Source organism: Lissotriton helveticus, chromosome 4_1 (genome assembly GCF_964261635.1).
Source record: "Lissotriton helveticus chromosome 4_1, aLisHel1.1, whole genome shotgun sequence".
In the NCBI taxonomy this organism is placed as follows: domain Eukaryota; kingdom Metazoa; phylum Chordata; class Amphibia; order Caudata; family Salamandridae; genus Lissotriton; species Lissotriton helveticus.
The window spans coordinates 16,234,792-16,378,970 of record NC_136063.1 but is presented as its reverse complement, the minus strand read 5'-3'; the positions used below and the strand labels follow the sequence as shown (position 1 = coordinate 16,378,970).

The following is a 144,179-nucleotide window of genomic DNA, read 5'->3' as shown; positions in this document are numbered from 1 at the left end:
CTCCACACCACTGGAATCAAGCTAGCCGGGCTGATGAGAGGTGTTACCTCGAAACCGGGCCGGTCCTCGGATGCTTGTTTCCGTTCTGGGAAGGACATGGCTTTTGTAGTTCGGACTGGACTGTTCCCATGGGACAACAGGGTCAGCGCTGATTTGCATATCGCCATTGTCTAACCCAGGGTGGTGTGGAGTGGAAAAACAATGGATTTGGGCCCAGATCTTTTGACTGGGGTGAATGTGTGACATTGATCCACATTCTGTTCATCATTGTTGTGTTTGCAGTTACCGCTCTAAGTGTACTGGGGATGCTCAGACGTGAGTCCCAGACACTCCACACCACTGGAATCAAGCTAGCCGGGCTGATGAGAGGTGTTACCTCGAAACCGGGCCGGTCCTCGGATGCTTGTTTCCGTTCTGGGAAGGACATGGCTTTTGTAGTTCGGACTGGACTGTTCCCATGGGGCAACAGGGTCAGCGCTGATTTGCATATTGCCATTGTCTAACCCGGGGTGGTGTGGAGTGGAAAACACGATGGATTTGGGCCCAGATCTTTTGACTGGGGTGAATGTGTGACATTGATCCACATTCTGTCCATCATTGTTGTGTTTGCAGTTACCGCTCTAAGTGTACTGGGGATGCTCAGACGTGAGTCCCAGACACTCCACACCACTGGAATCAAGCTAGCCGGGCTGATGAGAGGTGTTACCTCGAAACCGGGCCGGTCCTCGGATGCTTGTTTCCGTTCTGGGAAGGACATGGCTTTTGTAGTTCGGACTGGACTGTTCCCATGGGGCAACAGGGTCAGCGCTGATTTGCATATCGCCATTGTCTAACCCAGGGTGGTGTGGAGTGGAAAAACGATGGATTTGGGCCCAGATCTTTTGACTGGGGTGAATGTGTGACATTGATCCACATTCTGTCCATCATTGTTGTGTTTGTGGTTGCATTCTTATGGCAAGTTACTTTACCCCCCCTACAGGTCTCAAGTCTATGGTACCATTGGTAGCGAAGGGAGGACATTAACCCCTACCGCGCTACCGCGTTTTCCCGCTGTGCGCGGTAATTTCAAAAATGGCTTGTTTATGACAAAGCCAGCTCGTCATCCGCGTAGCGCAGGTAACGCCCATGACGAGCTGGATTTGTCATTAGCGCCGAAGGGGTTAAATAGGTCACCAGGGCTGCATCACTATTTGTGGAACCTTGAGAGACCCAAGTGAAAGTAAAGTCTGCAGGGCTGCCATCGCAGCAGGCACAAGCGGCTTCCCTGCTCAAAATCGACTCTGCACAGACCATGTGTGACAGGGTCACCTCACTGCCCTTAATATAAGTAGGGCACCCCTAAGGTAAGCATCCTCTAGCCAGGGAGCAAGAGTATGTAATGGTAATGGTGCAGACATATAGGTGCAAGCATATATGACTCTACAGTAAGCTTGCCATTCACAATTACCATAAGTGAACAGTTGTCTATAGGATAACATTGGCTAGCTACTGGGCAACCCAGAGATAGCCAGCTCCATTGTGCTACTATCGAATTCTGTCATGTTTGATATCAAACTCTCTGCTGTTTTACCCTTGACATGATTCTAGTGTCAAGGTTGAGCTGGCATGTACTCAGGTGGCATCCTTAGAGGATACCAGCAGGATGCCTCAGACTTCTTGTGCATTGGCGGGCATTTCAAGCCGTTTGGCGTGAAGACAGAAGTCTGACCTCCTGTTGGAAGTGCTATTCCTCACAGAGGACAAAGACAAAAGGCCTGGGCAGGCAGGAAGGAGGTCACACCTCCCTCCTCCCAGGATGGCTGGCCAAAGGCACATCACTGTGGTGAGCTTCAAAGGCAAAGCCTCTGGCATGCAAGTGACTAGTACTACAGTCGAGGACAAAGGCTTCCCCTGCCCGGTGACTTGTGTTGGTGATCAGGAGGGGAATTAGCCAGTCAGGAGGCGTACACTCCCTAAAAGCTAGCCACACCTCTAGTGTGAACTAGCTGGACTGTATAGCTGAAGGTCGGTTGTGCCATCTTGAAAAGTCCCAAGAATAGTGGGTTCTGGGTAGTAAGATGACATACACTCACCGGATATGGTCACCTCAGGGATAGATTAAACAAAGAACCAGTAGCCGATGGCTGCTGACCCTCACACCCCATAACCACCCACTAAGTCCAGGATTTAAGGGCACCCCTGTCACCAGAACTCCAGATCTGCTCTGACAAAGAAAAGGACAAAGAAGAGACCCGTGTCTGCACACAGCAGTACTCCACAAAGACAAGGCACAAAGTTTGGCTCATGTGACAGTCCCCTGCACCCACTGAATTGCAACTCTTCCCAGACCATAAACTGATTCCAAAAGGAATATTAATCCCTCAGCAACTGAAAGACTTCACCAGAACTCCTTAGGAGTAGAGGCACTAGTTCCCTGCTGTCAGCAGGCACAAACTGCGCTTTAAATGCAAAGAAAGACGGTCTGCTGGGCTCTGTCGAGGACCAACCCATTGTAATTGACCAGGTGCCTTCTGGGAAGTGTAGTCCTGAACCTCAGCGAGTCTCAGACCTCTACAGCATTTCCAGGACTTCTGAAAGAGGATTTGCTACATCGCTGAATTTGCAGTGTCCATGGTTTGTTGGTGGTCTGGCTGACTACTGACTACTTTACTTGACGCTCCAAAAAGAAAGAATCAACCTGCATCATTGATCCTCAGCTTCTGTGGCTCGTCGTTGTTGAGTATGCGCATCCCAAACCCGCATGTGTTGAAACACCAGTGAATCCAGCCTCTGCAGCTCCCGTTCAGCGCCACGGTCAGCCAGGTACACCTCTGCATCTGAGACGCTCGAGCTGGGTAGAGCTGTTCTGCCTGGGGATTCCTGGTCCAGGCCCCATCCAAGCTTTACCTCCAAGGGGCTCCTATCAATTCAACCTGCAAGTGTTGTTTAGTCACAAGTTCTGTTTTTTCAGCAACTGCGGATCCCTCTTTTCATCCCCAAGGACAGCCAAGTCTCCTCTGCACCTGGACTCCCTGGTCACGGTAAAATTGTTCTGACCGTCAAGACTGGGTCTAGGGATCCATGAGACCATAACTCCAAGTGGGTTCCATTGAACTCACCCACAAGTGACTGAGTGTCACATACTGTTCTCTCCATTGACCACAATGGTAAAGTTTGACAGCTTACCAAAGTATTGCACCTTTAACTCTGATTATACAAACTGTATGTACTTCATTTTGATGTCAAATTTATATAAAAATAAGCTCTATTTTTATAAATTGGTGTCGTATTTCTTTTGAGTCGTGTCGGTTAGTTATGGTCCATGTTAGTACTCTGATATGCTTTACACATGTTCCTTTAAGTCAACCTGATTGTTCTTTGTCACTCTTCCAGAACTGAGAAAAGGATTAGTAAGGTGCATCCGAGGTCCACTTTAGGTTACTGAGTTAATAGTACATAGTAAGTTTTCCTAGCTATACTACATTATATGTTCACATTGCTACATTCCCGCACTCTCTACCTCTTTTAAACACCATAGATCCTCTAATGAAGTCTCCTTTTCATTTTACAAAACCCCACAAACCTTCTTTCCATCCTCTGTGCTCTCCTTCTGCCCCCGATACACCCACGTCTGACTGATCATCCCCCCAAAATTACGTCCTGCATCGCATAGGTGCATAGACCCTCTCCTACTGTGCCATCGCTCGAGAACAACCCCGTCCCGACTCTCAAAAACATGTATTGTGGGAGAGGTGTGGCGCCGCGGCCAGGGCGACTGACGCTGGAATATGGGGACCACGGTTCGATCCCCGGCTCCGGCGGCAGGTTAGCCCAGCACCATGTGACTCTGGGCAATAGCTCGCTTAATCTTCCCGACGGCCCCCCAGCGCCTAGAGACCCTTACGGGATATTGTGCGCTTTACAAATGTGGACTTTACTTTACTTTACTTTATTGTGGTTGAGTTGCTAAAAATTCTCTAACCTGCCTAAATTATGAAGGAGTCTCTCAGAGAGTGTTAGAAATGACATTTCTGGTTGGTTAGGGCAAGCGCCAAAGACAGGCAGAAACCACCACTCTAGTCAGAGCAAGGGAGTTATACACTGGGGATAACCCCTGCTCACCCACGTTGTAGCTTGGCACGAGCAGTCAGGCTTATCCCAGAGGCAATGTCTAAAGCATTTGCACAACCCACACACAGCAGTGTCACACTAGGCATACTACAAAAGAAACTCCACACAAGGTTATGTAAAATAGCCTTTCTAAGATCCACAAAAGGCATTAGATCACATCACATATGTACAGTGTGCCACCGGGCACTAGGCAATACTTCACAGGGGATTATATACAGGACAGGGCCAATTGGGCCACTGTCAAAACCACAAGGACAGGTAAGTAATGAAAGAACCAGTGACTACTGGTAAAATACTGTATTTAGCAGAAACATATTATGCATAAACACATTAGAAAAGGGGGTGGTGATGGACAGAGCATCTGAGTTAAACAAAACACTCATACCCAGTCAAAAGATCAGGGCTTGATCCATCACCGTTTTTTAGCTCACTACACCATCCCAGTTCAGAACCTGGCTACATGCAAATTAGTCTGTCCCTGGCCCAGTGCATCATGGGAACAGAGCAGACCAAACTACCAAGCCAATTCTTTACTGGAAAGGAAACAAGCTTCCGGGGACCGGTTTCTAGCATTGCAGCCATCTTCGGCCCGGCTTGTTTGAATCCTGATGGTGCAATGAGCAAGGGACTCATCTCTGAGCATACCCTGCCACTCCTATAGTGGCCAAAACGATTCAGAAAAGGGGGTGGTGATGGACAGAGCATCTGAGTTAAACAGAACACTCATACCCAGTCAAAAGATCAGGGCTTGATCCATCACCGTTTTTTAGCTCACTACATCATCCCAGTTCAGAACCTGGCTACATGCAAATTAGTCTGTCCCTGGCCCAGTGCATCATGGGAACAGGGCAGACCAAACTGCCAAGCCAATTCTTTACTGGAAAGGAAACAAGCTTCCGGGGACCGGTTTCTGGCATTGCAGCCGCCTTCGGCCCGGCTTGCTTGAATCCTGATGGTGCAATGAGCAAGGGACTCATGTCTGAGCATACCCTGCCACTCCTATAGTGGCCAAAACGATTCAGAAAAGGGGGTGGTGATGGACAGAGCATCTGAGTTAAACAGAACACTCATACCCAGTCAAAAGATCAGGGCTTGATCCATCACCGTTTTTTAGCTCACTACACAATCCCAGTTCAGAACCTGGCTACATGCAAATTAGTCTGTCCCTGGCCCAGTGCATCATGGGAACAGGGCAGACCAAACTACCAAGCCAATTCTTTACTGGAAAGGAAACAAGCTTCCGGGGACCGGTTTCTGGCATTGCAGCCGTCTTCGGCCAAAAAACGGTGATGGATCAAGCCCTGATCTTTTGACTGGGTAGGAGTGTTCTGCTTAATTCAGATACTCTGTCCATCACCACCCCCTTTATGAATCAATATTATGAGCGTCAAGAATTAGAAGCGAAAAGCAAAGAGGATAAGAAAACTAAAGGTTATGATGGTTCAAGCTTATGGTCCACCTACTAGAGGTAATAATACTAATAGTAGAGGTAGGCGTGGATCTTATGGTTCGTCTTTTCCTCCCCCTCCTCGTGAAGATTTGTATGTTGATCAGTGTGCATACTTAAACAACTCAGACATTGGATTTCTAATTGTCTAGTGCTGCGTGCCCAGCAGGGTTCACGTGGTCGAGGTCCAATGAGGAATCGATTTGGATATTCAGGGCCTAGAGGGAATGCGAATGATCGTGCTAGTTTCGATACTAATACGTGTGGACAAGAGGGGGCTAATACTTTTGATAGACGGAATCAATACCAAATGTCTGACTATGAGCCAGCTGATTTACAAGATCATGCTCATGCATAGGATTGCCTAGTATGGGGTAAGGGATCAGTTGAAGTTCCAGTAGATCAGAGGGGTCCCTATATTGCAGCACATGTTTTTGGTTCTACTGATCAGTTTCTGGTTGATACAGGAGCTACTTGTAGCGCCGTGTCTAAACACTTGATTCCTAGGGCTCCCCTTTCTGGCTTAACTACTACATCGATAGGTCTCAATGGAACATCCTCCCTTAGCCCATTTTCACAGCCACTTGCACTCCATGTAGATAAGTTTACTGCTCCATGCCCATTTCTGCTTTCCCTGAATACACCAGACAACATTGTCGTTCTTGACATGCTCAAATATTTTAGAGCCACAATACGATGTTCTCCGGAAGGAGTACGGGTTATTTTCGCATACACACTCTTGCACTGTTCTTTTTCAACCAAGGCCTGTTCATGCTTCATTCGCTCACGCACATCTTTCTCCCACTTTCGTAAACAATCAAATCTAAAATATCTTGCCTAGCCTTTCGCTTAAACATTCGTTGCTCCACATACTGAATTTTACGCAAGTTAAACGACCCATGCATTGGCCATCGTAACTCAGCATCCTTACGAGTGTATTTATTCCATAATGTGCTGTACATTAGAGATGAAATACCATATTTAATATATATGTCCCTATTAGGCGTCCCCTCCGGGGGAGCCGGTTGCGCTTCATCGAGTTTCAATCTGGTACCACTACAAAATCAACACAACTTACGAAGTGTGCTAAAAATAATGCAAAATATGCAGTATTATATTTAAAAATAGCACTTAAAGTACTTCTATGTACGTTGCGCCGTTCAAATTACTTAGGACTTAGAGGAAAATCTCCTCATTACCTGCCTATATGTGTTGCAACACATATATTGTTTTCATGCACATAATTCACTAGAATTCACTATTTGGGCAATTTCATATTCTTATTCATATTCATATCATATGCCCCTAGTAAGCGTTTCTAAACTACCGTACCGATCCAGGGCTTCAAACCTACAACAAGTGCCGCAAAACAGCTCTTAACAATCAAACAGTCCAGGTTCCTACTGCCAAGTTCTCAATTCGACCAAACGGTCACTACACAGTGAATCAACAGAAGAGATCTCAGTCGAGGACCAGCGCCACCTGGATGGTCAGATCAGAAAGAAAGGGAAAACACCGTAGATGCCAAGACTCGGGTCGCCTCCAGCAGCGATCGCGTCCAAAGCGAGTTTCCAATCCTTCATCTCGACCAATCCTTCGGGAATCCGAGTCGCCGATGAGCCCCACGTTGGATGCGCCAATTTGTAGTAGCAAACCTCAGCCAGGCCTACTAGTGCAAGGGATTCGCCCTTCTCTGCATAAAGTCCTTTAGACCAATAGTAAGAAGTTGGCACAGAAACTGGAATAGAAAAGACAGAGTTTATTAAACCTCAAGAGGTGGAACTACATTCACCCAGCACCCTTCGGTAAAGTGTGAGGTAGCACACTGACTAGAAGGAACTTGGTCCTTTTATACCCACACAGGGGCTCAAATGAAGGTGGTACAAGGCACAGAGTGTTGGTTACAATACATATAAGGGCATTCAAAGAGTGTGCTAGCAACAAGTGGGAAGGGCTATCCATTAGCCTATTCTGGTGGACACATCTTGACAGTTACAAATCAGCAACAGATTCAGACTGAATAGAGCATGCGCAAAGTAGAGAAGGATAAAGATATCTTGTCTCTAGGTAGATTTCAAGAGCAGTTGATAGGAAGGTAGGACCAAAGAAATGGCACCCAAAATGGTCGACAGAAATATAAAATGGATTCCGTAAACGGACAAGATAATCTTTAAACACAAGAAGTCTTCTGCTGATGCTTAATCTAATTATTGCTAAATTACCACAACATTATGCACAATCTCTGTGCCTTGCACCCTACTAGCACCACCAAAATGACCCCAGGCTAACCAGCTTTCCTTGGGGCCATCTGGGCTGTCCCAAATGCCCTTTGTCCAAAAGGCAGGGCGCTAAATGGGGTGAGGGTGCAACACACTCTGTTTTTTCTGTTTCCATCAATGAAATGCCCCAGTTGTTGCAGCTGCCCGCGCTCTCGTGGTGCAGCAGAGAAAATCAGTCTTTGTACCACATCGTCTCTCAAGCTCCACTCCTGGACTCTAATCACACAGCCCCCTTGTTGCAGCTGCCCGTGCTCTTGCCGTGCAGCTGTTAAAGCAAAAGCACTGGCACTAACTGTTCCTTGAGAGCCCTCCCTTGCCAGGGCTCTTTTGATGGCACCTATGACACCAACTGTGCTCCAAAGCTTCAGCCCCATTTACCGGGGCTTCTGGTGTGCACGTTGCAGGTGCCAACAGTGAGCCTGGAAGGCCCCCGCTCATGGGACCTAACCTTTCATCGCCTGGTCTTTCTCACTGGAGCTGTCAATCCCCAGGGACCAGCCTCTCTCTCCACGAGATGGGGAAGGCAAATATGGAGTCCGCACGGCTCCAACTCCTCTGTCAACACAAGGGGCTCCCACCAGCACACAGGGCCAACGCCTTCCTCCAGGCTCACTCGGACCTGACTTCCAGCAGCAAAATCTTCGTGGATTGGTCCTCGGCTCACAAACGCGGCCCTGCCCACAACCAGTCTGCTTGCCCGACTTCTGCTTGTGGTGCGGCGTTTCTCCGGACAACAAAAATGCAGGATGGGCTCCCGCTCCACCTTCCTGCAGCACAGGGTAATCCTCACGCCAGGGTCCCCTCAGGATAGTGAGCGGCCCAGTGCTTTGGGGCCCAAAGACTCCAGAGGTGCTCCTCACACCACCGGTGGCCCCAGCAGCATCCAGACAGTCCACAACAGCAGCGTTCTTATGAAAGGCAAAGGGGGTGAATCTAGGAAGGATCCCACGATGGGTCCAAGTGCACACTGTGCCCAGGCAGGCCCCCGCACAGGGCCCTCCAGCAGAGGGGCAGTTCCTTATGACAGTTCCTTCTGGGGCCCATCAGGTACAACCAAGCACCCACATCAGGACCCGCGCATGGCGTCAGAGACACAATGTTTATACTGGGTTTTTCTTTGTTCTGCCCTGGCACAGGGCTTGGCGAACCAGTTCCAACAGGTCTTGGGGGTACTGACGCAATTTGTTTACTGGGATTCCACCCTCCTGTGTAAGTTTGGGCTCTGTCCTCAGACTTACCACAGGATGGTGAAGCCAGCATTGAACCAGGCAGGCACAGACCCATTTAGGGTCAGGAGCTACTCCTCCCACTACTCCAAATGTAGATCTGCCTATTCAGCTTAGAACTAACTCACCCTGCCCCTCCGGATCCACTCACCATCACGGCCCCAGTCACTCCAGAGCCAGACATGCAATACACATCAGGCAGGCACAAAGACACACTGCACACAGAAATGTTAGCTTCTAAAAGTGGCATTTCTAAAATAGTGATCACATCTGCGCACACTATTACACAGCATTTATTATCTTTATTCCAAACATACCAAACTTGACCATGCTGCTCCTCTTATATCAAGAACTGCCACTAAAAATACATATCAGGGAACCCCCAATGCATTCCTATGAGAGGGCAGCCTCACAGTAGTGTGAAACCAACATGGCTGTTGTCACTACCAGGACATGTTACACACTTAGTTATCTAGGGCCTACCTTAGCGGTGACTGACATGCAGTACAAGGGGGGGTCACAGACATGGCAACCACTTTCCGTGCCACATCATAGCGGCAGTAAACTGCGTATACAGGCCCTGCAATAGCAGATGCCTGGGACAGGTTTGAAAGGCTACTTTGGTGGGTGGCGCAAGCAGCACTGCATGCCCACAAGTAGCATTTAATTTACTGGCCCGGGTATATGAGATACCATTTAACTGGGGACAGATAGCTAAATTTAATACAGGTGTAGACCAATCTTACCATGTTTACCACAGAGAGCACTTTACATTGGACAGCAGTGCTAAAGTGCCCAGAGTCCTAAAACCAGCAACTCCGGGTCAGAAAAAAGAAGAGGAGGAAGGCAAAAAGTTCAGGGATGACCCTGCAAAAAGGTCCAATTCAAACAGAGAGGGTGACCTCTAACTTCCTCACCTTTTATATCTTTCCCTACATCCCGCTCCTTCTCCTGTCCATCCTATCACTATAAATGCCTGTCAGAGTAGCCTGTACCATTCTGCAAAAATCCAGGGGTGGCCTGCATAGCTTGTGGGTAGGGGGGGCGAGTGCATGAGGGGTGGGCGCAGGCCCCCCAAAAATATTAATAGTACACTTACCTTGACTGCACCGGCCCCCCAGGTCGGAACATGAAGCAGGGAGCCAGGCTCCCAACCCTAGGCCAATTGCAATTCTGCAATACAGCATTGTGATTGGTCTGAACACTGTGACACTGCACTCAGCTAGGGGCTAGTGGGGTGGGCATGTTCTCCATGCAAGCTGCAATGCAGCCTGCATAGAGAACTGGAAAGTGTGCATGACTGTTTTGGGCGGCTCAAGAGGGCCAACTAAACAGTCATTGTGTACAGGATTGTTCTATCACTGCTCCCCTGCTTTGCAGCCTGGGTCACCCCCTCATGCAAGCTGCCGCAGCAGAACAAAATAAAATGATAATAACATTCTGTTTTTATCATTTTATGTTTTCCTTTCTTTTACTGCATCCTGGCAGTGGGGTGACTCTCCTCTGCCTGGTCTCCTCATTGTAATCCGGGTCCCCAGTCCTCAGTGACCGGAGTTACAGGTATTGCTTTGAGTTAGCAGATACCAATATCTAAGGGCAATTTGGTTGCATCGCTGTGAAATCTCCAGCTGTGTCGGCCTATTTTTTACCAACTTCTATTTTGTTCTTAGTAGCCCTGCTTTCTTTCTCTCTACATTCCTACCTTCTTTCATGTCTGTTCGACTTGATTCTACCCTTATGCAATCATCTTCTCTCCCTCCATCTACAGAAAGGAGCTTTTGGACAGCCCCTTTTATCCACTGCCTACTAACCCTCAGCCTCCTTCTGGCATTGGCTGACAGGGCTGTCTATCAGCGCTGCTATCAACCATGGTATTTCACAGATGGGAACACTTTTGCAAGCAGTCCATGAATACATTGGATTTTATTCCTTTATTCATTATTTTTCTTTTTTAGAAGTACCCACACCCTTCAGCCCTGTCTTCCCAGTTCTGAATGTGGTCATCTGGCTCATATTTTGACTTTGTTAATGTTCTTGGAATTACATCATTGACAGAGGCACTTTGCATGGGTCACTGTGTCTTTCCAGAAGCTGCAGTCTTGGGAATTTCTCGCCTAGAGGGACAGGTGAAAGGTATGCAGTGTAGAGATGGAAGTTCATCAATAGATGGAAGGTACATCCTGTGCCAGGGGACCCCTGCCACGAAGGGAGGAACCAGGAGTCCTGCCTAATGATATAAGGAATAAAGTACCCCCTGCTGTACACTATAAGGACATTACTTGCCCAGAGGGACAGGTGAAAGGTATGCAGTGTAGAGATGGAAGCCCATCAATAGATGGAAGACGGGTGCATCCTGTGCCAGGGGTGCCCCTGCCATGAAGGAAGGAACCAGGAGTCCTGCGTTATTATAATGGAGTTATTTATGAGTGCCATTTTACTTGAAATTAACAATTTGATTAATGCATACAGAGTAAGCGGAAAGGGGTAAGCTCTTTTTCTAAAACAAGAAACCCAACCTTTTTCACTTTTCTCTACTACTAACATGGTTTGGTATCATTACTGGACAGCCCAACTTGCAGTCAGTTTTCACATTACATGAGGTTTCTTACAATATTCACATTAACAATTAGCGATACAGGGAGACCAACAGGGCTCCCAGTCACCCCGGTCTGCAGGTTGCAGGGTCAGGTCAAGAATATTTGAATATGGTAATAAATAAATCTGTGTTTAGTTTGGATTTAGAGAGAAGGATATATTGGGCAATGACAGCGCAACCTGTTCTCTGCTCAACTCTTCAAAAATAGAAAAGGGCCCCTTCCAACCCTTGGCCCAACAGAGTCCCGATAGGAAAATACAGAACCATTGTTGGATAACAGTGAATTACAGGGATGTTATTCACAGAGTGATTCTGAGTGATACCCTAGGAATGTGAAGCTCGAGTTCTCTATGATGTCACTCTGAACCCCAAGATGAAAAACATCCCATTAATTCACTATTACTGCTCCCTTCACTACCCATATGCAGGGATAGTAGCATGTTGTGCGGCACGTTGCCACTGGCTTGGGTCTAGGATGCCCCTTTTGCTATCTGACCCTCACAGTCTCACACTGCTCTTTCCCCCAGACCCCACACTGCAGCATCCTAGTCCCAGCCGCTCCTGCCTATGTTCTTACTGTATAAAAGAGCAGTGGCGGACGAGACTATACTTCTCTGATTTGTGCAGCCACGCATCACCTACATCCCCAGGATCAACGCTGAAGCATCGCCTCCTTTACTCCTCCTTTGACGTCAACACAACCCGAAATACGGTAATGTTTCAGCGGGCCAAGGTTTGTCCCTATATCGGACTTCTGCTCCATCGCAGTCAGACTGAACTTTTGGCTTTTATCCAGTCTAGTGCAACGAGATAACCCCAGTTGACTCTTTATGCTTTTAATCACTCTATTTCAAGATATTCTTAAACAATTCACAACTCCAGTTCTACTTATTGTATTTGTTTGTTGTTTTAGTCTTGTTTTGTTCAGTAAATTAAGCTGTATAATTCTATCCAGGTGTAGTATCTTTTTGTGTGGTCTTTTCACTCTTTTACTGTTTTTAGTGTGGCACAACTAATTTACATATTGCCTTGTAAGTTAAGATTTCCTGCTGTGTGCCAGGCTACCAGAGGTTGAACACAGGTGAATCTGGTGTGTGTATCTGACTTATTTTCAGAAAAATTGTGGTTCCTGCTTGGACTGGGTACATTCCTCTGCTAACCTAAAACCCAATTTCTAAGATTGATGATCAGTGGTGAGGAAAGGCCTTGTGTTTGTGCAGTACCATACAGGACTTTGGTGTACTCTACCAATCCATTTATTTGATGTTTTTTTTCTCCTTTTTTTCTCAATTGGTCATTTTTCAATCCCTGCTTCACGTTCATCAACTTGAGACTCTTTTGGTGTTGGTGCCCGTGAGACATTCTCAAAATGGAAATGGATCTCATCGGTGTCATCTTACACTATGAGGGAGTTCAGGAGTTTCTGCAAGGAGAGGAGGCTGCTAGGGAAGAAATGGCCGACTAGTCTGGACTCATGGCTTACCCTACATGGATTTCAGTTCAAACGCTGGCATGGAGAACCAACCAAAGACTCTGGGGAGAAGTCTGAGAAGGAGGACCCCTTTCCAGTTTTGGGAATGCAGAGCCCTGGTACTACCTGGATAATCCCAAACTAAAAAACCAAGAGGGCACTGGCCATGAGAAAGATGAAGAAGAGAAGAGAAGAAAAACTACTTAGCAGAGGCTCCAGAGACGAGGTGGGAGTCCACAGAGATGTCCCTTGATAGATCCACTGCAATAAACTTGATATGACCGCTGTAACTAAAAACCATAAACTCTTTTGGGAAACGTTAAATGGCCCATTCTTAAAGAATGAAAATACTCCTGAGGTCAGTTCTCATGTCAGCTGTCTTGCATGGATTGCACATTTTTCTGAGATTTTTACTTCGGATCTTAAATCTGATGGGTCTATCTTATGTTTTAATTGGAAGAAAATGCAGTTGTTTTTAACTTTAAATGAAGTGACAGATGCAATTAAAAATAGTAACGGTGGTAAAGCACCCGGGCCCGATGGGGTACCCGTGGATTTTTATAAACACGAATTAACACTATGGGCCCCAATCCTAACTCGTTACTTTAATGCTGCGGTGGAAGATAATTTACCACTGACATGGGGCCAATCAATTATTATACCCCTTTATAAAAAAGGATCCAGGTCAGAGGCAAAGAATTACCGTCCAATCTCTCTTTTGGACTCGACAGTTAAAATCCTCAGTCGAGTCCTATTAGTGAGATTGGAAACCTGGGCCGAGGAGAATAACATTCTGTCCCCAGTGCAGTATGGGTTTCGTAGGGGACTAGGAACAATGGAGCAGTGCGTGAACCTGGAACTCATAGTTGGCAAGTATACCAAAGCCAAATCTGGTAATCTTTATCTATGCTTTGCCGACTTGAGTTCCGCGTTCGATCTGGTGGAACACGCACTGCTCTGGCCCATACTACTAACAATGGGCGCCCCTATTGAAATTATCCATCTGCTAGCTCGCTTGTATAGTAATTTATCAAGCAAAGTAAGGTTTGGAATAGATGGAGAGTGTACCCCTTTCTTTGAAGTTAAGAGAGGCATCCGTCAAGGATGCGTACTTGCCCCTTTACTATTTTCACTTTTTATTAATCATGTGGATACATTTTTGAAATTGATTAATGCAGATGCTCCAACTATAAATGGTAACCCCGTCCCTGTCCTCTTATACGCGGACGACGCGGTCCTCCTTTCTAGGACAAAAAATGGACTACAACAATTAATTGACCAATTCCATATTTTTATTAAGAACAGGAACTTGAAAATCAACAAAGGGAAGACGGTTACCATGGTTTGGGGTAAGAATATCAGAAAACAAAACCTTTTTTTTTAGAAGGAGAGAAACTAGAATCTGTTAATAGTTTTTGCTATTTAGGCATCACCTTTTCGGGAAATGGGAAATGGATTAATGAACAAAATAGTGTCCTTTTTAAAATGGCCCGGAATACAAACTGTATTTTTAGATTTGCTGCTAAACTAGGGGATCGCAGAATTCGTGAAATGCTAACCCTTTTTAATGCTAGATGCATCTCCTCAGCTATATATGGAGCTGGAATATGGGGGTACGATGTACTGTGTACCAAATCTATCCAGGTGAGGGAGAATGTGTTTTTAAAAAGATTAATTAGTGCTCCAGTTATGGCTTCAACGGAGCTAATACATAAGGAATTAGATATGTACTATATCAATGATCTAATTGCTCTTCGTCCTCTATCCTTGGGGCGCTCAATATGGGCAAAGGAGGAAACTAAGTTTACGCAGGACGTAATAACAGATTGTATCAAACTTGATCGCAGATCGAACATTCCTTGGCTGAAGCATATACATCATTGGTATAAAACTTTATATGGACTGGACATTTATAATGAATTAATGATGGATCCCATTTTATCAAAGCGGGAGCTAAAGGTCTCGTTTATGAAATTTACAGAAGAGACCAGGATGGAAAAATATACTAAACAGAGTACATTCAATTTTTACCAACAATATAGTATTAATGTAGGCTTCCAATCTTATTTTGTAACAGTTAGTATTCCCTCCCATCGATTTGTTTTAACCCGCCTTCGCCTAGGAATTGTGCATCATCTTGTGGCTTTTCCAGTGTCTAAAAAACCTGGAACTTGTGTATGCCCATGTGATGGCAAATCAAAACAGAGCACATGTCACTTTATGTTGTCTTGTACTTTTTATACCTTTTTAAGGAAATATTATTTGAAACCCATCTTTTTAAAATATAATACGCATCATCTACAAACAGCAATGACACTAGTGTTTAACCTATGTATGCTTTTATGTGGCTACTTATATTTTAAAATGTATCTCTGCAAGAAAATCAATTATTATATGAATTCCCTCAGCTGTTAAATGTATTATGCACTTTAAATTTGATGCTGCTGAATTACGTACTTGTATTTTGCACACATATATTTGTTGGACTAATTGCTGCTACTATATTACATTTTTTTGTAGGATTGGCTTATCATTTGCATTTTATCATCGTTTTTAGTTAATAGTTAGTCTAGGTGCTGCTAATTGCATATGCACTTTAGAACTGCTAATTTGCACATATACTAATTTAGATACAATACTTAGCACTTTAAAATTGCATATTTGTACATAATTAAAGGTCGTAGGATTGTTAAAATCTTAGTTAAAATTTGAATGACCAAATTGCACTATTAGTTCTGCTAAAATGTTTTATTATGAGCGCTATTATGTAAGATTGTTTTTGTGATAGCCTAATTTAGTATTGTGTTAAATTTCTTTTATGTGTATGTTGCTATATGGTTGTATTTTTTTTTACAAACCGAATAAAGCATCTTTGAAATTGAAATTGATCCATTGCAGGAAGCAGCGTCTCCTCACACAACCTGCCTCCTGAGGAATTAAAAGACAGACAGGCTGAGAAGGACCTGAGGCTTCAGCTGGCTTAACTGGCTGCAAAAGAGAGAAGAGCAAGGCTGACAAAGCCATGGTGGAAGAGAAGAGGGCTGAGGCTGAGAGAGCCCTAGCCAAGGAGAAATTTGTCATGGATGCAGCAGAGGCTGGGTGCGCCTTGGCTAGTGAGTACCAGAGGGTCTGGAAAGGCTTTGCGGAATCATACCAAGGTGGGTGGCTCAAGTTTTTCCAATCAGGGTGAGAGGTAGGTGCCAAGTGACCCAAACAGGTCCCAGTATAGTATGGATGGGAAAGAATTCCCTGTCTTGTCTAAGAATAGGAGAGAAGGTTATGATAGGCAGAGGCCAAGGGTCCCCCTATTCTTGGCCCCAGAGATTTGAATTTGCCCTAGAGGGGGCACAAGTAGGGGGACTTAATCTGCTCAGAGAGACCATCCACTAGTAGGAGCTCCACAGTGTCAGTAGAGCGAGTTAGGGTATACTTCCGGGGATACCACTCCAAAGCATAGGGCACATAGGCCCGGATGGAGGGCAAGAGGCAGAAACAGACCACAGTGGGAAGACCACTGGGTCACTGATTTCGAACTCTGAGGACAGAACACCTAAAGTCTGACTCTGTTCAGGCCACATCTGTCCTCGAGGGTGGGAGGCTCCATGCACTGTCACAGGGACAGGGGGCTGAGGACCTGCACCAGGTAGACTCTTAAATGATACACACAGAGTATGTCAGGATGTCCTGACTTGGCATTCGCATGTTCAGTCTAAGGGTACAGACCCTTAGTTGAAGGATCAGTACCATCCTTGAAATCGTTGGAGTTGAAGTGGAAATAAATCGAAGGCACTGGGGGCTACTGCCCACCACTTTGAGAAACCACAGAGACCCTTGCATGGCCTAGGTCCTGGTTCTAGACATTGACAGCTGTCAGTGCCCTCTATAGGTTACTGTCATTGTGGACAGAGTATTCCTTGGGTTGGACACAGAATTCAAACCCAAGAGGATTTGGAATGGGCCACATCACTTTGTAGGCCATTGTAGTAATGGCTGTCTACTGGGATGCATCTGTGAGCAAGTTAGGTTAGTTGCTGCACAAAAGGGTTCCACATTGGTCAGTAGTTCAGTGGCTCAGGAAGGATAAACAGAGGGATCCCACTGAATTCAGTGAGGCATTGAACAGACGAGTGACCCTACAGTAGTGGCCCATTGTTCATGTTTGATCAACTAAGCAGGGAAGTCCATAAATGCATTGATTAGTCTGCCCTAGTCTCAGGCTGGAGAGAGGTTGCATTGAAAATGACCCTTTCTGCAGGTTTGCCCTAAGCATTTTGCCTTCAACCTTCCCTTTTAGCTGAATTTGCTTTTTGTTGACTTTAGGAGACTGGGCACCTTACCACTGCTAATCAGTGCTACGTTGCGTGTGCCCTATCCCGAAATTATGGTAACATTGACTAAACTACAATTAGCCAATTTAATTTACTCTTGAACGTTCCTATTAAAGTGCCCTACATGTGCCCAGTGCCTGCAAATTAAATGCTACTAGCCTGCAGCACTGATTAAGCCGCCCACTTACGTAGATATTTAAACATGTTTTAGGACTGCCATTGCAGTACCTGGGAGTGCAGTTTTAAACTGAAATGTCGATCTAGCAGGTTAACCCTCTTGCCAGTCTTCTTTTTTATTCATAAACGTCACCACTAACATAGGTCCAAGTGCAGTATATTTAAAAGGAAGAACATGTACTTTAAAGATTTCCATCTCCTGGTAGTGAAAAACTATTGAATTCATTTTTAACTACTGCAAGGCCTATCTGTCCCATAGGTTAACATTGGGATTATCTTATTACATCTTATAGGTGTAACTTCCAATTGGGTTGAGATGGGACCACCAAATTATTATCATCCTGAAGATCCATCCTGGGTGGGATAGGACGGAGGAACAGAGACTTATATCGGAATGGGCTGGGGTCTGTCCCCACAGAAAGGGCCGCATAGCCACCTGTGGTGAGTCTAGAGTAAGGAAAGGAAAGGCAGGGACTCAGTGCACTTCAAAAGTCTCTCTCTGAAATCTCTCCCACTTCAAATGCATAACTAGGTATAAGTACTGGACCTCTGTCACCAGAAACTCAGTGCACGTCTGGAACTGCGGATACTCTGCCAGGAGGAAGGACTGCTGTGCTGCTGAAAGAAATACCACTCTGCTGGAATTCTGCTCCTGTGCTGACCTGATGCCCTCTTGCCTGGGAATGAGAGGGAGTAGACATGCAACTTTCCAACCCAGAACCAGATACACTCAAAGGGTTCTGTATGCTTCCCTTATGTTGGAAGTCTCAGGGACTTCAAAGACTTAATTTCCACTTATTACCAGCACCTCGACTCTGCCAGCTGAGAGTCTTGCCCCGCCACGTGTTATCAATCCAGTCCTGGGTCCATGGAAGTGGTTTTGAAGTGAGACTACTGCAAAAAGCTACGCATCACCATTGCTGCGTAGCTCGGAACCAGAACATCTTCCTCAAGCACAACACATTGAGACTTTTGCCAGGATGGAAGACTTTGCATCGCCAGATGCACAGTTTGACGATGACACATCGCTTCCACCATAGGGGTCTGACATAGACCTATTTCCGATTTGCATGGATGAGAACCAATGCATCGCCTATTCCCTCAGGATCGATGCTGATGCTTCGCCTCCTTTGCTTATTGCATCTCCTCCTTGATGTAACCTCAAACGAAGGTACTCTTTCAGACGGGTAATGCAGGTCCCTGTATCCAACAAACAGTTTATTAGGGTCGGAACTAACTTTTGGATTTGACCCAGTGTAATGCGACCAGATAATCCCGGTTGGTGCTTTATGCTTTAAGCACTATATTTTAAGATAGTCTTGAAAATCCATAACTCCGTTTCAACTTATTGGATTTTTGTTGTTTTTGTCTTATTTCATTCAATAATATTAATCTCTATTAAAAGTGAGGGGTTTTACTCAATTTAAACCTGCCTTTTGTTACTCACAGTTATTACCAGATCAGGTGGTGATTTTGGCAGTTATTGCTTACCTAAAAGGTGCCTTATATTGGAATAAAATTCTGTGTGCCTATAAAATAATGATGTATATGTTAGGTTGGGCCGTTGATTTGATAATGTTCTTATGAGTTCATGACTTGTCCAATTTCAATGAAATTTATTGATTTGTGTTTAATAATAGTTTTTTAAAGTTGTTATCTTTTATGATTATAAAGTATAATTGAATAAAGATTAATATCATCATTAAGATACATTTGTCAATCAAGGTTTGGTATCTTTTTGTGTGGTGTTTTTACTGGTTTACATTTTTCAGAGTTGCACAAATGATTCACACATCGCTTCTTAAGTTAAGCTTGTCTGCTCTGTGTCAACCTACCAGTGGGTGAGCACAGGTTAGTTTAGGGTGTGTACCTGAATTACCCTGATTAGGTTTGTGGTTACTGCTTGGACAGGGTACATACTCTGCCAACCAGAACCTCAGTCTCTAATAACCAGGATGAGGGAAAGGAGCACCTGGAAGATCTGAAGGAACAGGAGAGACTCCGGCAGGACCAAGATGACTAGGATGAGAGAGAGGAGTATGAGGAGGAAGAGGAAGACCGAAGACCTCCAGAAGGACCGGGATACCTAGGATGAGGTAGAGGAGCAGGAAGAGGAAGAGGAGGACCAGGAGGAATCAATCAATCAATCAATCAGGGAATTATAAGCACACGTCTCACCCGTAAGGGTCTCAAGGTGCTGGGGGAGGGGGGTATGCAACTCCTTTCAGCCGAAGAGCCAGGTCTTGAGAGTTTTCCTGATGGTGTTCAGGGAGAGTGCGAGTCTTATGTTTGCAGGCAGTTCGTTCCAGGTCTTTGCTGCGATGTGAAAGAATCATCTTCTGCCTGCTCTGGCTCTGTGGATGTGCTGGCTTTCTGCCAGTGCGAGGTTGGTCGATCACAGCTTTCTTCTGGGTACGTGGAAGTGTATTCTGTCATTGGGGTATTTGGGTCCGTTGTTGAGTAGCCATTTATAGGCATGAGTGAGGATCTTGAAAGTGACTCTCTTCTCCATGGGGAGCAAGTGGAGTCGCCGAAGGTGATGGCTGATATGTTAGCTTCGGGGAATACCGAGGACGAGTCTGGCCACAGTGTTCCATATGGTTTGGAGTTTGCAGAGTAGGGACTTGTTGATGCCGGCGTAGAGTGCGTTGCCATAGTCCGGTCTGCTGGTGATGAGTGCATGGGTGACAGTTTTCATTGACTCTGGCGATCCATTTGAAGGTCTTGCGGAGGATGCGGAGGGTGTTGAAGCAGCTGGAGGTGACAGCGTTGACTTGACGGTTCATTGTGAGGGATGAATCGAGTCCGATGCCAAGGTTTTTGGCATGGCCTGTGGGGGTTGGTGGGCTTCCGTGTGTAGAAAATAGTAACCTTCTAAGGGGTCTCACTGATACACCTGGTTCTTTTAATCCAACAGAAAAGAGATTGGCACAAAAGCTATTATATAAAAAACATATTTATTAGCCTCAGATGAGGGAGACTACGTCACACAGTAACCTTGGGAACTGTACATGGCATTCTAAGGAGTACAGAAAACAGGGACCTTATATATGCTTAGGTTACATCAGTTAGCATAAAACCAAGGGTAGGTCCTGGCATGTAACAGCATGCAAAATGACTAATGTGGGTATACAAGATTTGCTTGCTCAACAAAGTGGGAGGAGAGTCCAAACTGAGCAAATTAGTAAGAATAGCCTGACAGTTCTATACTAGGGGTGAAAATTGCAAAAAACACAGTTGATGGACAGAATGTAGAACAATGTCATACATTCACCCCAGTACAAGGATCTGGGCCTAAATCCATTGTTTTTTTGCACTCCACACCACCCTGGGTTAGACACTGGCTATATGCAAATCAGCTCTGACCCTGTGCCTCATGGGAACAGTCCAGTCCGAACTACCAAGCCATGTCTTTCCCAGACCGGAATCAAGCATCCAAGGACCGGTTTCTGGCTATCAGCCTTCATTCAGCCTGGATAGCTTGACTCCAGTGGTGTGGAGAGCCTGGGACTCACGTCTGAGCATACCCAGCCCACTCGGGGGGAAAATTGCAAAAAACACAGTTGATGGACAGAATGTAAAACAATGTCATACATTCACCCCAGTACAAGGATCTGGGCCTAAATCCATCGTTTTTTGCACTCCACACCACCCTGGGTTAGACACTGGCTATATGCAAATCAGCTCTGACCCTGTGCCTCATGGGAACAGTCCAGTCCGAACTACCAAGCCATGTCTTTCCCAGACCGGAATCAAGCATCCAAGGACCGGTTTCTGGCTATCAGCCTTCATTCAGCCTGGATAGCTTGACTCCAGTGGTGTGGAGAGCCTGGGACTCACGTCTGAGCATACCCAGCCCACTCTGGGTGAAAATTGCAAAAAACACAGTTGATGGACAGAATGTAGAACAATGTCATACATTCACCCCAGTACAAGGATCTGGGCCTAAATCCATCGTTTTTTGCACTCCACACCACCCTGGGTTAGACACTGGCTATATGCAAATCAGCTCTGACCCTGTGCCTCATGGGAACAGTCCAGTCCGAACTACCAAGCCATGTCTTTCCCAGACCGGAATCAAGCATCCAAGGACCTGTTTTTGGCTATCAGCCTTCATTCAGCCTGGATAGCTTGACTCCAGTGGTGTGGAGAGCCTGGGACTCACGTCTGAGCATACCCAGCCCACTCGGGGTGAAAATTGCAAAAAACACAGTTGATGGACAGAATGTAGAACAATGTCATACATTCACCCCAGTACAAGGATCTGGGCCTAAATCCATCGTTTTTTGCACTCCACACCACCCTGGGTTAGACACTGGCTATATGCAAATGCGCTCTGACCCTGTGCCTCTTCTATACTAGGAGCAGGTGCATTCTACTAGCTTGGCCCCTCTGACTATGTGCAAGGCTCTGGAAGATGGAAACAGCACATGGCGAGCACATGTCTAACTAAAATGTCTGCCAAGTCCAAAATGGCTTTGAGCTCAGGCTAACAGATCCCTGCAATCTTTAACTCGAGAGTGGTGGGCCACAAGGTGTTGTCCCACGCTGAAAGGGTGGTTCCAAGGACGAGGACTTCTGTCTTCTCTGCATTGAGTTTGAGGCAGCTGCTGGTCATCCAGACTGCGACTACTTCCATTCCCCTCTGGAAGTTGAGTTTCGCGGTGGTGGAGTCTTTGGTGAGGGAGAGGATGAGCTAGGTGTCGTCGGCATAGGGCACGATGTTAAGGCCATGTTGTCGGACGATGTGGACACTGCGGTGAAAAGTGAGGAGCCTCCTCTGATGAAGTCTTAAAGGACCAGCCAAGAATCCATTTTGCCACCCAACTGCTTTGCCGGACTGTAGGATATAATAAACCAATCCCATAAGTCGTTAGGGTCTTATGCTTGGGACTGTCCGTTAGAGGAAATGAGGCTGCAGGGATGGCTCTGTATGGGTGTTAGGAATAGAGTTTGTTGTGTCCCCCCGCCCTCAGATAGGTGAAGATCTATGTATCCTGGACTGAGGGTCAGTTTAGAGTCCTGGGTACACCATCTGCTTCATGGTGGCGAGCAGTGGTGAAAGTCACGTTACTTCCTGTGCACAGTGCATTGGGTTTGTTGGAGTCTAAACCTGCCTTCTGATTCTCATTTGTTGGCAGGATACAGGCCTCTGCCTGTATCTCCATCCAGACCCTGGGATGGACAGCAGGTTTCTGTCACTTAGCTTCCTAGATGATGTTACCCACGGGGAATAAAGGCGGAAGGAACTGGCCAACACATGTTCCTTAGTGCCAATTGCCATCTAACTAGTGTGTAATGTACAAATTCCAGAAAATCAATCATCTTTTTGATGAAACTGGTGTGTAGAAAGCAAGCTGTAGAATAACCCTGTAGTTGCTACGCTGTCAGTGTGATGCCCCTTCATGGTTCTGCAGGAGCTCCAGTGTCACAGAGCGCACCCGCTGCTTCTCAGCAGACAAGCCTGAAGCCCACCGCATGGAACCAGCCTTGGCCGACTGTGGACTCCACTATGATTTCCATACACAAGCGTGGATGAAAAATGTTTCTCCTCACTCACAAAGACAAGATTCTTTAAGCGCACAACAAATGGTGCTGTGGGAGTTAATTTGGTACACTCAACAGTACTCAGGTCGCCTTCTACGGATCTGAGTGACTTAAGCGCTGCTGCATTCATGCAGTTATAGGAAACATGAAACATGCACGCGTTTGCAAAATGTATTTTTAACCGGCAGACAAAATGCATTTCGCATTTTTTTGTCAACATTATTCACTTACACTTCCGGCAGGACGGGGACCGGTGAATGTCCCCTAATTAAATTAACGAGACACAGCATATGATTGGCGGCGCCTCAAAGCCACATTGGGACCGAGGGCAACTGCCAAAAGCCTTAAACAAAACAAGCAGCAGCAAAAGTGAACGCGACCATCTGTTTCCAATTAACGTGAGCACGCGACTGGTGCGCACTAATTAAAAAAAGATGGTTGAGACGATGGCTCCTGCTCGCTCCCAAAAGGAAATCGCCAAACGGGCCACGTTGCCTTTGAAAGCAATGCAACATGTGCACGTTTTTACCTGCCGAAGTGAAGCCATGGCTAAAGGTCTTTTTCTTATGCAGCGCATCAGCACTGTGTTTGCAAGCCCTAAAAAGGGCTTCCCGTTGAACCCAGCAAATTACAGCCCCATCAGCTCAATTGATGTAAGCCTGAAAATCTATGCACGTGCCCTTCTAGGGTGGCAGCCTCTATCTAATTTTTGTGGACCATAAATTCGCTTTTGATTTAACTCCGAGGGATACATTATGGGAGATAATAATGGATCTAGGGGCTCCAAATTACCTATGCCACAAGATGAAACGTCTGCATCAAGGACGACCCTTGACCTTTCTGGTAGGTCGCTCCCCCTCCGCTGCAGCGCCACCTGTACTTGTGCCTTCTTGCTGCCTCCTGACTCGCTCCTGGTGCCCGCACCCGACCTCCTTCTTTGCCGCTGCTGCAGCTCTTCTCCCGCTGATGTGTGCCTGTACCCTGCCCTTTTTCTGATTCTGTTTCCTGTGTGCCTGTGCCCCTGCACATTTTCACTTCTGTACCCAGTGTGTGCCTGTGCCCCTGCTCGCTTTTCCAGTTTTTATTGCCTTTCCTTTTCTTCAGCTTCTTTGCCGAGTTTGTCTTCCCGCCGCTGCCCCCGGCGGCCCCAACCCCGTGCCCTTTTGCTGCCCAGTCAACCCGCCTCCCGCCTCCCAGCTGATCCTCCCTCCTCACCTCTCTTTATATGGCGGGCGCTGCGTGGACACGCCTCTGGCATGCTGAAGGCATGCCTAAGGCAAGCCGGTCTGCGCCCATCCGTGCCTGGACCACGCCCCGCACCAGTACCCTTGTCTTCCACACCATCCATGATGCCTGCCTCCGCTACGACGCCAGCACCCTCCTCGCTTTCAACCACGGACGGACCTTCGACTGCTACAAGGCCACACCCAAGAGCACCCACGGCCTCTTCACCTGCCAGCACTGCAACTTCTCCTGCAACAGTGACGTCGAGGCACCCACTACCTCAGCAACAGAACCCAACCGGCTGCGTTGCATCCTGCTCAACACTCGCTCTGCATGCAAGCATGCCGTCGAGCTCTGGGACATGCTCACCACCACTTCACCAGACGTCGCCTTCCATACCGAGACCTGGATGAACAAAGCCTCTGCCCCAGACATCGCAGTGGCCATCCCCGACAGATACAAGATCTCGCGCAGAGACCGCACAAATGGAGTCGGAGGAGGCATCGCCATAATCCGCAAGAACACCACCAAGGTCTCCACAAACACCGACGACACCCTCACCACCACCGAGCACATGCACTTCAAAATCCACACTGACCCCAAGACCACCCTCAGAGGCACCCTCATCTACAGACCACCCGGCCCACATCCCCAATTCTGCCAGTCCATCGCCGACTTCATCAGCACGCACGCCCTGACTTCCACCAACTACACCCTGCTCGGGACCTGAACTACCATCTAGAGAACAACAACGACAGCAACTCCTCCACCCTGGTCGACAACCTCGCCACCCTCGGAATGAAACAGATCGTCACTACCCCGACCCACATCGCCGGCGAAATGGTCGATGCCATATTCACCGCCTGCCCCCACGTCACCTTCAGCCATGCCATCGGGCTCACCTGGACTGACTATCACTTTGTCTACTTCACCTTCCAGAAACCCGTTACCCACCACCGCACTCTACAGATCCCCCGCCAACACTGGGGCAAAGTCACCAAGGAACGACTAAAAACACACCTCGCACTTAACCCTCCGACCAGCCCCACCGACCCCGAGGAAGGGGCCCGCTCCCTCAGACGCTGAATGGAGGACTGCGCCAACACCGGAGCACCCATTAAACAACCCACCAACAGAGACACCAACCAGAGAGCCAGCTAGTTCACCCCAGAGCTCCTAGCCTCCAAGCGCACCTGCCGAAAACGCGAGAACATCTGGCTCAACGATAGAACACCCGCCAACCACACAGCCCACAAAGACGCCATCCGCAACCATCACCACCTCATCAGGACAACCAGAGAAGCCTCATTCAAAGACCGCCTCGACAACAACGCACACAACAGCACAGAGCTATTCAACATCGTGAAAGAACACTCCACTCCCAGTTTCTGTACCAACGACATCCCGCCTTCACAAGCCCTGTGCGACACCCTCGCTGCCTTCTTCCACCGCAAGATCACATCCACAACAGCTTCAACCCCCGTACGCACCCCACGGACCCTGCCATGATGAACACCCCGAGCTCCACCAACCACTATCCCCTGACTTCTTGGACCAACGTGAGCACCGAAGACATAACTAAGACCATGAGCACCGTCCACTCAGGCTCCCCATCTGACCCGCTCCCCCACCATATCGCCAACAAAGCCGACAGCCTCATCGCACCCCACCTGCGCAACATCATCAACCTCTCCTTCGAGACCGCTACCTTCCTGAAGAGCTGGAAACACGCCGAGATCAAGGCCCTCCTGAAGAAACCCAAGGCCGACCTGAGCTACCTAGAAGACAACAGCATCCTGGACCCCTATCATTCAGGCTTCCGCAGCAACCACAGCATCGAGACCTCCCTCATCGCCACCACCGATGACATCAGAATCCTACTCGACAACGGCGAGACAGCGGCCCTCATCCTCCTGGACCTCTCTGCCGCCTTCGACACCGTCTGCCACAACACACTACGCACACGCCTCTACGACGCAGGAATCCGAGACAAGGCCCTGGACTGGACCAACTCCTTCCTCACCGACAGAACCCAGAGAGTCCTCCTCCCCCCATTCCAATCTGGAACCACCAAAACCATCTGTGGCATCCCCCACGGTTCCTCCCTCAGCCCAACTCTGTTCAACTTCTACATGCCCCCCCTTGCTCGCATCGCCAGAATACACGACCTCAACATAATCTCCTACGCCGACGACACCCAGCTAATCCTCTCCCTCACCAAGGACCCCCTCACCGCCCAATCCAACCTACACCTGGGCATGAAGGCCGTCGCCGACTGGATGGAGGCAAACCGACTCAAGCTGAACACGGACAAGACGGAGATCCTAATCCTCGGGCCCAACCCCTCAGCGTGGGATGACTCCTGGTGGCCCGCATCACTGGGAACCCCCCGGCACCAACCAACCACGCACGCACCCTAGGGGTCATCCTCAACTCCAAGTTCAGCATGATCAACCAAGTCAACGCGGTCTCCTCCTCCTGCTTCCACACCCTCCGTATGCTCGGCAAGATCTACAGATGGATCCCGACGGACCCACGGAAAACCGTCACACACACCCTCATCAGCAGTCAACTCGACTACGGAAACGCCCTCTATGCCGGACCCCTGTCCAAACTCATAAACAAACTCCAAAGAATCCAGAACGCCTCCGCACACCTGATCCTCAACGTCCCATGCCGAGACCACATCACCCCGCACCTAAGAGACCTGCACTGGCTCCCCGTACTCAAAAGAATCACATTCAAACTCATGATCCAAAGCACACAAGGCACTCCACAATACCGGCCCTGCCTACCTCAATGACAGACTCTCCTTCTACGTACCCAACAGGAAACTCCGCTCCGCTGACCTGTCCCTGGCCACCGTCTTGCGCATTCACAGAACCAATTCCGGGGGCAGATCCTTCTCCCATCGTGCCGCCAAGTCCTGGAACGCCCTCCCCCTCCTTCTACGTCAGACCACAGACTTCCCAGCCTTCAGAAGACTGCTCAAGATCTGGCTCTTCGACCACTAGCTGCAGCCTCACCCCTCCTCCCCCGAGCACCTTGAGACCCTAGCGGGTAAGTAGTGCGCTCTACAAATTCTTGATTGATTGATTGATTGAAGGAAACTATGCTCAAATAAGGTATGGCAAAAACAGAGAGCTTTTAGCCCCCTTCCCGGTTGAAAAAGGCGTATATCAAGGCTGCATCCTGGCCCAACTCTTTTTCCCTTATTATTAACGGCTTAGTAGAATTCTTGTTGGCAGGAAAAGACATTGACGCATCCCAGCTAGCGAACCTCAAGATACCCACTCTGACGTTCACAGACGACACCCTTTTACTCTCAAAATCCCCCATGGGTATGCACAGGGTCCTTGAAGCATTTTGCGCCTTCAGTAAAAAGAGGGGTTCGGAGATCAATTAACAGAAAAACAAATATGTGGTTTTCAAAGCAAAAAAATCACTCTCGCCCAAACCCCTCTCTAGATGGAATGGCGCTAGAAACGGTGACGATTTTTAAATATCACGGGATTACTTTAACTGAGAAAATGACTGGGGGGCACAAATAAAAAAAGCTAACCTAAAATTGGCCACGGCATCGGGGGCAATCTAAAGGCATCCAACAAATGCTCTCACAAGGTAATAGGTCCCGCAGCTGAAGTTTATAAGGTCCAGGCAAGAGGAGCAACTTTGTATGGGGCAGAATTAAGGGGACACTGCCCCAGCACTCCCCTATCGGCAACAGAGAACTCCTTTACTAGACAGCTTCTACGACTTGCTGTTAGCTCCCCTCTTATCCCCCTTAGGCTGGATCTTGCAATTAGCTCAATAGCAGATGAAATGGCTCTAAGACCACTTCTCCACTGGCGATGTCTGTGGAGCACCCCAGAGCTTGCCCTTTATAGGGATGAACTAAGGGAAGTTATGAGTTTGCTCAGTGGAGGAAAATTGCCTTGGCTAGCGCACATAAGGAATACCATGCCTTGGGAGGGAAAATTTGTGAAGCTCAGCTGAAGATTTTGGTATTGTGACTCCAAGAAAGGCATTAATTGAAAACTACAGAGAGTTAAAAATGACGCAGCTATGGAGCACTTCCCCAGGGAGCCTATGACAAAGGTTTATGGACATAGAACTTGTATATCGCTAGAACCAGTACTGGACGACATCCAACCACTCCTCACAAAGAAATGTTACATCCAGTTCAGACACAGGACACTTCCACTCTGATTGTTCACCACCAAGTTGTCGGGCGGCCACAGTCAGGATTGTTCCGTGTGTCTGAATGTGGAGGAGACCGAAGTGCACGTACCTTTCTTTTGCCCCACCTACAAAAGACTGGACTGGCTGGTCCAGCTGTATAAGAATATGGGCTTCAGACACTGTTTTGAGATGCTCATACTGCTGAAGTATGACACCTAAATGCCCATAGCCTTTTCTGTCTCACACTTTTTGTATTATTTGTAGCATATTCGTAGTGCTACCTTGAAAATGGAGTCAACGAGGCTATAGGCCAACAAATGCCCATTACCAGTCATTAATGATTTTATTTACAGGACAGACTCATTTCCGTATTAAGGTTGCCATGATTCCTTTTTCTCGTCTTCCTTATTTTGTAAACAATTAGGTTTTAAAGGATAAATAATCACCACACGTTATACCTGACACTGCTGTTAACTCTCTGTATCTGGTCTCTCGCTTGTTAACTAGTGTAACATGCAATTTTCCTCACAGAATTGCATTTGGCCACTTTTTTCTGTTAACTGGAAATTCAGAAAGAATTGGAAAACAATATTGTTCCCGGACATCCTTCTTTTTTAATCATGTCTATTATGTAGGTGTCTCTTTTTTTAAGTTACTCTAAGATATCTCCTCCATTTTCATTGAAGCACAATCATGGTTAACACTGCTATTTTAACCCAACTTATCCTCTTCATCAGGACATAAACAAAGGAAAAGAAATAGCAGATTTTGGAACACATATACATCATAGGACTGACTATGTCAGCTGATCCCTTGAAGAGAGTATTATTGTACTTACTGACTTCATGCTTGATCAGCAACTCAATCTGTGGTTTTTATCTTTTAGATATTTTAAAGCATGTTGACAGAAATTGTGTATAATGTTTTATTCTTTTTATGTGCTTTTATGGTCCTAGTGGCCGAAATAGAGATCTTTGAATGATTGAATTGTTGGCTACACCCTCCCCACCCACATCCAGGTCCTGTGCTCACTGCACCTCTTGGCATCAGGTAGCTTCGAGGGGGTGATAGCCTCAGTAGGAGGGGTGTCACAGAGTGCATTGTCATGTTTTTTCCATGCGTTCCTCGATGCCATGGTACAGAGGCTGCCCCACCACATCCACTTTCCCTGCACCCCACAGGCACTAGACCAGACCAAGCAAGAGTTCTAGCAAATAGCACAATTCCCCCATGTCATGGGTTGCATAGATGGGACACATGTCGCCATATCCCCCCTCCCACAATGAATATGTTTTCAGGAATTGCAAGGCATACCATTAGCTGAATACATAAGTGGTGTGTGATGCCAAGCACATTATCACTGACATTGTAGCTAAATACCCAGGCAGCACCCACGACTTGTTCATCTTTCGCCACAGTGGGATCCACCGTGGACTCACTAATGGGGAGTTTGGAGAGGGCTACCTTCTAGGTAATTGCATAGGAAACAGTGGCACAACAGCAAAGCACAGCAGTGGCAGGACAGAGTGTAACCTATTTCCCCTTGCCTCACAGGTGACAGTGCGTATGCGGTCCGGGACTTCATATTGACCCCATACCTGAATCCTGCAAATACAAGGGAGTGGAGGTACAAGAGTGCCCACATTGCCACCCGCAGTACCATTGAGCGGACCTTTGGTATCCTCAAGAGCCATTTCAGATGCCTGCATAAGAGTGGAGGAGCACTGCAATACAGCCCTGAGACCTACTGCAAGATGGTGGTTGCGTGTACCATGCTGCATAACATTGCCACCCGTGAAAGGCACCCCAGTGTGGCTCAGCGATTCTGACACATCAGATGAGGAGGGGCCAGCTCCAGGACGCAGGCCAGCCGGTGTGATTGGAGCAGCAGCCAGGCGACAGAGTCGAGATGACATAATACAGAACTATTTCTAGGTGAGAAGTGATGACACAATTCTATGTATTTGGGATAAAATGTGTTTAATATCCTTTAAATCAGGATTCATGATATCACACAGCCTGTGTGACACACAATTTGCATAGTATTATCACGCACATGCTTGAATCACAGTGCATTAAAAATAAATTGTCACTGGGTTGATCCACCCATTGCCATTTGTAAGTCCTGGTACCTCAACGGCGGCGCTGACGTCCCATTGCCCTGGGCCCCGAGTGCACATTCCCCTCATCAGTGGCATCTGCAGCCCTGCCATGATGCTCACTACGGCGCCTGTCCTGTTGTGGAGGTGGAGTGAGGCTGCTACGGCTTTACTGTGCATCCTCCTCTAGGGAACTGAGAACTCCTGTCTCACCTGTGGCAACTGTCCGCAGCTGTGCCACAGCACATGTGACCTGTAGTAATCCCCTGGCCATGTCCCACCTGCTGTGTGCAACCTCCCGCTGCATGCTAATGCTGTGCCGGGACTGGATAGAGGTGGCTGAGGCCAGTCGGTTAACAACCCTTGTGAAGAGTTTAAGGTGTGTGTGGAGGCCTAGCAGTACGGTCCGCCTGTATCTCTGCACAGAGTGCCTCCAGGCCATCCATAAAGCCCCTGAAGCCCACCCTAAGCTGTGTTTGGATTTTACGTATAACCTATCCCCTGCAAGAGCTGTGCCTGAAGCATGTTTCCCTCGAGGCTGCAGAACACTGACTCCTCTCCTGCCGCAGATATATCTGGAGATGGACGGGCCCTGCGCCTGGATGGAATGGCAGGTGTGGGACTTTGAACAGCTTGTTGTCTGGATTGTGGCACAGACTGTCCCTGGACCTCAGTGGCCTCTTCATCGGTGTCACTGAGTTTGTCCTCAAGCGGTGGCAATGGAGCCATTGCAATGCGCCAGGGGCGTTTGAGTGAGATGACTGGGCTGCCCTCCTCCTCCACTTGTCCTCGCCCTGCAACGCTGTGGGACTCTTCCTCCCCTCCAACCCTCTGGCTCTGTGTTTCTTGTGGTGCTGTGGACGTAAATGCACACATTAATTTGCTTTGCAGCATTGCATTGGTAATGCAATAAATTAAACTATTTGTTTTATTAAATGGGTCGTGACTGTCTGTACAATGCCTTCACTCATACACACATACTGCTTGAGACTAGCTGGGTTTCACTGTTCCACTGTTTGCTTAATGTGACTACATCTCCCATAATGCATTGCTGTGATTGTGTGTGTGCCTGCACTCGATTGGCATTTGGGATGTGTGCCTGGGTCTCTCATGGGGGTGGGGTAGGTTGGAATCAGGGGTGTGATGGCATACTTCTTACCTTGTCTTGATCCTGGTAGGTCGGAGCTGTCTAGCTCAGCCACGCCGCTCACACTCTCCGGTTGTAAGGTACCCTCCACCAATTCTTCTATTGGCATGGAAGCGGGGGCAGTGGATGCCCTTCCACCAGTCAGTTTTGCCCCCTGCAGCCTGACAGCAACCCTTTCCTTCGAACGCTGGTGCATATCATACCAGCGTTTTCACAATTACTCGACGCTGCGGTTGGTGACGCCTATGGAATTTACTTTTTCTTCGATCTCCGCCCATATGCTCCTTTTCCGGGTCTCTGGCACTCTGAGGGATTTTTTACCAAATAACAGCTCATGGCTGTGCACCATCTCGTGAATGAGCAGCTCCTGCTCCCTTTCAGAAAACTTCTGTTTCCTCTTTCTCTGGCTTTCACCCTGATGCTGCTCCTGTGTAGCCATTTCTCCACTCTCTGTTGCACTGCACTGTTGCCTCAGCCCTCCTTCCAGCCTCGCACTCTAATTCTGGAACTCAGGTGTAGCATGGGTAGTCACACTTCCTGGTTGTGATGTCATCAAGCTGCACCTGAATTTCAGATTCCCTGTTTTGCGATTCATTAATTGCGAGTTCGCTAATTCTGCGAAATCGCAGTTAAGTAATTGCAAACCTTGCGATTCTCACAATGCGATTCACTATAAATCGCAATTTGGAATCGCAAAATCGGGTTTTCATACATATGGACCTTGGGTTCCTATTTTCTATGTTTCTTTGAAAGGGGTGGGGGGTTATTTTCCTCTCTAGGGGCATTGAAGATTTGTGTACCTGTGCCTTAAATATATAAATGAAAAATTGCTAAAAAGGATAGCTGGAATGCTTGAATTAATCGCAAGCAGTGGTGATATTCTTGCAACCGCATCCTAGTCCATCATTGTTTTGCCCACCAAGCCACCTGAGATTAGGCCCAGCCATGTCCCGATGCAAATAAGTCTTGGTCCTGCTCCAATAGAAAAAGTCCATCCAGAATGGTCAGGTGAGGTCCACTCTGATCTGGAATACAAGCAATTCAAGCTATACTCCACTCATGAGGACGATGTATGTCAAAACCGGCCTGTGGTTGCTATTGTTCCCATCCGGAGGAGACATGGCAGTTCAGGCTGAACTGTTTCTACTGAAGCAGAACCCGCAGTGGTCTCGAAAGTGGCTGCAGACAAATGCCAGTGGCTGAGATGATCTCAAGCATTACTTCCATCAACTGGTTGTTTTTACAGTAGACACCCTAAGTGCAGCGGGCATGCCCAGGCATGGATTCCATGCTGACTGTGCCACAGAACTCAAGCTACACCTCACTGAGAGACATAGGAAGGTCAAAAGGTGTCTGGGAAGTTTGTATTCCCACCTGAAAGGGACCTGGCCCGGGAGTTTGGGCTGGATGCTTCCAAATTGAGCCGGATCAAGGCTGCTTTACATAAGACGCGTGTCTGTCTAGAATGGCACAGGGTGCAAAAATCAATGCTCTTGAATGTGGCCAAAGTGACTACCCATGGCCATGATTAACTCAACTATTCCTTCCATAGCCTTGCTGTTTTTGTGGTAATTGCCCTAGTGCAGCAGCTATATGCCCAGATGTGGAGCCTGTGCTCACTGTGCTATAGGTGACAAGCCATAGGACTCAAGCCGTACCTCACTGAGAGACCTAAGTAGATTGAAATCAGTCTGCGGTTGCTTCTGTTACCATATGGCGGGGACCTAGCCCTTTTGTCCGGGCTGGACTATTCCCATTGGACCAGGGCCAAGGTTAATTTGCTTAAGTCGGTCCTCTCTAGAATCACACAAAGGGCATAATACAATGGCCTTGAACGTGGCCTGAGCAAGTGCCAGTGGCTGAGATTAATTTACGCACTCCTTCCATCACCTTTTTGTTTTAGTTTATAATCATAAATAACATCACATACTATACCTGGGGTTGAAATGACAGAATGCTGCTCATTTTCTTTGTTAGCACCGGGCACACCTTTTAGTAGCTGCAGAAGATCAGAAGAGGACCGGACCTTCTGTCAGTGACCTGAGAGGAGTCATGAAGGACTGGCCCTGTCCCCTCTTGTAACCCTGACATAGGAGTAGCCTTCAAGAGCTGCTTGGTTGACCTTCTTTGTGGCTACAGGGAGAAAAAATACTGCAAGTGGCCTTTTCTTGAGCATACTCAGCTGATTGAACTAGGATTGGACCCAGCTGTTGGCCTCTGCCTAACAACCAATGTCTATGGACCACGCTATTGCAAAGCATTGGCTATGTTTCTTCAAATCTTTAAAAATTAATATCTTATTGAAGTGTTTTCATTTCGATATCATTGTGTTTATCACACTTACTCAATTTTACTTATTCTGTTTTGGATTTGATTGTTTGATGTTTTGACTTCATTACTCTTTCAGCTGGCCATGACGAAGTTCCACGCCTCCGTGTAGCACCTGGGATCCCGGCTCCCGGCTCTTCCCCTCACAAGGCTGAAGGCGGCGGCAGGTGGCTGGCGTTTCTGCTGCCTCCCGCTCTCGCGCTGAAACCGGTGAATTTTACAGCGTACCTTTTGGGATATCAACGGCGTTTCTGTATCTTTTGGGCTCCTTCCAAGCGGCGTTCATTTTCCTTTCGTGGTACGATGTGACACGCACTCACAAAACGGAATGGGGAGGAGAGAAGAGAATGCTGACCGCGGTGTAAGGAGAGGCAAACCCGTGCAGCGCTCACTACGGGGGAGACCCAGCTGAAGTTTGTGCCTGGTCTCTGCTGGCTCTTCATTCCTGTACTTTATCGACGAGCTTCACAGCTTCTCAACTAACTGGCTTCCAAAACTGATAACAACTATTTGGACTTTCCCCCCTGGATCTTTTTCATAATTGCGCTAATAGTGGTGAGTTAATCAGCGAGTAAATGGGGCATAGAATGTGGACTGCTGAGGCACTTTGAAATTCGTTAAGAAGCTACCAAAGGAGTAAATAGAAGAAGAGTGATAGTGCTGCCTGCAAGAAAGTGGGGGAATTAAAAAAAAAACTTCAAGTGAGACAGTGCAGTAAGCTCGCTCCCAAATGGGCACCTTCTTCTGCGGTGAATTAGTAAAATATTTTTACTGGCTACTGGCCCCCCAGCTTGGAAGGTTCGGAAACTATAAGATCGGGAAACGTCTTAATACACGGAATGCTAAAGCTCTCCTCATGCAAGCGAAGGAAGCAGAGAATACCGCCAAAAGGCCAGACAAAAGTGATAAATATGAAGGCAAGGATGAGGACTCCTTTGAGAGCTCAGATGAGGGGTCTCTTACGGAACAACTTAACCATACAGGTCCGGAAGAAGGGGCAGGGCAGGCGAAGGTAGATTTGGAGGTCTCCCAGACTATTTTAACTGCCCAGTCCTCTCAAGAAGGCTTAAATATAGAGAAGACCGCAGAGCAGCAGGCTACGTCCCCAGCCAAGTTCTCTGCCCAGCTGAAAGGTCCAAAACCTTTTCCTCTGTTTGTTTAAAAATTAACCATGTTTCCCATTGGTAACGTTATTCCAACACCGGTCTTTTCCACAACAAGCATTGCCTCAGAGTCGCATGCTGTGACCGTGTTCATAGGGACTCAGGCCCGGCGCTTATATCTCAAGAGATAAAAGTTTCTGCTCCTTTAGCATCTTCAGCTCAACAAGCTGATGATGTGGCAATTGCAGTCACAAGTTCATAATCAACTCGTATGCCTGGGCACAAGTATATGCTGCCAGCCAGCAAGAAGTTTTTCCAAAAACCAGTTTATCACTTTTTCATTCAAGAGTTTTCCTTTATTTGTAATCCATGGTTTATTTCAACATCCAAAATGTTACTTCACATTCAATGTCTCAGTCAACAAGATTGACCATTTAATGTATTTTTCATTTAGTTGGCAAATATCTGGCCACCCATGGCCTCCCAATGCATTTCGGCGCGAGCCAGCGCCTTTGTCAAGGGATCTGCAAATTTAAATACCAGTAATTAATGCTACGTCGTGTGCGACCAACAAAACTACATGCAAACTATAATTGCTAGCTTGTGATTCAAGGGAACAACTTAAACAGGCTATTTTGCTATGATATTAGGAGATAAAGATAACTTTAACTACCTTTGCGCGCGTTAGATACGTATGAAAACGACTAAAATTCCTGTCGCTTATATTAACAGAGGTGCTGAGAATTTTAACTGGGGGAATGAAGGTTTAGCGGTAGTGAGCGGTTAAAAAACTGACTGCTATTGCAGGATTGGTAATAAGTGTAGGGGTACCGACTATAAGTATGTAGACGGTACAGAGGATTGAGCTACGTGTTGTTCTATCTGCTCAAAACTGCATGTGCAAGTTAAGCTAGCGAGCTCGGGAACGCTGTTTGATAACCGAAACTCAATTCAATCGCGCTTACCAGAAAAAGCGGAAAGCCGCTCTCAGGGGTCTACTGCACTCCGGTACAAACCTCACGGAATGGCGGGAGAAGAGTAAAGAGAGTAGGTGGGCGGGGTTAGTATCTATGCTACTGCGCTAAGGATTGTGGTACTTGTATTCTTATCAGTACGCTATGTAAAAACAATGAATCAAAGAACATCATGCAGAAACAGTGTAAAGCAGATCAATACTTTTACAAGTAACAAAGAAATTCCACCCTTTCATTAAGACCAAACGGTTTCAAAGTCTTAAGACGATATATCCAATAGTTCTCTCTCTTTAAGAGTTGTGTTTTGTTATTCATGCCTTCGTGTTTATCCACTATTTCCAAGATACATGCTTTCAATGCAGCGATGTCATGTTCAGCTTCCATGAAGTGTGTGGCAACCGTGGATTTGAGTGTTTTTGTGCGAATGTTACTTTTATGCTCGTTGAGCCGGATTTTTAATTTACGTTCAGTATGACCAACGTAATGCAATTTACAAGGACAGCTCAATATGTAGATCACGTTCATCGAGTCACATGTACCATTTACTTGCAACTTAATGGTGTCCTTAAACTCTGGTGGTGATAGCTTGTTGCTCCATGATGTTCCCACAGTTGTTACAGTTCATGCAAGGTAATGTTCCTTTCCATATTGAGAATGGGTTAATCTTGGATCTCGTTTTCAAAAGTTGACCCATGTTTTTCGAACGTGTATGTGCGAACAATGGTTCATGCTCAAATGCTCCCTTGAAATCTGGTTCTATCCGTAGTATAGACCAGTGTTTTCTTATGATGTTTTTGAAAGTTCAACTGGCTGTAGAGAATTTGCTCACACATGTTATACGTTGCTCATTGGAAGCTGGTTTATTGATAAACAAAGTCTCTCTCGGCATGTTTTTGATTTTTTCAGTGGCTTCATTCAAAACCGATGAAGGGTAACCTCTCTTTTGGAATCGTGTAGACATTTCAATCATTTGAATTTCTGCTTTTTGTGGTTCCGAGACGACTCTTTTCACCCTCATTAGTTGTGAAAATGGCAAATGTCTTTTTAGGGCTGGAGGATGAAAACTGTCAAAGCTCAACAAGTTATTCCGGTCTGTATTCTTTCTGTATAGTGTGGTGTCAAAGTTAGATTCTCCTCGAATGACATTGACGTCTAGAAAGTTGATGTTCTTTTCTTGAATATCCCAGGTGAACTTAATGCGTTCATCAATCAAGTTCAATTTTGAAATTTCTGATGTTAAGGTTTCTTTGGCGCCTTCCCAAACAATAAAAATGTCATCAATGAAACGAACGTAAAGTTTGATATGTTCCTTCCATATATTTTGACTCAAGATGTTTGTTTCTTCGTAGTTCCTCATAAAGATGTTCGCGTAGGTCGGAGCAGCCGAATTTCCCATGGCTGTACCACTCTTTTGGATGTACCACAGTTCGCCATGTTTGAAGTAGCTGTAAGTTGTATCTTTACATGGCGACCATAGACGTCCAAGCACTATATACGTCTATACCTCACCTATCAGGCATAGAGGCAGTGGAAAAAGTGTTGCTACACAGTGATTATGAGGACACCATGAAAGTCTTTTTGATGGAACTTATAGAGTTCACATTAATGCACAGCTACTTCAAACATGGCGAACTGTGGTACATCCAAAAGAGTGGTACAGCCATGGGAAATTCGGCTGCTCCGACCTACGCGAACATCTTTATGAGGAACTACGAAGAAACAAACATCTTGAGTCAAAATATATGGAAGGAACATATCAAACTTTACGTTCGTTTCATTGATGACATTTTTATTGTTTGGGAAGGCGCCAAAGAAACCTTAACATCAGAAATTTCAAAATTGAACTTGATTGATGAACGCATTAAGTTCACCTGGGATATTCAAGAAAAGAACATCAACTTTCTAGACGTCAATGTCATTCGAGGAGAATCTAACTTTGACACCACACTATACAGAAAGAATACAGACCGGAATAACTTGTTGAGCTTTGACAGTTTTCATCCTCCAGCCCTAAAAAGACACTTGCCATTTTCACAACTAATGAGGGTGAAAAGAGTCGTCTCGGAACCACAAAAAGCAGAAATTCAAATGATTGAAATGTCTACACGATTCCAAAAGAGAGGTTACCCTTCATCGGTTTTGAATGAAGCCACTGAAAAAATCAAAAACATGCCGAGAGAGACTTTGTTTATCAATAAACCAGCTTCCAATGAGCAACGTATAACATGTGTGAGCAAATTTTCTACAGCCAGTCGAACTTTCAAAAACATCATAAGAAAACACTGGTCTATACTACGGATAGAACCAGATTTCAAGGGAGCATTTGAGCATGAACCATTGTTCGCACATACACGTTTGAAAAACATGGGTCAACTTTTGAAAACGAGATCCAAGATTAACCCATTCTCAATATGGAAAGGAACATTACCTTGCATGAACTGTAACAACTGTGGGAACATCATGAAAGGCAACAAGCTATCACCACCAGAGTTTAAGGACACCATTAAGTTGCAAGTAAATGGTACATGTGACTCGATGAACGTGATCTACATATTGAGCTGTCCTTGTAAATTGCATTACGTTGGTCATACTGAACGTAAATTAATAATCCGGCTCAACGAGCATAAAAGTAACATTCGCACAAAAACACTCAAATCCACGGTTGCCACACACTTCATGGAAGCTGAACATGACATCGCTGCATTGAAAGCATGTATCTTGGAAATAGTGGATACACACGAAGGCATGAATAACAAAACACAACTCTTTAAGAGAGAGAACTATTGGATATATCGTCTTAAGACTTTGAAACCGTTTGGTCTTAATGAAAGGGTGGAATTTCTTTGTTACTTGTAAAAGTATTGATCTTCTGCTTTACACTGTTTCTGCATGATGTTCTTTGATTCATTGTTTTTACATAGCGTACTGATAAGAATACAAGTACCACAATCCTTAGCGAAGTAGCATAGATACTAACCCCGCCCACCTACTCTCTTTACTCTTCTCCCGCCATTCCGTGAGGTTTGTACCGGAGTGCAGTAGACCCCTGAGAGCGGCTTTCCGCTTTTTCTGGTAAGCGCGATTGAATTGAGTTTCGGTTATCAAACAGCGTTCCCGAGCTCGCTAGCTTAACTTGCACATGCAGTTTTGAGCAGATAGAACAACACGTAGCTCAATCCTCTGTACCGTCTACATACTTATAGTCGGTACCCCTACACTTATTACCAATCCTGCGATAGCAGTCAGTTTTTTAACCGCTCACTACCGCTAAACCTTCATTCCCCCAGTTAAAATTCTCAGCACCTCTGTTAATATAAGCGACAGGAATTTTAGTCGTTTTCATACGTATCTAACGCGCGCAAAGGTAGTTAAAGTTATCTTTATCTCCTAATATCATAGCAAAATAGCCTGTTTAAGTTGTTCCCTTGAATCACAAGCTAGCAATTATAGTTTGCATGTAGTTTTGTTGGTCGCACACGACGTAGCATTAATTACTGGTATTTAAATTTGCAGATCCCTTGACAAAGGCGCTGGCTCGCGCCGAAATGCATTGGGAGGCCATGGGTGGCCAGATATTTGCCAACTAAATGAAAAATACATTAAATGGTCAATCTTGTTGACTGAGACATTGAATGTGAAGTAACATTTTGGATGTTGAAATAAACCATGGATTACAAATAAAGGAAAACTCTTGAACGAAAAAGTGATAAACTGTTTTTTGGAAAAACTTCTTGCTGGCTGGCAGCATATACTTGTGCCCAGGCATACGAGTTGATTATGAACTTGTTTCTATTTGGTTATAATACTTCTCACCCCGGAGTAGAGGGTGTTCCTGGAGCACAGTTACCGTTTTAACCCTTCACAGTATCTTGCAGTGCTCGAATCATCCAATTTTTTGATTTGCAATTGCAGTCACGCCACAAACCGAAGTTCGACCCCCGCTTCCTCCTGATCCATTTAGCCCCATCTTAGACTTAAATACTGAGATTACGGGGGAAAACCAAATGTCTGTGAAAGACATGCTGAATCTTATTCTCGATGTGCTACGTGAGATGAAGAGGTTTTAAAAATCTGAACTGGCCTCAATCCACCAACTACTGGAAAAGATTGAAGATTTAATTTCTACCTTTCCAGTTCGCCTCCAAGAAGCGGACACAAGAATCTCGAATCTAGAGGATCATATGACTGAAACTAAAAACGACATTGAACTGATCTCTAAGACTACACGGACATTAGCAACAAAACTGGATAATTTAGAAAATTATAATCGCAGATCTAACCTTCGTATAGTGGGGGTTCCAGAAGTGTTAGAGGGGTCCAACACAGTGCAGTGGGTCACCTCTTTTTTTAATTAAAAAGTGATTCCTAAGTATGAGGGCGATTTAACAATTACTAGAGCTCATCGAGTACCGGCCCAGCCTTTTGCAAATTCTACCCTCCCTCGCACAAAATTTTGCCGATGTACGGATCAAAGAGTCTATTCTTTCTGCAGCTATCCAGCAAAGACAATTTTCTGTTAACGAGACTGCCAAATGCCAAATTTTCTCTGACATGTCCGCGGCTGCTGCACGCAGAAGGAAGGAGTTTGTCAAAATCTTACACTTATTTAAAGCTAAAGGGGCCCAAGCTACGATTGCTCAGCAGTCTAATCAGAAAGTGCTGGTTTAGGGTAGATTCTATATGCTGTCGGATATAGATAAAGCACAGGATTTGCTTAAGGAGATCACGCATGGTCAAAAGAGCTAGAAATTGCTGGGTCTGATTTCTCTTTTGATTTGATTATTGTTAGCACTGCTATTATGCTCTTTTGTCTTTGAAAATTGAGGGAAGGGAAGGGGATGGGGCGGGATAAGGGGAACTTAGGGGTAAGGGTTAAGGGGTGTAATAACAGGACACCCTAATGTTAGGGGGCAGGCTACTGTGGCCAGCGTGGGGGAGGGGAGGTAGGCCACTGGTCGTAGGGGTGGGTGGGGTTCAGGGTTTGTGTGTGAGGGGCAAAAAAATGAATAGAAAAATGAAGTTCCTGGTGTCAGTTTGCTCAGTTTGTTTATGCATAAAATTCTGGCTTTCTACAATATGCGAAAAGAGAGGGTTGTATGGACGGATATTGTCTTGGAGCCGTCCATGAGCACCAGCCGCCATCTTGGGGCTGGGTCGGGACGCGGTCTAGCTCTTCTCCACTTCCTGGGAGAGAGCTATTTAGTCCTCGCTTGTCTAGGATGCGCAGCGGACGAGCGCAGCGGGCTCGCGCCAAAGACGCACCTAAGACAAGCCCGTCTGCGCCCGTCCGAGCCAGATCCGGGCCCAGGGCCACCACCCCTGCTCCGGCGGCCATCCATTATACTACACCTACCCTACGTTACACCTCCGCACAGCTGAGAGAGCTGAACCCAGGTTTGGGTAGGTCATGCCACGTATTACCGCCTTTTAAACACTTGACATCTACGCCCATTTCATGTGTAGGCTGCGCTTTTACCCTTCCACCTCCTTTGTCCGCGACCATTACCACATTGTATGCACCGGAAACTACCACCGCCCTGCTTGCAGTTGATCAGTATTATAGGGCAGCACTGATTAACGCATGTTCTCTCCCCCAACATAGCTTGGATATTAGAGAGTGTATTCTCAATCAGAAACTGGATATTCTCTTTGTCACGGAATCCTGGGGAGATGAGGCATCGGGCCCTGACTTTGTTCTGGCCACCCCTGAAGGCTACTGTGTGGCCAGACAGGACAGAATTTCTGGCCGAGGCGGAGGTTTAGCCATTATCCATAAGGACACATATCGTGCAAAATTTGAGCCTATTCAAAGCACTACCTGCGAAGCTTTTGCGTTTGTTATTAATCTTACGCAGAGGCAAGCTTTCAAAGGGACACTTGTGTACAGGCCACCGGGTTCCCGTACCAAATTCTTAGCTGAACTTACAGAAATAACTGAATTAGTAATAGGATCCTCGGACTATAAGATTCTAGGGGATTTTAATTTCCCGCTTGAAAACCTTGACAATAAAGACACAGCCCAACTTATCACCGATATGCAGGCAATGGGGCTACAACAGTTGGTGAGGGGCCCTACGCATGAGGCCGGGCACACACTGGATGGCCTGTTTACCAATAACCCGGGCATTGATCTATCAGCGGTGCTACCTTTGGTATGGTCTGACCACCAAGTTATTATTTTCAGGATTAGATCGTCACCCTCCAAACCCTCTCAGATCAAAATCCGGTCGTCAGTGGGGACGCGGAGGTGGAAAAATGCAGACATTCCACACCTCACTAATCTCCTAATGACATCAGCCCCGGAAAGTTCATGTGATCCTGAAATCATGTCCACTAATTTTCAGGATTGGATACTGAAGGCAGCTAATTAAGTTGCACCTGAAAAATTGTATCGCCCAAATAGAGCCACTCCATCTGCCCAGTGGTATACAGAGGAGCTGCGACTCCAACGTCAGTATTGCAGAAACCTAGAAAGGCGTTGGAGAAAGCATTACAGCCCCTCCGCTAAGCTAGTCTATAAAAATGCACTGGCAATATACAAGAAAGCTGTCTTTGCGCAAAAGAATATATTTTTCACTGGCCAAATTGAGCAAGCACAGAACTCAGCCAGGATGCTTTTTCAAGTGGTGAGCTCTCTTTCTAATCCTCCAACTGGACCTGTAACTGAGAATTCGCAGGAACTTTGTAGTTCATTGGCCACATTCTTCACCTCTAAGGTGATGGATATCTATTCCACATTTTCCAAAGAACCGGTGGAAGGATCCATGGACTTATCCATCCATCCAGCGCCCACTCACCCTTTCCTCGCTCAGTTTCAGTCAGTTACTGAAGACCAGGTCAGCACGCTTGTTGCTAGGATTAAATCCGGCTCTCCGCTTGATCCATGTCCTCCTCCCATAATGAACCAATTACATAACATCATCACCCAGCCGCTCACCGATATTTGTAATTCCATCTTCAAAACCGGTGTCTATCCTGAGATTTGGAAGAAGGCTATTGTCAAACCTTTGCTCAAGAAGCCTTCCCTAGACCCCACCATTACGGCCAACTATAGGCCTATTGCTTGCCTTCCCTTCCCGGCTAAAATCGTAGAGGCCATCATGAACCAACAGCTGTCAGAGTTTATTGAGCAAAATGGACTCTTGGATGATACTCAGTTCGGGTTCCGGAGGGGACACGGAACCGAGACAGCACTGATAAAGGCCTCCGATGAAATCAGAGATATTATGGACTCGGGAGGAGCGGCAGTGCTTATTTTGTTGGACCTATCGGCCGCCTTTGACACGGTCGACCACGTCATCTTGGTCGACCGTGTCGCAGCCCTTGGGATTAACCATCTGGCTAAAAGCTTATAGCTTCTTTCTTAGTTGACCGTAAGCAGGCAGTCAAATTGGGTAACCATTACTCACTGACTTCTGAACTGCCTTGCGGGGTTCCTCAAGGATCCTCGTTAAGTCCGACGCTTTTCAACATTTATGTCGCGGACTTGGCGAGGGTCATTAAATCTCATGGGATGCGTTTAACCACCTACGCAGATGACACCCAGCTTGTGCTGGCGGTGCATAAGAATGGCCCAGTGGTAGCAGCTAAGCTTCAGGAGGGGTTACTGGACATACAATCATGGATGCACAGTAACTGCTTGAAGCTTAATGCGGAGAAAACGGAGGTGATGACCTTCGGTAATATCTCTCCAGAGTGGTCCCCGACATGGTGGCCCAGTCAGATCGCCCCCCCCCGGTCCCAGCCACCAAGGTCAGGAATCTAGGAGTGATTTTTGATAGCAAGCTATCTTTCGGATACCATGTTAACAAGGTGGTCTCTGCGGCGTTCTTCATGCTGAAAAAGATAAAAAAACTTCTGCCGTATTTACCAGCATCAGCAGGAAAAACACTGATTACTACCTTAGTGTTTTCCAAGCTTGATTATGGAAATGCTCTCTTTTTCAACACGTATAAATGCATCCTGAATAAGCTTCAATCGGTCCAAAATATGGCAGCACGGATCCTGCTCAACATACCCAGACGTCACTCCACTTCGGCAGCCATACGCCAGCTCCACTGGCTAAGAGTGGAGAGCAGGATCAAATTTAAAGCTTTGTGCATTGCCTATAAGGCCATCCATCACATTGGACCGAAGTTCCTAAAGGAGGCATTTCAGGTGTACATTCCTAAAAAGAACCTAAGATCAGCAGTAAGCTATCGACTGTCTGAACCCCGTACAAGAACGGCAACATGGGGCGACAGACGATTTTTGGTAGCAACTCCAATATTGTGGAACTCACTCCCCTTAGACATTAAAACTGCGCCAACCCTCATTAGCTTCCGCAAGGCTTTGAAGACCTGGCTCTTCAATCAATAAGATCGTGTCCTGACCACTGTATCTTGGAGTATCTCACTGCGCCTAGACACCTCAGGGTAGTAGCTGCGCATTAAAAATTCCATAAATAAATAAATAAATAAATAAAATAATTGTGGTTTAATTTGGAATGTCTATTAGGGCGGGTTTGAAAGTAATCTCTTTTAATGCAAACAATTTAAATAATAAAAAAAAAAACTGGCAGTGGAAATCAGGATTAAGGCTGAAAACCCCTCTGTAATACTTTTACAGGAAACACATATCTCCTCTTCTAAGATCGAAGAATTCCTAAAGTTTAAATCCTGGGCTTCTTATCGAGGTTTTTTCTCATTTTCCGAATCACAGCGTGGGGCGGCAATCTTTTTAAACAGGAACATACACGCTGAAATTATTCAATCAGAAGAAGGTGGCTCAGGACGTTGGTGCTGGGTAACATGTAAAATACAAAACAGACAGCTCTCCCTAGTGAGAGACACTAGGGCTGCGAGTGATTTTATTTTTGGCAGATGTATTGACGATTTTGGGTGTGAAAAACGGGGAAAAACGGCGAAATAGCGTTTTTATAACATTTTAAATTGGGGGGATCTAAATAGTGATTTTAGCTGGGGAATTGATGTAGGTACACTGACACCTTCTTCCACGCTTGACTTCCTTTGCCCTGCCTCGCCCAGCCGTCTTTTGGGAATTGCTGTTTGCCGAGGTGGGCGCCATCTTAGGTAGGGCTGGGGCTGGGGCTGCGCTCTAGTCGCGCTGCCCTCCCGCCCTCCCAGGCTATTTAGAGCCGGTATTTTCAAGCCCTCGCTGCCTTTCAGAGCTCTCCCTAGTGAGAGACACTAGGGCTGCGAGTGATTTTATTTTTGGCAGATGTATTGACGATTTTGGGTGTGAAAAACGGGGAAAAACGGCGAAATAGCGTTTTTATAACATTTTAAATTGGGGGGATCTAAATAGTGATTTTAGCTGGGGAATTGATGTAGGTACACTGACACCTTCTTCCACGCTTGACTTCCTTTGCCCTGCCTCGCCCAGCCGTCTTTTGGGAATTGCTGTTTGCCGAGGTGGGCGCCATCTTAGGTAGGGCTGGGGCTGGGGCTGCGCTCTAGTCGCGCTGCCCTCCCACCCTCCTCACACACTATAAAATGTGTATTCCGGCCAGACGGCGCAGCGGGCTGGCGCAGCGGGCGCGCCGGATGCGCGCCGAAGCCGCGCCTAAGCCAAGCCCGTCTGCGCCCGTCCGCGGCCGACCGGGGCCAGGGGCCACGACCCCTGCCCAAACTATCAGCGAGGCCCCAGAATCAAGGGGAACTTTTACTTATACAAGCCGCGAACTGCTATATTTGTCTGGTAAGACGATCACAAATACACACGACTGTGCTCACATGGGTCCTATGGATACCTATGGCCCTTTTAGCTGTTACAACTGTAGATGGGAATGTACCCCTACACTGAACCTTGTGACATTACATCTATCCACATCTCCTTTAAAATGCATCTATATGAATGTAAGATCACTACCTAAACATTCCACGTATATCTGGGACCTTCTTAATGAACAACAACCAGATTTAGTGTGTTTATCTGAGACATGGCTAGATGACCACAATATCCCAGACATAGTCATAGCCCTTCCCCCGGACTATAAGATACTGAATGTTAACAGAGCTAAGAAAAGGGGTGGCGGTGTAGCTCTACTGTTTAGAGACTATCTCTCATGCAGACAAGAAAGTATTGCACCGGTTGGAAATTATGACGCTCTGGCATTTACGGTGTCTATAAACACCAGTGTGCTATTTGGAGGCATTTTAATTTATAATCCTCCGGGCTGTACATTAAATTTTAGTTCACAGTTACTCACACAGATCATGCCTGTCTGTTTGAAGAACAAGAACATCCTCCTTCTTGGAGATTTTAATATACATCTGGATAACAACAGTAGCTCCTTGACGAACCTATTAGTGGAAGATATGTCCATCCTGCAGTTATCTCAGAGAGTCCATCAACCAACACACAATGCAGGGCATACATTAGATTTGATATTTTCTAATATCGAATCTATTGACATCGACCCTTTAATCCCATTGGTATGGACCGATCACTATATGATCACCTTCCGCATTAATCTCCCCACCCCCCAGACTACAAAACATAGTGCATTTACAGCAAACACAAGAAACTGGAAGTCCTTCACACTTGATAAATTCAGTAATCATTTTTTACATCCCTCCTGTACAAGTACCAATATCCAGGAGGAAATAGACCTTCTTCACAATAATATTAAAAATGCTCTTGAACACTGTTCGACCATCCAATCTCGTCATAAACCAGGCAACAAAAAATCAGAGAGATGGTACGGACCTGAGCTTAAACTTTTAAAAAGAAACTGCACCTCCCTCGAGCACAAATGGAGAGTATTTAAGACAGATGAGACCAAAGATAGTTTTAGGAAAGCTCAAGCACTCTATCACAGAGCGATTAGAAAGGCAAAAAAGGACTATTTCACACGCAGAGTGTCCGAGAATAAAAATTCATCAAAAGAACTTTTTAAAATTGTAAGAGAATTATGCAGCCCAACTAATCTCTCCGCACACCTCACTCCCTCACAAGAGAATTGTAATAAGCTCAATGATTTTTTTTGTGAAAAAATTGATACCATCTATGCCTCTTTTCCAAAACCAAAGATGGAAAAAATTGACCAATATATACCAACTGCTGCACATACTGTCTGTCACACTTTTGGTCCTTTTTCAGAAGAGGAAGTAGAAAAGGCCATGCTAGAGGTCAAGTCTGGTTCTTCACTTGACCCATGTCCACATCACATTTTCTCCCAGCTTACCCCTGTAATATGTCCAGTAGTTACCAGAGTATTTAATCTCTCCCTCAGTTCTGCCGAATTCCCAACATCATGGAAACAGGCCCTAGTCACCCCTTTAGTAAAGAAGGCCGGGGCAGATGTGAACAATCCGGCCAATTACAGACCAATATCCCAGTTACCTTACTTATCAAAGGTCCTGGAAAAATTGGTCAACAGACGACTCTCCACATTTCTGGAAGTTAATGGTCTGCTGGACGCATCACAGACAGGGTTTCGGACAAATAACAGCACCGAAACCACTCTCTTGGCGGTGACAGACAGTATTAGAACCAAGGTAGATCAAGGTAGTACAGTCGTTCTGATACTCCTTGATTTATCAGCGGCTTTCGATACCGTACCCCACCATCAACTATTGAATACTTTGGCAGAGAAAGGAATTCAAGATAAAGCACTTGGATGGCTACAATCGTTCCTAGCGGATCGCACCCAATCAGTTCGCCTGGGTGATTATACATCCCCCCCACGACCTATAAAATACGGAGTTCCTCAGGGGGCATCGTTGAGCCCAACTTTGTTCAACGTGTTCGTCTCCTCGTTGGCAACCATCGGCAAAAAGTGGGGTGTCGAAATGTGCTCCTATGCGGATGACACCCAGTTGATGGTTACCATTGATGAAAATGATGACTCCAAAACTAGATTGACGAACTGCCTAACTGAACTGGCAACTTGGATGCAGGACCATTGTCTTAGACTTAATGCTGACAAATCTGAAATTCTACTGTTCGGCAGAAGCACACATGTCTGGGACAACAGTTGGTGGCCTAGTGATTTGGGCTTGCCTCCTAACCCAACTATAAAAGCTAAAAATTTAGGAATAACACTGGATAAAGATTTATCCATGAAATCTCATGTTTCCATAGTTTGCGGCAGAGGTTTCGGCCTCTTGAAGATGCTTAGACGACTATTTCCTTGGGTTCCGACAGATTGCAGGAAAACATTAGTCCAAGCTCTACTGATGAGCAGGTTGGACTACGGTAATTCACTGTTTGTGGGAATGGCAGACTACCTATTTTCCAAATTGCAGTTGGTTCAGAATGCCGCTGCCAAAGCCATCTGTAATAAAAGGAAATACGACTCAGCAAAAAAATGCATGCGTGAGCTCCACTGGCTCCCAATGAGACAGCGAGCCACTTTTAAACTGTTGTGTATTTCTCACAAAGTCCTTCACGATACAGGCCCCATCATCCTACATGACAGGATTAGATTCCACAAACCCTCTAGAAACCTACGATCTATGACCTCAGGAAGAGCATCTATCACCCGAGCTCGGACTGTCAGGATGGGAGAGAGGGCCTTCTCTCACATTGCCGCAACAAAGTGGAACGAGTTACCTCCTAAACTCAGAACTACTGACTGCTTCCTTTCATTTAGGAAACAATTAAAAACATTCCTTTTTCCCAGGCCAGATCAATAATTTCCAATTACTGCTGTCATCAAGTCACTTGCAATTCTTTCTCAGCGCCGTGATGTCCTTTCAGGATGAATGTTAGCGCTTTACAAGTAAAATAAATACAAATAAAAAATAAATACAAATACAGAGACCAATCACCTTCGTTAGTTTTTATGCACCATTAGTTGATAATTTCAGGGCATATGAAGAGCTGTTTCAATCTTTACTGATGGTGGCAGGAGATATCGTTATAGGAGGGGACTTTAATGTTATTATAGATTCTAAGCTGGACTCAACTACACATTCGAGAAAGCAGCTTAAACCAAAAACATTGGAAACTATTGCTAACTATAAAGTCACCCTTAATCTTTGCGACCCATGGCGCACACAAAATCCATTCACAAAAGAATATACTTGTTGGTCAGGGAGATTCAAATCTTCCTCACGGATTGACTTCTTTCTCACCTCCAGAAATCTGAATCTGTAATATCAAAGGATTGTGCATAATGGGTTTTCTGATCATGCCTTGCTCGTAATTGAATTTGTTTTAGGGTAAAATCTAAGAACTCCAAAACGCTGGGTGTTTAATAAAACATATTTGAATGACGAGATATGGGTCGAATAACTAAAATCAGAGATTAGAGAATTTCTCTCTCGCAATTCTGACACAGCCCCACTTAACATCGTGTGGGATTTTTTAAAGGTTTTTATCTGTGGGATAGTTATAGGGAAGGATGCAGCTGCTTTGACTGCTGCTAGATCCATTAAAAACTCATTAGAACAACGTATACAGGCATTAAGCATTTTAAGACAACAGAATCCCTCCCGCAGTATCCAAGATCAGTTAAACAAAGCCAAACGGGAATTCAGCACACATCTATATGCCCAGAGTGAGAATGTCTTTTACAGACAATCTCAAAAAATGTATGAAGAGAGTAACTTCACGGGGAAGTTTTTAGCTTGGCAGGTTAGTGAACAAGCTGCTTCAAATTTAATCCGCGGTCTAAACTGTCCAGCAACGCATTCGTTTAAAGCAGATTCGGAAGGGATAGGGAAAATAATGCTTACTCACTATAACAAGGTTTACAGTCAACATCATAAAATAGATCAACAAAAGTTAAATGATTTTTTAGGGAAGCAGGTATTACCCTCTCTTTCCTTATTTGGGAATGCCCCAGAGTATATCAAACAACGTTTGATGAGGTATGTTCCCGGAAGATCCCTGCGCTCAGGAACAACCTCTAATCTGATTCAACCTAGGTTCAAACTAAAGACTAAAGGAGGCAGGGCCTTGTCTGTGCTTCTTCCACAACTGTGGAATGAGCTTCCGTCCACCTTGAAGGAAGAATCACAGCTATTGCCCTTTAGAAAGAAACAAAAAACTCATCTTTTTAGGAAGGCTTTCATGACGGTTTAGGCGGTAATACAGCTGTAGGTTTTCCTTGGGCTTCAGTGTGTTATGTTTTTCTTGTTAAGCGCTTAGAGACCGGCGGTGATAGGCGCTATAAAAATATTCCATAACATAACATAACATAACATAACATAACATAACATAACTGAACAACTAGTAATGGCGAGCTCCTTTTTTGCGGAAGAATTGGGGTTGGTTGTGAAAGGTCTCCCGAACGGTAAGGCCTGTGGCCCAGATGGACTTCCTGCCGAGTTTTTATAAGTTTTTTTAGTGCTTTCTCTGATTTTTTCTGCGTTTACTCAATTCGATGCTGGGAGGAGGTCCAATTCCAGGATCTTTCCGAGAGGGCAAGGTGGTTAGTTTTTTGAAGAAGGGGAAAGACGCTAAAGATCCTAATTCATATCGGCCAATCACTTTATTAAATTCCGATTATAAAATAGCTACAAAATTACTGTCAATTTGCTTTAATCACATTTTATCCAATCTGATGCATCCTGACCAAAATGGATTCATTGCAGGTACACAATTGATAACAAATACGCATTATTTGGTTGAAGCCTTAGTTTATTTTGAGACACGGGGGATTTCAGCATTAATTCTGTTATTAGATGCGGAAAAAGCTTTTGATTTGGTGGTTTGGGAGACACTATTTATTATTTTGCAATATTTTGGAATTCCGGACAAAATTATTAATTTAATCCGTAATCTCTACACCGGTGCCAAAGCCAATGTCATCATAAATACGGTATTGGCATGATCAGTTTTAGTTAAGCGGGGCACGTGGCAAGGCTGCCCATTATCACCGGTTCTTTTTGCATTTTTTATTGAGCCCCTCGCAGTTGCAATTCGGAATACTACCGATATTCCTCCTCCTGTTCCATCAATGGCTAAGATCAAGCTTTACGCTGATGATATTATGCTGTTAATTAAACCTAATCTAAATTCACAAGCTCGTGTTTTTCAGCTCTTTGAAGAATTTGAGGCCTTGGGAGGATACCGGATTAATAAAAAGAAAACAGAAATTCTGGTATGTGGAGGTAGGGATCCAGAATTGCATCCCAACATAAGTCGCTGCATTAATAACAAACCGAAAAGATACCTAGGGGTTTTCTTTTCAGCTCATGTTAAAGATTTGTTTAATCTTAACTTCGATCCCCTTCTTCAAGAAATTTGCATAATGTTTTCTAGCTGGAATGCATTGCCACTGTCGATCCTTGGTAGAGTCGCTCTGATAAAAATCTCTATCCTCCCTCTATTTAATTTTCTGTTTTCCACTATCCCCTGTTCTCTACCAAGCATATTTTTTGCAAAAGTTGAATCCATGTTCTCCAGTTTTATTTGGGCAGAAAAAACACCATGAATCGCAAAAAGCACTTACAGCCTGATTCATGTACATGCCGTTTTGCGTGTCCCTAATAGCGAATCATAGCGATTCGCTATTGAGGACACGCAAAATGGCATTCATGTAGGAATTGCTACTTAAATAGCGATTCCTACATGTTCTTTATTTGCGAGTAGCAATTTGCTACTCGCAAATACTCCCCATTCATTCCTATGGGCCAAGAGGCCCATAGGAATGAATGGGGAGTATCCCTCATTTGCGAGTAGCAATTTGCTACTCGCAAATGAGATAGCGATTTTAAGGGTGCCAGGGGTGTCCAAAGGACGCCCTGTAGCACCCCTAAAATGCACATTTGAACAGGTGTTGCGCGCACACATGTCCAAAGGACATGTGTGTGTGCAACATGCAACTTAGAAAAATGCTTTTAAAAGCATTTTTCTGAGTTTTTGCTATTTACCGACAGGTCTGACCTCTCGGTAAATAGCGGCCCCAAAAGTCCAAAATCGCTATTTTGTTTTGTGTCATGAATAGCATTTGAGGAATCTCTATTAGAGATTCCTTAAATGCCATTCCACGCAAATATGCGAATTCTTACATAGCGATTTTTGCATTTGGTATCATGAATACCAAATGCAAAAATTGCACTCGCAAAGGGCCAGATTCTGAGAAGTTTCGAGTGCAATTTACCTACATGAATCAGGCTGTTTGTTTCAGGAATTGGAATAAGGAGGACTCTCCTTACCGAATCTTAGGGATTATTATTATGCCTACTTTTCTCAGTATCTATCAAGATTTAAGAATCAAGCCCTAAAACAAAATTTATTTATTAACTTCTTTTTTGATTTAATCTGTCTTGAAATTCAGATTCCCTCCCCGTTGCAGATTTTCAAATCTCCAAAACTAGTCCGCTATAAGACACTTCTATGGTTCCTAAAGAAACGTACCATCATGCTTAAAAGCTATTCTCTCTCCCCCTTTAATTCAACAAATTTGTTGGATAACTTAGTTCCATTTTTGGGTATTAAGATAGGATCAGAGATGGTTCAAAATTGGGTCGGGGGAGGTTTCAGTAAAGCGACTGATTTTTTAAAAGATGGAGAGTGGATATCTCCAACAGAGATGGCCCATTTAGTTCATGGGAGTTTTTTATTGGTAGGGTCTTACAAAATATTATATAAAACCTTTGAGCATTTGTATCCCACACAGTTTACCCATCCATCTGCGCTGGTTAATGATCTTTTTGTCAATGCTGTGTTAAGGAAACCAGGGGATTGGAAAGGTTGTATAGCTCAGAGTAAGGGGGGTGGAGTTAGGCCCTAAACAGTTAAAAAATGTCGGGAACAAGAAAATCATGCACTTTCTCTCAGTACTTGGACAATTATTAATAAACTGAATTTCAGCACGTTAAGGGGGCTAACTGGCGAAGAATGTTATTTTTTAGTAAATGGCTTCTGTACCGTACGCCTGCTGTAATTTCCAAAATGTATAGCAATCATTCATCTGAATGTTTCAGATGCTTAAATTGTGTCTCTGCCAATTGGTCCCATATAATGGTCTATTGTACAAAGATTACGTCTTTTTGGGATGAAATTTCAGCTTTTTTAAGAATGTATTACCAGTTTATGATCCCCTTAAATGTAAAATTGATGCTTTACGGTTTTGATCCAGATCTCAGGCTCTCTGTCCCGCAGGTTAAATTAATATACATTGCAATGGCAGTTGCTAGATCTCTGTTACTTCAAAACTGGCGGTCACAACAGATTCCATCAATGCAGGAATGGAGACAGAAAATGCGGAGAGTTAGGAAATGCGAGCAAGGGTATGCTTTGAGGGTGGGAGGGGTCAGCAAATTTGATTTAATTTGGGGTTCATATTTTGATTAATTTGGATATGCATATTGTGGATGAAAGTTTGATGTCAACTGATATCAGTTTTTCCTTTCTTACATATATGGTAATCTGATATGCTGAAATTTGTTTTCTTCTTCTTGTAATGACACTAAAGATCTTCAATAAAAAAAAAAGATTAAAAAAAACTCTTTCAGGTCTGCATATTTACTTTACCCATTCCCTAAGCTACACCTGCCGGCTTTGTACTATAGATTCCAGCAGGCGGTGCTCAGGTTACGTTAGTGCCTTTAAGAACACACCCTGACAAGAGTTGTCATTATTCCTTGAGTGAGCAGTTGCCCATCTCAAATACTAATCCAGTTTCTTACAGATGGTATTTGTAGAACATTATTAATGCTTTTCATCATAAATGCTGCCTCCTCCTTTCCACCTGTGTCAAACTTAGATGTTTTCCTTTTCTTTTCTGTAGAGCACTCTGTACTGTTCCTGCACAGCACTCTGTACTCTTACTGTTCCTGCACTCTGTACTCTTCCTGTTCAGCACTCAGTACTATTCCTGCTCAGCACTCTGTATTCTTCCTGTTCCGCACTATGTATTGTTCCTCCACTCTGTACTCTTTGTGCGAAACACTTTGTATTGCTTATGCACATCACTCTATACTGTTCCTGCACAACACTCTGTACTGTTCGAAGCACTCTGTACTGCTCCTGCACAACCCTCTGTGCTGTTCCTGATCAGCACTCTATAGTGTTCCTGCACCCTGTACTGTTCCGGCACTCTGTACTGTTCCTGCACTCTGTACTGTTTCTGCACAACACTCTGTACTGCTCATAGACAGCCCCCAGTACTGTTCCTGTGTAGCACTCTGTACTGTTCCTGCAGAGCACTACGCACTGTTTATGCACAGCACTCTGTATTGTTTCTGTGTTGCACTCTATACTGTTCCTGCACAACACGCTGTACTGTTCCTGTACAGGACTCTGCACTGTTCCTGCACTCTGTACTGTTTCTGCACAGGACTCTGCACTGTTCCTGCACTCTGTACTGTTTCTGCGCAACACTCTGTACTGCTCATAGACAGCCCTCAGTACTGTTCTAGAGCAGCACTCTGTACTGTTCCTGCACTCGGTACCTTTTATGTGCAGCACTCTGTACTGTTCCTGCAGAGCACTCTATACTTTTCTTGCACAACACTCTGTACTGTTCCTGCACAGGACTCTGCACTGTTCCTACACAATGCTTTGTACTTTTCCTGCATTGCACTCTTGCTATGATCCTCCGTGGAGAGACGTGCACACAGGAACTGGATGAACCAAAATGCCACGGGGCAACCATCTGGTTTTCTCAGGAAGGTTAAGGCTGCCTTTTGCCCCTCCATCTCGATGATGAACTGGTGCTTGTCAACCTTGGATTGGGGTGGGAGCCGCCACCTCGATGTTGCCAGTACTCTGCTGACTTTTCCATAGACAGGACAGGAAAACCGAAGCACTCTTGGTAAGCCTGCTTGAGCCACTCATGCCTAATTTTGTACGGGTCTGCTCCAAGGATAGGAGTGCCAGTCTTATCTTGATTTTTGCACCATAGTAGACTTACGTGTGACCCTTCCTGGCACGCGTCTGTGTTAGGCAATGAAGCCCTCTTGGATTGTGTCACCCTTCCGTGAATTAAGTCAGTCTTTTCACTCCCCGGCTGATGAATATCTTCTCTATTTGTTCATCAAATGTTTCCCTGCATTATTAATATCCTACCAGTAGTGTGAGAGACTAATCACGCTTGGCTTGCTGGTGAGGATTCAGTATTATTATGTGAGGCATGTGCACACTCTCAAGAAGAGAGTCACTTTCACACATTTATTTCTTTTGGGGTCTTTTGACTCTTAACCGTCTGTACCTTGGATTCCAGTTTGGCTTATTCCACGCCAGGTTGACTACCATACACCACTTCATTGAGGTACAGCTTGTAATTAGTTTTGTTGGAGTGGTAGGGAGTTGGTACCGCTTCTCTAGCTCTACTTAGGCACATCTGCTAGTCTGATGGGAGTAACTGCTGTCCTTTCTTCCATGTGAAGGGTTCCTCCAGTGGCTTTGGGATTTTCCAAGTAAGGAGGTTCGCTTCTTTACAGATGAGGATCGAAAAGGCTCTTATAGTAGTGGACCGCTACCTTTTATTATTTTATCCTATTTCCCCTTTCCCTTTGCCTGCTGCCCCGCAAAGGAAGGGCGTTACAAACTTCCTGGGGGTAGAGAGAAGGGGAATTGGGAACTGTACCTCACCCCTGCTGGATTTGTTCCTGAAGGTTAGTGGATGTGTAGTGGAACTAATCTGAGATCTGACAACTCTTTCCTGTTCATGCACAACACTCTACTGTTCCAGAACTATGTACTGTTACTGTGCAGCACTCTAAGCTGATCCTGTACTACACTGGTTCTGAACAGCACTCTGTACTGTTCCAGCACTCTGTACTGTTCCTGCACTGTACTCTACTCTTCCAGAACTCTGTATTGTTCCTGTGCAGCACTCTAAGCTGTTCCTGCACTGCACTGTTCCTGTACAGCACTCAACAGTGTTTCAGCACACTGTACTGTTCCAGCACAGCACTCTATACTGTTCAAGCACTCCGTACTGTTCCTGCACAACACTATCTACTGTTTCTGCACAGCACTCTGTATGCTGTTCATATTCTGTACTCAGTACTGTTCCTGCACTCTGTATTGTTTCTGCACAGCACTATGTTCTGCTCCTGAGCAGCACTCTGTACTATTCCCACACAACACTCTGTACTGTTCCTGCAATCTGTACTGTTCCTCTGTAGCACTCTGTATACTGTTTCTTTACAGCACTCTGTACTGTCCCTGCACAGCATTCTATATTCTTACTGCACTACACTCTGTACTGTTCCTACACAACACTCTGTTCAGTTCCTACACAGCACTCAATACTGTTCTAGCACTCTGTAATGTTCCTGCACAGCACTTTGTTCTGTTCCTGAGCAGCAGTGTATACTGTTCCTGCACAACACTCTATACTGCTCCAAGCGCTCAGAACTGTTCATGCACAGTACTCTGTGCCATTCCTGCAGAGAACTCTCTACTGTTCCAGCACTCTGTGCTGTTCCTACACAGCACTCTGTACTGTTCCTGCACAGCACTCTGTACGGTTCCTGCACAGCACTCAACGATTCCAGCACTCTGTACTTTTCTTGTGCAGCACTCTATACTGTTCTAGCATTATGTACTGTTCCTGCACATGACTCTGCACTTGTCCTGTATTGCACTCTGTGCTGTTCATGAACAGCACTCTGAACTGTTCCTGTGCAGCACTCTGTACTGTTCCTGTGCAGCATTCTGTGCTGCACCTGCAGTCTGTACTGTCCCTGTGCAGCACTTTGTACTTTTCTTACATAGAACTCTGTACGGTTTTGGTGCCCTGTACTGTTCCTGTACAGCACTATACTGTTCCAGCACTCTGTAGTGTTCCTGCACAGCACTCTGTAAGGTTCCTGCACTGCACTCTACTGTTCCAGCACTATGTACAGTTCCTGTGCAGCACTCTGTGCTGTTCCTGCACTGCATTGTATCTGTACAACACTCAATACTGTTTCAGCACACTGTACTGTTCCTGCACAGGAATCTGTCTTTTTGCTACGCAATACTTTGTACTGTTCCAGCACAGTACTCTGAACTGTTCATGCACAGCACTCTGTACAGTTCCTGCACAGCACTCAGTAGTTTTCCAACACTCTGTACCATTCCTGCACATCACTATCTACTGTTCCAGCTCTCTGTACTGCTCCTACACAACACTCGGTGGTGTTCCTGCACAGCACTCTGTAAGGTTCCTGCACAGCACTCTAGTATTACATCACTCTATACTGTTCTTGTGCAGAACTCTGTGCTGTTCTTGCACAGTACTCATTCTGTTTAGAACTCAATACTGTTTCAGCATTCTGTACTATTCCTGCACGGCACTTTATACTGTTCCAGCATTATGTACTGTTCCTGTGCAGCACTGTGTGCTGTTCCTGCACTGTTTCAGTAGAGCACTCAATACTGTTCCGGCACTCTGTACTGTTCCTGCACAACACTCTGTACTGTTTCTGCACTCTGTACTGTTCCTGCACAGCACTCGGAATACTGTTAATTCAAAGCACTCTGTACTGTTCCTGCACAGCATTCTATATTGTTACTATATGCACTCTGTACTGTTGAAAGCTCTCTGTACTTTTCCTGCGCAGGAATCTGTACTGTTCCTACACAACACTTTGTACTGTTCCAGCACAGCACTCACAACCGTTCATGCACAGCATTGTGTAACAGTTCCTACACAGTACACAATACTGAAAAATACAACCTTAGATAGTGGAACCCTACACAGAACTAGCACCTGACTTTCTATCCCTATTTCTTACGCATATATTGGGAAGTACCCAAGGTAGTGTGTGCACGCAGTTAGCGCACCCACTGTCAAGGTGCAATCCAATACTGGAATCAACAACTTCTAATAAGGAAAAAAGGTGCACCACTAAAAGGTAAGTAAACACACATCAAATTATCAGTTCTCTGTTCAGAGTTGTTTCTTCAAATTCTTCATTTATTCAAAAAGTTTAAAAATGGTCAAGTTGACATCAACAGCCGACGCGTTTCGTCCAAATAAAAGGACTTCTTCAGGGCATCGAAGAAGCCCTCCTAACATATAATGTCAGAGTGTCCATGATGGATGAGATCAACAGTGGTGGTGAAGAAGTCATTTTGTTTGAACAAAACGCGTCAACTGTTCATGTTATCATTTTAGTTTTCTTTTAACTACTGCTGGCAGAGCAGCGGGGCGATGCTCCTCCGCCATAGCGGAGGAGCTGCCACTGATCACGTCCCTGGGACTCATGTACGTCACAGAGAGTGGTTCATTCACAAACTTGCAGCCTTCATGTTGCACTCAATAGCAGGGCGGCCACTCTTCAGATGTTATATCTTAGACATCAGCATCTACAGGCAATAAGCAACCACTGGTCAAAGCTATTTATTTTTTCTGGATTACCCGTTTAAAATGTTGGTATTAAATGACTACAAATATCGAGTCGAATTTCCATTAGTTCAAATTAATATTTATTAATTTTGATTAATTTACAGTGTCATGCAAATCTACACATTGTCATTTAAAGTATTTGTGACAGAGAATGCCAGCTCACTACTGGCTTTGTCAACACTAGTGTGGTGGATGACTGTTGATGGAGTCGGTAGGAACCAGTAGAGTCTGGTAGGGACTAACTCACAGAAGCAGCTTGGAGGTCGCCTAAGAAACAACAGTTCATGGGCAGACCACTGGGAGCAGTCACTGAATGGCCATCCCTGAGGGATGGGAGGAGGCAGCAGATGACGTCATCCCCTGTGGTATGGGAGGGGGAACCAGATCATGTCATTTTAGTATTATATCAAAGACAGCTTGCTTCTAAGGCCCTGACACAACTCAGATGGTTCTGGAACCGACCTGGATCAGTAAGAGCTGCTCTGAGAAGACACAGAGGATACAAAGGCAGTGACATTGCTTAAGGGGGTCTGTAGCACTAGAATCAGCTAGTGTTTAAGAATGCAGTGGCATGGTAATTAGCCATGCACATACATATACATGTGTACCGGATGTAATAGGACACACTCGGCTGGCACATGGGCATGTTGATGGTGCAAAAGGTAGTCTCAAACTTTGATGGCAGGTGAACACTTAAAATCATAATTCAGCAGCTGTAGACCTTGAAGGTTGAAAGCGCCTTTTCTGCAGAAATTTCTGGTCATGCATCCTGATGCGCTGTACTCTTTCACAGCTTCACCTGCAGAAGAAAAGATAAGACACAGTAACAAATGAACAGCACTGTTAGATACAGGTGTTTCATAATTGAGGTATCTGTTGCCATCCCTCATGCCCTTTTTTGGGGTCCAGATAATTATTATGCAGGATAATCCATAATGCCAGTAGGCGGACCCTGGGCAGACCCTGGTCCAGCCCTCGGTCCGCTCATCCTGGACATCTGGTTTTCCATGGTTAATAACTACCTCTAAAAGAGGCTCCTGATTCCAACCAGTGAGGTGGTTTTGAGGGTAGAAGTACACCCTTGGGGTAAAGACCTATAGCAGCACCTTCTCCTTTACACAATCCTGTCTGGTGCCAAGGACAAAAGGAGGGGCGCCTGGAAGCGGGTGATGGAGTCACCATTGGCACTGAATAGGAGGGAATCTGACAACATATTCGGGCAAGCAAATGGGGGAGCGGTAAATGAGCAGGCCATGAAAGTAACATCATCAAATGGGTTTGCATTTTAAGTCTGCTGGGTAGGTGCAAAGAAGAGGAAGGTAGAATGGAAAGGTGCAGGGAATCAATGGAGTAGACATGGCAGATGGGGCTTGACTGGCCCACTGCAGTGCCTCAGAGAATGGAGAAGAACTTGAGGGAGATTGGGATAGCTTGAGACAAAATGGAATGAAGAAAGAGATAAGTGAAAACAGGATGAAGGAATAATGGAAAGAGGCCGGGCTTCAATGGATTGGAGAGGGCAGATGTGGTTTGAATGGGGCCATCGCTGTGCCTCTGAGAATGAAGAAGAACTTGAGGGACATTGTGATAGCTTTAGACAAGAAAGAGATAAGTGAACACCATATGTAGGAAGAAGAGGGTAAGGTTGGACAGAAAAAGAGATGAGCAATGATGGGAAGAGGGATTGGCCACAGGCAGAAAACTGCCAGAGGGTTGGAGGGGATGATGGATGTAACATTTAAGGGGTCACTCTAATATGCCTGTGTGGTGGTTGCCTCACCTCCACCAGACATGCAATGAACAGGCTGACAAATCTGCAATATGTTGCTAGTCTGGTCCATGGCAGGCGCACTTTAGGGGAAAAGTCAGCAGCACAGGTCTATAATGCCTTAGCAGCATGGATGAAATGCCTTCACAAATGCTGGTCCTGGACAGGCTCCCCTAAACTCTGGTTAAGTTTCCAGAACCCACATTCAACCGACCTCATGGACGGAGTTTCCTGTTTCCTTTGTTTAGTTCTACATGGCGACTGTGGCAGCCTTTCACAGTAGGAACACTGGTGACGGTGATGCTCAATCTACCACAAAGGAGTAACCAATGGCAGAGCTGGTATTACCATCTTCAACCCTCAGATAAGGAAATATATTTCAGGGGAGGGCATGCAGAACATCTGCCTCTTTGACAAATGTTGCAATATAAGGGATAACTTACCCCCGGCCATACATTATAAGGAAACTACAAATCACCAAGGAGTTCCATCACCATATAGAGAAAAGAAGCTGTAGGTGGAGTTCCTTTATAAGGTTCTGGACCTCCGAGTGTCTCTCGCAAAATTCTTCACATACACAAGGGGCTACTTTATTCCATATAATACATGGGCTCACCATCATCTTTTCCACAAACCATTTACCTTGATGGATGGCTATTTCTTATGAAAGAGAGTAAAATGGTTGCAAATATGAAGAATACAAATAGTGCCTCTAGTGCATAATTAAACACATCAAAAAATTCTTAGATATTTGTTGCAAATATATATTAGTGCAATACGAGTCAGTTAAAAAAAAGCTGCAATAGCTTGGAATGTGTAAAAACATGCAGCAAGATTCTAACTTTACTAAATTATCCCAGTAGTGCAACAAATAAATAAGTTCTTTCTGCTTGTCAGTGTAATCCTCCTAGAACTCTCCGCCGCCTTCGACATCGTCTGCCACCGCATTCTACGCACATGCCTCCACGATGCAGGGATCCGAGGCAATGCTCCGGAATTGACCACCCCCTTCCACTCCGGCAGAACCCAGAGCATCCACCTTCCCCCATTCCGTTCCAAAGCCTCCGAGATCAACTGCGGCGTACCCCAGGGATCCTCACTCAGCCCAACACTGTTCAGCATTTACATGGCCCGCTCGCACACTTCCCCCTACAGCAAGACCTCAATATAATCTCCTACTCCGACGACACTCAAATGGTCCTCTCCCTCATCAAAGACCCCATCACTGCCAAAGCCAACGTCCATGAAGGAATGAAGGCCATCGCCGACTGGATGAAGAACAGCCCTCTGAAGCTGAACTCGGACAAGACGTAGGGCCTCATCCTCGGCTCCAACCCTTCAGACTAGGATGACTCCTGGTGGCCGACGGCACTGAGGGCATCCCCGACACCCACCGACAATGCACACAACCTGAGAATAATCCTTGACTCAACGCTCTCAATGACCAAGCAAGTCCACGCCGTCTCCTCCTCCTGCTTCAACACCCTCTGCATGCTCCGCATGATCTACAGATGTATCCCGACAGATACAAGAAAGACAGTGACCCAGGCCCTCGTCAGCAGCAAACTCGACTACTGAAATGACCTCTACGCGGGAGCCCCGACCAAGCTCATCAAACGACTACAATGCATCCAAAATGCCTCATCACGACTGATCCTCGCAGTACCACGACATGGTCACATCACCCCCCACTTGAGAAACCTGCACAGGCTCCCCTTCAGCAAGAGTATATCCTTCAAGCTCCTCATCCATGAACACAAAACGCTCCACAAGACCGGCCGAGCCTACCTCAACAGACGGCTCTCCTTCTATATCCCCAACCGCCAACTACGCTTCACTGACCTCTCACTCGCCACCGTCCAGCGCATCCGAAGAACAACCTCCGGCGGAAGATCCTTCTCCCACCTTGCCACCCAAACATGGAACACCCTCCCACTGAGCCTATGATAGACCCAAGCCCTGCTGACCTTCAGGAGGATACTCTAGACCTGGCTGTTCGATCAGTACCGCCCCCCCTCCCCAGCGCCCTGAGACCCTCGCGGGTATTGTGGAAAAGTAAATTTTGCCATGTTCTGTGTCCCTACGTGTTCCCCATCTTATGTTATGTGTGCATGATTAATATGCATATGTATTCCCCATGTTTGATTAAAGACGCAACTACAGTTGTGTCCATCCCTAGTATGCCAGTTCCCAGTTCTCGTGAATACTACGAATATCAGGCCTATGTAAAGTTACGTTGCCACGTTTCTCAGTGTGCATGTTATTTCATTGTAAAGTCCCCGTTTCTAGGCCTCAAAAGGGCCCGGACACCAGATTCAGCTCCTGTCTCCTGAGCCCTCGCTGAGGAGCGATACAGCCCCCACCTGTATTCCTGACCCTTCACTTACTTCCTGCCTCGCAGTGCCCGGTTCAGCCTGGCTCTGCCTACGAGTCTGCCAAGAGTATGTTATGATTCTAGTTATCAGTTCAGCCCTCCTTCTCTGCATTCCTAAACTACTGAATTGCATCAATAGTTTCCGTCATCGTCTAGCCTTTACGTCTCCGTGTAAGAGAAATACTGTATTTATGGTCATTTAATATTCTTCATCACGCCCTACATGTAGAATAATGCATGCACCAGTCTTAGAGTCTGTTAGCCTTTACCCCGATAACTTTTGGATTCTATCAACATGTTCTCTAAACATCAGATACTAGATATTGTTTAGGCACATGTCGCCCTGACTCTCCAGACTCCAGTCTCTGCTCCTAGTACAGAGTTCATAGCCCCCAGCTTCTCCTAGTAACACGTCATTGTCAGTTTGCGCGCACTATTAGGTTAGAGGTCCCGGCTCCTTAGGTAGCCCCCTCCATGTTTCCACCCCATTTATGACATATTCTGTTACGTTCACATCACATGTCTATGTATACGCCTCCTGTTACACCCACTTTCACCCTTATCTTTCGCGACTGCTATTGACCACACCCACTGCTCCGCCTATTGTATGTATTGTAATGCAACTGTTTTAGTATATATGCTTGTGTACTGTTATTAAAGTTAGCGCGCTCATCCCAGATCCAGCCCCGGCAGCTGCCGGGCTCTGCCATCCTATTCCTGTGCAGGTTGTCCTGTTCCTGTCCTTTATGCTGTATTAAACCTGCAAACTCCTACTACCTCGAATCTTGACTCTTATTTATTGAGCTATCTGTTATTACTATGTCCAGTCAAACCTAGATCCGGTATTATTTATTTATATACCACATAATGGCGCCCGAACAGGGACTTGCCCTTTCCCCACGCGCCGGTGAAGCCACGTATGCCCCCTGACCCTCTGCAGCCGTGACGGAACCATACCGGCCACGTGCAGATATTTCTGCTTCAAGTATCCCTCAGGCCCACGGAGGAGACGGAGGTTGCGGTCCAGCATCCAGACGAGGCGGTGGAGGAACGCGGCGAGTCCCGACCAGAGCCCAAGCCGAGAGTTCAAGGTCCGAGGTATCCGGAGGCCCACCCGTAACAGAAGTCCGAAGTTCGTCCGTCCGGCGTCGAAGCAGTCCAGTCCAGTCCGAGGCCTTCCGTTCTTGCTGCCCGGTGAGTACCGTTGCTGGGGTAGTATCTAGACAGGGTCAATCTAATTGTCTCTGGTCCGTGGGGTTTGGTGGTACACAGATCCCAAAACGAAGTGTCCACTTCGGTGGATGCGGGTCCTGACGTGTCTCTTTATGAGACCGGTAAGTTTCGTACTGTTTCAGCAGTGCATCTAGTTTCTGTTCTAGTCAGTTCTGTTCTCGAGCAAATTCATGTATTCTGTTTTCCGTATTCCAGGTAGTATTCTGTTCGAACTGTTATTTTAAGTGTTCTTCATGTATTTTAATGTCGTGGTATGAAAGTGGTGTACTTATCGTGTTCATTGTGTATTATATTGTGTCTAGATTACAGTTCCGTCATGCCGTTGTTCTCGAAACTACGTCAGTTAAAAACCAGAAAAGGTCTGTTAGAAGAAGCAGTTCCTGTCCCGCCTAGGGACAGTCCAGGTCATTTTATGTATCAGAAGCATGGCATAAGTGCCATATTATATCTAGATTTATGGGTAGAGTATACCAAACAGGTAGAAGAAAAGTATAGATGGCCCGTATCAGGTACGTGGGATGCCGAGTGCATCATGCGAGTAGAAGAAGCATTATGGAAAAAGAAAGCCAGACAGTCACAGAAAGATGCCATCGAGTTATGGCGCAAAGAATCTCATAAAAGAACTGAAAAAGAAATCAGAAAGTCAGAATTAAGTAGAGAATCCTTAGAACGAGCCCAAGAAAGGGAATTAATCGAGATAGGTGAACGAGTTAAAACCGAACAGTCAGACAGACAGAGGAATGCCCTCATTAAGGGTATGTATCCTCTTCTTGCCGAGGGCTTGCCAAAAGCGACCCCGGAGGCATCCAGTAATTTTCCGCCACCCTTAGTTCCGACCAAGCTACGTCACAAACCGACCGCAGCCGATATTTTCATCTCGTCCTACTTGGACGACACAGTCCCAGAATATGCAAATCCTGTTCCGCCAGTCCCTGTAAATCATGTAATTCCTGCTCCTCCAGACACCGGAGTACCTGCTACGGTACCCCCGGTCCAGTCCTCATTACAATTTCCCGCCGCGCCAGCACGAAGAGTATCAGTCGACGATTCCAGTTTAGGGGCCGCAGGAGGAGGTCCTCCTGGTACCCCGCCACCACACCAACGTGTAACATTAGTCGAGTTACATGAAAGTGCGTTACAGCGTACGCCCAAATATAAGTCCGTTGCAGATATCCGACGAGCTCTTACTGAATGCCGCTATGATCCAGTCGCAGGTGATGATAGCACAGTTATATATTCCATCCGTGTAAGACGAGTGACCGGGTATTTGGACACCCTACCGAATATGAAAGAAGATCTAGACAGAATATATCGTTTCATCCGTACAGGGGATGATCCAGAAAGTATTGGCGAAGCCATGTCCCAAAGGAAAGCTGAGATCCAGCTCATGATATTAAAGTTTCTGATTAATTGTTTAATAAGGGAACAAGATTATCCGACCAAAGATCCGGCCGAAATGAGAATCCTGACAAGGTGGAGTGATAATATAGCCGAGGGTAAACACAGAACTATCAGTAGTATAGAGAGTATGTACAAGAGAATTCGTAAGGAAATAATAAAGTTACACGAACAACGTAAAGCAGCACAAGTAAGCGAGAAAGAGAATGACTCTTCTACTGAAGAGGTAGACGACGAGAATCCCGCCAGAATAGCGTATGTAGGAAAATCTAGATTTCCAGACCGCCATTTACGCCTAGAACACAAGTCAGTTTTTCATCACCCAGCACCAGAACAAGGTTCTCTAGAACAAATATTTCAAGCTACCGATCACATTCTGAAATCACGAATCGGTTATAGTAAGTTAAATACTATGCATGAACAAGAACTAGCCCGATCAGCAGTCCGATGGATTACTGATTCTACCACTTTTCCAGATGAAATAGTGGCACAAATGTTTCTGAAACTGCCCCCAGCCGAGCAACGACTGGTGGGTATGTATATGATCCAGCACCTCATTACATTATATGAGGGTCAACATTCTGATCCAGGTCCGTTACACGATGTCCTGAACGAGTTACTCCAGTATAGATGGAAAGGTCTAGGTACCGATTTAATTAGTGTCATTCTAGAACAGCGCCACAAATATAGAACGTTCCTGAACCCGCATTTTGTTCATGTCTCACCTCCAGAAAGTAAACCGTTTTACATAGATAGACAGAATCCGTTACGAGAAGTACACCCAGTCAGGACAGCAGATGGTGAAATGCAAAGAGTGTTTGTTTACACCCCAATTACAAAGATGGACTCTTAGAAATGAAGAAATTAATTCCCTGTCATGACAAAGATCCAGCAGGGTTCCACCAAGAATTGAAGGACATGCTCCGTATGGGAGAATACACGTATCCAGATATTATTAAAATGCTAAAGGTCCTGTTGCCCGCAGGGGTATACGAGAAACTCAAGGAAAAAGAATGGGAGGTGGGAGAGAAAAAGATCGATTGGGCAGTTCTAGAAGCTGAAGATAAGATACGAGTACCAGGTACCGGTCTTGGAGAGAAATGTAAAGAATTACCAGAACTGTTAATACAAGTTTTGCCCAGATTATTAGCCACTAAAAAGGAAGACTGGGATGCAATCTCAGCCTGTAAACAGAAACAAGATGAAGATACTAGTGATTTTTATTCTAGGTTTGAAAAATGTTTTATTATAAACAGTGGCTTGAAGACGAGTAGCGAGTCATACCCTCATCTTTTTGTTACTAAATTAGTCGAGAATTCAAGTCCACAAGTTAAGAATCGAGTTTTGAAAGTCGAAAGTACATGGCAAGCTAGTACCCCGTCCCAGATGTTACAGATGCTCCAATATCACCAGAATAGAATCAGAGAAGAGCAAGATCATGAAAGGAAACGTATGAAAGACACGAAAATGAAAGTACTAGTTGCACAATCTGTTCAACAAGACAGTCAGAAGAGGGGTCCGAATCAAGCCAGTCATCCTGCAGCTCCCGTTAAAGGGACATGCAATTATTGTAAACAGCCAGGTCATTTCGTAAACGAGTGTGCAGTTCTGAAACACAATATAGCTACTGGTAAGACTAAAGAAAGACCACGTCAGCCTAGACAAGAACAAGTTTCACAGACTTCTCAGCCACAGAATGCACAACAGACAGTTCCAGCACCGCAGCCTATTGCTGCAACACAGCATGTTACACAGCAGATGTACCAGTATGCTCAGACAGAGTATCCAGAGTATCAACAGTATTCATGAAACAGCCTAGAGAGGGAGGTAGGCTTGCCTCTCATCGAGATACCTGTAGATCAAGAGGGTCCCTATGTTCATAGTCAAGTACTAGGGAAAGACAGAAAGTTTCTGATTGATACAGGGGCAAGTAGGACGACCATCAGTCACGCCGAAGTTCCAGGGGCTCCGCTCTCAGGCTCTAGAAATGTTTCCCTTGGATTTTCAGGAAAGCCTATTGTAAACGAGATATCTAAGCCAGTTACTCTAGAAGTAGGTCCATTGTCCCGCACTACTGATCTGTTACTTACGAAGTCATGTCCAGAAAATTTGTTAGGTATTAAGACACTGAAAGAATTAGGTGCAGTTATTTGCTGTTCCCCAGAGGGAATACGACTGTTTCTACGTGACTTCAAGGGTCACTATGTATTACGAGATTTTGATCCAAGATTGTCTAATGTTCCGCAGCATCTATGGGCGCAAGGTCCAACTGATGTAGGTTTTATGCAAATCACACCCCATCGTGTGACTCTCAAACCAGGTATAGTCCTGCCACGAATCAGACAGTACAGATTGCCACCTGAGGCTGTAGCAGCCTTATCCAAAATTATTGACGAGCTCATGGCTCAAGGAGTAGTTGTAGAAACTAACTCCAATGTATGTAATTCTCCGATCATTCCAGTCATGAAACGTACTGATCCAAATGCACCCCCAGTATATCGATTAGTGATTGACCTTCGAGAACTCAATAAATGTATTATTCCCCAGTACCCAGTTGTCCCAGATATCTCTTCCCTATTGACAGCCATTGATTCCGAAGCCTCATTTTTTACAGTCATAGACCTCAAGAACGCGTTTTTCAGTGTCCCCATTCATCCAGACAGCCAGTTTCTTTTCGGATTTTGTTTAAATGGAAGGAGCTATATGTTCACACGAGCTCCTCAAGGTTTCACGGAAAGTCCTAGCATTTACAGTCAAGCACTTAAGAGACAACTAGACAACATTCACATGCCAACAGACACTGCCCTGCTCCAGTATGTCGATGATCTACTGATCACAGCCCGTTCTGAACGTGCTTGCGAGCGAGCATCACTTACAGTCTTGTATTTCCTTGCCGAGATGGGGCACAAGGTGTCCCCTTCGAAGCTTCAATTCCACAGCACTAGCTATCAGACAAAGTGATTCCATAGTATTAGGACATTCCTTGACAGTACAAGTTCCACACTCCGTGGAAGTTCTTTTAAACCGAACACAGACTCAGCACTTGACAATTGCACGTTTAACAGGTTATGAATTGACACTGTTCCAGCCACACATAGAAATCAGACGCTGCAACGTTCTAAATCCTGCTACACTATTACCGTCAGTTAATTCGAATCCTGCCACACACGACTGTGTGGAAGTAGTTAATATTATGACTAAGCCAAGACAAGATCTGACAGATATTCCATTACCAGATCCCGACCTGACACTTTATGTGGATGGTTCATGTATGAGAACAAGTACAGGAGAAATAGTAGCCGCGTATGCAGTGACTACTGACACTGAAGTTATAGAAACACACCGTATTGACACCCTGTCTGCTCAAGCAGCAGAGCTAGTTGCTCTGACACAAGCCTGCATACACGCCAAGAACCTGAAAGTTAATGTTTATACAGATTCACGCTACGCATTTGGAGTCGTACACGACTTTGGAGTGCTCTGGCAGGAGAGAGGTTTCATGACTTCTCATGGAACCAAGATTCAGCATGGTCTCCTTATTCAAGCTCTGTTAGATGCCATACATTTACCGACATCTATTGCTATCATGAAATGCAAAGCACATACGAAAGTTACTGACATTATTTCTCAAGGTAATGATCTAGCAGATCGCACAGCCAAGCTTACAGCACAGACTCCAGACATTCCAGTTAATCCAACACAGACACATACTCCAGCTCCGACTACCTGTATGACAGTTAAGGACCCTACTCAAGATGTCATAGATATCCAGTTACATGCTACTCCCGATGAAATCAAGAAATGGTCCGAACAAGGAGGGGTCCAGACAGATCAGGGATGGGTAACGAAGGGTAGAGCCACATGGTTTCTCCCCGACTCTATGGTTCAAGTCATTATCAATACCGCACATAGTCCAGCACATTTAGGAGAAAAAGCTATGTTAGACAGTATCCAGAACATTTGGTTCAACAAGCATTTACGAGCTGCAGCCAAGCAGAAAGTCCGTACCTGTATGATATGTTGCCAGTTCAATCCAGGTAAAAGTGTCCCGGTGGAACAAGGTGGATTTCAGCCCCCTGACCACCCTTTTGAAGTCCTCCAGATGGATTATATTCAGATGGAGCGATGTTGAGGTTTCAAGTATGTCCTTGTAGTTGTATGCGCTTTGTCCAGGTGGACAGAGGCATATCCAGTTCCAGATTACACAGCCGCGACCACTGCCAAGCAGTTGGTTCGTGAGTTCTTCCCCCGCTACGGACTCCCTAGGGTCGTATATTCTGATAACGGCCAGCCATTCTCATCTGAGCTTATGAAACACATCTCCCTTTTGTTAGGGTACCAGTGGAAGTTCCATTGTGTACGCCATCCTGAAGCAGCCGGTCTCGTAGAGAGACATAACCAGACCCTGAAAATCCGCATTGCCAAAATATGTAAAGAGAAAGGTGTGGACTGGTTAGTTGCTCTGCCAGTCGCTCTGTTTTATATGCGCATGGTCGCACATTCCAGATCAGGTCTGTCCCCGTACGAGGTCGTATTCGGCCGCCCCCCTAATATGTGGGGTACACCTAGACCCCGAAGTGTTACCGATGTTTCAAGTAATATGCTGACAGATTACCTAGCTTCCTTGATGTCTGCCCTACACTCTTGTCGTTCACAGGTTTCTGCCGCATTTCCAGACAATACTGAGGTGGCACCGCATGACATCGTTCCCGGAAGTTTAGTCCTTGTGAGGAACTTTGATCGTTCAAGTCCGCTGGAGCCTCGCTGGAAGGAACCCAAGCAGGTCCTCCTGGCCACCCGTACTGCCGTCAAGCTGGAAGGCAGGAAGGGCTGGGTCCACCTGTCTCACGTGAAAAAGTTTTATGGATTAAAGACTGTTTCCAAGAACATTTCCGAGGATTTTAAGGATTGCCAAAGTACTATTCTTAAGGACTGTCCCGCAAAAGACAATGATACAAATCCCTCCCTGTTAGAGAAAACTCCGCAACAGGAGTATAAGCTAAAATTAAGGTCTAGTAAAATAAGTCAGCCAGTTTGATTGTCTAAGTCCTCCCCTAGGTGAAACGGTTAGACCGGTTTCTGACATGTATAAAATAGACCCCCATAGTGAGAGATTTAGTCAAAACTCAATCCGATGTATCGTTTTTCTAAGTTTCATATTGTTTTTCAGCCTCATGATTACCTGCACGAGTTATGCATTTTATTTGGCTTAGAGAGGTTAAGAAGGCACTTATCTTGCTTGGTCTAGGATCTGCGTGGGAAAACAAAACCGCACCTCCCAAACAGGAATTGAAGAGGGCCTATTGGTCTTGGGTCGATAGTGAGAGACTGGGCAAATCTAACCATCCAAAAACTGTTGCCAACTTCCTGATGGTAAAATGTAAACCCTCCAGAGAAGCTTATATGGACCTGATCCACAGTCCTTATGATAGGGCTTTATATTTTAAATTTAGGGTTGGGGTTTTACCTTTATGCCAGTTCACTTCTACCTGGAAACCACCCTTGCAAACTGTTCCCGACTGTCCATTTTGTGAGCTGAAAACAGAATCTGTTGCACACTTTTTATTTGAGTGTCGAGCCTATTTGGCTCCCAGACGGAGGTGGTTGAAGCCTCTTTTCAGGAGCCTAGGAACCCGTTCACACCTGGAAGCTTTGAGAATACTGCTCTCAGACACAAGTCCCTTCTTTGCCATCTGTTTCGCAAAATTCCTAGGATGGGCTTGGCGTATAAGAACCACTAAAAAACTGATGATCCAATAATGTCTCCCCCTTTTTAACATGTTTTTCTTGTCCAAATGGACAGATCTTTTTTAAAGGTACAATGAATTGTAAGTTGTTTGTTCGATTATTGTTTTATACTGTGATGTTTCGCTTTTATGATATGTTTTTTTTATATCGAAATAAAGCTTACTACTACTGCATTTTATTTGTGTTTTCCAGTTTCTCATGTAAATAAGTCTTCTATTGCTACAGTAGAGCATACGTTTAGTGATCTGCCTCCTCATGAACTATCTTATCGTCTTGCTATGCGAAATAATTCCTTTATCCGCATGTTACATTATTCACACCAGACCAGCAATGCCACTAATTGTTGGGTGTGTGGTCGACTCCCCCCTTTCCAGACACCGAAGGGAGTTCTGCCACTCTTTCCTTATCCATTCTCACATAACGGTTCATGTGGAGCATGGTCCACGTTAACGTCATCCTCAACAGATATGTCTTTTCTTAACAGTACATGTTTTCCAGACAAGCAAGGTCTTCCCCACAGAACAGGGTTAGATCTAGAAAATGAAGTTTATAATTTAGGTAATTATTCTTCGAATTTCATGGTCCTGAATGTTCAGTCTGATACTACTCCAGACTTCCCTGCTATGTCAGTATTACAAGTCAAAGGCGAATTATGTGTCCGAAAGAATGGTTCCGTACATGTAGGACATAGTGATTGTACTACTATTGTCAAGTATAGTGACAGTGGGTAATCTATTTTCAAAGCTTCACGTCATTCTTATTTTGTTTGTGGTCAGACCGCATATGTTCGTCTGCCCCTCGATTGGGAGGGAACCTGTTACATTGCCTTCCTACTACCACCAGTTTTTCTAGCCCCACCTGACTACCATAGGAATTCCCACCTAGTACATATCAGACACAAGAGAGACCTCCCGATTGTCGATTATACTGAAACTGCTCTAGAACAATATATAGATATCAATAAAGGTGTCTTCCCTTATTTAGGTACTGTTGTGAATAGTAAACTGATACGTAGATTAACCAGAACACTCGAAGCAGTAGTGATTGAGACTACTTCTGCTCTAGGTAATTTAACCGAGGAGCAATCCTTTATGAGAATTGTCGTGCTCCAGAATCGTCTCGTCCTTGACGTCATACTGGCCGATAGGGGCGGGGCATGTAGAGTCATCGGATCTAGTTGCTGCATTTTCATTCCTAATAACGCGCCGTCTGTTTATTCAGCTATAACCAGACTCCATAAAATTGCCCATATGTTACACCAAAATCCAGGCACCTGGACATGGTCCGGTTGGTTCTGGAATATAATTTCCGCCTGGGGATGGAAAGTATTGTCATTTCTAGGTATTGCAGTAGCGATCATATTCAGTTGCTGCCTCTGTATACAATGTGGCCCTGCGATTTGTGGCATTTGTGCTACCTCTTGTATTCCTAGTCCTAAGTCCCGTTCTAAATCCCGTTCCAAGAAAATTCGAGACGAGCAAATGATACTGTATGAAATGATAGATGGTATCATGAATATTGATGTTTCCTGATGGAAACGTAGTGACAAGGAGGGAATGTGGAAAAGTAAATTTTGCCATGTTCTGTGTCCCTACGTGTTCCCCATCTTATGTTATGTGTGCATGATTAATATGCATATGTATTCCCCATGTTTGATTAAAGACGCAATTACAGTTGTGTCCATCCCTAGTATGCCAGTTCCCAGTTCTCGTGAATACTACGAATATCAGGCCTATGTAAAGTTACGTTGCCACGTTTCTCAGTGTGCATGTTATTTCATTGTAAAGTCCCCGTTTCTAGGCCTCAAAAGGGCCCGGACACCAGATTCAGCTCCTGTCTCCTGAGCCCTCGCTGAGGAGCGATACAGCCCCCACCTGTATTCCTGACCCTTCACTTACTTCCTGCCTCGCAGTGCCCGGTTCAGCCTGGCTCTGCCTACGAGTCTGCCAAGAGTATGTTATGATTCTAGTTATCAGTTCAGCCCTCCTTCTCTGCATTCCTAAACTACTGAATCGCATCAATAGTTTCCGTCATCGTCTAGCCTTTACGTCTCCGTGTAAGAGAAATACTGTATTTATGGTCATTTAATATTCTTCATCACGCCCTACATGTAGAATAATGCATGCACCAGTCTTAGAGTCTGTTAGCCTTTACCCCGATAACTTTTGGATTCTATCAACATGTTCTCTAAACATCAGATACTAGATATTGTTTAGGCACATGTCGCCCTGACTCTCCAGACTCCAGTCTCTGCTCCTAGTACAGAGTTCAAAGCCCCCAGCTTCTCCTAGTAACACGTCATTGTCAGTTTGCGCGCACTATTAGGTTAGAGGTCCTGGCTCCTTAGGTAGCCCCCTCCATGTTTCCACCCCATTTATGACATATTCTGTTACGTTCACATCACATGTCTATGTATACGACTCCTGTTACACCCACTTTCACCCTTATCTTTCGCGACTGCTATTGACCACACCCACTGCTCCGCCTATTGTATGTATTGTAATGCAACTGTTTTAGTATATATGCTTGTGTACTGTTATTAAAGTTAGCGCGCTCATCCCAGATCCAGCCCCGGCAGCTGCCGGGCTCTGCCATCCTATTCCTGTGCAGGTTATCCTGTTCCTGTCCTTTATGCTGTATTAAACCTGCAAACTCCTACTACCTCGAATCTTGACTCTTATTTATTGAGCTATCTGTTATTACTATGTCCAGTCAAACCTAGATCCGGTATTATTTATTTATATACCACAGTATGTAGTGTGCTTTACAAATGATTGATTGATTGATTGATTGAAAAATAGAGTAGAAGAAAGAAAAACAACATTTAATTTTCATTGCTTTAAACAGCTGCTCTGTCACCTGACCTGCCTTTCACCTTGGCTGCTCGCTCTGGCAGCAGGAATTGTGACTTATGAACTCAACTGTAATACAGATGAGTTCTGACATCTTTCCTTTATAATCGGCAACTGGGTGCGTCACAAGTTGATGATTATAAATAACTAGAGACTGGCATTTATAAAGGGATCCCATGTATTATAATATCTCTTATACAACGGGTTCATAATCTTGAATGAAGGAATGGAAATTCTCAGAACCAGTAGAAATGGGGAAGATTGTGTGTAAACCATTGGCAGAAGTAGGCACACATGCATGCTCAGGGCTAGTATACCCTTCGCGATTGAGAATGTGCTTTAAAAATACACATAACATAACCACAGAAGAGGTAATCACTGCAAGAGCCAATAGACAAAAGCAACAAGTGACGGAGAGCAGAATTATTGGTTTTAAGCCCAGATTTTGACTCCCACAGCCCCTCTTTGCTCATGAGTTTAACAAAACAAAGAAACATCCTGAAAAGCATATTCAATTCATAATTATGTTTATGTATCTAGTGATTGGCTAATGCTGCGATAAAGATTAACACATAAAGAATGGAAAAGGATGTAGCTCTTTACATGACATGTACACTCAATGTATTAAACTGTTTAATGCAAGCTGTAATACATCACCAAGATTATACTTTCTTCCAAGCAAAGGATTATACTTTACATATTAGAGATTCCTACAGCAACCAAACTTGTGGAACCACAGTATTAAATTGAAAAACACTGCACCCAGACATGCAAACCCTCTCCTAGGACAACTGGAGGCCCAAGTGTCTTTCTGAGATGACTTAGGAGCTGAGGGGTTCTTTTGGGGTGAACCAACATGATCTTCATTTTAATGGGGAGTTCTTGGCTTCTATATGGAGGCTGGGAAGCTGAGGGAATCCTCTTCGGGCAATGACAGAACAGAGACATTGTTGCTGAAATGCAGGAGGAGCTTAGGGTTTATTCAAGGTAGCCCAGAGAGTATCTGAGAAGTTTAGCATTTTCAGCCTGAGTGCAGGAGGACCAGAGAACGTGTATATGGTTAGTCTAGGGAGAACAGGTCTTGTTTCTGGGATGCAAGAGGTGCTTAAGGCTTCTCTCTGGTTGCTCAGTGAGTGTCTGAGGCGCTTAGGGTTTCCAGCTGGAGTGCATGAGGATATGAGAGTTTGTATCAGGTGAATCTAGGAACAAGATCTAAAATCACTAAACTCACCATATGCAAGCTCTGATGTCCTCAGGCACTCTGGCTGGAAGCCCTAAGCTCCTCATACAATATCTGAGCTACCTGGTGTGGTAAATAAATAAATAATACCCTATTTTTGAATGTATAAATGAATAACAGATAGCTCAATAAATAAGAGTCAAGATTCGAGGTAGTAGGAGTTTCGCAGGTTTATTACAGCATAAAGGACAGGAATAGGACAACCTGCATAGGAATAGGATGGCAGGGCCCAGCAGCGCTGCTGGTGTCAGGATTGGGACAAGGAAAAGGAAAAGGAAAAGGATGACCTTTTAATAACAATACATGAGCATATATACATAGCGCAAACACATAGCATTACATTGCAATAGGCGTAGCAGTGGGTGGAGCAGAAGGTGTGACGCGTAGCAGTCGCGAAAGATAAGGGTAAAAAGAGGTGTAACAGGGCGTATACATAGACATGTGATGCAAACGTAACAGAATATGTCATGAATGGGGCGGAAACCATGGAGGGGGCTACCTGAGGAGCCGGGACCTCTAACCTGATGGTGCGCGCAAACTGGCAATGACGTATTACTAGGAGAAGCTGGGGGCTATGAACTCTGTGCTAGGAGCAGAGACTGAAGTCTGGAGAGTCAGGGCGACATGTACCTAAGCAATATCTAGTATCTGATGTTTAGAGAACATGTTGATATAAACTAGAAGTCAGGAGGGGAAAAGGTTAACAGACACTAAGACTGGACCATGCATTATTCTACATGTAGTGCGTGATGAAGAATATGGAATGACCATTAAATGCAGTATTTCTCTAATGTGGAGCCGGAAAGGCTAGACAATGACGGAAACTATTGATGCAGTTCAGTAGCTTAGGAATGCAGAGAAGGAGGACTGAACTGATAACTGGAACTATAACATACTTTTGGCAGACTCAGAGGCAGAGCCAGGCTGGACCGGGCACTGCAAGGCAGGAAGTAAGTGAAGGGTCGAGGATACAGGTGGGGGCTGTATCGCTCCTCAGCGAGGCTTCAGGAGACAGGAGCTGGATCTGGTGTCCAGGCCCTTTTGAGGCCTAGAAACGGGGACTTTACAATGGAATAACGTGCACACTGAGAAACGTGGCAACGTAGCTTTTACATAGGCCTGATATTCGTAGTATTCACGAGAACTGGAAACTGGCATACTAGAGGTGGACACAACTGTAATTGCGTCATTAATCGGACATGGGGAATGCATATGCATATTTAATCATGCACACATAACATATGATGGATGACACGTAGGGACACAGAACATGGCAAAATTTACTTTTCCACATTCCCTCCTTGTCACTACGTTTCCATCAGGAAACATCAATTTTCATGATACCGTCTATCATTTCATACAGTATCATTTGCTCGTCTCGAATTATCCTGGAACGGGATTTAGAACGGGGCTTGGGACTAGGAATACAAGAGGTAGCACAAAAGCCGCAAATCGCAGGGCCACATTGTATACAGAGACAGCAGCTGAATATGATCGCTACTGCAATACCTAGAAAGGACAAGACTTTCCATCCCCAAGCGGAAATTATATTCCAGAACCAACCGGACCATGTCCAGGTGCCTGGATCTTGGTGTATCAGATGGGCAATTTTATGGAGTCTGGTTATAGCTGAATAAACAGACGGCGCGTTATTTGGAATGAAAATGCAGCAACTAGATCCGATGACTCTACAGGCCCCGCCCCTATCGGCCAGTATGACGTCAAGGACGAGACGATTCTGTAAAACGACAAATCTCATAGCAGATTGCTCTTCAGTTAAATTACCTAGAGCAGAAGCAGTCTCATTTACTACAGCTTCAAGGGTTCTGGTTAACCTACGGATTAGCTTACTATTCTGGATAGGTCCTATAAAGAAAAAGAAACCTCTATTGAAATCTGTATACTGTTCTAGAGCAGTTTCAGTATAATCGACAATTGGGGACTCCCTTCTATGTCTAACGTGTACTAGATGTGTATTTCTATGATAATCAGGTGGGGCTAGAAAAACAGGTGGCAGTAGGAAGGCAATGTAACAGGTTCCCTCCCAATCGAGGGGCAGACGAACATATGCAGTTTGACCACAAATAAAATAAGAATGACGTGAAGCTTTGAAGATAGATTTCCCACTGTCACTATACTTGACAATAGTAGTACAATCACTATGTCCTACATGTACAGAACCATAATTTCGGACACATAATTCGCCTTTGACTGGTAGTACTGAAATAGCAGGTAAGTCTGGAGTAGTATCAGACTGAACATTCAAGACCATGAAATTCGAAGAATAATTACCTAAATTATACACTTCATTTTCTAGATCTAACCCTGTTCTGTGGGGAAGACCTTGCTTGTCTGGAAAACATGTATTGTTAAGAAAAGACATATCTGTTGAGGATGACGTTAACGTGGACCATGCTCCACACGAACCATTATGTGAGAATGGATAAGGAAAAAGTGGCAGAACTCCCTTCGGTGTCTGAAAAGGGGGGAGTCGACCACACACCCAACAATTAGTGGTATTGCTGGACTGGTGTGAGTAATGTAACATGCGGACAAAGGAATTATTTCGCATAGCGAGGCGGTAAGAGAGTTCATGAGGAGGTAGGTCACTAAACGTGTGCTCTACTGTAGCATTAGCAGACTTATTTACATGAAGAACTGGGAAATACAAGAAAAATGCATAACTGGTGCAGGAAATCATAATGCTGAGAAACAATATGAAACATAGGAAAACGATACATCGGATTGAGTTTCGACTAACTCTCTCACTATGGGGGTCTATTTTATACATGTCAGAAACAGTCTAACCGTTTCACCTAGGGGAGGACTTAGACAATCAAACTGACTGACTTATTTTACTAGACCGGAGTTTTAGTTTATACTCCTGTTGCGGAGTTTTCTCTAACAGGGGAGGGTTTGTAGCAATGTCTTTTGCGGGACAGTCCTTGAGAACAATGCTTTGGCAATCCTTCAAATCCTGGGAAATGTTCTTTAAGACGGGTTTCAGTCCATTAAATTGTTTTACATGAGAAAGGTGCACCCAGCCTTTGCGACCTTCCAACTTCACGGCTGTACGGGTGGTGAGGAGGACCTGTCGGGGCTCTTTCCAGCGAGGCTCCAGCCGACTTGATCTGTCAAAGTTGCGGACCATCACCATGGATCCTGGAACGATTTCATGCGGTGCCACCTCGGTATTGTCTGGAAATGCGGTGGCAACCTGTGAACGACATGAGTTGAGGGCAGACATCAAGGAAGCTAGGTAATCTGTCAGCATATTACTTGAAACATCGGTAATACTTCGGGGTCTAGGTGTACCCCACATGTTAGGGGGGCGGCCGAAAACGACCTCATACGGGGACAGACCTGATCTGGAATGTGCGACCATGCACATATAAAATAAAGCGACTGGCAGAGCTATTAGCCAGTCCGCACCTTTTTCTTTGCATACTTTGGCGATACGGATTTTCAGAGTCTGAATATGTCTCTCTACAAGACCGGCTGCTTCAGGATGGCGTACACAATGAAACTTCCACTGGTACCCTAACAACAGGGAAACATGCTTCATGAGTTCAGATGAGAATGGCTGGCCGTTGTCAGAATATACGACTCTAGGGAGTCCATAACGAGGGAAAAACTAACGAACCAACTGCTTGGCAGTGGTCGCGGCTGTGTAATCTGGGACTGGATATGCTTCTGTCCACCTGGACAAAGCGCATACAACTACAAGGACATACTTGAAACCTCGACATCGCTCCATCTGAATATAATCCATCTGGAGGACTTCAAAAGGGTGGTCAGGGGGCTGGAATCCACCTTGTTCCACCGGGACACTTTTACCTGGATTAAACTGACAACATATCATACAGGTACGGACTTTCTGCTTGGCTGCAGCTCGTAAATGCTTGTTGAACCAAATGTTCTGGATACTGTCTAACATAGCTTTTTCTCCTAAATGTGCTGGACTATGTGCGGTATTAATAATGACTTGAACCATAGAGTCGGGGAGAAACCATGTGGCTCTACCCTTTGTTAACTATCCTTGATCTGTCTGGACCCCTCCTTGTTCAGACCATTTCTTGATTTCTTCGGGAGTAGCATGTAGCTGGATATCTATGACATCTTGTGTAGGGTCCTTAACTGTCATACATGTGGTCGGATCTGGAGTATGTGTCTGATTAACTGGAATGTCTGGAGTCTGTGCTGTAAACTTGGCTGTGCGATCTGCTAGATCATTACCTTGGGAAATAATGTCAGTAACTTTCGTATGTGCTTTACATTTCATGATAGCAATAGATGTCGGTAAATGTATGGCATCTAACAGAGCTTGAATAAGGAGACCATGCTGAATCTTGGTTCCATGAGAAGTCATGAAACCTCTCTCCTGCCAGAGCACTCCGAAGTCGTGTACAACTCCAAATGCGTAACGTGAATCTGTGTAAACATTAACTTTCAAGTTCTTGGCGTGTATGCAGGCTTTTGTCAGAGCAACTAGTTCTGCTGCTTGAGCGGACAGGGTATCAATACGGTGTGTTTCAATAACTTCAGTGTCAGTAGTCACTGCATACGCGGCGACTAGTTCTCCTGTACTTGTTCTCATACATGAACCATCCACATAAAGTGTCAGGTCGGGGTCTGGTAACGGAGTATCTGTCAGATCTTGTCTTGGCTTTGTCGTAATGTTAACTACTTCCACGCAATCATGTGTGGCTGGATTTGAATTAACTGATGGTAACAGTGTAGCAGGATTTAAAACGTTGCAGCGTCTGATTTCTATGTGTGGCTGGAACAGTGTCAATTCATAACCTGTTAAACGTGCAATTGTCAAGTGCTGAGTTTGTGTTCGGTTTAAAAGAACTTCCACGGAATGTGGAACTTGTACTGTCAAGGTATGTCCTAAGACTATGGAATCACTTTGTCTGATAGCTAGGGCTGTGGCTGCAACTGACTTGAGGCACGCAGGCAGAGCCTGGGCTACAGGATCTAATGTGCTTGAAAAATAAGCACAGGGCTTGTATTGTCCTGCTTGATCTTGTGTGAGAACAGATAATGCTGTACCTTCGCGTTCAGTAACGAAAAGTGTAAAAGGCTTACTGTAGTTCGGTGTTGCTAGAACTGGAGCTTGGCATAGGGCTTTCTTTAACTCATTGAAACTAAGTGTATGTTCAGATGTCCAAGGGAGGACAGTCGATACGGCTGCCTCCTGTGTCGTTAACTGTATCAGTGGCTTGGCTAGAAATGCATACTGGGGAATCCATTGTCTGCAGTAAGAAGTGAGGCCAATAAAAGCACGTACCTCCTTCTGGGTCTTGGGCTGAGGAAGACTCGCTATTAACTGGATACGGTCTGGTGTCAACTGCCTACCCCTCTTGGACAGTAAGTGTCCTAAGTAGACCACTTGCTGGACACAGAATTGAAGCTTAGAAGGGGACACCTTGTGCCCCATCTCGGCTAGGAAATACAGAACTGTAAGGGATGCTCGCTCGCAAGCACGTTCAGAACGGGCTGTGATCAGGAGATCATCGACATACTGGAGCAGGGCAGTGTCAGTTGGCATGTGAATGTTGTCTAGTTGTCTCTTGAGTGCTTGACTGTAAATACTAGGACTTTCTGTGAAACCTTGAGGAGCTCGTGTAAACATATAGCTCCTTCCATTTAAACAAAATCCGAAAAGGAACTGGCTGTCTGGATGAATAGGGACACTGAAAAATGCGTTCTTGAGGTCTATGACAGTGAAGAACGTGGCTTCGGAATCAATGGCTGTTAATAGGGAAGAGATGTCTGGGACAACTGGGTACTGCGGAATAATACACTTATTAAGCTCTCGTAGGTCAATCACTAATCGATATACTGGGGGTGCATTTGGATCAGTACGTTTCATGACTGGAATGATCGGAGAATTACATACGTTGGAGTCAGTTTCTACAACCACTCCTTGAGCCATGAGCTCGTCAATAATTTTGGATAAGGCTGCTACAGCCTCAGGTGGCAATCTGTACTGTCTGATTCGTGGTAACACTACACCTGGCTTGAGAGTCACACGATGGGGTGTGATTTGCATGTAACCTACATCAGTTGGACCTTGCGCCCATAAGTGCTGCGGGACATTAGACAGTCTTGAATCAAAATCTCGTAATACATAGTGACCCTTAAAGTCACGTAGGAACAATCGTATTCCCTCTGGGGAACAGCATATAACTGCACCTAACTCTTTCAGTGTCTTAATGCCTAGTAGATTTTCTGGACATGACTTAGTAAGTAACAGATCAGTAGTGCGGGACAATGGACCTACTTCTAGAGAAACTGGTTTTGAAATCTCATTTACGATAGGTTTTCCTGAAAATCCAAGGGAAACATTTCTTGAGCCTGAGAGCGGAGCCCCTGGAACTTCGGCGTGACTAATTGTGGTCCTACTTGCCCCTGTATCGATCAAAAACTTTCTGTCTTTCCCTAATACTTGACTGTGAACATAGGGACCTTCTTGATCTACAGGTATCTCGATGAGAGGCAAGCCTAACTCCCTCTCTAGGCTGTTTCATGAATACTGCTGGTACTCAGGATACTCAGACTGTGCATACTGGTACATCTGCTGTGTGACGTGCTGTGTTGCAGCGATAGGCTGCGGTGCTGTAACTGTCTGTTGTGCATTCTGTGGCTGAGGAATCTGTGAAACTTGTTCTTGTCTAGGCGGACATGGTCTTTCTTTAGTCTTACCAGTAGCTATGTTGTGTTTCAGAACTGCACACTCATTTATAAAATGACCTGGCTGTTTACAATAATTGCAGTTCCCTTTAACGGGAGCTGCAGGATGACTGGCTTGATTTGGACCCCTCTTCTGACTGTCTTGAGGAACAGATTGTGCAACTAGTACTTTCATTTTCGTGTCTTTCATACGTTTTCTTTCATGTTCTTGCTCTTCCCTGATTCTATTCTGGTGGTATTGGAGCATCTGCAACATCTGGGACGGGGTATTAGCTTGCCAGGTACTTTCGACTTTCAGAACTCAATTTTTAATTTGTGGACTTGAATTCTCGACTAATTTAGTAACAAAAAGGTGAGGGTATGACTCACTACTTGTCTTGAGGCCACTGTTGATGCTAAAACATTTTTCAAATCTAGAATAAAAATCACTAATATCCTCATCTTGTTTCTGTTTACAGGCTGAGATTGCATCCCAGTCTTCTTTTCTAGTTGTCAATAATCTGGGTAAAACTTGTATTAATAATTCCGGTAATTCTTTACATTTATCTCCAAGACCGGTACCTGGTACTCGTGCCTTATCTTCAGCTTCTAGAACTGCCCAATCGATCTTTTTCTCTCCCACCTCCCATTCTTTTTCCTTGAGCTTTTCATACACCCCTGCGGGCAGCAGAACCTTTAACATTTTAATTATATCTGGATACGTGTATTCTCCCATACGGAGCATGTCTTTTAATTCTCTATGAAACCCTGCTGGATCTTTGTCATGACAGGGAATTAATTTCTTCATCTCGAGGAGTTCCATCTTTGTAATCGGAGTGTAAACAAACACTCGTTCTAGTTCGCCACCCGTTCCTCTGACTGGGTGGACTTCTCGTAACGGATTCTGTCTCTCTATGTAAAATGGTTTACTTTCTGGGGGTGAGACATGAACAAAATGCGGATTCAAAAACGTTCTATATTTGTGACGCTGTTCTAGAATGACACTAATTAAATCGGTACCTAAACCTTTCCATCTATACTGGAGTAACTCGTTCAGGACATCATGTAACGGGCCTGGATCAGAGTGCTGACCCTCATACAATGTAATGAGGTGCTGAATCATATACATACCCACCAGTCGTTGTTCGGCTGGGGGCATTTTCAGAAACATTTGTGCCACTATTTCGTCTGGAAAAGTGATAGAATCAGTAATCCATCGGACTGCTGATCGGGCTAGTTCTTGTTCATGCATGGTACTTAACTCACTGTAACCGATTCGTGATTTCAGAATGTGATCGGTAGCTTGAAACACTTGTTCTAGTGAACCTTGTTCTGGTGCTGGAGAATGAAAAATAGACTTGTGTTCTAGGCGTAAATGGCGATCTGGAAATCTAGATTTTCCTACATACGCTATTCTGGCGGGATTCTCGTCCTCTACCTCTTCAGTATCAGAGTTACTTTCTTTCTCACTTACTTGTGCTGCTTTACGCTGTTCGTGTAATTTTAATATTTCTCTACGGATTTTCTTGTACATACTCTCCATAGCACCGACGGTCTTGTGCTTACCCTCGGCTATATTATCACTCCACCTTGTCAGGATTTTCATTTCGGCCGGATCTTTAGACGGGTAATCTTGTTCTCTTATTAGACAATTGATCAGAAACTTTAATATCATGAGCTGGATCTCGGCTTTCCTTTGAGACATGGCCTCGCTAATGCTTTCTGGATCATCCCCTGTACGGATGAAACGATATATTCTGTCTAGATCTTCTTTCATATTCGGTAAGGTGACTAGATACTCGGTCACCTTTCTTACGCGGAATGAATATAAAACCATATTATCCTCGCCTGGGACTGGATCATAGCCGCATTCGGCAAGGGATTTTCTTATTTCTGCTACAGTCTGATGTCTGGGCGTACGCTGTGACGCTTGTGCATGTAATTCGGCTGTCGTTAAACGCTTGTGTGGCGGCGGGGTTTGAGGAGTACCTCCCCCTGCGGCCCCTAAACTAGAGTCGTCTACTGAGGCTCTTCGTCCTGGCAGAGTGGGAAATGGAAATGTAGGCTGGACTTGTATGACGGGCTGGACCGGGGGTACCGTAACAGGTACTCCGGTGTCTGGAGGAGCGGGAAGTGCCTGATTTACAGGGACTGGCGGAGCGCGAACAGGATTTGCATATTCTGGGACTGTGTCGTCCAAATAGGACGAAAGAAAAATATCAGCTGCGGTCTGTTTGTGACGTAGCTTGGTCGGAACTAATGGTGGCGGGAAATTACTGGATGCCTCTGGGGTCGCTTTTGGCAAGCCCTCGGCAAGAAGAGGATACATACCCCTAATTAGGGCATGCTTCTGTCTGTCTGACTGTTCGGCTTTGACTTGTTCACCTATCTCGATTAGTTCTTTTTCTTGTGCTCGTTCTAAGGATTCTCTACTTAATTCTGACTTTCTGATTTCCTTTTCAGTTCTTTTATGAGCTTCTTTGCGCCATAACTCGATGGCATCTTTCTGTGACTGTCTGGCTTTCTTTTTCCATAATGCCTCTTCTACTCGCATGATGCACTCGGCATCCCATGTACCCGATACGGGCCATCTATACTTTTCTTCTAACTGTTTGGTATACTCTACCCATAAATCTAGATACAATATGGCGCTTATGCCATGCTTCTGATACATAAAATGACCTGGACTGTCCCTAGGCGGAACTGGAACTGCTGCTTCCAGCAGACCCTTTCTGGTTTTTAACTGACGTAATTTCGAAAAGAGCGGCATGACTGAACTATAATCTAGACACAATACAATACACAATAAACACGATACTTATTCCCCATTCATACCACGACATTAAAATACATGAAGAACATTTAAAAATAACAGTTCGAACAGAATACTACCTGGAATACGGAACACAGAATACATGAATTTTCTCGAGAACAGAACTGACTAGAGCAGGAACTAGATGCACTGCTGAAACAGTACGAAACTTACCGGTCTCATAAAGAGACACGTCAGGACCCGCATCCACCGAAGTGGACACTTCGTTTGTGGGTCTGTGTACCACCAACCCACAGACCAGAGTCAATTAGATTGACCCTGTCTAGATACCACCCCAGTAATGGTACTCACCGGGCAGCAAGAACGGAAGGCCTCGGACTGGACTGGACTGCTACGACGACGGACGACGAACTTCGGACTTCAGTTACGGGTGGACCTCTGGATACCTCGGACCTTGAACTCTCGGCTTGGGCTCTGGTCGGGACTCGCCGCGTTCCTCCACCGTCTCGTTTGGATGCTGGACCGCCTCCTCCGTCTCCTCCGTGGGCCTGAGGGATACTTGAAGCAGAGATATCTGCCGGTGCGCAGAAGAGTTCCGTCACGACTGCAGAGGGTCAGGGGGTCGGCGTGGCTTCACCGACGCGTGGGGAAAGGGCAAGTCCCTATTCGGGCGCCATTATGTGGTAAATAAATAAATAATACCCTATTTTTGAATGTATAAATGAATAACAGATAGCTCAATAAATAAGAGTCAAGATTCGAGGTAGTAGGAGTTTCGCAGGTTTATTACAGCATAAAGGACAGGAATAGGACAACCTGCATAGGAATAGGATGGCAGGGCCCAGCAGCGCTGCTGGTGTCAGGATTGGGACAAGGAAAAGGAAAAGGAAAAGGATGACCTTTTAATAACAATACATGAGCATATATACATAGCGCAAACACATAGCATTACATTGCAATAGGCGTAGCAGTGGGTGGAGCAGAAGGTGTGACGCGTAGCAGTCGCGAAAGATAAGGGTAAAAAGAGGTGTAACAGGGCGTATACATAGACATGTGATGCAAACGTAACAGAATATGTCATGAATGGGGCGGAAACCATGGAGGGGGCTACCTGAGGAGCCGGGACCTCTAACCTGATGGTGCGCGCAAACTGGCAATGACGTATTACTAGGAGAAGCTGGGGGCTATGAACTCTGTGCTAGGAGCAGAGACTGAAGTCTGGAGAGTCAGGGCGACATGTACCTAAGCAATATCTAGTATCTGATGTTTAGAGAACATGTTGATATAAACTAGAAGTCAGGAGGGGAAAAGGTTAACAGACACTAAGACTGGACCATGCATTATTCTACATGTAGTGCGTGATGAAGAATATGGAATGACCATTAAATGCAGTATTTCTCTAATGTGGAGCCGGAAAGGCTAGACAATGACGGAAACTATTGATGCAGTTCAGTAGCTTAGGAATGCAGAGAAGGAGGACTGAACTGATAACTGGAACTATAACATACTTTTGGCAGACTCAGAGGCAGAGCCAGGCTGGACCGGGCACTGCAAGGCAGGAAGTAAGTGAAGGGTCGAGGATACAGGTGGGGGCTGTATCGCTCCTCAGCGAGGCTTCAGGAGACAGGAGCTGGATCTGGTGTCCAGGCCCTTTTGAGGCCTAGAAACGGGGACTTTACAATGGAATAACGTGCACACTGAGAAACGTGGCAACGTAGCTTTTACATAGGCCTGATATTCGTAGTATTCACGAGAACTGGAAACTGGCATACTAGAGGTGGACACAACTGTAATTGCGTCATTAATCGGACATGGGGAATGCATATGCATATTTAATCATGCACACATAACATATGATGGATGACACGTAGGGACACAGAACATGGCAAAATTTACTTTTCCACATGTATACGCCTCCTGTTACACCCACTTTCACCCTTATCTTTCGCGACTGCTATTGACCACACCCACTGCTCCGCCTATTGTATGTATTGTAATGCAACTGTTTTAGTATATATGCTTGTGTACTGTTATTAAAGTTAGCGCGCTCATCCCAGATCCAGCCCCGGCAGCTGCCGGGCTCTGCCATCCTATTCCTGTGCAGGTTATCCTGTTCCTGTCCTTTATGCTGTATTAAACCTGCAAACTCCTACTACCTCGAATCTTGACTCTTATTTATTGAGCTATCTGTTATTACTATGTCCAGTCAAACCTAGATCCGGTATTATTTATTTATATACCACAGTATGTAGTGTGCTTTACAAATGATTGATTGATTGATTGATTGAAAAATAGAGTAGAAGAAAGAAAAACAACATTTCATTTTCATTGCTTTAAACAGCTGCTCTGTCACCTGACCTGCCTTTCACCTTGGCTGCTCGCTCTGGCAGCAGGAATTGTGACTTATGAACTCAACTGTAATACAGATGAGTTCTGACATCTTTCCTTTATAATCGGCAACTGGGTGCGTCACAAGTTGATGATTATAAATAACTAGAGACTGGCATTTATAAAGGGATCCCATGTATTATAATATCTCTTATACAACGGGTTCATAATCTTGAATGAAGGAATGGAAATTCTCAGAACCAGTAGAAATGGGGAAGATTGTGTGTAAACCATTGGCAGAAGTAGGCACGCATGCATGCTCAGGGCTAGTATACCCTTCGCGATTGAGAATGTGCTTTAAAAATACACATAACATAACCATAGAAGAGGTAATCACTGCAAGAGCCAATAGACAAAAGCAACAAGTGACGGAGAGCAGAATTATTGGTTTTAAGCCCAGATTTTGACTCCCACAGCCCCTCTTTGCTCATGAGTTTAACAAAACAAAGAAACATCCTGAAAAGCATATTCAATTCATAATTATGTTTATGTATCTAGTGATTGGCTAATGCTGCGATAAAGATTAACACATAAAGAATGGAAAAGGATGTAGCTCTTTACATGACATGTACACTCAATGTATTAAACTGTTTAATGCAAGCTGTAATACATCACCAAGATTATACTTTCTTCCAAGCAAAGGATTATACTTTACATATTAGAGATTCCTACAGCAACCAAACTTGTGGAACCACAGTATTAAATTGAAAAACACTGCACCCAGACATGCAAACCCTCTCCTAGGACAACTGGAGGCCCAAGTGTCTTTCTGAGATGACTTAGGAGCTGAGGGGTTCTTTTGGGGTGAACCAACATGATCTTCATTTTAATGGGGAGTTCTTGGCTTCTATATGGAGGCTGGGAAGCTGAGGGAATCCTCTTCGGGCAATGACAGAACAGAGACATTGTTGCTGAAATGCAGGAGGAGCTTAGGGTTTATTCAAGGTAGCCCAGAGAGTATCTGAGAAGTTTAGGATTTTCAGCCTGAGTGCAGGAGGACCAGAGAACGTGTATATGGTTAGTCTAGGGAGAACAGGTCTTGTTTCTGGGATGCAAGAGGTGCTTAAGGCTTCTCTCCGGTTGCTCAGTGAGTGTCTGAGGCGCTTAGGGTTTCCAGCTGGAGTGCATGAGGATATGAGAGTTTGTATCAGGTGAATCTAGGAACAAGATCTAAAATCACTAAACTCACCATATGCAAGCTCTGATGTCCTCAGGCACTCTGGCTGGAAGCCCTAAGCTCCTCATACAATATCTGAGCTACCTGGAACAAACCCTAAGCACCTCCTTCATCCCAGAGTCAAGACCTGAGATCATTAGACTCACCGGATACAAGCATCTGTTTTTAGCTTCTTTGTAGGGGTGGGTGAACCTTGCAGAGTTTCTCTCTGCGGTGTACTGTGGAATTACCCAAAAACTCTGTGATTTGTTGTGGAGTTCCGCGAGCAGCAGAGTTTTTGTAGAACATGCTGCTTGTACTGATTTTTAGTGCCGGAAGCTTCTATCCCACTGTAAAATGAGTACAATTGATACCACACAGTGCGCCAGACGGTGCTGCTTCCTTCTGTCACTTGAGTACTTAATCTACTTAAGTGGCATTCTCAATGCGAGTGGTAGCAACCTGCTACAACCGTCTAATTGGAGAAATATCGGCAGGAGGTGGTCTAGCATTTGATTTTCTCTTTCGTACTCACCAACTTACTGCAGTGGTTGTAGGAGTTTTTCCAGAACTCTGCACTGCAAGTGGAGCGGTGAGCAGTCAAAACTCCACACACTCCGCCAGAGGAGTGGAGATTACCGCCTACAGATTTTTCTTTGTCATTCTTTGAATGACTAGGGATGGACGATTATTTTATAGAAGTGGATTTTGCAGTAGCTGTGCAAGCCCCTTCAAAGCATGGATACCATTGTCAACTTGCATGCTATCCCTCCCTTACATTGGTCCTGAACTTATCATTCATCCCATCCTCGTCACAAAAATGTAGTGGGCTGGAACCACAAGTTCATGAGACATAGTAGGCGTAGCCAAGATGTATTTCATGTATTTTATTAATTCCTTAAGAAGTATTTACAGCAAGCCCCACCAGGAGCACCCTGCTAGCTGCTCAGCCCATCTTCTACCTGAAAACACTCACACCAGGCACCCAAGCATTCTACATATGTCAATCACACCAACATTCTACACGGAACACTCACACTGGCTGAGCAGCTAGGAACAAGGTGAAAGGGAACATTACAGCTTAACATGGGACTACTACACTCTTCATTTGCATCTTCCAAATTCAGAGTGATGTGAATTGAAGGATTAATCACGCCAGTAGTGGGGAGTCAGCTTTATCTATAATGAACCTCCTACTTCTAAGCTTCCCATCTACTACGCTCTCTGATGGGAAGCCACTTCAGGGTGGAACAAGACACACAAGTTATTTCAAAGTTGATTTCTCAATGGCAGGTATTTTTGACATTCAGGAGTGTTAACAAATGCACAACAAAGGCAGCGTAGGGTATTTGAGAACCACAGAACTTCTTAAGATGTAATGTAGGGCCAAACGGAGTGACCCAGCCCAGCCTCCTTCAGGCAGTAATCACGCATGCCTTCGGTATAAGCAAGTGCTTTTTAATGGATTGTGGTGTTGCCCCTTCTCCTGGCCAGAGCAAGAAATATGAACTATGGGACAGAGTGTCCCCCACAAAATGGAAAATGCTGATGTTACCCCTCTTGTTGCTCTGGAGCAACTCCCACAATAGTAAGAGAATACACACATGGCCCCGGTGGGATTGTGGCCTACCTCTGATGCGGGCAACTCAGGGGGCCCTCTCCAGTCAGTGTCGCCCTTGGGCAGTCCCCCAGCCAGATGACATCTCTTGTGAAAGAAGGTCATCTCATCAGGCCCCCCAGTACCCAACAAGCTGTAGCAGCTGGACTCCCTGCACTTGTCGGTAGAGCGGCCCAGGCAGCTCCTCTCAGTGCAGGCTCCTGATGCTCTCCGGCTCTACACTGACATAATCCCCTCGGCCTGCCCCTTGCCACTAAGGACTCCGATGTCATTTGGCAAAGGTCTCCGGGGTGCGTGGTGTAGATGGAGCTGGTTCCTCAGCTGACGAGCCTCGCTTGTTGTACTATATCCAATCCAAATCGAAATCCTGGTGAACAGCCTGTGTGTTCCTTCGCCTTAATGTAACTTTTGCACAAATGGCAACTTGAGAAGGTTATTGCCTAAAGTTTTCCAGTGGCCTTTTAAGGTTGCACACAAGCTGGCCTCCAGATAGCCTTCTGCTCTACTGGGGAAGGTGTGAACGATTCTCAGGAAAGAACACAAAGGATCTCTCAAGGCAGGAGGTGTGACCTTCCCCTATAAGGAAGGTCAAACATGGTGAGGTTCTTGGTCTTCTGAGGGATCTTCACGCTTGTCTATTAACATCTGTAAGGTATGTACCCTCTGCAGAATGCACGTAGCAGTTTGAAATTAAAGAGAGGTGTGCACCAAGGCTGTATCCTGACTCCTTTTCTTTTTTCTATGTCCTATGTCCTGGAGGTGGGTGGCACCTCTCTGCTTTTGTAGACGCAGATGACACGGTTTTATTTGCATTTATGCCATAGAGTCTCTAGCACCTTTTAGATCATTTTATTGGCTCCTAGACCACTAGATCCTATGGGGTTTCAGCCAGCAGGCACAGCTTGAGTAAAGCAGATAATTTTTCCTACCTTGAAATTCTATTAGATTCAGGCCTTAGTTGGCATTCCTTGAGAAAGAGGAACAGAATGGATTTAAAGAGAGCTATTTTTAGCCTTCAGGATTTGTCACGGCAGATGGGGCAAACGTCGATAAAGATTCTTCTCGATATATACAAAGCCAAGTGTATCTCGGATTTCAGTTTTGGTTGAGAAATCTGGGGATATGCCACAATTGCCCCACTCCAGGTGGTGGAAAATACCTTTATAAGAGGTCACGGTACTTCCTCATTGATTTCTAAGGAGGAGCTGGGCATGGGATATCTTTTATTAAGTTATGCTCACTCTTACTCTGGCTCTCAATAAGGATAAAGGAAGAGTTATTGTTAAGCAAGCACATTATCAGGGAATGTATGGATCTGGAAATGGTGTGTTTGCTCTACGTAAAGACTAATAATAAGGGCCTTGACAGACCTGAGCTCTTTCTGGATCCTGACCACATTTTCCAACAAAGTCTTGTGTGGCTGAAGGAGGCCTTCTTGGTCATGTCATGGTCAAGTCAGCACCCAGTATTGAATCATATTTGCAGGCGGTTACCATCAACGCTTACTGACCCATTTGTCATTCGCTTATGTCAACAAAAGGAGCCTAGTACAAAAGCTCTGATCTCCCAGCATGTGTGCGACAAGGTCTCTGTATGCCATACTTTTCACATTGCACTTATTTGCCCGACATTCAATTCTCTTTGACATAGATTTATTAGGCCTCTTTTACTTCCTATGCACGTCAGATAAGCTGGACCTGCATTTTTATGTTTGCAGCATTTATCAAAAAGCAATGTTTGCTTTCATGTAACACAGTTATTAGTGGGAGTTCTGCATTCTAATCATTAGGATGTTGACAGGTAGAAGGTGTGTCTCTTGTGAATGCTCTGGTCTTATTTAAGAAAGTCATTATGATGCATTTTATGTTTCATCGTAATGTTTTAATCTCTCTCTCCTAATTATTTGTATACACAAAGGTGATTGTATGTTTTGTTTCTTTTTTTAGTTATTTGTGGCATCTTCTTTTTCAACTATGCTGGCTGGTATACTTTTATGATTTTTAATTAAAAATTGAATAAAGTTTGTTAATTGGTTAATTGATTGATTGATTGATTGATTGTCCGGCTGTTATCTGGACTCAGCAAAGAGAGGTTGTACCAAAGACTGGACTGTACTTGCTGCACTTTGGACTAGCAGAGAGAGGACTGTATCTGTGGTGTCCCACTCGAGGAACAGTCGCCACTGACAAAGAAGGTGACTCCAAGAGTAAGAAGATGGGCTCCCTGTTATAGCCAAAGGGCATACAAGCTGAAGAGGCCTGTCTTGGTGAGTGTATGGCTAAGAACACCTGATCACCACTCACCTCCAAAGTGTAGCCTGGGAGACCGAGTCCTGACCCTCAAACATTGCACCTGAGTCTACTGACCTGAGAAAGTCATTGGAGTGAAAACATTGCTACCCTTTAAGCAAGAAGGGTAGTTTCGCTGTAACTGGAGACCAGTAGTCCAGTGGCAACTGTTTTTTGACTGGACTTCACACAGAATTGCCCCACAGTGTAAATGGACAGATGGGTGGTCCTTAGGAAGACCCCCAATGCCGGTTCAGCATCCTCAACATCCTTGAGCATCTTCAGCATCCTGCGTCCCTGACATCAGGACCACTTCATTGATGTCTATGGCAGTTCAACCATAGAGTAGGAGTGAGCAGTAAACTCTGCCCCTCCTTGTAGTCCATGAAAGTTTTGCCCACTCCACGCTCTGCTTGGAGCATGGAATTAAAAAAAAAACTCCAACAGGTGTGAGGTAGATTTTTTTCTTGCTTGCAGCAATAAGTTGGCAATCAAGAAAATTAAGCACTAGGCTACCTTACTGCCGCTTGTGTTAGACAGCTGGCACTCGTGCTGTGAAAGCTGTCACTTGCGTAGAAAATCCACTCAAGGGTTAGAAAGAAGCAGCACTCTCTGGCACACCATGTGGCATTGTTTGCTGTGATTTTAAAACGTGGGGCAATCTCCCAGAGCTAAAAATCATTCCATGCATCACAACGTATTGCAGCTCTGCTGCTCGCGGAACTCAAGGGACATTTGCTGAGTTTTTGGATAACTACGTGGAACTCCACTAAGGGAAACTCTGTGAGTTATGTCCAGGCCTAACATAGAGCATGGAATTGGACTAGAAAGTGCTTTGACGGAAATTTATCTGATTAGCAGCGGCCACCATAAACATAGGATGGTGGGGCGGATAGGGTTCCATGGGAGGCGTTGCAGGGAGCTTGGGGGATTGAATATTAAAAAAATAATACTTACCTTTGCCGCCGGCCGCTCCAGCGTTGAATCTCCGTGTACTGCCTCTCCTCTTTCTCTCTGCTGGTCCCAGCAGGCCATGGGACAGACTCCCTGTCCAATCCCCGAGCAGTGTAGGGATTGGTCTAAGCAGGCAGAAAAAAACACCCTGCTCAGCCCAGGGAATCTGTGGGATTTCTCCAGCCGGCTGCTCAATGCAAATGGCTGAAGAAAACCTAAGTGCGCATGTGTGTTTTGGTCAGCCTGAGACGGCTGGCCTAAATACATATGTACACTTAGAGAGTGGCGTGCACTGGCACTCCTCCTCCCCCTTCAATACCTCGGCCCGCCCCTCCGAACAGTGCTGGCTAAGTACCGACTATTGAATATTAAAACGATGCAAGAACATTGTTTTAATTTATATTTGCTGGTTCTGAGCCTGGCAATGGCGCGATGTTCCTCCGCCACTGCAGAGGAGTCGCCACTGTATCTGATCTTATTGGTCATCTCCATGCCAGAGCTGGTTGCCACAAATGTGTCTATATAGCTGTATTCAGGTTACTTTTCATGGCTAACCCTAAATCGTAGGTTGCAGTAGTTTCAAATGATTTGCTGCGTTAAGGGAACATCTTTGATTTAATGTTTGTTTGGAAAGTCAAGTGTCTATTTAAGGATGACAATACTACCTTTTTTTTATACATTGGAGGTAGATTTTTATTGTGTTGCGTTTTCTTCAAATTCAAGAGTTTGTGTACTTCTTAATGCTTCATGCTTATTCCTGTAATAAAGCCTGATGGCTCTAAGCCACACCTACCCAGGACTGAGATAAGCTTCTACAAACAAACCTGACTGGACCAGATATGGGTTTGTGACTTTACTACACTATAACATCACAGAGCCACAACATGTAATAAACCACTTTCCTCACGTAGTCAATCAATCAATCAATCAATCAGGTACTTGTAGAGCATGCTACTTACCCGTGAGGGTTTCAAGGCGCTGAGGGGAGGGGGTGCTGCTACTGCTCGAAGAGCCAGGCCTCGAGGAGTCTTCTGAAGGCGAGTAGGTATTGGGTCTGCTGTATGTGGGTAGGGAGGGTGTTCGAGGTCTTGGCGACGAGGTAGGAGAAGGATCTGCTGCCGGAGGTCGTTCGTTGGAAGTGGGGGACAGCGGCGAGGGTGAGGCTGGTGGATGGAGGTGTAGAAGCTGAGTCTGCTGTTAAGGTAGGCTGGTCCGGCATTGTGGAGTGCTTTGTGTGCGTGGTAAGGAGCTTGAAGGTGATCCTCTTGTCCACGGGGAGCCAGTGCAGGTCTCTCAGGTAGGGGTCTATGAAGGAGGATCTCTTGGCTAATCTGATGAGGTGGTGATGTCTGCGGGTGGCGTCCTTGTGGGCTGCGTGGTTGTCCGGTGTGCGTTCGTGGATCCATGTTTTCTCCAGTTTCCGGGAATGTGCATTTGGAGGTCTGGAGCTCGTCGGTGAACCAGGTAGCTCTCTTGCTGGCATGGCTGTTGGAGGGTTTCTTGGGCGGGGCGAGGGTGTTGGCGCAGTCGTCGATCCACTGTCTGAGGTTGCGGGCTGCGGTGTCTGTGCTGGTGGAGTAGGTGAGTGGGTTCTGGTCGAGGGTGGTGATCAGCTGGTCTTTGGTGACTTTGCCCTAGCAGCGGCGAGGCAGCTGTTGGGTGCGGTGGTGCGTAGTTGGTTTCTTGAAGGTGAAATGAATGCCGCAGTGGTTGGTCCAGTGGAGTTCGGTGGTGTGGTCGAAGGTGATGTGGCTGTCTGTAGAGAAGACGGGGTCCTGCGTGTGGCCGGCGGAATGGGTGGGTGCGGTGATGAGTTGTTTGAGGCCAAGGTTGGCGAGGTTGTCGATCAGGGTGGCGGAGTTGGCGTCGTTGTTGTTCTCGAGGTGGAATTTCAGGTCCCGGAGGAGGATGTAGTCCATGGAGGCGAGTGCGTGGGTGCTGGTGAGGTCAGCTATGGCATCGCTGAACTGAGCCTGGAGTCCGGGGGTCTGTAGATGAGAGTTCCTCTGAGGGTGGTGTTGGGGTCAGTGTGGATCCAGAAGTGCAGGTGTTCGGCGGTGTGGGGGGTGTCGTCTGCGTGGGCGTCGACCTTGAGGGTGGACTTGTGGGTGATGGCTATTCCTCATCCGGTTCCATTGGTATGATCCCTGGGGGCGATCTTGTAGCCGTCCGGGATGGCTATGGCGATGTCGGGCACTGAGGAGTCATTTCACCAGGTCTCAGTCAGGAAGGCCATGTCTGGGGCGGAGGTGTCGAGCAGATCCCAGAGCTCGATGGCGTGTTTGCGAGCGGAGCGGGTGCTGAGGAGTATGCAGCGTAGGTGGTTGGGTCCATTCCTTGGACGTTTGGTGGTTCTGTCACAGGTGAAGCTGCAGGTGCGGCAGGAGAAGGGTCCGTCGGTCCGATTCGGAATGGCCTGGAAGCAGGTGTGGTTTTGGCCGGCTTGGAGGTTGCTGGCGGCATAGGGAAGTCTGGTGTTGTGGCGTTCGCGGGGTCCAGGGGTTCTGGCACTGGGCGCGGTCCAGGCCTGGATGGGCGCAGACGGGCTTGCCTTAGGCGCGCATTCAGAGCGTCAGTGGTGCGGCCGCGCAAATGCCGCCATTTGAAGGGGAGCTGGGAGGGAGGAGCAGCTGGGAGGCGGGAGGTGGGAGGCAGGGGATTGCGACTGGGCATGGGCGGCGGGGCCGCAGGGGCAGCAGTGGCGGGAAATGAGCAGTGGGCACTGGGGGCAGAGGAAAGTGCAGCGCCCAGGAATGGGCAGAAACAGACCGAGATGCGGGCACAAGCGCAGGTGAAGCTGCAGCGGGGGGGGGAGCAACCTACCTGGAAGGTCAAGGATTGCTCTCCTCACCGCGCAGCTGCCGCATTTTGAAGGGGAGCTGGGAGGGAGGAGCAGCTGGGAGGAGGGAGGCAGGGGACTGCGAATGGGCGCGGGGGTGGGGCCGCAGGGGTAGCAGGGGCGGGAAGTGAGCAGTGGGCACGGGGGGTTGAGGGAAAGAGCAGCACCCAGGAATGGGCAGAAACATACCAAGATGCGGGCACAAGCGCAGGTGGAGCTGCAGCGGGGGGAGCGACCTACCTGGAAGGTCAAGGGTCGCATTATTGTTTTCAAAATATAAGATAAAATCAGCAGTCAGATAGTATAAAAACTCAGAGAAACCATATGTGAGAGAGGGATTTTGCACCAGGGCTATTAGGCCAGACGTCACTCCTGATTGCAGAACCATCCCCAGTCTGAGGAAACAGCAGGGCAAGGTGGCCTTCAGCTGATGGCTGTTCATGTGCCAGCCTCTCCCAAGTTGCAGTAGGGAATGACTAACTTGTTATTTCATAACAAAAACACAAGTATGTTGTGTGGACCATCTCTCACCTTACGTATATAGCTTAGAAATAGAGGGAGGGTGATACGATTCTAGAGCTCGAAAACAGTGGTAGAGATTTTCTTGTTGTTCTTGCTGGAGAGAACATGCTTTCCTTCATTAGTATTCATATTCTGTATGGTTCCCATTCATATTCCAAGCACTAGGATAGTATTTTTAAATACAAGTTTTAAAATAGGGATTATGTTTCCTATGGATAATTTGAGTGCGTAATTCGTTAACGGAATTGGTTTGGAGCTCCACTGTGTCCCTGAATTCATCTTGTGGGACTGATCATTACCAGTGATCAATTACTTTTTTATTTTTTATTTTTTGTTCTTCCTCATACATCATTATGGAATTCTTGAAGGGAAACTGGGTAGCTCAGAATGATTGGTCAACCTTATCCGGCCTTGATGGTAGAGACCATAATCTGTAAGGAGCATTGCCTGATCCCTCAAGTTGCCGCTGCTTTCCCAATCCACTCCTGTTCACACCATACCTGAAACCCTGAGTTACTGGGGAGATAAAGGAACTGGCAGGGCCCAGGATAAATCATAGGAAGACCATATTGCCTTTCACCTGTCCAGCCATGCCACTAAGAGCGCCCAGATTTTATCAAACCTTGTAGGATCACATGCCATGTTGGATTTACTTGTAAGAATAACATGTTTAAGGCAGTTCGAAAAGGTAGGGGGTGTGGGGTCTTTCCATGCTCTACACATTTCGCGCCTTGCCAAAAGCATAACATAAAAAATAAGCCTTGTATGGGGATCATTGACATTGTAGGCAGAGCCTAACCCAAAAAGAATGGTACTGGTGGTAATTTCCAATGGTAGTTGGAGAACATCTTCCAGAAAACCCTGGACCGTGTCTGTTACGGCTGCGGGAAGAATAGGCAATACACTGATCTTCGTTTTAGTGGGGTTTATTTTCGAATATAAGGAGTCTGAGCTTTTCTTCTTGACTAGAGTCTTTTTCCTAGGCGAGCGACTCCTTGCAGTCTTTCTCCTCCCCGATTCGGATGACGATGTCTTCGGGTCTCTGTCTACTCTTCTCCTCGTAACCACCTCGTCCGTCTCCGTCTTGCCGCTCAGGTGGGGTATGTGGGAGAAAAGATAGCACGTATCAGTTTCTTGTCCGGTGCTTTTAGCGTGTTCAAAAGGGAAAGGGAGTGAGGACCAAAACACACGTGGCAATCAAATCCTAAAGCCGATGTGAAGGGGAGAATGTGCTCAGGGAAAGGGTACACCTGGAAGAGGGGGGGGTCACTCGTTGTAGCTCGGTCCTAGTACGCTAACGTTTTACCCAGCCCCTGAGTTTGTCCCGTACCTGGCTGAGCCATACACCTCCCGCGGGTGTATGGCTGGGCGGCTCGTGGTGTCGGTGGCCTCCTGGCGTCTCGTCTTCTTCCTCCGGTTCTCCGCCTCCGGCTCTCGTCGCGTCCCAAGTCTCAAAACTCCGCTCTCCTCCGTCTCGCACTCCGTCTTCGCTCTCCGCTCTCGCCTCCTTCCTCCTGGTGAACAAGCACACCTCTGATTCGTCTTCTCCGGCATAAAACGATTCCGTCTCCTGCCGTGGCTCCTCCCACTGGCTGTTCCATCCGTCCTTAAAGGGCCAGTGTTCCTCATATAAGTCAATGTCCGTGTCGGGTTTCTGCAGAGGGTATAATGGATGAGAGGTGGAAATGGCATTATGTCCCTTCTTGAGTGGAGAACCGTGGGGTATCCCTAGGCCGTTACATACCTCCCCCTCCGGACACTCACGATCGGTGAGTGGGTGACGTGACAGAAAGTCGGCTCCCACATTTTCACAACCCCTCCGGTGGTGGACAGAAAAAGTATAAGGCTGGAGTGACAAAAACCACCGCAGAACCCTGTCGTTTTTAGATTTATTCCGGGCCATCCATAGCAGAGGAGCATGATCGGTGTAGAGATTAAACCGTCGACCCTCGAGGTAGTACGCCAGTTTTTCAACGGCCCACTTGATCGCGAGGCACTCCTTTTCAATTGTCGCATACTTCAACTCCCTGGGGAAAAGCTTCCTGCTCACGTATAGAATCGGGTGGTCTAGTCCATCGGACCCTATCTGGGAAAGAACTGCTCCAATCCCGTAGTCTGATGCATCCGTGTGCAACGAAAAAGGGCGAGAAAAATCAGGGGACGACAACACTGGTGTCGAAGTAATGATGGTTTTTAGAGTGTGAAAGGCCTCCTGCATCAAGTCATTAGGAAGAACCGGCGAAGATGATTTGCCCTTGTCCTTCAGTGCATCAGTAAGAGGGGCTGCAATATCAGCAAATTGCGGAATAAATCTTCTATAGTAGCCCACTAGCCCTAAAAAAGATCTCATCTCTCTCCTAGTTGCTGGGAACGGGGTGTCAGCAATGGCCCTCACTTTTTCAATCTGTGGCTCAATCAGACCATGCCCCAACACATAGCCAAGGTATTTGACTTTTTGAAATGCCAATTTACATTTTTTTGCATTCACGGTGAGGCCGGCCTTTCTCAGAGTGTTCAGTACTGTGGACAGATGTCGCAGGTGAGACTGCCAATCTGGGCTATATATAACAATATCGTCCAGATAGGCCGATGTAAAATCCGTCAGGCCTGCCAATACTTTGTTCATTAAGCGCTGAAACGTAGCCGGTGCCCCATGTAGGCCAAAAGGCAAGACTGTAAATTCAAAATGGCCCTCCTCAGTTGAGAATGCAGTCTTTTTGATATCCTCCTGACGTAAGGGGACCTGCCAATACCCTTTAGTTAAATCAAGAGTTGAAATATATTTGGCATTGCCCAACTTTTCAATTAATTCATCGACCCTCGGAATGGGGTATGCATCGAAGAGCGAGATTTCATTTAGTGCCCGAAAGTCCATGCAAAACCTTCTACTGCCATCAGGTTTCGGTACCATCACAATGGGGCTGGACCAGTCGCTCTTCGATGGCCGAATCACTCCTAAGCGAAGCATTTCCTCCACTTCCTGTTTAATGGCTGCCCTTCTGGCTTCGGGGACCCTGTAGGGCTTAATCCTAACCTTTTTGCCAGGAGGAGTGTCAATGCAATGTTCCGCCATAGAGGTCCTCCCCGGCCGGCTGGAGAACACATCTTGAAAGGGGCCCAGAGTCATCCTCAGTTCTGACTGTTGACGGTCTTGCAATTCCTCATTATGCACAAGGAGGTCAATGGTAGAGCTATCTGACCCAGCTCCCACAGCCATGTGAATCTCGGCAGGAGGCGGCCCTAGCCACTTTTTTAAAAGATTAATGTGGTAAGACTGCAGTTTGCTCGGAGCCACTTGTAGTCTATAACTAGTGCGCCCAATGACCTCCACCACTTTATATGGGCCCATCCACTCGGCCTTAAATTTGTGTGTGGAAGAGGGCAAAAGAACCAACGCCCAATCCCCCACTTGAAGTTGCCTCCACTTCTTGCCCCTGTCATAAGCACGTTTCTGGTTGGTTTGGCTAACCAAAAGGTGGTCCCTCGCCAGCTCCCTCACCTTACCCAGATTGGATTTCAGCGCCGTTGCGTAATCCAGTGTCGCTGTAACTTCTTCATATTGTTCATTGACCCAAGCATCCCTGGTCATTTCTAGCAAGGAGCGAGGTTGGCGGCCGTACAGTAACTCAAAAGCCGACACGCCCAAGCTACTCTGTTTTTGAACCCTAATTGCATATAACGCAAGCGGAAGCATCTTGTCCCAATCGGAGCCACTAACTTCCATCATTTTGCGGAGAGTAGATTTAATAGTACGATTGTAACGTTCCACCAGTCCGTCCGTCTGAGGGTGGTAGACTGAGGTCCGAATCTGGTGGATGTGCAACGTACTACAAATTTCCCTCATCAATTTGGAAACGAATGGCGTGCCCTGGTCGGTCAGAATTTCCTTAGGGAAACCGACTCTGCTAAACAATTCGATCATTTTGTCCCCAACCTGTTTAGAATTGGCAACCGACAAGGGAAAAGCTTCTGGGAACCGCGTGGCATAGTCAACCACGACCAAGATGTGCTGAAACCCCTTCTTCGTTTTCGGCAAAGGACCAATCAGGTCCATGCCGACCCTCTCGAACGGCTTTCCTATAACCGGCAAGGGTTGCAATGGCACAGCGGGGGGTCTAACCATATTCATCCGCTGGCAAATATCACATTGTCGGCAGAATGACTCGGCGTCTTTATAAATGCCGGGCCAGAAAAACTGTCGTAGGATGTTCTGGGTTGTCTTTTCAGCGCCGGAGTGGCCGGCAACAAGGTGACTGTGCGCAAAAAAAAGAACCTGGTCTCGGAACGCGACCGGTACTAAAAGTTGGGCAGGGTCACCTTCACACCCTATCCTATATACCAGATCATCCTTAATGAAGAAGCCAGGAAATTTTTGTGACCCCACCTCCCTTTGGTGTGCCTGTTCCCATGCATTCATGAGCGTTGGGTCACTAATCTGTGCGAATTTGAAGCTCTTATCCATTACCCATGGGTCATGAGGAAGAACCGCATGTACCGTTCCTGTGTGTACTCCAGTGGATCCAAACCCTCTAGACCCCCTGTCGGTGTCGTCTAATTTTTCCACTTCCTTCAATTCCGTGCAGGCTATCCTCTCACAAATCAGTTGTGCAATTCTATCCCCTCGTGTTACCTTAAAGGGGTCAGTCCCAAAGTTAAAGAGGAGTACGGCTACGTTACCCCTGAAATCTTCATCTATAACCCCCGCCCCTACGTCAATAAAATATTTCGCTGCTAAGCCTGACCGGGGGGCTATCCTGCCGTAGGATCCTGGGGGGACGGCAATTTGTAAGTCTGTTTGTATCACTGCTTTCTCTTTACTTGGTATCACGTAATCGTAGGCGCTACAAAGATCATACCCTGCTGCCTTAGCTGAACCCTTTTTGGGAGAACTCGCATACTGAGTTAGTTTCACAAAACTAAGGGAGTGTATTTTAGGCTGGACCATATGGTCTACTTCAACTTCTCTGTTCTGACCGTGTTTTTCTAATTTGTCTTTGAACATGTTTAAGAAGCCAGGGTTGTCCGTCCCTATTATTAGGTCTTCCGGTAAACTGTCCATCACGCCTACTCTTACTTCGGGTGAGGTTCCTGCTGATGAGACAATGACAATGTTAGCGATTGGGTATGGTCTGATATCACCATGAACGCATTTAATGTTAACCACCCCTTTCGTAATGTATTGATTTGGATTTACATATGATGACTTGATCACGGATTGTCGACATCCCGAGTCTAGTAATGCCAACAAAGGGAACCCATTGGCAGTAACACTTACTCTAAAGGAGCCGCCGAGTTCAGCTGAAAACAGTACTGCCTTGGGGAGGTAGCCGACCTCCATCGGTTCGTCTTCGTGTCGTTTTTTTGGGCACATCCTCGCAATGTGACCCCATTGGCCACATTCAAAACATTGTGGTCCGGAAGTGATATTGTTGTCAGTTCTCCATGTTCGAGGGCGTGGTGCCTCTCTTACTCGTGGAACAATTTTTTCCGTTCTTCCTATTATCATATTTTTTTTCTCTCGTTCCTGTTCGAATGGAAAACCTTTTGGTTGAGCCCTTGAAAAAGATGAAGCCATTTCTACTGCTTGGGCAGTTGTCAAACTATGATGTTGTCGTAGCCATTTTTGGGTGGCATATGGGAGGGCTTCTAAGAATTGTTCTAAATAAATACGGTCGAGTATTTCTTCCTTGCTGCTAGTAGCGGGGGTTAGCCATTTGTCCGCGGCCATTTTAAGACGGACAAACAATGTCTTAGGGTTTTCTCCTACCGATCCCCTTTCTTTTCTAAACTTTATCCTGTATGCTTCTGGGTCCAATCCCAAATGATCAAGAATTATTCTTTTTATCTCCGCATATGTAGTGTTACCTGTAGGATTAGCCACTTGATAAGCGGCTTGTGCTTCTCCTCCTAATAAGGGTGCCAAAAAAAACGGCCATTTGGTCACTGGCCAACCACAGGCTCGGGCGGCCCGTTCAAAATTTAACAAAAATGCATCCGGGTCTTCTCCGGTTCGGTATTTTTGCAAAGACACAGCGGGCGTTCCATGTGTTACTGTTCTCTCCGTGGTTCCATCTCTTGCTACGGGATCAGTCCATGGTTGTCCCGGTCTCTCTTCCAGGGTTTTTTTGATGGCTTCTCTATCGGCTTGTGCCGAGTTCAAGTGTTGTTCTAACACCCACTCAAGTCGTTCTTGACCTTTTACTAGTTGGTCTACAATCGTTTCCATCTTTGTTCCACAGATGGTGCCTATGCCCGCATTCTCCACCACTGTTACGGCTGCGGGAAGAATAGGCAATACACTGATCTTCGTTTTAGTGGGGTTTATTTTCGAATATAAGGAGTCTGAGCTTTTCTTCTTGACTAGAGTCTTTTTCCTAGGCGAGCGACTCCTTGCAGTCTTTCTCCTCCCCGATTCGGATGACGATGTCTTCGGGTCTCTGTCTACTCTTCTCCTCGTAACCACCTCGTCCGTCTCCGTCTTGCCGCTCAGGTGGGGTATGTGGGAGAAAAGATAGCACGTATCAGTTTCTTGTCCGGTGCTTTTAGCGTGTTCAAAAGGGAAAGGGAGTGAGGACCAAAACACACGTGGCAATCAAATCCTAAAGCCGATGTGAAGGGGAGAATGTGCTCAGGGAAAGGGTACACCTGGAAGAGGGGGGGGTCACTCGTTGTAGCTCGGTCCTAGTACGCTAACGTTTTACCCAGCCCCTGAGTTTGTCCCGTACCTGGCTGAGCCATACACCTCCCGCGGGTGTATGGCTGGGCGGCTCGTGGTGTCGGTGGCCTCCTGGCGTCTCGTCTTCTTCCTCCGGTTCTCCGCCTCCGGCTCTCGTCGCGTCCCAAGTCTCAAAACTCCGCTCTCCTCCGTCTCGCACTCCGTCTTCGCTCTCCGCTCTCGCCTCCTTCCTCCTGGTGAACAAGCACACCTCTGATTCGTCTTCTCCGGCATAAAACGATTCCGTCTCCTGCCGTGGCTCCTCCCACTGGCTGTTCCATCCGTCCTTAAAGGGCCAGTGTTCCTCATATAAGTCAATGTCCGTGTCGGGTTTCTGCAGAGGGTATAATGGATGAGAGGTGGAAATGGCATTATGTCCCTTCTTGAGTGGAGAACCGTGGGGTATCCCTAGGCCGTTACAGTGTCCCAATAGTTTCTTATCTCAGGACAGGCAACGAACATGTGTACATCATGTGCAGCCAGGTGTCTACATCTTGGGTATTGGAATTCTAAATTGCAAAATTTCATTAGTTTTTTGGGAGTTATGTATGCTCTGTACATAGTGTAGAGCTGATTCCGTTTCAATGTGTCAGGCTTAACCACAGCTTGCAGGATGACAAAAGAAACAGTCCACAGGCCCACAGAGATTTCGCTGTCCGAATTTGATACGTTATCCCAAAGTTTTTGTAGCTCAGGTTCTGCGACATTTTCAGCATCTAGCATGGCTGCATACCAGTACGATATTTGATGTTCCCACCTGCCAGCACTGAATACAAGATCAAATTTAGGGTTTGGTTTATTGAGATTCCAAGGTCTTGATAGCCACCATCTGGATAGCTGGTGATATTTGAATCTGGTAAGGGTTCCCCCAGTCAGACTAGATAGAACCTCCCAGTTTAGGAGCTGTGAGTCTTCCTGTAGATCTCCCCAATTTTCGATTCCAGCTATCCTAAGTGGCCAGGATAGTTGGTCTTCGAAACAAGCCGGCGTACCGGGAGATTCCAAGATCGGGGCCTGTTCTGCATAGTAGGGAATGTCAAGCCTCTGCCTAACGAACACCCAGTTTCTTAGAGCTGTCCCCAGAATCTTAAGTCTTACTTTTTTTAAAAACTTCAGGTCTCCATATTTAAAAAGAAAGTGTGCTTGACCCTGTGGCACATCCTGCAGCAATGCTTGAAATAATAAGCCTAAAGACGATGCGTCAATTTCACCCGCAAGTAATCTGAAGTTTTTAAAATGGAAAGCGTGACAATAGACCAGTAGATCTGGGAAAGCCAGTCCCCCTGTCTTTAGTGCTCTCCTAAGCTTTTTCCAAGATATTCTTGGCGATTTTGATTTCCAAATAAAGGAGCCGAGCTTCCCTTGCAGCTTTTTAATAGATGGTGTATGAAAAGATAAAGGGATAGAGTTAAATACAAAAGTGAGTTTAGGGAGGATGATCATCTTGATTAGATGTACTCTCCCAAAGATGTTTCAAGGGAGAGATGACCATCTTTGCAAAAGGGCACAGACATCCTTTGAAACCCAATCTAGGTTGGTTTTTGTTATATCTTCAATTTTATGTCCAAGAGGACCCCCAGGTATCTCATTTTGGACTTAGCTCCCACAGTCCCAGCTTCTTGGTTCCACTCCATAATTTCCGTTTTATCTTTATTAATGGAGTAGCCAGAGACCTTTCCAAACTCTTCAGCTAAATCTATTAATCTGGGCAGGGCGTCCACCGGGTTTGAGGTAAACATGAGCAAGTCATCTGTGAATAACGCAAATTTTAACTCTAAATCACAAATGTTAAAAGGTTTAAACACCAAATTAGACCTAAGCAGACATACAAAAGGCTCTATATACATATTAAACAACAAAGGTGACAAAGGACAGCCTTGCCTAGTCCCGCGGGCGATAGATACCCAAATAGTTAGGGAGCCATTGATTAAGATCTTTGCATGCGGGTGACAGTATAGAGATCTCATAGTCGTTATAAAGTTGTTTGGAAACCCAAAACCAGCCAGAGCCTTCCATAGATACAGCCAGTCTACTTGATCAAACGCCTTGGCGGCGTCAACCGCCGCCAAGGTCAGGGGGAGCTTCTTATTGACTGCAACATCTATCACTGCGATGGCTTGAAATGACAATTCGTTAAGTTGTCTGTCCGGAATGAAGCCCCTCTGATCATAATGGATAATTGTTTTAACTATTCTGGCCAATCTAGCTGCTAGCACTCCAGCAAAGACCTTGTAATCAGCATTCAACAGAGAAATAGGTCTATTGGATTCGATTTTGGTAGGGTCCTTGTTTGGCTGCAGGATCAGGGTTACAGTGGCTTCTTCCCAAGAGTCAGGAGCCCTATCCCCCCCTTTCAAGATTTTATTAAACAGGGTTGTGAGGACTGGTAATATTTGGTCCAAAACTATCCTATAGACTTCCACAGGAAGTCCGTCGGGCCCAGCTGCCTTCCCTTTAACCATTTTCATTAACTGAGATCTTATCTCACCTTCTCTTATGTCTGCGGAGAGGTAAATATTATCGTCTTCGGAAAGACAGGGAAGCTGTATTTTACTTAGCCAGCTTTCCACCATTTGAGGGGAATGGTTTGTTTTAGCGGTGTATAACATTTAAAAGAAAGATTCAGCCTCCTCCCTAATTTGCTCATCCTCATGGGAGATTATACCTGTATTTCGCAGGAGTAGGCTATTAATCTGGTTTCTGTTTCTATCCATCCGAGATTTCCATGCCAGGAGACGACCACACTTCTCCCCGTATGAAAAATCTCGGAGCTTGATGGCATCCCATCTACTTTTGAGAACTTTATCCAGACCTGCTTGATAGTCTGCACGCAGGCTATCTACCTCTTTTTGCAACTGTGGTGTTGAGTTTAACTGGTTAACTGAGGCTGCCTGAAGCTCCTGTTCTTTTATTTTAAGTTTGAGGAGCTCTTCCTCCTTCTTCTTTTTATTCAGTTATTTCTTCTGATCGACCAGGTAGTCAGCAAGCCTCTCAGGAAAGCTTTAAATGTTTCCTAGATCACCTGCTGGGTAGTTGGGCCGTTATTGTTTCTAAAGAAATCCTCAGTCAAGGTTATCAGTTCCAGCCTCAGCCCTTCTTCTAGTAATAAAGTTCCTTCTAGAGTCCACCTCCTCTGCAGTTCTGTTTGTTTAAAGCTGATTACTAACTCAACAGTCAAGTGGTCTGACAATATAGCGGGGATATAGGAGATAGTATCTACAGAGGTGGATAATGACTGATATAAGAGGAAGAAATCGATTCTGGAGTGGTGACCGTGCCTACGACTGTAAAATGAAAAGTCTCTTTTTGTGCTGTTTTTTGTTCTCCAAACATCTATGAGATTGTAATCTTTAATTAGGTTCTTAAGCTCCATCCGGGATCTCGTTGAGGGTGTAAATTTAACTCTAGATGTGCGATCCAACTTTTCGTCGAAGATCAGGTTGAAATCGCCCCCTAGTATAACAGGCCCAGGGTGATCCAAAAGGCTGGCCTTAAGCTTCAAAAGTGCCCCTGGGGTGTCTTGATTGGGGCCATAATATACAGCGCAAACAAATTGAGTGCTCTGACAACGTAGGGACGCCACCATCCATCTCCCTGAATAATCTGTTTCAAATGTATCCACCCTAATGCCTGCATTAGCTCTGATCAGTATTGCCACCCCTCTTGTGCTACCACTCTGATCAGAACATAGGATATCCTGGACCCATCCTAGCTTTCCGAACCCGGACTCACACTCCCGTCTCTCTAAATGGGTCTCCTCGAGCAGACACACATGTGCCCCTGACGTGTATAGATATTCGTTAACCCTGGAAAGTTTCCTCCTGTCTCTCAAGCCGTTGACATTCCAACTGATAAACTTAATATTGATAATCATAGTGACCATTCAGATAGATTCCACCAAATACCTAATCCGGTCAGATGTAGGGAAGGCCACAGCGCAAAGACAGTGGGAGTTGGGGAACAGAATGCCCGACCTGAGATGCTTGGGTGCTCAGGTCCAAATGAAATTCCCGGCATTTCTAAAAGTAGTCTGGGGGAATAAAACCCATAATTTCCTATCACCCCACGAAGTTGACTCCTTCATTACTTTAATGAAGGAGAATCCTCAGTAGATTTCCTCAGCTGAATCAGAATGAAAGAGAAAGAGGAAAGGGTGAAGGGAGGGCTGGGGCCTTAAGAGAGCATGTTTAGAGCATGTTTAGATTACCGGGGAGGGAGGGAAGGGAAGAAAGGGAAGGAAAAAGAAGAGAAATAAAGACGAAAAAAAAAATTACACATTGAATTAAAAACAAAACTTTATCACAGGATAAGACACGGGAGATAGCTTTGGAGAAAAAAAAAAGAAGGGAAGTTATTAACTTTACACATAGGTGCCTGAATTCCTTCAAAACAGCGGAGAGATCCTGACCGGATCAGGGGGGCCCCCAATAGGCGACAAGATCGCCAATGTAGGTATGGGAGGGGTTCCTCATGGGAGGGGGGTAGCTAGTTGGGTGGCAGGGGGGAAAAAATGAAAAAAAAATGATTCCTCATATACATATTTCTGGTCATGGAAGGGAGCAGGGCAACTTACCTTAAAATTAGTTGATATGGTCATTATGATTACCTGTGATCAATTACTATGCAGTTTAGCTCAATGGGTTGTGTGTAGGTTGCAGTCCAAAATAGATTCTAATTCAGATTGACACATTTACCAAGTCCTTCTAACTAGGTGTTTGGAAGGCTGACCCCAGTGACCTTGGGAGGGCACGCCCAATCAATGCGTCAATGATGCAATGTATGTTACCTCACCCCATATAGTAACTCCCCTTATAGTATGTCAGGCGCATCCCTACCATCTTCATAGCATGTCAATTGTGTGCTTTGACTCCCTTTCAGATTGTAAAGTCCATGATTCATCCAACCTGGAATGGAAATCCTAGAAGAGTCTTTTTTTCCCACAAGTCTTTGCATTGTCTTATTCCAGATGACTTCCCTTCCCACTCTGATCCCTGCAATTCCCTTTGTCTTATCATTCGGGCCCAAATATTGCAGACAACTGGAACCTTGTGCCAACTAACACCAGCGTCCTGAGTGCTATTAAATGCCTTTTATCACACATTAACTCATATACTTTTTTTAAATGTTTGATATTTTTTTATTTTATTTTATGGAGATTCATATAGCGCAGACTTGACCCAAATCAGGTATCAGAGCACTTTAGATAGCACCAGTTGCGTTAAATGAGGACACATTAATTGTTTTTTTAGTTAGGCCCAGGGAGATTAAGTGATTTGCCCAGAATCACAGGATGTTCTGAGTTATTGCCATGACTCGAACCCAGTTACCCAGATTCAAGGACTACCGCCCTAGCCGTTAGGCCAACTCCTCTCCCCAGGAGATAGTTTCTTTATTGCTTGATTAATTAAAATCTTAGCAGTCCACACATCAGTATAACGTTTTTAAAAAGAATACATATATTTCATATTGTCTTAAAAACATGGTGGATTTGCTTTAAAATCGAACGATTTCTGGTTGAAAATACATAAATGTGTTTGCGGTAAAGGTATAAAATTTAAGTGAGGGCTATGGGTGAGTCCCGGTCTGGGGGTGACACCAATGTCCGTAAATCTAATAGTCTATTATGTGGTCGTGGACGACTGACTCAGAGTCGGAGCGTAGTGGGAGTCAAAGAGAGTTACCGGATAAAAGGGTTTGGGTGTGCGTAACTATGCTCAGGCTGCGGCGAGAAGTTTTATTTGGGCAGTTTTCATGAAGTGAACTAAACTGCGGGTTATTTTAACTTTGGCCCCTCTGAAGCACGCCTTCACTACCTGTCTACACGACCGGATATGCATTTCATTTATATGCAGTTTTAACAGATCTCTCCTCTCCCGGTCTAGGAACTAACATATGCATAGGAGATGCAGCATATCTTCTTTAGTTTCGCCGCATAGTCTGCATTGTATAGATGCGAATGTACGTTTCCAGGGGTGCATATGGGGTTTGACAGATAGGATCCCCATCCTCGGTGCCAAGAAGCCTTCCTTTAATGGCCCGGAAAAACTGGTACCGTAGTACGGTTGTGGTGAGCATTTTGGATAGCTTTGTATCAGGAACCAGTTATGGGCCCTCCTATTTAGGCATTCTTTATTGTTTTCGGTGGAGACAAGCTTTGTCGACTTACTCACCAGGTCTTTGACATTCTTGAATGGGAGTCCTGACTCTCAAATGTTCTCCAGGGCTAACAAGCTGATCCCTGATTGGAGGTAGGCTTTGGCCGGAGAGGCATTTTTCCTTGATTTTTCCTTCCATAGGAATGAGCTCTCCCCAGGAGTGCCAACTTGACCAAAGGGCATTAGCGAGCTCCAGATGAAATGTCTTGGAACGCACTGCAGCATAAAAAGTTTGGTCAATGAGTTGCTCTAGAGGGAGCAAGCAGGAAAGCAGGATGTTTCCTAAGATATCACACTGTCCTGCTCTCTCAGGAGCATTGATACACAAACCTTTCCCTAGCACCGTGAACAAACCTTTACAGCATGGTGCAAAAGTATCTAGTTAATGTCTAGAATTGGTTTTGTGCAGGACAGGTACCCTTTCAGTATAAAATATAATGCTTCCACTGCTGTACTGTAGAACACACATGCAAAGTAGGAAACGTTAGAGGAAATGAAAGCATTTCTTCTTTTTAATGGCAGCTTCATAGAAGCGTACTTTTGAGCACAAAGCCTTGTCAACTATTGTTAGGACCTAGGTCTTTCTGTCAGAAACCATGGGTCGTTGCTTGGGAACTCTCTGTGCCGGGTTAAACATAGTGGAGGCTGCTAGGAGGTCAACATTTTGCCCCCCCCCCCCTCACAAATGATCTCCTAATACCCAGTGCACCAGATTTGTTTACAAACTGACAGCTGCAAGAAGATGAGTATTCAACAGACACCTGTTATGTGAATCTGCTGCCTCTGGTGTATGTACTTTAAATTGTTAATAGGTACATTAGATCAATACAGTATTTTCTCTACAGAGACTGTAAATGTAAAGTTTGTGTTTCTTTGACTTGATTAATTTGTTTCTACCTTTTGGAAACAATATTTAAGACAGCTTGATTGTAATTGTTTCTCAGGATAAAGTCAATATTATTTTGATCCATTGTCGTGGGCCCCTAAAAGGAATGGGGCACATATGCTGGTGCCTGTTTGAACTATTTGGAAATCTGTAATTGCGAACTCTAATGTACCACTCGTGGATTGCCCTTGATGCAAAGTGATGCAAGATATTGCAAAGTGCTGCTTTGTGTTACTTTCCGGTACCTTTCCAGCACAAAACAAACTTTGCTTAATAAAGAACATTAAAAATTAACATTTTGAACTGTTTTTGTCACTTTCCTGACACAAACCTGGTGTAAAAAGTTAGTAACTCCATCACTGGAGGATTAAGGGCTTTATTTAGATCTTGGCAGATGGGCTACTCCATCACAAGAGTGACGGATATTCCATCCGCCAAAATATAAATCCCATTATATTAGCTGTTTGTGTTTGTGAGTCCCTCCTGAGGCGGAAGCCGGGAGGTTGTGCTTGTGGTGCATTCTTTTACTTTTTCTGCTTGAATTTCGAAGCACTTTGATTTCCTGCTGCTAATTTTTTAATATTCATTTTAAAAATTCGGAAATCGTTTTTTACTTGAAACGAGTCAACCAGTGACTTTTGCTCACTTACCCCCGCACTGCCCTGCTTCCTAATTCCATTGCAGACGATTTTGGGGCTGGGGAGATCCTCTCCCGGGGAGGCAGAAGTACGGCGGCCATCATGGGAGGGGAAAGCATCTCCCCTTATTCGAGTGGCCAGTACATAAGGGGATGGACTCTCCTCCGCGCAGCGGACGCACCGGACCTGCGCCGGAGTCGCGCCAGAGTCCTGCCCGTCCTCGACCTGAACGCGACCGCGGCTGCACATTTTGATGGAATTTATTCTCCTGAGGTCATCATTCTTAGTAAGGAGACTTTACTTTTATTGAAGCCTACCTTCTGTGCCCTCTCCCTCCCTATGCAAGCAGATCTCTCCGCCTTTCTCAACCTTTGCAGTCCGTGTTGTCAGGATCATGATATTGTTAATCATCGGACTCCCTGCCCCTTCCTACACTCCCGTCCTCGGCCTCGACAAAGTTTAAGAAATCCTAATAATTTAACTCTCAAAGCGGGTCTAATTAATTGCCGCTCTTTGGTGAAACATTCTTTAGATATTTTTCAATCACTGGTGGACAATAAATGGGACCTCCTTTTTTTGACGGAAACGTTGCTGGGAGATGAATCTAATCCTGCTATATCTTTAGCCATTCCTCCGAATTATAAAATTTTATGTGTTAATAGACAGAGCCTTCATCCCGATGGTGGCATTGCGATTGTTTTTAGGTCGCACTGGACCATTTCCTCTTACCCTTACCCACAAATTGAACTTATTGAAGGACTCCCCTTTTGCATCCAGCTTTCGGCGAATACATCGTTTTCAGGATTCCTAGTCTATCGCCCCCCTAAGTCGAAAGTCTCTTATTTATCTACTTTCCTGGACTTTATTCTTCAGGCTAGCCTACCCTATGCAAATTTTACTTTATTGGGCGATCTTAACCTCCATGCGGAGGACACATTAGACACCACCTGCCTTAATTTCCTTGCTATGCTCAAGGACGGAGGGTTAAGTCAGCTGATTTCTCATCCCACCCATAGAGCTGGCCACACTTTGGACCTCATTTGCTCAAACCTCAATGAAATTATTATAGGGGATCCTTATCCTGTAGTTTGGTCGGACCATTTTTTAATTCCTTTTACTTTTTCCTTTGACCGCCAGGACAAACCCCCCGTTCCGGCCAAGACTATGGGCCGTAACTGGAGTAAGGTCACCGTTGACAGTATGTCTGCATGCCTTTCGGCTGCTGCCCCATGGGATGCCCCGGATTTAGATTCCCGATTAACTTCTTTTAACAATTGGGTATCCTCCGCTATTGACTCCCTCGCCCCTATCAGGCCCATAAAAACATACCGAGCTGCCCCCTCCTCACCCTGGTATTCGGATGAGCTATGCAAATGTAAATCTGCCGGCAAAATTTTAGAGCAGCGCTGGAGATTGTCCTACTCTCCTGACTGTAAGCTGAAATATAAAACAGCCCTTAAGGACTACCGTAAGAACATTATAAATCATAAAAGAATCTTCTTAGAAGAGAAAATTAATGAGGCCCATGGATCATCTAGAGAGATTTTCAATACAGTTAAGTCTTTTTCAGACCCAGTAGCCCTTAACGTGTTCAGCAGGCATCTCAGGTCCTCTGTCATCGCCTCTCTGACTATTTTGAGGAAAAAATTGCTACAATCTACTACTCTTTCCCGAGTAGCTCTAACGCTGTCACTGTTGAAAAATTAGAGATCCCTTCAGACCTTACACCGGTCTTTTCAGCCTTTGAGGAAATTCCCTTAGATCGCTCTTTAACAGAGTTGTCTAAATGCAGATCAGGCTCTCCTCTCGATCCGTGGCCTGCTAAACAATACAAACAATTGGCTCCCCTTTTAAACCCTCTACTTAATGATATTTGGAACGAGTCCCTGAGATCCGGACTCTTTCCGGATGCCTGGAAACATGCCCTCCTCGTCCCCATCCTCAAAAAAGTCAATCCAGACCCGGATGAACCTGCTAACTACAGGCCTATATCATTACTACCTGCCCCTGCCAAGGTGCTAGAAAAACTCGCACACCAACAACTTGCTGGTTTTCTTGAGACCCATGGCCTTCTCCACACTTCCCAGCATGGATTCAGGACGGGCCATAGTACCGAGTCGGCACTGATTGAAATGGCCGATTCAGTACGGTGGAAACTGGACGGGGGTTCAAGAGCGGTGTTGGTGCTGCTTGATTTATCGGCAGCTTTTGACACCGTCTCTCAACCCGTCCTGATTGACCGCCTTAGGTCTAAGGGCATTCAAGGAAAGGCTTTGGATTGGTTGTCCTCCTTTCTTACCAATCGGACACAGGCAGTGTCTACACCCCCTTTCATGTCCAATCATCGCCCATTAAAATGGGGAGTCTCCCAGGGCTCGGCACTGAGTCCTTTATTATTTAATGTGCACTTTTTCCCACTTGCAGAACTTATCTCGGAGCTGGGAATTAAGGTCATCTCATATGCAGACGATATTCAACTCCTGTTTGCCTATGATGATATCCCTATTGCAACCACCTTTGACCCATTAAAAAACTGTCTTCGTCAGATTGCTCAGTGGATGGATGATAATTTCCTCCGACTTAATGCGGGATAAACAGAGGTCTTATTCTTTCATCAGCCATCACCATTGGATTCTAACCTCTGGTGGCCACTCGACCTAAGCTCTGCCCCCCTCCCGAAGGAATCAGTTAGAAACTTGGGGGTTAGATGGGACACCACCATTTCTTTTAAAAATCAAGTTCAATCAGTGTCCTTCTCCTGCTTTTTGAAGATTAGGATGATTAAGAAATGTATTCATTTTCTCCCCTCCAACACCAGGAAAACGATTGTTCAGGCCCTTATCACCTCGCATTTGGATTATGCGAATGGTCTTTACTTGGGGCTGGCTTCTGGCCTCTTAGATAGGCTTCAGATAGTCCAAAACGCAGCAGTTCGGTTAGTTTGTGGTATCTCTCCGCGAGAGCACATTTCTCCCCACCGACAGGCACTGCATTGGCTACCGATCCAAAGAAGAGCCGAATTTAAGGCTCTTACCCTAGCCCATCGTTTACTCAGGGGTAAAGGATGCGTCTATCTGTCCTCCTGTCTCCAGCCCTATAGCAATACTAGGAGTCTCCGTTCTAGCTCTCAACACTTTCTCTCTACTCCTAGATACAAAAGAGCTCGTTCAGGGGGCAAAACTTTTCAGGTCAACGCTTCTGCCCTATTGAACAAACTGCCCGTTTCTGTTCGTATAATAAAAGATGAAATACCCTTCCGTAGAGCTCTAAAAACTCTCCTCTTCTGTTAACGTTCCCCTCAATCGAGTAAGATCCTGCACAGCCGCTGAAGCACCGGGACACCCCGTTGGGGTAGCTGCGCGCTATATAAAACACACTAAATAAATAAATAAATAAATATAATTTGGGATTTATATTTCAGCGGACAGGATATCTGACACCATTGTGATGGAGTAGCCCATCCGGCAAGATCTAAATCAGGTCCTCAGTGATTTGTGTAGAATTACCAGATGTGGAGCTGACCCCTGGACACAAACCTAGTTTCCCAGTTCCAAGTTTGGCAGCTGTGGCCACATTTACTCCTCTAAATACATCTCTTCTACTAAATATGAGTCAGAACATACCTGCTTGTTTGTATTCCTGATTCTAGATACTCAGATTCAGAGCCACAGTCTGCGGTCGCCTTAAGGATCATACTTCACACGTTTGAAACTAGATTGAGACCCGTTTCTCTGACAGAATATCGACCCCAAAATATCCCCATTACAAATATTCATGACCAAAATATTAATGTCAAAAATGTCATCATCCTATACTTATAATGGTAAGGACAAAAATATTGGAAAAAAATACTGATGTTAATATCATGGTATTAAATATCTTTTTTTAAATATATATAAAATAAAATAACACATTTTAAATATATTAAATTGTAACATTAATTTTAAAAAATACAATAGATTTAATATATATTATAACTACTATAAATAATAAACCTGATTTAAAAAGTTAAACACATATATATTAATTAATATATATAGTTACATATCTATACCTAAAAAAACAATTATTAAATGAATAATTATAATTTCTATTATAATTTCACATTTTTTTACAAATAAAAATGTATAGATATAGATACCAATAAAATAAAATATTTAAAAAACAAACCATACTAGTTAAATAAAAAAAGTTAACTTTAAATTTAATAAAATTGTTTACACGTTAAAACCATTATTAATTATACATATTATAATTTCAAATAAACAAAAACATGATCATATAATTAATAACAATATAAAATAAATTATTAAATATACAATTTAATACATATACAGCTCCCACTACAATGTATGCAAAACAACTAAAAACGAATATTGTAAATATAAAAAATATTTACTATTCCTACTTAATCCAACACAAAAATAATAAAACTGGCGAAAATGTACAAATCTCCCTCCATTAAAAGGAACAGTAGAGAAAGTTTTAGATAGTTGAGGGGTAAGATTTACTATTCCCACTCCAGTCAGTGCAATAGTAGGGAAAGTGTTGGATAGCGGAGGGGTAACATTTGCTATTCCCATTCCAGTCAGTACAACAGTAAAGAAAGTGTTTTATTGTGGATGGGTAACATTTACAATTCAGAGCAGCATTAAAAACAACCTACCTACAATTATTTAAAAAGCAAAGTAAATAAAGAAAAATATAAATATGTACAAAAAATTACAAATATATTCAATATTTTAATATTAAAAAATTAAAAACATATTACAATGTTAAATACATATCACAATTAACTAAACATATTATTTTAAATAAAATACAAACACAATTTTCGTACAAATAAATATTTTAATTTAGAAATTAGTTATATAAAAAAGAATTCATACATGAATTTAATTTAGTTATTACCCACCCGATTAACACACAAAACTGACAACCTGCACCTAAAATGTAACTTAAAAGTAAGTTATTAATGAATTATAAATATTTTACACACACTCAAACTTAACAGAAAAGTATTTACACAATAAAAACAAACAAAGCCTTTCTGACACAGAAAGGCTTTGGGAATCTGTCTTTGGGGGCCTCCAGCAAGGCCCCCTTGGGTGCAAGGCACTAAATGGTAGACTAGAAAGCACTTATGATGCCCTCCGGTTGATCCCTGTACCCGGTGGCAGGTACCAAGAGGTACCTGACACGGGATGCAGGGATGAAATGCACCCCTGCTCTTTACAATGAGAGCATGCATTCCATCTGGGACGCATGCTCACATTGAAAGTATAGACATTTTTTTGTACCCTACTTGCTGGGATGGAACTGATGACAGGAGATCATTCACTTCCAGTTCCCAACGGATGTCGGACAGACTCGGAATCGGTACCTAAGGGTTATTTCTTGAAGGAAAATTCTCACACCCGCTTTGGATGCGAGGAGGCATATTTGTGCTAAGAAATAGCACTAATCAGAGAATTACTCTTCTCACCAGTAATTGATTATGTGGTATTTTCTGCATGATTACGATACATTGAAATACACGAGTTGGGCCCTCCCTACTTATTTTGCAATGTTCAACCAGTATTTATGAGAACAAAAAACCTAGCTGGCTTTATCCAGACATCCAGAAGGAATATATTCTTCTTGAAAACCAGCTACTATCTATAATTTTGAGAACTGGAGAAGCATTTCAATTGTACAAAATGCTACTTAGTTTTGACATTTAGTGGCTTTGAAAAACTCAAAATTGCAAGAAAATGGTCTAAGTCACCTGGAAAGGCCGCTTTTCCAGACAAGAAGCTACATGCCTTCTCCTGCCCAGTGCACAGAATCTCCTTTTCGGTTGTGCAGGCATCTGCTGTATGATAATTGAAGCACTCTCTACATTTATATCCATTGGGGCGTTCATCGACAGTGGGTGCTAAAACAACAGAGAGTGGAACAAATGAGAAGACAAGCACTGTGCAGGTTATACCTCTTAAAAATCTATAAAGTCAATCAATCACCTAAACTTAATTTGTAAAGCGCATTTGTGGAATTCTGGCTTTGTGCTTCTGTCAAAGAGCCAGTTATTGGGTCTCATTTTGAAGTCTGCCAGTAGGGGGGGTGTATGGAGCTGGGTGAAGGGGAGGCTGTTACAAGTCTTGGGAAAAACATAGAAGAATTAGTCAACACCGCGGCTGCGATGGATGCAGGAGGCATGAATGTGTATGCGAAGAGGAGCGCAGGTGTCTATCGGTTTGTTGGAAGTTCAGTCAATGGTTGAGGTGGGCCGGTCCTAGGTCATGGAGGGGATTGTAGGTGTGTGTGAGGATATTCAAATGGTCTTTTTTATAGATGGGGGGCCTGTGAAGGTCTCACAGGTGGGAGGAGATGCAAGTTCACTTGGGGAGGTTCCGGATGAGTCTGGCTGCAACGTTCTGTATGGTCTGCAGTCTTGTGAGGAGCTGGGTGCTGATGCCTGCATAGAGGGCATAGCTGTAGTCGAGGTGGCTGGTGACGAGGGTCAGAGTGATGAGCTTTCTGATTTTGATTTGGATTCATCTGAAGATTCTGTGGAGCAAGCGTAGTGTGTGGAAGCAGGAGGAGACAACTGCATTGACTTGTCATTTGATGATCAGTTGGCTGTCGAGGATGATGCTGAGGCTGCATGCATGGTCGGTCAGTGTGGGCGCGGGTTCGAGTTCTGAATGCCATCAGCTGTGGTCCCATGTGGAGGTGTTCTTCCTCAAAATCATTACTTCAGTTTTGTTGGAGTTTAGTTGGAGGCAGTTGTCTCTCATCCATGTGTTTACATTGATCTTGATGTTGTAGAAGTTGGTTTTGGCTTTGGAGGAGTCCTCAGTGAGTGACAAACTCAATTGAATGTTGTCTGCGTAGGAGATTATGTTGAGTCCATGAGGGGTCATATAGATGATGAACAGGGTGGGAAAGAGGGATGAGCCTTGCAGTATGACACAAATTATGTCTTTGGGTGTGGAGATAAGGGAGAACAGTCAGATGCTCTGTGTACATTCTGTAAGGAAGGTGGTGATCCACTTGAGGGAGTCTTGCTGTATGCCTATGTTGTGGAGTCTGTTGATGAGAGTGTTGTGGGAGACTGTGTTGAATGCAATGTAGAGGCTGATTAGATTCAGGTCCACAGTTTCTCCATGGTTGAGTAGTGTTCTGACGTCATCTGTTGAGGCATTCAACTTGGTCTCAGTGCTGTGCTTAGCATGGAATCTTGATAAAATGGCATTCAGTTGGTGGGTTAGTCCAGGATTTTAGTGAAATGCTCGTTGATGACTGGTTAATGGCTTCTTGAGACCTTTGGCTGGGTAAGGGCACAGGGAGATCGGACAATAATGTTTGATGTTGTTGGGTCAGAGGAGGCTTTCTTTAGGAGGGGTCTGACATCTGCGTGTTTCCATCTGTTCAGATAGGTTGCTTTGGAGGTGAAGGTATTTAGTATGCTGGTGAGTTGGGTGCTGATTAGGTTCATTGCAAGGTTGTAGAGGTGGTGGGGGCAGTGGTCGGTGGGAGCTCTGGAGTGAATGGTAGACATATTGGCTGTGATGGTAAGGGTGGAGTGTGGTGATCATGCGGTGATGGTTTGGCTGGTGTTCACTGGTTAACTGAGGTCATCGGGGTGTGGTGAGTTGAATGTTGAAAATATTGTAGATGTTGTTGACCTTACTTTGGGAGCAGTTTGAGAGGATGTTGCAGAGTTTTTGGGAGGGGAGGAAGGTGTTCTCTAGGGCTATTTTGAACAGTTTCTTGTGTGGTTGGCAGCGGAGTTGATGCAGGTGGTGATGGCTGCTGTCTTGGCTTCTTTGATGTGCTGGTGATAGTTGCTGAGTACTGTTTTGTGAGCTACTCACCTTGTAAGCAGGGCTCTTGGTGCCATTGTTTCACTACTTGATGGCAGTTGCGCTTTGTGGGCCTGCGTTCTGGGGTGTACCAGGTTGCATGTTTGGAGCTCTTGTTGGGTTTTGTAGTATTCACTGAATATAGTCTGCATGTCTGCAGTGTTATGGTAGCCAGAGTCTCAGCATGTATGCACCCTGTACATCTGCAGGGTTATGGTGCTCGCTGTCACAGCCGGTACATACCCTGTATGTCACCAGCATTATGGCACTCAGACTCTTATACTGTGCGTACCTTGAATCTCTGCAATATTATAGTAGTATGAGTCTCAGCCTCTACATACCCTGTGTGTCCACAGTTTTATGGTAGACAGAGTCTCAGCCTGTATGTACCCTGTATATCTGCAGTGTTATGGTTGTCAGAGTCTCAGCCTGTATGTACCATGTATATCTGCAGTGTTATGGTAGTGGAAGCCTCAGCCTGTACGTGCCCTGTATAGCTCCACCGTTGCAGTAGTCAGAGTCGCAGCATGTTCTACTTATCCGAATCGCAGTCATGGATGTCCTGAAGGAGAGGGTTTTACCACAGGCAGTTCTGCTGGAGGGAGTACCACAATCCTTAAATGCAGTCAGAGTGTTCTTGCTCCCTGTAAGAAAGCATATATTTTTCAATTAGCAAAAAGATTTAATCTGCCGGATGCGATCTGGACATGCATGACTGATCTGATGTTACCAGTTTTTTAGAATTTCATGCAGGTTTCTTATATGCTTATTTTCAAAGTACAAACACTGATGCACATTATTAATATTTTCAATTAATCTAATTTTTATGGTAAAACATTTGTTTATTCTCCCAGAATTTTATTTGAACATGGGGAGTATCTCTTTGGCCTGAGGATATTAAACCAGTGGCTTCAAGAGGTCCTTGGAGAGTTCCTTGTGCTATTTTTGCCCCAAATCAAAAAGCAAGCACTGCCCTTCCTCACTCTGAGAACAGTCCAAGGCTCGTTCTAGAAGGTGACATGGGTCGGAAACTCAAAACTCAATAATACACAGAATATAACTCAATACATTTTATGTTTAAAGTTATTTCTTCAAAAGCACTTTAAAGCACACAAAATTTATGCTACACATAGAATCAAAATAAATCAATCATTTAATCTGTCACCCCAGGGGTATCTGGACTCTGTACCTCAGTCGAAGAGCCAGGTCTGGAGTCTTTTTCGGAAGTCTGTCAGCAAAGGGGAGCATACGGAGCTGGAGGGGAAGGTTGTTCACGGTCTTAGCTGTGATGTAGGAGAAGAAACAGCCATCACTGTGGATGTGGCAGATGGAGAGGTTGTGTGACTGTGAGGGTGAGTGTAGAGAAGCGTAGGTGTCTGGTTGGTTGCTGCAAGTATAATTGACGGCTGGTCCAAGTTCATGGAGGGCTTTGTAGGTGTGCATGTGGATCTTAAATTAGCATATTTTCTGGGTGGGGAGACAGTGGAGGTCTCTCAAGTGGGGGACAATGTGGGCTAATTTGGGGAGGTCCTGGATAAGTCTGGTCACTCAGTTGAGTGTTGTCTGTGTAGGAGATTATGCTGAGTCTGTGGGATCTGACGAGATCGGCGAGGTGGTCCTGTAGATGTTCAACAGGGTGGGGCTGTGGGATGATCCTTGTGGTATGCCACATATGATGTCTTTGAATGCGGAGGTGAAGGGAGGCAGTCAGATACTCAGTGTGCGTCCTGGAAGGAAGGAGGTGATCCACTTGAGGGAGTCTTGGTGTATGCCTATATTTTGGAATTTGTCGTTGATGATGCTGGGAGAGACTATGTCGAATGCAGCAAAGAGGTCAACGAGGATCAGGTCCACCATTGCTCTACCGCTGAGGAGTGTTCTGCTGTCATCTGAGGCAGCAATCAGTTCATTCTTACTGCTGTGGTTATCACAATATCCTGATTTGGAGGCATCTAGTAAGTGGTTTTGTTACAGGAATTTGGTGAGATGATGGTTGATGACTTTCTCAAAAACTTTGGCCAGGAAGTGGCGCAGGGAGAGCGGAAGATCATTTTTGAGATAGTTGGGGTAACTGGAGGGTTTCCTTCAGAGGGATCTGACGTCTGCACGCTTCCATCTGACCAGGGAGGTTGCTGTAGAGATGGAGGTGTTGAGGATGCTGGTGAGTTTTGTGCTGATTTGGGTTTGTTGTGAGGTTGTAGAGGTTGTGGGTGCAGGGGTTGGTGGGCATCCCGGAGTGAATGGAAAAACATGATGGCGGAAGTCGTCAGTGCGGTGAGCAGTGACCAATTGGTGATGGTTTGGCTGGTCTTTGCTGGTTGGATGAGCTCATCTGGTTTGATGATGGTGGGTTGGATGTTGAAATTGTTGTAAATGTTGGTGATCTTGCTGTGGAAGTAGTATGAGAGGGTGTCACAGAGTTCTTGGGAGGGGTGGATGGCGTTTTCCATGGATGTCAGGTTGGAGAATTATTTGACTATTTTGAAGAGTTTCTTTGTATGGTTGCAAGAAGAGTTGATGTGGGTGGTGATGGCTGCTTTCTTGGCTTCATTGATGTGCCAGTGATAGTTGCTGGGGGGTTGTTTAGTATGCAGCTCTGTCAGCGAGGTCCTGAGATTTGAAATGAACCAGCTGGCATGTTTGGGGCTCTTATTTGTTTTTGTAGGTTCCAGCGGGGTTGACTCTGTCGGTACAGTCGATGATCCAGGCGGCAAAGTTCTGCACAGCCTGGTCAAAGTCTGTTGAGGCCCCAGGTTTACAAGTGATTAGGCATCGGAGAGGGTGAAGTGTACGAAGGTGTGGTCAGTACAGGTGAGTTCTGTCGTCTGGCTTAATTAAATTTTGTTGCTGGACGTGAAGACATTGTTGAGTGTGTGTTCAGCTTTGGGCATGGGTTCAGTGACCCGTTGGTTGAGGCAGATGCTGTTCAGGTTCTCCAGGCGGGCGATGGAGTTGGCACTGTTGGATTCAAAATGTGGAAGTTGAGCTGCCGAGTAGGAGTTGGTTACGTAATTCAATTGCTTGGAGGGGAGGTGATGAGATTTGGGATGGCATAGCAGAAAGTGCTTTTAGTCCTGGGGGTCTGTAGGCTATTGTGCCTCTTATTGTGATCTTCATGTCAGTTGGTAGTAGGAAGTTGAGGTGTTCCTTGAGAGGTGTGGGGACATCATTGGTGATGGTGCATCTGATGGTTTCCTTGAAGATGACGGGTATGACTCCGCCTCTTTTGTTGGTGCAGTCATGGCTTATCATCCTGTAGCCTTCGGGAGTGGCAGTGGTGATGTCAGATTTCGAGGAGGGGTTGAGCCGTGTTTCAGTGATGAAGGCAACAGCCATGGAGAGAGTGGTGATGGTGTTCCAGATTTCTGTGGCGTGTTTGCAAAGTGAGCTGGAGTTGAGCAGGATACAGTGGAGCGGTTACAGGGTGGTCTTGGTCTTGTGGGCCGGAGGATTATTTGTCACAGGAGAAGTGGCATTATCGGCAGGTGAAAGGTCCTTTGGTGGATCGTGGGGAGGAGGAGATACAACTGTTTCAATGTCCGAGATCCTGGCCCAGGAAATACTTGGCAGTGTACAGTCAGGTGGTGGTAAGTCCAGTCCTGGCGCAGGATATTGTCCACTGGCAGTGCGTTGGCGAAGTATGTCTGGGTCTTTGAGTGGGTTTGTGACTGGGTGTTTTTTCATTAAGGCAGGATTTGAAAATCCATTGCCAAATCACAAGGGGCTGTGATGAGCGCCGCAGTGGATCCGCAAATCCATGCATATGGATAAAAAAAATTTTGAGGAAATTTCTTCAATATCATTGCTCTCTGCGACCCCTGTATGTGTAATGGGTGAAGGGGCAGCATATCCTTCACCTCACCTTCCTCCTTAATTGACAACCTTTGAAAATATTCTTCACACCTTGTATGTATTCCAAATGGAACTGACATTCTTGCCGCCCACAATGCCATTTGGCAATGCAGGAAGTTGCTTTGCTGGCCCCCTTAATTGTAAACTAGCTAAGCAACAGTTTATGAACCATGCTAAAGGTAAAATCTGTTCCTTACAAGTACTTTCAAAAGTGTTCCAAGCCCCACCAGCCAGCCAATGCCTTGCGTTCTACTACAGAGTAGGTCGACTCATAACCTAAGATGGCACGCAAAGCAAAAGCTATTCCCAGTTCTCTTTCTTTCCTTACCTGCAACAAAACAACCTCCAAACCATGCTAACTGGTATTGGTCAACACACCTGACAGTTCATGTGTTTCAAATTGTTTAAGGGGAATCTCCTTCACCAACTCCTTTTTGATGGAATCAAATTCTAAACTCAAGTTGTCACTCAACAAGACCTTATAAGATATTTTTTCTCACTACAGTTGGGGATGAAATATGCAGAGAATTATAGCATTCTAGATAACAAATGCAACTCATCTTGATTCTCCGGTACAGGGAACTCGTTGATTGCTTTAACAAGATTCTCCTTTGATTCCATAACTTGGTTCGACAGCTTATAACCGAGATAATCCACTGATTACTTTAGGTTACCTACACTTACTAGCTCTCAGAGTAACCCCTCTCTGCTTCAAAATGGGCAAAACTACTCCCAACGTTTTGTCATACAACTCCTAAACTCTCCAAAAGACCAAAATATAGTCCTAAAAACACTTTACGTGGGAAACACACTTGACAATCATCTCAACAGATCTCTGGAAAATTACAGATTCCAAACCAAATGATTAAATCTATCTGCTCCCCCCCCCCACGGTTAACAAAAGATGTCAAATGGCGACTCTCACTATGTAATCTGGTGATATGCCGAAGACAAATTTAACGCAAAAATCCTAGCTCCCTTCAAGGAACTCAACATCTCAGTGATATTGGGCAGGGATTGTCTATCCACCCATATTCTCTCATTTAGACCCCTTACACCTATAAACATCCTCAGAATCGCATTGCTTTTCCTAGTTAACATCACTGGCAGTAGCCATTCCGAACCCTCAATGAGCTCGATAATACTCTTTTCACACAAAGAATCCTACTCCTGACTCAATTTTTCTCTCTTAGCGAGGGGTACACGTCTAGGTTTATGCACAACCACACATGCATCACATTTCCAGATAATTAACAATTGTGGACATGATTCATCACCAGTTTGAGGTGGAAACATGCCCAAAGAATCACTGCCATTGGTGCCACCATCGGTACTTGTACTTTGTGCACTCTGAGCCATGTTCTTGCTGAAAACATCGGCTCAGCAACGAGGTTCTTGAGTAAGTCCTGAGGACCAAAAATCCTCTATGGAGGTAAAAAAGCACAACCAAGTTGGGTATTGAAGTAGGCTCTGATTAAGTTGTTCTCTTGTGATGGTCTTTTGGGAATTCACCAATAAGTCTTGTTCTTGAAGGACCTTCAAAAACAGTTGTACATCCTCCGAAGCCTTAATGAAAAAGGAAGCATTCAACAACCAGTCACCAAGATAAGGCAAAAGAGAGACACCAGATAAATGAGGAAATGAAACTACATGATTGGATGTCTTAAAAAATGCAGCTCCTGCTGAACCTTTTGAAACCCAGAGACTATCAAAAGAGACATCTGAAAGGAATTTAGACACATTTCCATATTTGCCAACATTTCGACTACAATCACAAGAGTTGGAAATACTTCAGAAGGACTAGCGTAGCATAAGCAACACATGCATTTTCTCATTTTCTGATGAGTCTCATTTTCACAATTGAGACACATCAGATGACCTCTTAAAGAAGGATTCAACGTTGTTATCTGCTACATCCGTAAAGTATTGCCTCTTCAGATGCAAGGTTTGAGGTAGATGTCACAGAAGGTAGGATGGTATTAAACTTTGGAGTATGAGGACATTTCAAATCAAATTCTGGGAAGAGGCATCTCTTGTTGAGAAAATGGGAAACGGTTGATGAATCTGGATCTTCCCATTCTTTCAGCAATATGCCCTTTATAATAGGATGGTGGGGAAACTCATCTGCATTTAAAAAACAATATTGGGAACACAATCCCTCTTCTTGCTGGCTTTTATGCTCAAATCCAAGGGAGTCTCTGATATGGTCATGAACTGTGACCCCTGGATATATTTTCCCCTTTGAACTTTCTCAGGGTCATCCACTGCCTCCTTCAGGCACTGGTGTCTAGGCTCTGACAACACAGAGTATACAGCCTTCTAAACCAGGATTTGTCAATCAGGGCTTGAGATGTGCAGGAGCTCCTCACTTTCCACAGCTCAGACTGATTATGCTGCTTCCCTGTGGCCCTGGGACAGTCCACAGTAGAAACTCAGCTAGCAGAAGCACTAAAGCAGCATCGTTCCTGCTTATAAATGTTGCAAAGAGACTTGACCTTGCTGTACATGGGATCTCGGACACAACATTTACCCAGCTGCCCCCTGCTCCACATACCCACTGACGCACATTGGGACCAATCCCAGAAGCCGACACAGACACGCAGCTCTAGATCCATGTGAATACGCTCCCCGCCCCAGTCCAGCACACAAGCTGCTAACCCACTGCAAACCTGTGCAGGATTTTTTTAAAACACCTGAAGGGAGGAAAATCTCCCTGTCAGGAGTCACAGCTGCCTCATGAGGTTATGACTGGGAGAGGAAGAGACAGATGAGGGGTAACTACACTCATGACAAACCACCTCTTAATATTTGTACACATTTCAATTTCAAAATGGATCAAACGACCCTCATAAGCATTATATTGCAATGCTTTAAACTGACTCTTTGAAATGGATTTCGCTTACACTGCAGCAACAGTTCATGCCCAGACCCATCTTGAGGACTCAGGACCACTGTGCACCCGACAACCTTATCTGCCTATTCCTGTGTTAATAAGGGGGCTAGCATACAGAACCCCTGAGTCTTTCCTGAAATAGTGCCCACTATATGCACCAATAGCTCAGTGTTTTCACATGCCCCACTTCTGGGATAGGAGGGGTTCCAGGCAGCAAAGAGGTCAGATGCTCTGGAAGAGGGGACCTGCATGTTTCCCATCCTTGGAATAATAGGGACAGAGCAAGTTAGGATTCTGGTGTCATTGTGCACAAGGACAGTGTGTTCCAGTTGGGGCACTTCAGTGATATGCATCATCAGAGCTGCGTGTGTCCCAGTGATGGAGCAGCAGAGCTGCAGCTACAAGGCAGGGGTGAGATGCATAGAGAGAGCTGTGTGTGTCCCAGTGGTCGATTAGCAGAGCTGCAAAGAAGGGATGAGATGCATTGGCAGAGCTGCGTGTGTCCCGGTGGAGGAGTAGCAGAGCTGCTGCAGTAGGGAAGGGATGAGATGCATGGACAGAGCTGCGTGTGTCCGGGTGGAGTAGTAGCAGAGCTGCAGCTGTGGGGAATTGATGAGATGCGTTGACAGAGCTGTGTGTGTCCTGGTAGTGAAGCAGCAGAGTTGCAGCTGCAAGGCAGGGAAGAGATGCACTGACAGAGCTGTGTGTGTCCAGGTGGTGGAGTTGCAAAGCTGCATCTGCAAGGCAGGGATCAGGTGCTAGGACAGAGGTGCGTGTGTCTTAGTGGTGTAGCAGCAGAAGTGCTGCTGTATGGAAGGGAAGAGATGCATCAGCAGAGCTGTGTGTGTCCTGGTGGAGGAGTAGCAGAGCTGCTGCAGTAGGGAAGGGATGAGTTGCATGGACAGAGCTGCATGTGCCCTGGTGGAGGAGTAAAACGATTCATAAAGGGGGTGCTGATGGACAGAGTATCTGAATTAAGCGGGACACTCCTACCCAGTCAAAAGATCAGGGCTTGATCCATCACCGTTTTTTAGCTCACTGCACCATCCCAGCTCAGAACCTGGCTACATGCAAATTAGTCTGTCCCTGGCCCAGTGCATCATGGGAACAGGGCAGACCAAACTACCAAGCCAATTCTTTACCGGAAAGGAAACAAGTTTCCGAGTGGCTTGCTTGAATCCTGATGGTGCAGTGAGCAAGGGACTCACATCTGAGTATACCCTTCCACACTTGTGGTGGCCAAAACGATTCAGAAAAGGGGGTGGTGATGGACCGTGTGGAAGGGTATACTCAGATGTGACTGCACTGGGCCAGGGTCAGACTAATTTGCATATAGCCAGGTTCTTAACTGGGATGGTGTAGTGAGCTAAAAAACGTGATGGATCAAGCCCTGATCTTTTAACTGGGTATGAGTGTTCTGTTTAACTCAGATGCTCTGTCCATCACCACCCCCTTTTCTGAATCCTGGTGGAGGAGTAGCAGAGCTGCAGCTGTAGAGCAGGGATGAGATGCATGGCAGAGCTGTGTGTGTCCCAGTGGTGGAGTAACAGAGCTGCAGATATAGGGAAGGGATAAGATGCATTGACATAGCTGCGTGTGTCTCAGTGGTGGAGCAGCAGAGCTGCAGCTGTGGGGAATGGGATGAGATGCATTGACAGAGCTGCGTGCTCTGGGGAAGGGATGATGTGCATGGACAGAGCTGTCCGTGTCACAGTGGTGGAGCAGCGGAGCTGCAGCTTTTGGGAAGGGATGAGATGCATTGGCAGAGCTGCGTGTGTCCTGGGGGTGGAATAGCTCAGGTGCTGTAAGGAAGGGATGAGATGCATTGACAGAGCTGCGTGTGTCACAGTGGTGGAATAGAGCAGGTGCTGTAAGGAAGGGATGAGATGCTTGGACAGAGCTGTGTGTGTCCTGGTGGTGGAGTAGAGGTACGGCAGCAAGGAAAGACTCTTAAGGGCCAGATGCAGGAACATTAAGAACAATATTTTCCAAATGGATATTGGGTAATCGCGATTCCTAATGTATGAACCATGTATTTTTTAATTGCGATACCTAATGGGTCACAAAGAGACCTTTTGCATGAATATTAATGAGATAGGTCACAATTCAAGAACCATTAGGAATGGCAGCCATCACAGGGATGGTGGCTTGTTGAGGACTACTGATTGTATGCCTCCTTTTCTTGTTGAAAACTCGGCATAGGAAAGATTAACCATGTGCGGTAAATACCTCACCCTGAGGTAATGCGAGAGTTGTGGGCAGCAAAGGAGAGATTTCAACCACAGAGTGCATATTAACCAATCACCATCAGGGGTGACACGGATAAGCAGCAGAGGATGCTGAAGATCACACAGGAGCTTGCGGCCGAGCCGTGCACGGCATTACGGGTGCCCCAGCATCTACATTTCACAAACCCACTCTTTGGCTCTTGACACTTACCTATTGTATGGTTCTCGAGACCTTGAACGCAGTGAGTGACATCAGCGGGGCAAAGACTGTAAATACCGGAGCAGGTGGCAGTGCCCACTGAGAAACACTTCTCACAAAGTAGGCAATTCACTGAAATGAAAAATAGTCCTTATTTTCTAGATTTGTTTTTTTTTTAGAAACGAAATGTAAATGATTATATACAGAACAATTAAGATTCATAGTCAGAGGGAAGCCAAAAAGAAAAAGCACAAGGAAAATCACAACTATGCACTACTCCCCCCCTTTTAACCCTTCCTGGTTGAGCCCTCCCTCATAAAAACCCACCCTACCCACCCTGAGGGAGTTGGCCTCGATCTGTTATTCTTAGTTTGGATGCTTGATTGTCTTCCACTTAATATTTGGCCCATTCTTCTCAATCCATCTGGTCAATGGTGCCCAGATGTTTAGGCCCTTTGTTCGGGAGCATTGTCCCCTTCTTGGCTTTTTCCAGATTATAGTTTGCTAATAAAAGAGAGAGACATTGCTGGAACCCGGGGTATGCGAGACATAAATGGAGGATTGCCGTGCCAATGAACACCAGTTCTTCTCCAAGCTTTCCCTGAGTGTTCTGTGCTACCCTTAGTCCTATCAAGGTTAGAGAGAGGACGCAGTCGACTCCTTAGAAAAGTTGGTAATCTCTTCTTTGAGTTTACTAAGGGCATCGCAGGAGGCAAAGATGTGAATCAGACCTGCCTGAAATAAGGCACACCGGGGGAAAACATTCCTCTCCCTGTCCCCCATTTGGCAATTCTTTTAGGGGTGGATGTAAGCGAGTAGCATGGTTTGTAGTATTGAGCCTGGAGTCCGGCCGGGAGTGAAATATTCTGTGCTAATTCGACTGAGCGAAAAAATAGGTTTTCTGAGACTCCAGTTTCGACTCCTCCATATCATCTTTCATTCATGAGTTAAAAAGATGATGAACTACTTGTATAGATAGGTCTCTATTCCTTCTCAATTTATCAATTATATAATTATTGGCAAATACGATTGGCCCCACCTTTATTATATCAAAAATCTCAAATTTTTAGGTATTTGTAAAAATCCCTCCGATCCAGCTCAACCCATTCTTTAAGATTATCGAAAGAGGCCAGACCTATTAGAGAGAAAAAATCTCTGAGCTTGGTCAGCCCTGCGTCGCCCCATTATTCCATGTTACTAAGGCGACTGATGAGTTTGGGATCGATGTCTTTGTGAAGGAAGGTGTCCCTTTCCGCTTAAAATCAACCTGCTTTCAATGCGGGCACCCTGGCACTATTGTGCAAAGGTGCCTGCATGGTTCCTAAAGGGGTGAGAGGGAAACCCTACCTTTCTGGCTGTCTCAAGAGCTTCTCAGACAGCACTGAATCATTACTTTGTCCCTGTGGAGCTCCTGGACGACTGTGGGGGACATGAATGAATAAGTCCTCTTACCTCCAGCAATGAGAACGCAGAGCAGGACCGCAGCTGTGAGGAGGGTCCTCATGGTGCACTGGAGTAGGTTGGGTGGCAGAGTGTGGGCTGGAGCAGCTGAGCTTGTCTTCTACACATCCACTTCTGAGGACAGGGCTTTTTATACTGCAGAAGGGGTGGGGTCAAGGCTACCTGAACCGCCCACAGGCTTTGTGAGCTGATGTAATGCACACCTCTTGAGTAAATACATCCTAAAAGCTCTTCTCAGATAAGGGTTTCTAGCAGCATTGTGACCTTTTATTGTTGTTGTAAGTTACCTCATTAATGCCCTGATATATTTCATAGGTAAACCATTCGAAGAAAACCTAAGGCATTTCCACCCGAGATGCAGATTGCTAAAATGCCTAGAGAGCATTTCTATCTGGTTACTAAGCAGGAACAAAATGTGTTTCATTGAAAGTATTTGTTAGGGAGATAGTTTTGTGTTTTTTCTTCTTTTGTATTTTTTGAGAATGTGACCAATTACAGTTTTTACATCTAAAGTTGCTATCGGATGACCCTCCTTAGACATGTTTGGCTGACAATATAGGTTTTCTTTATATAATCAATTTTGTTAGAAGTAATTACAGTCTTGTTTGTGCTTTTTCAATACGCTTGGTGATTGATCTGCATCTGTGCCTTCTTTGCTGATGTCGCTCCTGTCCTATCTGAGTACTACAGCACTGTTATGTGTTCTGTTGTAGTAATGTGAACCTACACTGTGAATGCACCATCGTAATTGCTCGTGTGGCTAGTAGACTGATGTTATATGATGAGTTTGGTCCAGCATATACATCAGTCCTAAATCAAAGTTCAATTCACTCTCACCTGAGAATACCTCGCTTTTAACGTTTCGGTTGTTTTAATATTTGTTAGATCCTTCATCATGGCCATTCTATCGCTCCCCTCAGTAGTGGTGTTTCACTCTTAAACCTGCTTTTCTATGCTCACCTGGTCATTCTGGGTACATTGTAGTTGTGCAATTGTTTTTCCATCTTGTTTCCTTCTTTTCCTCTTGCTGCCTTCTCCTAGGCCTCCAGGTAATCGCTGAAACCTCTTCGCTGGTAATGATACTGTACAATCCTCATCCACCCCTAAGTCTCCTTTCTCTCACAATAGGGGCTACACCTGGAGACACACTAGCTTCATCACCGTTCATGATTGCTTCTCTCTTCAACAATGCTCAGAAGGATTCTTGTGCAGCTGAGGAACTTCATTGCATGTCAAGCTGTGTCCTCTCTGCTCTTTCTTCATGTACATTTGCTGATAGTCTCCTGCCCCATATAATTTTCTTTCTAATGTGTAACTGGTATTATTTGCATTAGTAATTTGTTTCCACAGTACAGCCCAACACCCTACAGCTGTTTTGCCGATTTCTCTAGAGATACATCTGACACATATGTGGGCCATATACTTGTTACTTCTTAGGGATTGAATACAAGATGCATGGTACTGGGGTAGTGGTAAATATGCATGTGAAATCAATGTTACTGCGTGGAAATGCAGCACTGGTACCATGCTATTCTGAGCTGAAGCCAAAGTAGTATGAAACAAGCATGTGGGACTTGATTATAACACCTACATTTTCTACCTGCTCGGAGCAGGTGGAACATACATATGAGGTCCTTTGTGTGTGTGTGTGAGGGGTGTAAGCTAAAGAGGAGTAGAATGAAGGAGAAACTATGGTCAGGCACTGGGAGCATTGTTCGGAATGACATGAATGACACAGTCCTTCTGAGTAACCAACAGTCACAAGGATCCCTTACAGTATTGCTACGGCTGTTTTCTTGGCCGTGCTTGGTTTGGAGGGGGGGTGGCAGAGGATCCAATGTTGTCTTCAGCAGCTGAAGAGTTTTTAAGCTCCTCCTATAGTGAAGTATAAAGCCAGGCAGGGGCTCCTCACTAGTCTCAGGTCTAGTATTGATGGTTCCAGAGTCATCAGGTCAGGAGATTGAGGCTACAATAATGCCTTACCTGAACCTACTAAAACATGTAGTTGCCCAAAGAGGTTCCACCAAACTAATAATGAGGCCTAAAAGTATCAATTTGAATAATGTCATTAAATTTTAATCATATTTGTAAAAACTTGTGAGCAAAAAATATGAATTCTCCTGATTATTGCCAGTCAGCATTAGGCAAGCTGAATATTCCTTGACAGCGTTAGGCAATGGTGGAGATGTAGGATTAGGACTCTCCTATTTATTGGCTGCTAGCAATAAACAATAGTGAAGATGTCGGACAAGAAGTGATGGACTCGTCTGATTATTGTCTGCCAGCATTCGGCAACAGTGAAAAAGTAGGACATGACGGGGTGGACTCTATGAAGAGCTGCTGCCAGCATTAGGCAATGATGAAGAAGTACGACATGAAGCAATTGACTCATATAGTGTGGCAGGGTATGCTCAGACGGGAGTCCTTTGCTCACTTTGCCACTGGATTCAAGCAAGCCGGGCTGAAGACGGCTGTAATGCCAGAAACCGGTCCTCGGAAGCTTGTTTCCGGTCCCAGGAAGACATGGCTTGGCAGTTCGGGCTGGACTGTTCCCATGAGGCACAGGGTCAGACTGATTTCCATATAGCCATATCTGAACTGGGGTGGCAGAGTGGGCTAAAGAATGGTGATGGATTAAACCCTGATCTTTTGAATGGGTAAGAGTGTTTGATTGGTTCAGATGCTCCGTCCATCACCACCCCTTTTGTACCGCTTTTGGCCACCACAAGTGTGGCAGGGTATGCTCAGACGTGAGTCCCTTGCTCACTTTGCCACTGGATTCAAGCAAGCCGGGCTGAAGACGGCAGTAATGTCAGAAACCGGTCCTCGAATGCTTGTTTCCGGTCCAGGGAAGGCACGGCTTGGCAGTTCGGCCTGGACTGTTCCCATGAGGCACAGGTTCAGACTGATTTGCATATAGCCATGTCTGAACTGGGGTGGGAGAGTGGGCTAAAGAATGGTGATGGATTAAACCCAGATCTTTTGACTGGGTGTGAGTGTTTGATTGGTTGAGATGCTCCGTCCATCACCACCCCCTTTTGTACCGCTATTAGCTGCCAGCATTAGGAAATTGTGAAGATGTGGGTCATGAAGTAATAAGATCACACTCTGGGTTTCTTGTCCCAAAGTCTCTTGGAGGATGAATCTGCACATGAGTCTTCTGTGGCATCCTTCCACACAAAAAGCTCCAAAGTATTTGAGACACTAAATGTAACCCCATAGAAGAGTAACATTTAACTGCTATGACTCTTGCTGTTGAACACATTGAGGTCAGTTATAGGCAACAAACGGTCAATCTTTATGAAACATTGATATATATGGGAGCCACTCTATGGGATCTGAGGAGTTTTGAGAGCTGCCTTACGACTGCTGAGACGTGTGTTGTCTCTGTGCCACTCTGTTTCCTGCAAGGACTTGCCAAAGACTATTAGAGGGGGACAGAATTTTGTGAACAGCATTATTTAAGAGACAAACTTTAAGCTCTGTAAAGCCACCTTTCTTTGTGTTTAGTTTTGAGTGACTGATGCTTGAAGTGTAGGGAGCTGGGAGCTTTGAGACTTATTCAGAGGTTTGATATATTGTCCTGTAAACTTAGGGGACACGAATAAATGTCTGTAATCAACATACAGGACAGGTATGTCTTCTCAAACTGAACCCACTAACACCCTTAGTCAGTTTGGTTCAAATCCCTAAGAATCTCACAGCCATGAGGAATGGGAAAGAAGACCATGAAAGCCCCTGCATACTCTCTGGCACTGCCCTGGAAGGGGCAAGCTTAAGCACACCAAGGCTGGGTAGAGAGTGCCTTCCCATCTTGCAGTATGCAAATGGCACTGTTATCAATGCTGTTCACAGTTACAACCAGGAGAATAAAATCCAAGGTTGCGGTCTTATGTTGGGTTGTCCCAGTACAGGTTAGCAGAGGGATAAGTGGTGTAGGAGGTAGAAAGGCGAAGGATGGCAAGGCTAATTCAGGGAATAAGTGCAATGACTATCCCCAGCCTGGAGCATCCAAGAGGAGCTCTTCTCCGGCAGCCATTTTGCAGAGCTTTATGTGCCTCCTTCTTCACACTGCAAAACTTCAGGCTGTCCCTCTGGGTGAGTAATGTCCTTATAATGTACAGAAGTGTGTACTTTATTACTTATATAATTATCCAGGACTCTGGGTTCCTCCTTTCATGGCAGGGGACCCCTGGCACAGGATGTACCTGGCTTCCATCTATTGATGGGCTTCCATCTCTACACTGCATACCTTTCACCTTGTTCCTCTAGACAAGCAATGTCCAAGACTGAAGCTTCCGGAAAGACACAATGACCCATGCAAAGTGCCTCTGTCAATGCTATAATTCCACAAACTTTAACAAAGCCAAAATATGAGTGAGTCGAAACAGGATAACGGTCAGCAGTTTGAGAGGGAGGGACAGGGACCACATTTTGAACTGGGGAGTCACTGTTGCAGGGATTCTGCGGAGTCACAGAACTATACTTAGGATTATGGGACCTTAGTAGGCAGGAACTGAATCATTCTACCACTTGAATACCCATGAGACTGGAACCCACTAGCTATAGTGTCTAACTTGCCATCCTACTCACTCACAGAGGAACACATGATTAGACAACCCAGAACACAACACTCCCGACTCTCTCAGGAATTGCGGTTGCAGGACACGCCTTTACGCTCACACACTCGTAATAGTCCAAAATACGTTCTGATAGAGTCACAAGGAAAGTTTAAAATATTTATTTTACCTATTGTGCTTTTGTTATGCTGTATACTTGCCACAACAAGTAAGACAATGCCTAACAGAAATACAATTAGCATAGCAAGAAGTCAATAAATCATAAATGGAGTTGTCATTTTATACGACAGTTTAGCCTCACCTTCCTCCCCTTCTACAGAAGCAAAATGAATATATATCAGAAGATCTCTAGGTGTTAGCAGCAGACCGTTTGCCTCTGTATACACAGATAAAAGCTCTACATCCCAGACGTGTCATGATCTTTTACTTAGAAAGGTCCCTCTCCAAGTGTCTATTACCTGTCTGTGTATACCTATATGACCAAAAGTATGTGCTCCCAAACAACTGATGCATGTTTGTGTTTTGTCTAGGTGCTATGGCCTGACCAGAACAGAATACCAAGGTGCATTGATGTTCGACTAAATATCAGGAAAAAAACAGAGCTCAAAATAACAGCATGTTTTGTGTGAATTTACAGTGTGGCAAACAGCAAAATATATCAGTAAGGTAATGTGTGCAAAGCAGAGGACAGTCTACAATGTGCTCATGCTAAAATAGGGAAAATGACAATGGCCTGAATGGGACACTTGACTGGGCTGGGAAAACTTATGAATAGACTAATACAATTCATTGCTTTCATGGACTGCTTGCAAAGGTGTTCAGATCCGCAAAATATCATGGCTGATAGCAGCGCTCACAGTCAGCCCTGTCAGCCAATGCCAGAAGGCGGCTGAAGGTGAGTAGGCAGTGGCTAAAAGGTGCTGTCCAAAAGCTCCTTTCTGTATAAGGAGGGAGAGATTAAAGAAGGAAGAAAGGAAGGGCGAGTAGAAGATTGTTTTAGGGTAGAATCAAGCCAAGAAGGCATGGAAGAAGGTAGAAATGTAGAGAGGAAGGGAGAAGAGCTACTAAGAAAATAAATTGCAGGTTGAAAGAAAAAAGACAAATATAATGAAAAATAGGCAGACTAAGCTGGAGATTTCACAGCGATGAAATCAAACTGCTGGAGGGCACATTTTTCAGGGGATTTAGAGAGAATGGGGAGTTTTGAGATAGGGCGGAGGTTGTTGGGGTCGTTCGGGTAGGCCTTAGGGTTTATTGGAATGAGCGTGATTTGTCCAAGTTGGATGTAGACCAGGACGCACCCCCAGGAAAGGGAGGAGTTGATGATTTTGGTCCAATAAGGGACAATGACGTGTTTTAAGTCTTGGACAAGGGAAGATGGCAGGGGGTCTTTAGTGTGGAAGGTTGGTTTTCATTTGGACAGGATGTTAAATACTATTAGTTCAGTAACGGAGTGAAACTTCAGCCAGGAGGCGTTATTTTTGAGCTGAGTGTTAACTGGGGGAAATTCAAGAGGAGTTGAGGAAAGTGGGTATGTGGAGGACACTGTGAGTGTGAGCGGAAGGGGGGAGTCGAACAAGTATCGGGGGAACAGAGGTGGTTGGGGGGATTTGAGTTACAGTGAAGGATTGATCGTTTTTGGCAATTTTTTCAGAGAAAAAGTTGTCAATTTCTTCGCGTTTGCTCCTGGTGACCGACATGATGAGGGAGCAGGAGAGGTTTGATTTCTGATAATGTTGAACAGTTCTCTGGGTCTGTTGTTGGCCCAGGAGAGCTGTGATTGGAAGAAGGAAGCCTTTTCAGAGAAAATGTGCTTCTTGTACACGGATGGAGGAAAAGATTAGAGGGGGAAGGGTGTTGTCTCCAGGTTCTCTCTGCCCGTCTGAGCACTCGTCTTTCATTATTGAGGTCAGAGTTAAACCAAGATTTGGAAGGAATATTTTTAAGAATTTTTGGTCTGAGTGGAGCGAGTTGATCAACAACCTCGGAGGCCGATTTATTGTAATGTTCAGTGAGGTCGTTTGCATTGAGAGAGGGAGATGTGTGGCTGAGTTGTGCTTGGAGTTTGTTCTCCAGAACACCTGGGGGAATACGATTCAGGTTTCTGGATAATATTGTCGTTTTCTTGCTTTTGGAAGCGGCCGGCTTGGCTAAGGGTGAGATCAGGAACAATATGAGGTGGTGATCAAAGCAGTTGATAGGGATGATGTTGGATTGGGACGCTAGATTAATGTTAGTAATGATGGCGTCAAGAGTAGCCCCTTTAGAATGTGTTGGGGAAATGCAGTTATTTGAGGTCCCTTAACTCAAGGAGGTGATTGAGAAGTTTGATAGTAGGGTCATCAGGCATGTTCCATTGGAAGTTCAGGTCTCCTAGGAAGAGAGTTTTCGAGTTTGAAAGTGATGTTTGTAAAAGAAGGTCAGATACTTCCTCGGTGAAGGGAAGAGGTTCACCTGGCGGGTGGTAGATGTTATGAAGTCGTATTGGGGGGCGCCGTGGATTTTAAGTTCTGCTCCAAGGTATTCAAATGTTTCAAAGTCTAAGTTTTTGGCTAGGGAGATCTGGAATTCGCTTTTAAAGATTATTGCTAGACCATCTCCTATTCTCTTAGGTCTGTCTTTTCTGAGGATAGAGTAACCGGGGGCGAAAGTAAGTTGACGATGGATGTTTTAATGATCATTGAGCCAAATTTCGGTTAGGAAGGCGACATCTATATCTTCACTAAGGATGGTTTTGGATAATTCAGTCGCATGTTGAACTGCCGAACTGCAATTCACAAGCATGCAAGGCAGGGGTTTGGGGTTAGTTATGGGGAGGCACTGGTGGATGGTGGTAAGTTGCGGGGGTGGTCTGGGTGAGCAGGGAGAGGGGAGAGTTCTGCTGGTCCCAATAATAACAGAAATGTTAGACTGAGGATAGGCCGCATCCTTGTGTGGTGCCTTGGGTGGGTAGGAATTACAGATGACAGAGAGGTTGGAGGTGGAGAAGTCATTCGAGATGCAAGAGGTCTCTAGGATCGATTGTGATGAGGAGTGGTTTTCCAGAGTTTAGGATAAATGAATTTTGGGGGGCCAGAGCGTGTCGAATTGGGCCAAGAGTGGCGGGTTTTCGGTTTGGAGAATTTGAAGTAAGTAAAATCCTCTCTAAGTTGGATTATTTTGAATAGGAGGGAGGAGATATTGCAATCAATGTTGCACAGTGTCTGGGTTAAAAGAGTGAGGTGGGCCATATTGGAGTCAGGAGAGTGGGGAGAGGTATGCTCAAAGTTGGTTGGAGAAGGAGGTTAAGCGTTCGAGGAGGCAGACAAGTCTGGAGAGGGCAAGAGAGGTGCTGTAGTTGAATGAGAGAGGGTGGTCTGTGTGGGGAAGAGGGGGAAATACCGGCCATTGGAGGGGTAGGTGGTGATAGAGGTGTTGTAGTTGAGTGAGAAAGGGTGGTCTGTGGGGGAGGGGAATACCAACTGTCTGAGGGGAGGGGCGAGTAGTGGAGGACTAGGAGGTTCTAGAGGTAGTTGGGGCCGGGGGGGTGGGAGAGTTCTGAGTTGATTGGGGTGGAGGTCTGTTATTCGAAGAGGGTGGGAGACCTGTGGGGTCGCAGGGTCTGGCAGAAGGGGGGAGAGGAGAGTGGGGGAGTACTGGTTATTTATAGAGGTAGTTGGGGAAGGGGGCAGGGTGTGCGAGTTCGGAGTTGAACGGGGTGAAAGACAGTTGTTCAGAGAGGGTGAGACTTGTAGGGGATTGCAAGCAGAGTGCTTTGGCAGTGGGAGTGTGGTAGGTCTGGGGGTGGAGGGAGGAGATATCTGGCAGTGTGCGGGAGGGACGGGCATGGAGAGTGTAGGGGCAGTTAACGGGGAGAGGGAGGTGATAAGATGGGCAGAGTGGGTATAAGGTGTTAGCAGAGAGGCAACATTAACATTAAGGTCAGGGGGCAAATTCTGGGAGGAGGGGGTAGGGTAAGAAGGGATGTATGACATTACAATGCATGCTTTTACTACGCATGCCTTTACATCGCAGGTTTTACAACACATGCTGTTACAACGCATAGCGTTAAGGGGTGCTGGATTGTGAATAGTTTAATTTACTATTCAAACTCCAGTCCCAGTGGATAGTAGGGAAGCTGTTTGATAGTAAATTAAATCCATTCCCTATCCTAGAGCGCCCCCCAGCGCAATGCGTTGTAATGACATGCGTTGTAATAGTTGCGTTGTAAAGGCACTGCGTGGTAAAAGTTGCGTTGAAAAGGATGTTTCCCGGTAAGAAGGGGTTATAAAGGGATGGGCTAGGTGATGAGCTTGGTAGGAAGGAGATGGGTTAGGAATGGGTTGGGGGAGAGGGAAGTGGGTAGGCGAAGACAGTTGGTGGGACAGTGAGCTGAAGTGATGTTCTAAGATATTGAGGTGGTGTTCAGAGGCTCGAATGAGGATATTTACAGTTTTGAAGATGAAGATATCAATTTTACTGGGAAAGTTGGGGGACGGAGTAGTTGAGTGTTTGAAACCTTAGGGGATATTGTTAGATTTAGTGATTGGGAGAGAGCGTAGGAATGTACTCTTCCATTTGGAATGGCATTTAGAGTAGAAAATGTAGTCGGTTTTTACGGGGGACATGAGGCTATGGTAGTTCTCCACTATAAGGGTTTTGGAATGCCATGTAAGTATTTTATGTTTAAAAATGTTCTTGCTGTTTTTTGAGAGATTGGAGGGGTAGGGAATGGACCAAGAGTTTGCGCCGCGGGGCTTTGGGTCTGGTTTTAGACAGGGGGCTCCCGCGATTTCAAGCGGCCCAAGTGTGACCGTAGCCGCAAGAGGTAGTGTTTGTGCATTTTCACCAGTAAGGTGAGCAGGCCACCATCACTCACCCAACAGAAACTCAGCCGAGAGTCCCAAGGAAAGGCACAAAGCCGCATGGACGGCTCGCTGTCGACGGAGGAGAAAGGAGGTAGAGGACATGCAACCACCTCAGTAGCCTGGTCCTCTACACCAACGGGCGCCAGGAAAAGTCAAAAACCGATCAGCCCTGCAGTCAAACCTCAAGACACCAGGGGCAGGCATGGGCTCAGCGGAAGAAAGGCGATTATGAGAATGCTGGCTTGGGAGGTGCAGCAGACCCCCAAGGCCCGCAGCAGTGCCAATGATCATGGCTGCCACAATCCACAAGGAGAAGCAGATAAACCCAACCTCAAGGAAGCAGCCACAGTGTGCGTGGTCCGGGGGGTTGTAACTGCAGACATCTCTAGCTCATAGTAATGCCTGTTCTCATGGCCCCCACTCACAAACATGAAGCTACCCTCCCAAAGCAGAAGCCACGGCAAGCATGGCCCAGGGGGACTGTCGCTGTATTTTTGTTCAGTCAATGGAACGTCGGAGCTGTGGAGGAACCACGCATACTGCCCCCACAGCATCGCCAGAGAGGCTCAGCCGAGGGGTTGAGCACAGCAGTGGAAACTTGAGAAAAAGAATTCCTGTCCTCTGTGGAAAAGTAAATTTTGCTATGTTCTGTGTCCCTACGAGTCATCCATCATATGTTATCTGTGCATGATTAATATGCATATGTTATTCCCCATGTTCGATTAAAGACGCAATTATAGTTGTGTCCACCTTTAGTAAGTCAGTTTCCAGTTCTCGTGAATACTACGAATATCAGGCCTATGTAAAGCTACGTTGCCACGTTTCTCAGTGTGCACGTTATTCCATTGTAAAATCTCCGTTTCTAGGCCTCAAAAGGGCCTGGACACCAGATTCAGCTCCTGTCCCCTGAAGCCTCGCTGAGGAGCGATACAGCCCCCACCTGTATCCTCGACCCTTCACTTACTTCCTGCCTTACAGTGCCCGGTTCAGCCTGGCTCTGCTTCTGAGTCTGCCAAGAGTATGTTATGATTCGAGTTATCAGTACAGCCCTCCTTCTCTGCATTCCTAAAGCTACTGAATCGCATCAATAGTTTCCGTCATTGTCTAGCCTCTACGTCTCCATGTAAGAGAAATACTGCATTTAATGATCATTTAATATTCTTCATCACGCACTACATGTAGAATAATGCATGCTCCAGTCTTAGAGTCTGTTCGCCTTTACCCCGATAACATTTGGATTCTATCAACATGTTCTCTAAACATCAGATACTAGATACTGCTTAGGTACATGTCGCCCTGACTCTCCAGACTTCAGTCTCTGCTCCTAGCACAGAGCTCATAGCCCCCAGCTTCTCCTAGTAACACGTCATTGCCAGTTTGCGCGCACCATCAGGTTAGAGGTCCCGGCTCCTTAGGTAGCCCCCTCCATGGTTTCCACCCCATTCATGACATATTCTGTTACGTTTGCATCACATGTCTATGTATACGCCCTGTTACACCTCTTTTCACCCTTATCTTTCGCGACTGCTACGCGTCACGCCTATTGCTCTTCCCACTGCTACGCCTATTGCGATGTAATGCTATGTGTTTGCGTTATGTATATATGCTCATGTACTGTTATTAAAAAGTTATTCCTTCCTAGCCTTCTTGTCCAGATCCTGGCAGCGCTGCCAGGGCTTGCCATCCTATTCCTGTGCAGGTTGTCCTGTCCCTGTCTTTATGCTGTATTAAACCTGCAAAAACTCCTACTACCTCGAATCTTGACTCCTATTTATTGAGCTATCTGTTATTCATTTATGCATTCAAAAAGAGAGGTATTATTTATTTATTTACCACATAATGGCGCCCGAATAGGGACTTGCCCTTTCCCCACGCGTCGGTGAAGCCACGCCGACCCCCTGACCCTCTGCAGTCGTGACGGAACTCTTCTGCGCACCGGCAGATATTTCTGCTTCAAGTATCCCTCAGGCCCACGGAGGAGACGGAGGAGGCGGTCCAGCATCCAGACGAGACGGTGGAGGAACGCGGCGAGTCCCGACCAGAGCCCAAGCCGAGAGTCCAAGGTCCGAGGTATCCGGAGGCCCACCCGTAACAGAAGTCCGAAGTTCGTCCGTCCGGCGTCCAAGCAGTCCCGTCCAGTCTGAGGCCTTCCGTTCTTACTGCCCGGTGAGTACCATTACTGGGGTAGTATCTAGACAGGGTCAATTTAATTGACTCTGGTCCGTGGGTTGGTGGTACACAAGCCCACAAACGAAGTGTCCACTCCGGTGGATACGGGTCCTGACGTGTCTCTGTATGAGACCGGTAAGTTTCGTACTGTTTCAGCAGTGCATCTAGTTTCTGTTCTAGTCAGTTCTGTTCTCGAGAAAATTCATGTATTCTGTTTTCCGTATTCCAGGTAGCATTCTGTTCGAACTGTTATTCTGAATGTTCTTCATGTATCTTGATGTCGTGGAATGAGTGTGAAGTAGTTATCGTGTTTATTGTGTATCGTATTGTGTCCAGATTATAGTTCAGTCATGCCGCTCTTTTCAAAACTGCGTCAGTTGAGAACTAGAAAAGGTCTGCTAGAAGCAGCAGTTCCTGTCCCGCCTAGGGACAGTCCAGGTCATTTTATGTATCAGAAGCATGGCATAAGCGCCATATTGTATCTAGATTTATGGGTCGAGTATACCAAACAGTTAGAGGAAAAGTATAGATGGCCTGTATCAGGCACATGGGATGCCGAGTGCATCATGAGAGTAGAAGAAGCATTATGGAAAAAGAAAGCCAGACAGTCACAGAAAGATGCCATTGAGTTATGGCGCAAAGAATCTCATAAAAGAACCGAAAAAGAAATCAGAAAACCTGAACTAAGTAGAGAATCCTTAGAACGAGCCCAAGAAAGGGAATTAATCGAGATTGGTGAACGAGTTAAAACCGAACAGTCAGACAGACAGAGGCATGCTCTTATTAAGGGTATGTATCCTCTTCTTGCCGAGGGCCGGCCAAAAGCGACCCCGGAGGCATCCAGTAACTTTCCGCCACCATTAGTTCCGACCAAGCTACGTCACAAACAGACCGCAGCTGATATTTTCATTTCGTCCTATTTGGACGACACAGTCCCAGAATATGCAAATCCTGTTCGCGCTCCGCCAGTCCCTGTAAATCAGGCACTCCCCGTTTCTCCAGACACCGGGGTACCCCTTGCAGTACCTGTTACGGTCCCCCCGGTCCAGCCCGCCATACCAGTTCAGCCCGCATTTCAATTTCCTGCCACACTAGTACGAAGAGGATCAGTCGACGATTCTAGTTTAGGGGCCGCAGGAGGAGGTCCTCCTCAGACCCCGCCGCCACATAAGCGTTTAACGTCAGCCGAATTACATGCACAAGCGTCACAGCGTACGCCCAGACATCAGTCTGTAGCAGAAATAAGAAAAGCCCTTAATGAATGCGGCTATGATCCAGTCCCAGGCGAGGATAATATGGTTTTATATTCATTACGTGTAAGAAAGGTGGCCGAGTATCTAGTCACCCTACCGAATATGAAAGAAGATCTAGACAGAATATATCGTTTCATCCGTACAGGGGATGATCCAGAAAGCATTGGCGAAGTCATGTCTCAAAGGAAAGCCGAGATCCAGCTCATGATACTAAAGTTTTTGATTAATTGTTTAATAAGAGAACAAGATTACCCGTCCAAAGATCAAGCCGAAATGAGAACCCTGACAAAGTGGAGTGATAATATAGCCGAGGGTAAGCACAGGACCATCAGTGCTATGGAAAGTATGTACAAGAAAATCCGTAAAGAAATAATAAAGTTACACGAACAGCGTAAAGCAGCACAAGTAAGCGAGAAAGAAAGTAACTCTGATACTGAAGAGGTAGACGACGAGAATCCCGCCAGAATAGCGTATGTAGGAAAATCTAGATTTCCAGATCGCCATTTACGCCTAGAACACAAGTCAACTTTCCATCATCCAGCACCAGAACAAGGTTCTCTAGAACAAGTGTTTCAAGCTACCGATCACATTCTGAAATCACGAATCGGTTACAGTGAGTTAAGTACTATGCATGAACAAGAACTAGCCCGATCAGCAGTCCGATGGACTACTGATTCTACCACTTTTCCAGACGAAATAGTGGCACAAATGTTTCTGAAAATGCCCCCAGCCGAGCAACGACTGGCGGGTATGTATATGATTCAGCACCTCATTACATTGTATGAGGGTCAGCACTCTGATCCAGGCCCGTTACATGATATCCTGAACGAGTTACTCCAGTATAGATGGAAAGGTTTAGGTACCGATTTAATTAGTGTCATTCTAGAACAGCGTCACAAATATAGAACGTTTTTGAACCCGCATTTTGTTCATGTCTCACCCCCAGAAAATAAACCATTTTACATAGAGAGACAGAATCCGTTACGAGAAGTCCACCCAGTTAGAGGAACGGGTGGCGAACTAGAACGAGTGTTTGTTTACACCCCGATCACAAAGATGGAACTCTTAGAGATGAAAAAATTAATCCCCTGTCATGATAAAGATCCAGCAGGGTTCCATCGAGAATTAAAAGACATGCTCCGTATGGGAGAATACACGTACCCAGATATAATTAAAATGTTAAAGGTTCTGCTGCCCGCAGGGGTGTATGAAAAGCTCAAGGAAAAAGAATGGGAGGTGGGAGAGAAAAAGATCGATTGGGCAGTTCTAGAAGCTGAAGATAAGGCACGAGTACCAGGTACCGGTCTTGGAGCGAAATGTAAAGAATTACCTGAATTATTGATTCAAGTTTTACCCAGATTGTTAACAACGAAAAAGGAAGACTGGGATGCAATCTCAGCCTGTAAACAGAAACAAGACGAAGACATTAGTGATTTTTATTCTAGATTTGAGAAATGTTTTAGCATCAACAGTGGCCTCAAGACAAGTAGTGAGTCATACCCTCACCTTTTTGTTACTAAATTAGTCGAGAATTCAAGTCAACAAATTAAGAATCGAGTTTTGAAAGTCGAAAGTACCTGGCAAGCTAATACCCCGTCCCAGATGTTACAGATGCTCCAATACCACCAGAATAGAATTAGAGAAGAGCAAGAACACGAGAGAAAACGTATGAAAGACACGAAAATGAAAGTACTAGTTGCACAATCTGTTCCTCAAGACAGTCAGAAGAGGGGTCCGAATCAAGCCAGTCATCCTGCAGCTCCCGTTAAAGGGAACTGCAATTATTGTAAACAGCCAGGTCATTTTATAAACGAGTGTGCAGTTCTGAAACACAACATAGCTACTGGTAAGACTAAAGAAAGACCACGTCCGCCTAGACAAGAACAAGTTTCACAGATTCCTCAGCCACAGAATGCACCACAGACAGTTACAGCACCGCAGCCTATCGCTGCGACACAGCATGTTACACAGCAGATGTACCAGTATGCTCAGTCCGAGTATCCAGAGTATCAGCCGTATTCATGAAACAGCCTAGAGAGGGAGGTAGGCTTGCCTCTCATCGAGATACCTGTAGATCAAGAAGGTCCCTATGTTCACAGTCAAGTATTAGGGAAAGACAGAAAGTTTTTGATTGATACAGGGGCAA

At 45.5% G+C, this 144,179-nt stretch overlaps 1 protein-coding gene across 1 annotated transcript; it reads right to left on the bottom strand.

Annotated features, from left to right (window-relative positions):
• Positions 1-58,544: 58,544 nt before the first annotated feature.
• LOC144828285 (phospholipase A2 inhibitor 25 kDa subunit-like) lies at positions 58,545-129,275 on the bottom strand. The gene is made up of 5 exons (XM_078686367.1): positions 129,176-129,275; positions 127,736-127,855; positions 119,040-119,195; positions 116,472-116,621; positions 58,545-59,280 (listed from the first exon to the last, which is right to left on the bottom strand). Exons 1-5 carry the CDS (start codon positions 129,225-129,227, stop codon positions 59,150-59,152), a joined length of 609 nt encoding a protein of 202 aa, XP_078542493.1. The 5' UTR covers positions 129,228-129,275; the 3' UTR covers positions 58,545-59,149.
• Positions 129,276-144,179: the final 14,904 nt, after the last annotated feature.

Excerpts from the sequence above, each read along its gene's own strand:
- LOC144828285 (XM_078686367.1), bottom strand. The coding sequence starts at position 129,227 with ATGAGGACCCTCCTCACAGCTGCGGTCCTGCTCTGCGTTCTCATTGCT. Across the intron at positions 127,856-129,175 it reads CTGCGTTCTCATTGCTGGAG|TGAATTGCCTACTTTGTGAG; the intron begins GTAAGAGGACTT and ends TTTTCATTTCAG. Across the intron at positions 59,281-116,471 it reads TGGAAAAGCGGCCTTTCCAG|GTGAAGCTGTGAAAGAGTAC; the intron begins GTGACTTAGACC and ends TTTCTTCTGCAG.